The sequence below is a fragment of the Spermophilus citellus genome (genome assembly GCF_964194105.1).
Source record: "Spermophilus citellus genome assembly, chromosome: 11".
Taxonomy (NCBI): Eukaryota; Metazoa; Chordata; class Mammalia; order Rodentia; family Sciuridae; genus Spermophilus; species Spermophilus citellus.
Window position 1 is genome coordinate 89,621,031 of NC_138192.1, and position 144,179 is coordinate 89,765,209.

At 32.4% G+C, this 144,179-nt stretch overlaps 1 protein-coding gene across 4 annotated transcripts; it reads right to left on the reverse strand.

Annotated features, from left to right (window-relative positions):
- Positions 1-2,728: 2,728 nt before the first annotated feature.
- On the reverse strand, positions 2,729-74,595 carry TFPI (tissue factor pathway inhibitor). 4 transcript variants are annotated; one of them, XM_081260903.1, is made up of 8 exons: positions 74,346-74,595; positions 36,213-36,335; positions 29,016-29,213; positions 25,841-25,879; positions 21,390-21,566; positions 20,722-20,817; positions 4,598-4,777; positions 2,729-3,634 (listed from the first exon to the last, which is right to left on the reverse strand). In XM_081260903.1, exons 2-8 carry the CDS (start codon positions 36,331-36,333, stop codon positions 3,528-3,530), a joined length of 918 nt encoding a protein of 305 aa, XP_081117029.1. In that variant the 5' UTR covers positions 36,334-36,335; positions 74,346-74,595; the 3' UTR covers positions 2,729-3,527. The 4 variants fall into 4 exon arrangements, with proteins under 4 accessions (XP_081117029.1, XP_081117030.1, XP_081117031.1 ...); XM_081260904.1 differs by lacking the exon at positions 74,346-74,595 and adding an exon at positions 37,007-37,129; XM_081260905.1 differs by lacking the exons at positions 2,729-3,634; positions 4,598-4,777 and adding exons at positions 9,848-14,723; positions 15,045-15,124.
- Between the last annotated feature and the right edge of the window lie 69,584 nt (positions 74,596-144,179).

Consider the following 144,179-nt stretch of genomic DNA (forward strand, 5'->3'; position numbering starts at 1 on the left):
AATTTGAGTGATACTAGATTTAGTTCAACTTTAAAGGTCTGGTAGAACTCAGCTGAGAAACGCTCTGGTCCTGAACTTTTCTTTGTTGGAAGACTTTTAATTGTTTTTTTTTTTTTTAAAGAGAGAGTGAGAGAGGAGAGAGAGAGAGAGAGAGAGAGAGAGAGAGAGAGAGAGAGAGAGAGAGAATTTTTAATATTTATTTTTTAGTTCTCGGCGGACACAACATCTTTGTTGGTATGTGGTGCTGAGGATCGAACCCGGGCAGCACGCATGCTAGGCGAGCGCGCTACCGCTTGTTGCTGTGTGGAGTGAGCTTCTCTCCTGTTTGGCTTAATTGTGCATGTTGCTCAGCAGCAGGATATCTGCTCTGTGAACTTGAAATGTTCGAGAATCACTTTCCACCCCCACCCCACCCCCGCCAGAGGAAGAGGGAGCCAAGAATAGCAATAATGTTAGAAACAGGTGTAAAGCCTTAAGATAAATGTTTGGTAGCTACTTTGACATCTATAATACTAAATGCTGCCTTTAAGAAATGGAGAGGTCAGCATTTTTAACAGTAAAAAGCCTGAACTAGATCATCCATTAGACAACCAGAGTCTACTGTGTTGTCCACTGTATTAATAATCATAACAAAAAATCCTTCCTCTAAAAAAGCTCTGGATAATTTTAGCTAAGACAATACTTATGTGGTATGAGGAACTCAAAGCTTGGGCCTGACAAGAGCAAGGTGTCCTGTTCTGCATAGCAGAATGCAGGAAGCCAATCACTCCCCAAACTATAGTCCCTAAGCAAGCACTGACTGCCAAGAGTTGGAAAACCCAAGTACAAATGCTAATTTTACATAAGCATGATAGAGCAGGAAAAGTTCACTAGAAAATAAATAATCCTTCTAAATAGTCTGCAAATATTGTGTCACTTTCTTCCTTTCTTGGTCATGAAGGTGATCCAGATTAACTACAATAGTTAGGACTAGAAGTCATTTATATAATATACAATTGTATGATTTTTTTTTAGATACATTTGTTTATATTTATATGATTATATGTGAAATGACTGATGTAATACAAATGTAGCAGAGTAAACAGAATATATATAAATTGTTAGGGTGTAGTATTAATATATAATATTTCTATGACAAGTAAGAAATCATAATATATGGATATAATGAAATGGAGATTATTAGCTAATTACATTTTAAAGAAGTAAAAGCAGAATGGAACTCTGGCAATAACTTTTTGATTTGTTTTGTTTTGTTTTAGGACTCTGTGTCTTTGTGAAAAAGCACACTATATTCGATTCCCAGCACCACAGAACAAAACAAAAACCTTGAAAACCACCAAATATTTTTAAATAATAAAAAATTTCACAACAGTCAAGTTTATTGGTTAGAATAATAAATTTTACTTCTTATAATGAAAAAAATAAAATCATTTGAGCAATTGATTTTCAGCATGACCACTTAATTCTGATTACAAAGAACAAAGTAAGAAGATGCACATATGTTCTGTATAATGTAATTCTGTATAAAATTCACAGTTAGATGCATTTAATAATACAAAATAAAGGAAGACAATATCACGTTGGAAATTCTTATTTAAAATATAGTAAAAACAATATTCACATGCATTAAACACTGCAAACTATCTCAGTGTATGCTTTCTTGTTTAAGTAATAAACTAATGAATTGTCATTGCTATAAAAAAGAAATGAGTTAAATCACCAACATGCTGTTTATATGTCCCTGGCGGCAACTAGCCACTTGACCTAACAACACTTCTGTTATTTAACTATTGCTATCCAGGAACAAATGACAGCAGAGCATATTTCATGAGAAATTTTGATTTCCTGAAGTTTCAAATTCTATAGCAAAGACACAGTTCATGACAATTATTTATGTACCAAACATTGAAAATAATGGTATAAAATTTTCTTTCAACCAAACAAGTTGATATTATTTTGTGTTGATAATTTGTACATTGTATGTTAAAACTTTTCACATTTCTCTCTTGAAACACAGTGACTCTGAAGATGGCATCAGCCAAACCCTGACTTTAGATGAAGATCCTGGAGAGCATCACATTTTAAAATACAAAATCAGCTTATAAGCTTAGTGATTAAAGATATTGAAGTAGTTTTATTAGGTAAATTCAAAATTATATATCAAAATTGTGGAGGTGGGATTGTGGTGTTAAGATATGGTGTAGGATAGAGTAGAGAGTAAAAAGGCTGGGGGTTGGGAAAGAAGTGGATTTGGAGAGGATTTGTGGTTTTTTATATGAGGAAAAATAAAAACTTTAAATTGAATTAAAACTTTCAGTGTGGAGGAAGAGAGAGAATGATAATTCATTAGCTTAGGAAAAGTAACGAAACCAAACGGACAAAGTGGTTTGTTATTTCTAGATGACAAGTTCAAGTGCCCATGAGAGACTTCACGGAAAGTTATAGAAGGTGAATGTCCAGGACGCTTTTGAGTGCCAAAGGGAGTGTGCTCATTACAGTAGGAAAGACACAAGTTTGAATATAGGATAGGGCTATAACTCCACAGAAATGTTAATAAAAAACCCTGAGGGCATAGGACTCAGATTTTCTTTTTTGCCAATAATTTTCCTGCCACAAAAATAGCTTGTTTTGAACATTAGTTATTGGTTGCACTGTGTGCAAAACCTAATGACTAAATACAGGTTTCAAATTCTCGCTATTTTGGGTGATAGAACAGTTTATCAAGTTATAAGATTAGGAAGTACATACAAAAAATTCCTGTGTTAGCCATTAGAACTTTCCTTTTCCATAAAGTTTTTTCACATAAAGTGTATTTAACACACGATTATTCAACTATTTTACTGATAGAATGGGTCATAGACAAAAGAAATTTTAAGCCAATCAAAATTAGGCAGGCACATTATGCAGTGTACTGTTCTTTGTCCAAAGACAGCTTGGGTCACTATTGATGGAGGTACTGATAGGTGCAAAAGGTGAATAAGCCATGCCAATGAATGGAAGCACAGAACAGAATTGTATTATTATTGGTGATTTCTCAATGCTCAGTTGAGTGATCTTTATTAGAATCAGGTGTTTTTAAATCATTTTATATGTGAAACCCAAAGGTTTGCTTGTTCTTTAATAACTGCATTTCTGAATCTGGTCATAGACTATGAAAGATATCACTCATACATGATTGTTACAAATAAGTGCAAACATATTCTCAAATAGATGGTCATAAACTGAGGGAAAAACCTAAGTTTATGTGATTAGTAGTATGATAATTTGTAGTTAAATGAGGAATAGTTAGGGCTCAAGTTATAGAATAAATTCACATTAGCTAGTTAATAAATTGTACCTAGAATAAGAAATTCAACCAGATTAGAAGAGGAATTCTGATACAAATGGATTAATAGCAGGTATAAGACTAGAAAATTACTTAATTAACAGGTCCATTAACAATATGTTAGCAAAGGGGAAAATAGGAGCCATAGTGAAATGCTTTGTATAAAATATTTAGTAGAATTAATGCTTTCATAGTATAATATTTATATATTTTTAACAAAAACTTCTTCAAATAGTATTTTTACTGGCTGCTTCTTTCTTTTTCTTTTTGTTTTAATTAGTCCTTCTTTTGATATTCTTTGGATGAAACCTGCAAAAAAAAAAAAGCCAACACATTTATGAATGATAAGGAACAAAATTTCTTCTAATATTGAACCTAAAGATGTTATTAGTTTAGCTAGGCACACCTGTAATCCCAGCAGCTTCTGAGGAATGAGGATCCAAGTTTGAGGCTAGCCTGTAAAATTAGTGAAACACTATCTCAAAATTAAAAAAAAAATTAAAAAGCTCAGAATGTAGCTCAGTTGTAGAGGACCCTGAGTTCAGTTCCTATTAATTTGAAAAGAAAATAAAAGGTGATCAGATTAAAAGAAAGTGATTTTGCATACATATATGAAGACATGAATGGTGTAATATACTTTGTGTACAACCAGAGATATGAAAAATTTTGCTCTATATGTGTAATACAAGTTATAATGCATTCTGCTATCATATATAACAAATTAGAATAAAAATTTTTTTTAAAAAAAGAGTTAGCAAAAACGGATAAACATGTGCTTCACAAAGGATTCCATGCTCAACTTATTTAGCAGAGTAGAAATGTGGCTGTAAATGATTGGTGGAATTATGGATGATTCTTATCTTTTTTTATATTTTCATAGTTTCTACTCCATTATAAACATCATATTATATTCAGAAAAAAAATAGTATATATGTTAAAACTTTGTACATTGCCAGAAAGCTTAAAGGAATTTTGGTATAATTCTTTAAAATAAATTCTTAGTACATAAGAAATTGACAAAGAAAATGAATAAAGTTAATGAATTTGTCTTAATTGCTTATTTTTCAATGATGACACATCAAGAGGAATTATGGTTAATGTATCATGTGACATTATCTAAATTTAGTTGAGAAGAGAATATTTATTAACTAAATCACCATAATTTGTTTTGTAAAATAAGGGGAACCAATTTCATATTTTGATAGATTAAAATTCATTTATAATTTCAATACAGTTGCTATTCTAAATACAATTTAAAGAATATTTTCTTACCTTTTTTACATGACCTAATACATGCTCTTTTAGAAGTAAAATTATTTTCATTTCCACCACATCCACTGTACTTAAATGGTCGGCATTTCCCACTGACTGAATTAAAGTAGTATCTCTTTTCACTGGCTTGACACAGTCCTCTGTCTGCTGGGGTGAGACACCATGAGGGACCATGAAATTCTAAAAACATTAAGAAAACATGGTAAGTATTTTGTATGTAATAGAGAATATTACATATGGTTTATAAATTAGCTTTGTGGCATGTCTAAATAAAGTAGTAATCTTAATGAATAAAAGTAATACATTAATAAAATTTATGACTTCAAGTTGCTAAAAATGCCTAACTAACTGCAGATATACATAATACTGAGGTCTTTCTCCAATGAACATTTGCTGAAGCGTGTGACATATTTGTTGAACGGCCAAAGTAGCCTTGCATGGTTAAAGTAGCTGGGCATAACCCAAACAACCACTATTTAATAACTTCTAAATTTTTTTTTTTTTAAAGAGAGAGTGAGAGACAGAGAGAGAGAGAGAATTTTAATATTTATTTATTTTTTCTTAATTCTCGGCGGACACAACATCTTTGTTTGTATGTGGTGCTGAGGATCGAACCCGGGCCGCACGCACACTAGGTGAGGGCGCTACCGCTTGAGCCACATCCCCAGCCCTAAAATTTTTTAAATTATGTGTGTAGTTATACATATATTAAACTGTGAACATTTATATACACTTTGGTCATGTATGTTCAACTCAGAAAACAATTTTGATGAGCAAAGTCTCACTTGCCTCATTCACTGTGTGACTCAAGCACTGAAGCTGGAGAAAAGTTTTTTCTCTTAACTAAAAGCATTCTGAACATGATAATGCAATAACAATTTCAAGTACAGACATTTAGGTGTAGTAAATTTTACACTTCAAGGAAGGAGCCCAGAAGAGATGTTTGTCTCAATAACAACATTTTTCTCATGAATGGAAGCATCGGTTCTGAATAAGCTAAATGTATTTGAAAAGGAAGCAACATTGCTTTAATGAGTAAAATACAACATGGACCAGACAGTCAGATTGATCTGTCAATGGGACTAATTAGTTTCAAAAACAAAAGAAAAAATGCAACTAGGGTAATGAAAATAATAATAATAAAACCCCACTCACTTCTGTAAAGCAATGAAGAGAATTAGTTTCAGTTTAATAGCGGTGTTTAGCTTCTCTGGGAATGTCTATCAGTAAATGGAAACTGGCACTCTATATTAAACAGCTAAACTGCTTGATATAAATAAGGCAGTGCATAGGTAAGTTGCCTAATGGTGGCGAATCAATGTTAGAAAACTTTAGTGCCTTTGCCAAATGTGAGATGTGATACAGCACATGTAGATGAAGATTTGCCACATGTTCAACATTGTCAGAAAACTGAACTTTGAGGAAATAGTAACCAAAAAGGTACATAGATTGTGTTTAAAACAAGAAGCAGTCCTTTGGCAAATGAACCCTAGATGAATAGACTGTAAAACAGAGAAGTAAAATGGAGCAAAGTGAGCAAAAAAAAAAAAAAAAAAAAAAAAAATTTGAATTCAATAAATGCATTTTATGCCATTTCCTGATTTCTAGATATTTAGTAGATTAGATTGTTTTGATATAATAATTCAAGGAATTGAGAAAGACTTTGGAAAATTTGTGAATGAGTAAATACAATGGGAAGAAAATATACAAAAAGTTTTAGAATGACAATATTTTGAGTGAAATTCAAGAACTATAATCCAATTAAGAGTTTTCTTATTCAGTCATTGACTAGGTATGGTGCACAGTTATGCAGATTAATGGATTTCATTGTGGCATATTTGTGCATGCACATAACATAATTTGACCAATTTCATTTTCCAGTATTTCCCCTTGTCCTCCCTTCTTCACCTGACCCTTTTTCTGTATCCTTCAACTCTCTCCTCTGGTTTCATGAGATCCTTCCCCCCCTTTTTTCCCCTCAAGCATGCATATATGAGAGAAAACTAACAACTCTTGACTTTCCAAATATGGCTTATTTTGCTTAACATGATGCTCTCCAGTTCCATTCATTTTCCTGAAAATGACATGAATTTGTTCTTCTTTATAGCTGAATAAAACTCTCATATATATATGCCACAATTTCTTCACCCACCCAACTGTTGACAGACATTTAGGTTAGTTCCATAACTTGACTATTGTGAAGTTCACTGCTATAAACGTGTATATATGTATCTCTACAGTATATTGACTTTCATTCTTTTGAGTACATGCCAAATAAATAAACACTGCTTTTAAAAGAAACTTCTAGGATTAGTAGAATGAAAACATTCTTCATAATCATGTAGTCTAGACTTATTCAAAATACATTATCTGCTATTTTAAATTATTGGACATCACATGTATCATCTTAAGTCAAAGTTAAGATGTACTTGGTGAAAATATGTTCTAAACATTCTATAAAATATTGACATTTCCTGTGAATGGTTTATGTGAGAGAATTCTACCAGTTCAGGAGAGGTATGTTGTAATCAGGTCTAACTATCACATAAACTATTCCAGTGGACTATCAAATTTTCATATTATAGAATATAAAATGGTTATCAAAAGTTAGCATTCAATGCCATCACCTATATTAAGAAAGAAAGCAAAGAGGGTAGAAGCAATTTCCATAATTAGATAAACATAGGAAATTGCTATTCTTTTTATTTTTTTCACAAGCACTCAGGTGGCTTAATTCTATATATATTATAAAATAATATGACTTATACATCAGTTTCACTTTAGCATTTTGTACATAAAATGTATCAGCCCACAGTAAGTTGCAGATAACATGTGAATGTACTTGTAAATTTGTTAAGAATATGTTTATCAACAAATATTATTAGCAGCAATGCCTTCTTTAAGGCCTTACTTCAAGATAAAGAAAATTTCCTGGGAGAACACACCTCCTTCTTTCCCCCAATACAACAATGTGTAGTAATTCTGTCCTCAAAATAAAAATCAAGGCAGGTTCCCAACTGTGGGCATGCTAGCCTAGTACATATGGGCCTATGGACCCTAGGCTGGTGGTACTGCAAAAGGAGACTGCTATCAGATAATAAGAGCCAGGAACACTAGTTGATAACTATAACTAGAAGAGACTGTTTCCCATGGAGGACATGCTGCAGGTATAGTGGGGACATTTACCATGGCTTCTGTTTTTTTGTTTTTTTTGTTTTGACCATTCAGCAATCCAACAATGTTTAGTAATGACTAAACCTACTGAGAAGTCAGAGGGAAAGTATTCCCCATAATACAGTACAGGGCGGGAGGAAGGCAGGCTTGTGGTTTGGGAAAAATCCATTAATGGTATAGATACCATTAGAGAAAATTTCCCTACCAGTTAAATTATCCAAGGCACCAGATACTTTTTATGACTTCTGACTCTGAGAGTGTCCAGCTGTTGCCTCTAACAGCCTGGGATCTGTTAGATCTGTGTGCAGATGTGCATTGCTCCTCTCGGAGGATGCCAGCCACCACCAACACAAAGACCCTAATAAAGGCACTTGGCTTGCTCTATCTGATTTCCATCGCTGCTTACACAAATAATCAAACACAACGCAGCTTTGACTAAGTTAATAACTTAACCTTAGAATCTAAGTTTCTAAGAATAGACATAAGAATATTTCGATAGTGGTTTAGAATTTAAAATTAATCACTGAGGATAATGTTTAAAAGTTCAATATAATTATCATCCATTTGAGAGTTTTTACAAGGTAAATATTCTTCAGAACATGAATTATAACTGAAATGTATTTAAGATCTATTTTAACTCTGACCCATAAGACTATCATTGGGTTAATATGGAAAAAAACACAGTAGAATTAAAATAAGGAAGTGTATAATTTCTTAAGAATATCCTAGCCTCAGGAATTTTGAGTCCTTTGTTAGAATTCAGTTAAGTCTCCATAGGTAAGGAAATTGAATTTTTTGCACCCTACGAAGAGATAAGCTTGACTATTTTCAATTAACAAAGTATTCTAGAAGTAGTAAATCACTTATTCAAAACTCAGACTTTTATAAAATCTACAATAAAAGAAAATATGCAGGGACTGAAGTAATTGTGTAATGTGATTTCTTTGATCTAGATCAAAATTATTCACAGAAATTTAAGATACAATATGAAGCCATTAACTTCACCATTATTCATTTTCAAAAGATAATTTAGTAACCAAATGCATTCTGTCTTGAATCTATCATTATTATTAAGTTGAATAACTTCTGTGTAGAAGGATTTTGATAGGTTTCAGAATTCAGATTTACCCCACATTTTTTTTTCCTGTCAGTAATAACAGTCATCCAGTATGTTAGCTAAAATGTAAGGTGGTGTATCAGATTCAGTTTCACAAGTAAAGTGATTTATGTAAATTTACTTTGAATTTTGTACAGGAAGCATTGAATCTTATATTCACTCTGAATGTTTATTGTAGGGTCTTATGTTTTTTCATTTTACATGCTCTTTAAGGTTTTATTTTTAAAGAATTGAATATTGTAATTCTTTTATGATTTTTCCCATATAATTTTTTTCAATAAAGAGAAAAATAAATTTAAACAATTATTATAAATTGCCTTTTTAAATTTTCAAATAATATAATAGTACAACAAATGTAAAACAAAAGTTCCTTCTAATTTGATTCTTTCACTTCAACCATACTCAATGTTTGGGTAAATATTTTCTCCAAAATGTTTGCCTATGCAAAACTATATTAATACACTATTTTACATCTCATTATTCTACATGACAATATTTTGTGGATATGTTTACATATTTTATCTGTGCACAGTATTTCATGTTATGAATGGATTGAAGTTTATTTAGTTAATTCATTTCTCATGGATATATAGATTACTTCTATTAATCTTTTATTTTCAGTTCCAGACAATGGCTCATGAATGTTTCTGTACTGGGCCAGATGCTTTTGGAGGATATATTTCTAAAAGTGCAATAGTACAAAAATTATGTTCAATTTATAATCTGGCAAGTGTTGCTGAAATTTTCAATAAAATTTTACACAAGTTTATATGCCTATGATGGTGTTTAAAAGTACATAAACATTATTTAATGAAACAAAGACCTCCCTTCTGTGCCTTTATTAACTATGCACCACTTTATTTTAAAAGAGAGAGAGAGAATTTTTATTTTACTTATTTTTTAGTTTTCAGCAGACACAACATCTTTGTTTGTATGTGGTGCTGCTGAGGATCGAACCCGGGCCGCACGCATGCCAGGCGAGTGCGCTACTGCTTGAGCCACATCCCCAGCCCTGCAAACACTTTTTTTTTTCCTCCCCACACCAACGAAAATAGAAGTATACTAAATGGAATTGTTTACAGTTCTCTGAGGTTTGACAAAGGATCACTTACACAGAATCTAAGGTGACATTAAATTTAAAATGCATTATTTTATTTACAATTTACAAATAAACAAAAAAATCACACTATAATACATGATTGATTCAAAGCTTCATCATAATTACAACCATGTTAACATGTTGAAAAATATGCACCTTAGAAAGAATAAAATGACTTAGTTTTGTGTCAACACACCAAACACACACACACACACACACACACACACACACACACGTATATAAAGCCACACATAAATGAGAATGAAAAATGTTATATGTTTTCCATGAAGCATAAAACTGAGATGGTGTCCCTCAGTGGGAAAAAACAATCATTCCAGAGTTTTAATAGATAATGATCTTAGACGTTACAATTCTGCAAAATAAATTAATTTATGTTAATTTAGAATAGATTGATTTACTTTATATTGCTGGGGTTCCTCCAACAACATCTTCTCATCTTTTACTTTACTTCATGGTGAGTTTAATAAAAAAAAAAGTAGAAGAAAGAATAAAATGAAATAGTCTAGAATATTGACAGCAATTGTTTCTCTGTAATGTGAATATGGCCAATTTAGATAGATAGATAGATAGACAGACAGACAGACAGATAGATAATCTGAATTTACATTATTTGAGTTACATAATAAAGATAAGGCCTTAGAGGGAGTCCAGTGTCCCCAAATGGTAAATGAAAGGCTGGAGATCTGTACAAATCTGTTTCTGAGTAGTAATAAATAGTAAATCTGCCATTCTCTCTGTGCTAAAGAAAAGAACTTATCACCATTCATTAAACTGGCAGGGATTTAATTCCATACCATGCTCAAAGGAGGACAGGAATTGAGAAACCAGTCACTTCAGGGATTATTTTTGTTTTCTGTGTGTGCTGGACCACGTAACTGAGGGTGAAATATAGAAGGTGACAGGGAATCTGAATTCAAAAGGTCACAGGGACTAAATTGTAAGAAATCTTGCCCAGACAGGAAAGCCTCCACAGATGAAAAATGAAAAGAAAAATTGAGTAGAAAATTGCTGGGGTGGATTTCTTTTCCTAGATACTGCCTAATCCATGAACAGAGTTCACAAAGTCATGACCACTCAAGGATTTTTCTAAACAAACCATAAAAAGAGAAAACAATACTAAAATGATGAATTATCAAACAACTTTGAATATAATTTTTTTCTAGGACAAGTATGTGTTAAATACATTAAAAAACTTTGGGATTGCAAAATTAAAAACTCTGTAAGATTTTAATAAAATGTGAAAATTAATGTTCATTTAGTTCTTTGATTGTCTTTTAAGAAAGAATGGGATTTTAATAAGCAGTGGAGATACATGGGTATATGAGTAAAAGAAAGTAATACCACAACGGTTGGATCGTTTGTAGTTGTTTCAGATATGATGCAAACTCTAGGCTACTTCGCCAACAAAATAAATAGAAGAGGACAGTCGGATGCAAGACTGGAAACGTTGATTTGGCCACATTAAGAAGGTTAATGTTAATATATTTGGATTTTATGAAATAAACTTTAATGAACCATTGAAATGTTAATATATTTGGATTTTATCAAATAAACCTTAATGAACCATTGAAATTTTGTAAAGATGAAAGTTCTGATCTTGCTTAATGAACACACTCATCTAGGCATGTGTTGGTTGAATCTAGTAACTTTCAATAGAGAAGACTATAAAGTGACCCTTGCTGTTTTATCAGAAGGAATAAAATAAATCACCAGTCTCAATGTAGGTAGAAAGAGAGCAACAAATAAGTCAAGTGTTTCTACACTAGGTGACTTAAAAGATGGATTATTTTATAATATTATGAAACATTTTTATAAAATAAAGTATAATTGTTTCATAATTTATTATTTTATTGTGTCTTTCTTTCATTTTGGCTTTACTTAGGAAAATCCCTAAAGAAAGATAGAATTAACTATCCCACCAATTAGCCAGGATCTTGGCAAAAAAAAAAAAAAAAAAAAAAAAAAATCCAAGATGGATGACTCAAGAGGTTCTGAGAAGACACAATTTTAATTTTGGCATTACTCAAAGAATGTGCAATATTTCTGTGACTCTAATCTCTTTTAACAGCTGTACAGTTAAATCATTTATTGATTAAAATCTTTCCTCTATTCAACAGTTACATCTGTAGAGAACAAAACCACCTTGTACTTATTATTCTTATGATTCCAGTCTTCATTATAATTTCTATGATGCAGAAGATGCACAACTCTTGTTGAACTGAACTGAAATTAGTATGCAGATGTGCAATTCAGGTCATAGAGTTGGAAAGACAAGTTTTACAAGTCTTCTAATCAGAAATGAAATCTAAATGTGCAAAAATAAACTTGCATTTTTAATTTTGTTTGATGTTTTCAAGTGCTATATGTTATTTCAGATAACAATACTTTGAAATATATTAAGATACTTCAGTTGGAGACTAAAGATTTTTTAATATTAAAATTATAAATAACATTTTCAAGTAATACTCCTTCATTATGTTATTTCTTTTTCTGCTATAAGCCTGCAATGGAACTAGGTCATGATTATCATTATCAATATCATCAAAGACATCCTCAAAAATTAATACTTCTGAGTTCCTTTTTTGTGTGAGACATGGGATTAAAATGTTTGTATTATTAAAATATTTACAAATATCCACTTATAATCAATGAGGAACTTGAGCCTGAGAGAAGTTGTATGATTTTTTTTTTTAAGGTCACAGAGCAAGTGGAGAAATAAGAACTGGAATTTAAAAACACATCTTTGTCTATAAAGTCAGTGTTCTTAACCACTATATGTTATTCAGAGAACCTATCTGAAAATTAAAAAAAAAATTAACTCAAGAAACACGTTTTAATGATTTCTTTTTCAGATAAAGAGAAAGCTGGCATAATTTCTGACTCATATCTGATCCACAAGTTGCCTCTTCACTGAAGAGTCCACAGTGTCCTAGATGTGTCTTACCCATAGTCACATGCCTGGATTGGAGGTTATCAAGTTTGAACAGGAGAAAGATAAATAATTAAAATAGATCTTCAAACAAGGAGGTGGGGAACAAGTCTTGGGGATGACTGCACTGAGCCAACTGGAGTGTTCCAGTGTTTGAAGGCAAGAACTTTATATTGGCATGTTCAATATGGACTGACTCTAGATAACAGACCAAAAGTTCCAGGCTTTTATGACCTCTGTGATCATATCTCCACCAGTCAAACTGATCCATTTTATGGCATTAGCTATGAATGAAAGCTAGAAACACCACTCCATGGTGTCCCTATAAAATGTAGAGTTGCGATTTTCCGAACGAACAGGTTTTATATCAGTGCTTCTCAAATTCACTCCTGCATTCAAGTAGAAAAATGGCATTCAGAGAATTACACACAACAGAGTCACGTGAACTTTTCTAAACTATTCCTATCTCATTCATAACCTGCCCTGTTGCCACCAATACTATACTAAATTTATATTACAATGAGGATCTCTCTCTCTCTCTCTCTCTCTCTCTCTCTCTCTCTCTCTCTCTCTTTCTCTCACTTTTTGGCAGAACATGTCTTATCAAATTAGTAGTAGTAATTTATTTTCTATTAGTTTGGATTGTATTACTCTGTAAATAAATTTTGGTTAATAAATAATAATAATAGTTGTATAATAGTTTATAACTTTAGGAGTTTACATTTTAGAAGCTATAAAGTTCTTTCTTCTTGTTTAAAAGTATATTCAGGTTGAGAAACTCTTTTCTGGAGGACTCTTATGACTGGGACAAAAACATATCTTTGTTTGGACTCAAGATGGTCCAGGAAGAAAGAGGTTAGAAAGACAGGCAGTGGTCACCTAGGGTGATAGCATTTGGATGGCTTCAATTTTGGCAGAGATGAAGTGCTACATTTTTTTTTTTTTTTTTTTTTTTTTACCAGCACTCCTGCCAGGAAGCAGAAGTCCTGATGGATGCTCTCCAAAGGATTTTCTATTTTTGGAAAGTTGTCTTGCCAGATTCAGCAGGAGGCACCAGATTTACTATGCGGGCATATTGAGATTATGAGGGATGTTTTTATGCTTCTTGGTTTGAGAACGGATGTATTTGAAAAGCAGGATCCTCCTTTGGAATTGTAGGTGGGTTTTGGTGAAATGGGGTTTTTCTGAATTGTCCGCATGCTCATGATTGCTGGGGTATACAGATGAACGTGTAACTCTTTGGGGGTGTTTTCTTCCCCCAAGATGGTTGTGCATTCCTCTACAGGAAATCAGTCACATCTTCACAAGAAAAGGCCAAGTATGTGGGAATATTCTGTTGCAAATCTGTGAAATCAACTCTATCAGTGCTGGTATTTGGCTTTTGATTAGGTCCTTTATCAGCATAATCTTCTTCCAGAAGGCCAATGATAATCAAAAACAATTTTAATGTATTTTTATATGTGAATATATGTATATGTTTTTATTTTCTTTCTATGTCATTTTTCCCCACACATATATGATATCTGGCCACTAGATCATACATCGAATACAGTCAGGTCAGAGAGGGAGTTTCAAGTAGCCAAAATGGTCTTCAACATGACATCCAATCATTCTCCCTGGACTTGGTGGCTGGCATGGAGCAATGTGGCCCTGGATGAAGTACGTAGGTGTTCCTTTCCTCAGTCAGGGAGCAAGTGCCAGAGACTGGGTTGGCAGCAGGCTTTTGAAGTCTACCCAAAGATGATTTTTTCCAAAATATCAAAAAGTTGATGTAGTCCCAAGGCAGCTGTTAAGAGTTGATGTATAGAAGCAAAGGGGGCTGTGAGAATTGGGAAAATAACTCACTTTTTCCATGAATGGTCAGGTCCACCCCAAAGGCCCAGAACGGATATGAATACTTGAGAATATTAGTTGTTCTTTGCTAGTTAGTAGTTTACCAGTAAGATAGTGAGAGGACTATATTAACTATGCATGCAAATGTTAAAACTTTATTAATGGCATGCTATCAAAGACATCATAGATACTATATAAATATTAATAAATGTCAAAAGCCCAAATATTAACATATTCATAAAATGCTATCCAATGCTAATAAGAACATGGATACATAAATGCAGAAGGTGATGAGAAAGACTTGGTAAGTATGATCAGCTTTCTTCCAACCATCATTTGTTCTTTCTTTTGTAACTGTGGATCACAAAATTAATAAACAAAAAAAAAATGTAAGTCATCTGTTATGTGCTTAACACTGGATTAAATGCTGGGGGAAGGGGTAGGCTGTAAAATATATAATACATCACCTTTTCCTTCACAAAACTTGTAATATAGTCAATGAGGCAAAGCAAACACAACATCAAATAATACAAGCATTTAAAAGAACCACACTAGGAAGCCAGAGGAAAGATGAAGAAGGGGTCTTTCTTTTTAAAGTTAGTGAAATTCAGCATAGATAAGAAGATGAGGAGGGCCAGTGAGTGTTAGGTGAGAGATACCACATAGAATATCTCATGGACTGAAAAGTGGATGACCATTTGTGTTTAATGATAATGAATAGACAGAAATTTCAATGGACAATTTTTATATTTCAGGGAGAAAATCTGGACTGGGTAGAGAGCTAATAGATAATGCCAACAAATTTAAACCAAGCATCTAAGGTTAAATGAACACAGGAAGAATGCATCTGTAAAATTTTTTCTTGTTTCTTTTGCTTTTTCTATAATGAAGCAAAAATATATAAACTTTCTGATAGCCTTATCATAAAATCATGGATGTGCAGAACAAAAACAGTGATGTCCAAAAGATCATACATAATTCATCTCATATATTACTCTCTTTCCATATATATGTATACATAAATACATTTAATTGACTTATATCAGGTATCTGACTTTCTTACATATTATACTCACATATAATATATCTCTATTACATATGAGCTTCGTGATAACTGTTTCTCTCATGTCTATATTACCTGGTTTGCCTGAGCCAATATTACTTCATGTTTATTTTGGGGGCATATCACATCCCATTAAAATATACATATTTTAATTAATAAAACATTTCATAGATTTATCAAAATGACAGTTCAGCTTTGCTGCCAATGCATGCATATTTAAAATAACCACATATTTTAAACTTTTTAGCATTCCCTTTTACTGTCCCTATTTTCCCAGTTTAGATTTATGTTGTTTGAGTAAACTAAGTAGAGTTTGGAGCAGATTCACAATCTGAACAAAATAGACCAGACTGAAAATGGAAAAAAAAAAAAAAAACAGAAATGAATGCCTCACTAGAAAAAGCAATAAAATTTAATGAATGATTACAAGAAAAAAAGTGATCAAATTACATTTTCAAGTGTTCAAACTGGAATAATAGAAATAAAACAATGGCAGAACTTGGAATGTGTGGAAAGTTGGAAATATTAAAAAGGTGAACAAAAATGATACAAATACTCTGCTTTTGCTCTTGACAACCCATGATAGTTTTGCATGCCACTGATCTCAACTTGTTTTTAATTAACACATCTGAACTGGTTGTTTCCATGCATAGATTTATTTAGTTGTAGTGTGAAATCTTCTTTAAAAGTTAGTTGTGATTTTGAGACTATATTTCTTGAGGTGTTAACTTGAATAATTAGAGATTTTTTTAAGTGTTTGAAATATCTATTTCCCCTACAGATGGGAACTTACAGAGTTGTTTTTACAGATGAGAAACCAAGGTCTGGGGAATTAATTGTGTTTCTCTGAAATACAAGGGGGATAATAATACTTGGCAATAGTATTATTGTAATAGTTGACAAAGTATCAGGCATAGTCCTGAGAGATCTGTACATTGACCATTACTATGCCCATTTTACAGTGGGAAGGTAAGACTCCAAGTGGTTAGAGAAATATCTTAGGGCCACACAGCTATTAAGTGCAAGAGTAGTGATTAGAACACACACATACATATATATATATATATGGTTGTAGATGAACACAAACCCTTTATTTATTTATTTTTATGTGGTATTGAGAATCAAAACTAGTGATTCACACATGCTAGGTAAGCGCTCTACCACTGAGCCACAACCCCAGACCTAGAACCCATATCTTGGAGCTACAATATCATATGGTCAATCACAGGGGCGAAGTGGAGAAGAACAAGTTGTGATATGTTTTCATTCAGAAGATTATGCATAAACTACACTCATCTAGAGAAACTGCTTTAGAAATATTTCTTTCACACATATAGAGACACATTTGCTGTAGCTAAATATCCTCTTAATTCAGCTGATTAAATCAAATAATGCTCTCACTTGTACTCCAGGATATGCTTACAATCTTTCTTTTTCTTTTTGTACTGGGGATTGAATGCAGGGATGCTTTGCCACTGACCTACATCCCCAGCCATTTTTATGTTATTTATTTATTTACTTTGAGAAAGGGTCTTGCTAAGTTGCCCAGGGAGGCCCTGGGTTTGTATCCTACTGCCTTAGCCTCCTGAGTTGCAGGGATTATACACATGTGCCACGACATTCCATTCACAAATCATTTAAAAAATGGTCTCTAAGGAAGAGTAAGGCACAGTCTTCAAAATCACCCATATAGTCTGGTAGCAAAATGGTGGAATAACTTGTAAGTAGAGGTGAAATGTAAAAATTTAAAAAAAATTGAAATATATAAATAAAAAGATTAAAACTCAACTGTGCTTAACCTTGAGTTGAGCGATTACTTAAATAGTCTAGTAGTTACGAATAAGTAGAAATTTAAAAATAGTTTACCAAAACATTTTCTAGTAATAATAAACACTAGACAAAATTTCTGAAACACTTTTCTAGTATCATGAAGAGAAACATTTGAAATTATAATTGCAAATATCCCACTTAAATGATTGATGATAATTAAATTTTAGAATATTTAAATACTGTAAGGATTGTTATTTAATGGAAATATTTTTTAAAGAATGCTGTTTATGTTGTATAATTCCTTCACACTGAGTTGAAACTTGTAAGTTTTACATCTTTTCAAAAGAAACTGATACAAAGATCCTTACACATTTGTTAAAAACCTTGAATCACAAGGTTTCACCTAAGCCAAGAACTGAATTTCCTTAAATTATCGTCTAATGTATTAAGATTATTGCAAGCAGTGATGAATGTAATTTTTTTTTTGAGCTGAGAAATTAGGAGATCTTTATAGATGTCAGCACACCCCTTGGATGAAGCAGAGGAGGGATTATCTTGGTTTTGAATGGAGAGGAGGGATATCCCCACACTGCCTTCTGCATCCTGCACAGGCAGCTCAGGGATCTTGCAGGTCTTAGGAAGAATGCAACCCTGGCTTCATTGCTAAGCTCCCCATGCCAAGCCACCCTTCCTATATAAAACTCTCAAAGTAGTTATTTTAATATTATTTCATGTTTTAGGTTAGGAAGATTGCAAAACAAAAGACAAAGAAAAGAATATGTCTTATGCTTCTAGAAAAAGAGGAAAAAGTATCAAACGAATATAGATTTTTTGAGGCAAATATATACAACCAAAATTTTAGAAGTTTTCTAAACAAATGAAGGAAGAATTTGCCTTAGTTTTAAAGGCAATTACTATGAAAACATATTTTAAATGCCTACTATTTTAAAGAAAATCCTTATTTATAGTTTCTTTTAGGTTTGTACTGTCATTTTTTACTTCTTTCTTAGTTAATAATTTATTTTATAACCACTTATTTATTACACTTCAATATGCTTCTTCATGAAAGCATAGAATGGACATCTATCAGAGTATTTAAAGCCTGTTTAAATTACCTTCTCACCTCTTTCTTCATTTCCACTTTTTTTCGTGGTAGTACATTTGCAAAAAATCATGAATTTTATACTTCATTAAACATGGAGGCAAAATAAAACTATTTCCTAAACTACTCTACTTATTTTAATGATAACTGATTTAATATCTCCCCTTTAATTGGTGTTGGACTCAAACAGAAAATACTGAAGTATTGAAAAACGATTTCATACATTTGTAGACCTATTGTATCACATGTATCTTTAAGCCTGTTAACTTTGTCATTATAAACTTTCACATCTTTTAAAACAATAAAATTTAAAATTCCTTTGACATTTAATATTTAAGTGTCTAAAACAAAACATCTTTGAAAGATATAGAACTGGTAGAAATAAACAATGCAATGAAACCACTTATTTTTACAGATAAAAAAATAAAGAAACACAAAGATACTCATTATAAGGAAAGAAATATTTAAAAAATAAAACATAGGTCAATTTGGTGTTAAGGGCACTTTCCTGATTATAACATCAAAAATCCTGAAGATAGTTTGAATTTAGCACATCTTTCAACTCCCAGAGAACATTTTCATTCCTTTTATGGCCTCTTATGTGTTAAGCAACTCCTGACTACCTATGATTTAAAGAATTTGCTAACATGTGAGACAACCATTCTTTCTTGAAGATCTCACAACACAAACAAACATTTTTGCAGGGAGATAGTTATGCTTTAGACTTCAAATACTAATCCTCATTAATCAGGAGGACATGGAAGGGTGCGGATGCGGGTGTCTATTTGGAGGTCTAGATTGGGCAGGACTAAAGGGTGAGAATTGTACAGACACAACCTGACTTAAGAGTATTTCAGGTTTTGAGAACATATGCAATGTTTCCTCTTAGATCTCGAGTTCCTTACACTTTCCAGTCATTCTATAAGCATGTTTCAAATTCTCTTGTGACTTCCAAGGTGTGGTTCTCAGACTAAAGCAATAGTCACAGATGATTGGGTAGCTGTGGGACTAATCTGGATGTTGACAGACCTCATTCCAGACAACTCTCAAGCAACCTTTGCAGTGCTTTAAATATATCTGGGCAGAAATTTTGTTTTCCTACTAATTTTTTTTTGTTATAAATAAATGATATGTTGATTGTGAATCCCATCTGATTCAAACACATGACCAGGGTAGTTAACTCCTGGACCAAACTCTTATTTATTTTTATACTAAGGTTATAATCTTAATAGCCACAGAAATACCTGCATCTCATGTGAAGTTTAGATTTAACATACTTAGATGGACTGCTTCTAAGTGTAATCCTCAATTTCTGAATGAACTTGTGATTTTTAAAATTTAGGTAGAACTTTATACTGTTAATTTTCTGCTTTTTAAGTGTGTTTCTAACTGTCCAGATATTTGTGTTTTCTGTCGTTTTCCAGTACTCTCACTATTTTCTGAGCTCTGTGTTTGAGGGAACATTTCATTTATCCTTTTAAAAAAATCTAATAAATATATGAACAGGGTAGAATCCAAATGGGAATCCTGAAGAAGTCCAAAAGAAGTTTCTGTCCAGAGTGACATGCCTTTTGGGGATGGTTACTAAAACACATTTTGTAATGTGCCCTCTGACTAATACCAGAGAACTTGCCCAGGGTCAATGCTCAATTTAGACCACTTTTAACATGCCACTTTCAATTCAATGATTTATCATCATATAGTGAAGCTAATCCCTAGTACTATCTTATACCATAAAATTGGCACCAAATTAAATATCATACGAAAGTTTCCATGTGGTACATAAAAGCCTACTTCAAAGCATACTTAGGAAATTACATACTTAGGAGATTAGGAAAATTATCAATTTTATAGGATTAAAAGTCTTACACACTTAGAATCTTACTATTTTAACATGCCCATTATTAAATTAAAAAGTAGGATTTATTTTTTCAACAAAGAATACTTCTAATACACAATCCATTTTCACTATTACTATTTTAGTATTTTTTCTGAAATAAAAAATGAGATTCTTACCCCAAAGGCTGGGAACTTTGGTAGGTTGGGAAGTCACAGAGATATTGTTTATAGCATCAAGCTGCTTTCTATAATCATCCACCTGGAAATCATTCACTGGAAAAAGTACAGCCCAGTATGAGAATATTGTAATATTTTTGTATTTGTACACATAAAGCAAAGCACAATTTTACTCACACTGTTATGTTCAATTAACAAATACTGAATAGGGAATGTAACATAAGGTAATGTTTCCATGTTCTTGGTTAAAAAAAAAAGTATAACAGTTAATGTGTAAGTCATCTCCTTAATAATCAGCAGATAAAACTTATTGATTTAAGGTGGCTATTTCAAATTTACTATTTGATTCCAAATTTTGATAAGAATAAAATATTTCAGCAGGCCTACAATTATGCCAAAATTACACTATACCATTCTGTGTAAGGAAAATTAAATAATGTGTCATAAAGATAATATGAGATCTATGGAAACAATTTAAATGTCTTAATTCTCTATGCTTTGTTTAAAAAACAAAATCAATAATGAACTTCTTTCAGATCTAATCATTACAAGGCTATCTTCATTTACATGGCTAAAACAAACCCTAGATAAATGTGAATGTCTTCTATGATGCCTTATTTTTAAAGGGTGCCTATGAATGGTTTAAAATGAGATGGAAATGTACTTACAAACATCCTCACAGGTGTTCCTGCATTCTTCCAATGATTCAAAGTTGTTTGGATTGCCCAGGCACCCACCGTACTTGAAACGCTCACATTGCTTTGACTGATTGCTATAAAAATACCTGGTAATATAACCTCTACATATTCCAGCATCTTCCTCCAAAAAGCAGAAATCTGGCTTTTCTAAAAATTATAAAAATATCAGAAAGTAGTATTTTTTGGTAAATAATTTAGTTATATTCACTAAATTTATTAATAACTAGCTGGTATTTAAAGAGTAAACTTGAAGAATAATAAGTACAAATCTCACTTTTCTGAAAACTATATAATGTGCAAATTATTTACCATTCTGTTGTAGTATTTAGAATAATGATTATACAACCATTGTCACACACAGTTTTTAAATTAGCTTTTCAATCTCTGCATTTCTCACAATAAATCAATAGAGAATTAACTCGCTTTTTTTCATGAATGGAGTGAATAAACGATGTGGGGTTATTTTATCATGTGCTGTCCTTGTTTTGGAATTACAAATTAGGATGGTAAATTTTGGTTTAATTATTTATATTGAACTTTGTGCATCAATATTTAGGAAAGGTCTATGAATCTTTCATATTATTGAGGTGTAGGGTATCATTAGGGAATGCAGTACCATTCAGAATGGCTTAAATTTTAAAATTTGGAAAAGAAGATTTGAAGGGTACGGAAGCTTTCATGGTTATTCTTAGAAGTTCCTGAATTCTTAGGCTGAAATTGATATCTGTGGTAGGTATGACATCCTCCATTGCTACAACTTTTCTTTTCTTCAAGCACTGGAATGATTCCAACAGTGCAGAGGCAGAAAGGAAATACATGTTCAGGGATTGAAGAGGCTTTGGCAAAATCTAATACCACTTCTTTGATAGTGCTCCAAACCAGGCTAAGCACAGCTGTCACAAAAGTTGTGATCTACATTGCAAGCTCTTTCTACATGCATACTCTGTAAAGAGAATCTAGCTGATTCTCAAATGAATATGATCACCAAGCTTGAATATTGTGAACAAAGCTCCAGTTTCTCCAGTTTTTCTTGTAACTCCAGTATTATAGTGACTAAATGTTGCTTTTATATCTTACAGTAACTTGTTCTTCTATCTCAGGGAACCAATGCCCACCAGTAATATACTATGAAAAAAAGTAATTATTTTGTAATCTAAATGATATCTACAGCAGTTGCAGATCTGGAGAAGCAGCAGTCCCCTATTAAAAAGTTGTTATTTTCAACATAAAAATTCCTATTTTAGTATAATTTAAAGCTATCATCTATGAATTCTAAATGTACCAACTTGAAGTCAATTTATGTTTATCACCTCTTTTTTTAAAGTAAATCTTAGTATGATTTCCCTATTTTCTCCTATTTTTCAGAAGTATCTACTTAAATAGACAGTTAAATTTGCATGTATTTAACACATGCAACATGATGCCTTAAAGCATATATACATGCTGAAAATTAACATGCATGATTTCCCATGGTTATCATTTCTGTACTAGGAACACTTAATACCCGTTTTACTAGCATTCCTGGAGATTATAATATGTGGTCACTAACTATAGCCACCATGCTGGATGATAGGTCTTTACAAAGTTTTCTCCAATCCAACTGTAATTATGTGTTTTTTGACTAACATCTTCCCAATAACTCCCCACCAATCACCTTGACCTCTACTAGTAACCATTACTGTACCCTGTTTTTAGGTCAGCATTTTTAGGTACCATATATATATATATATATATATATATATATGAGTGAGAAAACATAGTGTTTGTTTCTCAGTGTCTGGCTTATTTACTTGATATTCTTCAAGCCCATCATTGTTGTGGTAAATTACAGGATTTCATTCTTTTCTATGATTGAATAATATTGCATTTTTAGAACATATCATGGGGTTTTCTTTGTCCATTTATCTGTGGATGATCACCTAGGTTCATTCCATATCTTGGCTTGTTGTGAATAGTACCTCAGTCAGCATGGGGGTGTAGCCATCTATTCAACATATACATTTCATTTACCTTTTATGTATGCCCAATAGTGGGACTTCTGGATTATGCGTTATTTATATCTTTAATTTTAAACTTTTGAGGACTCTCCATACTGTTTGCCATAGCACCACACAAATTCACATTCCTGATAACAATGTTATCTTTGTCTTTTTGATAATATCCTTTCTCATAGGACCAAGGTGAAAACTCACTGTGGTTTGATTTGCATTTCCTTCATTATGCCTGCTGTTGATCTTTTTTTTGTTCCACATAATATACCTGTTTTTCAAAGTGAATGATATTATGACTTACATTTAAGTGAAATATATGGGGGAAGGAAATACAAAAAATTCTTTAATTTTTCAAAAATATTTAGTTTTTAGTTGTAGTTGGACACAATACCTTTATTTATTTATTTTTATATGTGGTGCTAAGGATCGAACTCAGGGCCTCGCATGTGCCAGGCGAGTGCTCTACCACTAAGCCACAATTCTTTAAATTTTTATAGTACTTTTTTATAAGGGAAAGGAAAGAATACATTCAACTACTATCCTTTTGATTTGTTTTAATTGGTATGTACTTATAAAATTTTATATACTCTTAACAGAGGATATAAAAGTTTTATGTTTAAGAGAAGTGCATAAAATATTGATTATAAAGAACAAATATTAAATATAATTTATGCTGATATACAATTAATAAATTCTGCATCTGAAAGTTCTTATTGTTCATATGTGGCCCCATTGGCAGACATGAATTTATTTTAGTGCACAGTTGAAAATGCACACATGTAAAATGATTCTTCTTAGGCCTACAAATTAAAATATGATTATAAAGCAAGAAATTAGTTCCCCATGTCCGTAGATAAAAGAAGTACCATTCTTTCAAAATTGCATACACTTGTTTGCTATAACTTGAACTTAAAATTGTCACAGAAAGTACATTCTAAGCTATATACAAATTTTCATAAGCATAGAATTTCTAATGTGAACTTTTGTTTGGACCTACATATTTGGAAATTGCTTTCCAACAAACTTTTTCCAAGGCACTGAAATGAATGTCTACTGTCATTGCAACTATATCAATGTTACAGAGTCTTCAATTTCAAGTTGATTGAGGTCTTCCTTATATATTTGTTTTAGCATTTAATCATTTTTAATGTTCATGTAAATAGAGTTTTATTATCTAGTTTCCATGCTTCTTATCAATCAAGAATAACTAGCTTCTGAATTATTAAAGACATTATATAGAAAATTTTATAGTAAAAAATTTACCTGCATATACTTTTTCTAATTTTGTTTTTGGGAAAAGTCAATGTTTCAATGTTGGTATTTCCTTTCATGAAAATAAACCAGGCACAGAAAAATAAGCACAACATGATCTCACTCATATATGGAATACTAAAAAGTTGATATCATAGAAGTTGGAAAATATTTTGTAAATAAAACTCCCTTTCTAAATATGCTGTGTTCTTTGAAGTTACAGACAGTTAAAACTTCATTTACTTGAAGTGATAGTTATTACTTCCCTACAAGTAGCATTTTTTAGAAATTATAAATAAATGCATATTCATGTTGCTTATAAAATTTTGCCATTGAATTTGTACAGTTGGATTCAAATTTTGGTCAGTGAGTTATGTCTAAAGAATATCAATAAGTTATAAATTTTCAACTCTTTCCTCCACAATTAAATAAAAAAATGAACTTTAAATTTTGTATTTTTTCACATCCTGAGTTAATAACTTCTTCTCGTTGTTTAAATGTAAAAAGCCATAAATAGTAACTGGAATAAATCAGTTTCTAAACCTTTATGAAGAGGAAATTGCTTTTTTTCCATCTGTTTATAATGTTGTTTCTTGTCCTGCTATGATATATTCACTAAAAATACTCAGTTCTTATAAATAATCATAAATAATTATTTAAAAAAAACACAAAATCAAAGATGTTCATGCACAGAAAATAATGCTGACAAAGGTAATTATTAGTTGCTACATAGCACCACTGTTTTTTGCATATAAACCTATTAACAACTCAGAGACAAGCATCCATTCAGGTAGAGATTGAATGAAATTTGCTGAAGCCACACAATGCTGAGATTAACATGGGATAGGATTGCCTAAACTGGAAAGGCAATTTACTGGAGAGGCAACACTTAAGTCATTATTGGAAGATGTTAAAATAGCATGTGTGGCTCTGGATTCTGAGTAATATAACTCTAAATACCACGATGCTTTAGAATAAGAACAAATACAATGTTTGGAAACTTTTCCACCAAATATCATGTAAATTATTTCTTATTTTTCATCAGATCCATGGAAACAGAACACCATTTCAAACATCATATAAATGTATGATCAACCTTGTATCAGAGAAACCTAAGAACTGAATATCTAAATGCCTTTTGCACAAATTCTATTAACATGTATGTAAATGAATGTTCACCTTTTTTAAATGTCTTCTTTGATATCTTCTTTGGATAACCTGCAATAAAAACAATACATGTGTATCAATTACAAGAGTTTATAATGTAATATCGTGACTTTGACTTTAACAAACTAGGATAATATATTCATTACCACTTAGGTTATCCTTGTACAGAATATCTTAAGAATTAAAATTCTTTTCATTTCCTTCAAAGATTTTTTTCCAATTATTGTAACCACAAATCCACCACGATTAAGAAATATACTTTAACAAATAAATAAAGACATAAAATTATACATAGTAATGGGTTTCCATGTGCTATTTTGATACATGCATATGAGGTTTGAAGGAAGTTAAACATATCTTCTCAAACATAAATCATATCTTTAGAATGAAAACTTTAAATTTTTTTCTTCTAGTTTTGTGAAACATATAGCACTTAGTGTCATCTATTGTCACCCTAGTGTGCAATAGCATACCAGAACTGCTTGCTCCTATTTAACTGTAACTTAAGATCCACTAATCAACCTCTCCCAGGATACCCTCCTCTGCTTTGCTAGTGTCCCCTGCCTCTGGCGACACCTTTCTACTCTGAACTTCTATGATATCAACTTCTTAGTATTGCATATGTGAGAGAGATCATGTGGTGCTTGTCTTTCTGTGTCTGTCTTATTTCACTTAACACAGTGATCTCCAGTTCCATCCGTGTTGCTGCAAATTACAGGGATTTTATCTTTTTTGTTTTTGTTTTTTGGAGGGGGCGGGGGAGTGGGTCAAATGTGCTTCATTTTAACAGTTTCTTTCATTGTCTTTAGGTCCACTGATATTTTCTTCTGTGGACTTAAACTTTCTTAACTTTATATATTATATTTTTCAGGTTTAGAATTTCCATTTAGTGTTTGTTTATATTTTTCAGTTTTTTTCCCATATTATGTTCATGCTTTCTTCAAATTCTATAATGTATTTGTAATAGCTATTTGAACATTCTTAGCTGCTACCTTTGTCACTTTTATTGTTTCTACCTATTTCATCGAGTCATTATTTTCTCCTAGTTATGGATCACAATTTGCATGTTTTTTTAAACGTTTAACATTATTTGCAAGGACAGATGATAATTTTTTTTAAACTACCATACTACTGATGGATGGATTTTATTGTCTTCATTTAAAGAATGTTGAAGTTTCTTTTGGTGGGTAGTTAAGTCACTTGAGGATCAGCTGGATGCCTAAAGGTTTGTCTTAAAGATTTGTTGGGGAAAATCCAAAGTACTCTTCATTCTAGGTATAATTTAGTTCTATTATAAAATTAAATTCTACATAGTTTTCAGTTATGGGGGCTTTCTGGAATTGTTCTATTAATACATCCATGATAATTATTTCCTCAAACTCATCAGATTTTTATTAAATAAGTGCAGAATTTTATTAAGAGACAAACTCAGAGGGAATTCTATCCAGACTTCTGAGTTTTATTTTCCCTCTGTGCAAATTCATTGTCTTCCATATATTGTTACTAAAGCTACATCTTCCCCAGCCTCCTAATCCCCAGTCTTCATCTCCTTCAGTCAAAGTTTCTACAGTGCTGCTTTTGGGTTCCCTCCCCTTAACAGTGGTCTAGAATGATTTCATGCAGAAAGCAGGGCAGACTGTGAGGCTCATCTCATGTATTTCCTTTCTCTCAGTGATTATAATCCTGTACTACCTTTTGATTAATGTTTAGAAACAGTTGCCTTGTATATTTTATGCAGTTTTTTTTTTTAGTTCTTTATGTTAGAAATGAATACCCAGCTCTACTTAATCCATCAAGGCTCAAGATAGAACTCTTTCCTTAGGTGTTTTTTTAAATTTTTTTTTTAAGTCTAGCAGCATTTTTTCTATACACCAGCTATATCCCAAATAGTATCCTACTGTATAAAAAACACAGGGATTCATACAACAATATTAAGTGGATTTTGAAGAGATAATGAATGACCACAAGAGATTTACATTTATTTGTGTGCTTGTCCATTATGATGTTTTAAAAGATTAGAAGATGGGATGTTACTAATGACAAATGATTATATTTGATAACTTCTAAGTAAAAAATCTTTTGCACAATGTTGAATAAAAAGACTTCTGAATTAGAAAAAAAAAGGAAACAGATGTGAGTGTCAGAGAAAAGACCAGTTGATGAAAATAAATTGGCTCCAAGATAAAAAAAAGAATTAAAAAGAAATGGGCCAACCAGGCCTCTAACCAAGGTATCTGATGACCAAGAATGATTTTCAAATCAACACAGGATACTTGGCCCCAGCACATACAAGAGAAAACAGTGTGTAGAAATCTTTTATGGTTGAAAAAGGACCTAGCAATCACAAATCCCAGTGGTACCACTGAGGACCACTGAGCTGCCTGATCTGTGCTAGTGACATTCCTATGACATCTATGGTGAGAGAATGTACAGCTGCTGCTTTGCACAAAACAAGGTATCTAGTGTTACTAACTGAAGATGCTGCCTCTATATATAGCACAACTGTTCCGGCAAATAGGAAGAACATGCCATGGGGGAGTATTGTGGAAGAAGCTGGGGAAATAAAATGACTCCGATTCTTCTATATTTCAATTATCTTGCTATTCTGAAGAATAAACTGAGATGAAAACATTCCAACTGTTTTTTTTTTCTATTGACCAGTATTTTCTAATTAATACCTTGATAGTCTTAAACTGAATTTTCAGGTTCATTGTCTAAAGAGAAAACAGCTGTAAGATCATTGTGTACAACTAAGTCAGCACAGATAAGAGGTCTTTTCCTACCAACTCATAGCTAAGAAGAGAGGCTGAATAACATTTATTTTATTGCAAGTCTAAACTGTCCTGTATCCTTAAGTGTTTTCTTCCCACTCTATTATATAGAAGAGTGGACTGCAATAAAACAGGTTTAATCAGCTTATAATAATAACATGAAAACTAAAAATAGAATTTGATCATGAAAACCCAAAATATGGATATATATATATATATATATATATATATATATATATATATGACAAGTTATTTAGTTATCCAAAAGGTGTGTATATATATATATATATATATATATATATATATATATATATTTCTTTGATAAAGTTAAAATAACATTCCATTACTTTTTTCTGAGATTATCAACTCTATGATTAGACTCAGTAGCCACCAAGATTCTTGGGTCAGAAACCTACCAACTGCACATTTTTCTTTGCACTCTTCCAGACTTTCAAATCGATTCTGATTTCCTTCACAGCCCCCATATACAAATTCTTCACATTGCTGAGTGAAAATATTGAAAAAAAATCTCTTCATCATCGCTTTGCATGGCCCATCATCCGCCTTCAATGCACAAAATGAATGCATCAATTTCAGTGGTGGCAACTCAGTATCTAGAAGGTAAAAATGGAAAAACCAATCAATAAATAAAACATGCAATGTAAAAAAACATGTACTCCTCCACCAAAGCCATAATAATGTTCTCTCTTTTCTTTTCATTTCTTTTTTAATATGTTCCTATTTTAGGGAAAGTATGACAACAATAAAGCAAGCTCATTGCAAAACATGACAAGTTATTTAGTTATCCAAAAGGTAAAGGTTTATTAACTAAATGAGATTCACCTTATCAACTGTTAAAGTTTATTTTTCATCAACTATTAAAGAAAATATAGTATATCTTTTCTAGACTCTTGATAATTATAATTAGTTAAATATTTACCAGTTGATAGACATGGAATTCAACAGTGACAATAAGGCAACTTAACTAAGAGAATGTGTTCACTCACTGGAATAGAGACCTCTGCTTTTGACTCAGGTTTTAAAGACAAATGCTAATGGGCGATTTTTTGAGTTTCTCTTCCTAATCCATACGTGTGTCACTTTTTACACATGAAACATCTTTAATAAAAATGTTTAGTAATGTTGCAAAAATTCAAACAAATCTTTCTGTTTTAAATGAAATGAAGAAATTTCTTGACCTTGAATTATAATTTTGATTCCTAAATATTTACTTATATTAGTCACAGAAATATTTCCTATTATGGGAAGGATATTCACAAAAAAGAAAACAATGAAAGTTTTAAAATTAGATTTTTTTTATCAAGTCCAGTAATATTAATAAACACCTAGTTCTGTTTACAGAATTTTCCAGTGAGATAGCTTTAAAATTATAGTTGATTGGGGATGGGTTGGGGATTTGGTGGTCAAATCATAAAAATTTTAGTTAGTCAGGAGGAGTGAATTCAGGAGCTCAATTGAACAGCATGGTCATTCTAGCTAATAAGGTAGTTTCTTATTGAAAAATGCTGAAAGTGGATGTAAAGTGTTCTCACCACAAAAAAATTGGTAACTATGTGAGGTAAGGCATGGATTAATGAGCTAGATTTAATACTTCCACACTGCATATATAATGAGCTAGATTTAATCCTTCCACATTGCACATATACTTTAAAACGTTATGTTTTTCAAGAATTTTTGTAATTGTAGATAGACAGCATGGCTTTACTTTTATTTGTTCATTTTTATGTGGTGCTGAGAATCGAACCCAGTGCCTCACACGTGAAAGGCAAGTGCTCTGCCACTGAACTACAGCCCCAACCCTGAAACATCATGTTATACACAGAAAATACATATCATCCCATTTATCATTTTTAAAAACTGAAAAGAAACTAAAAAATAAATAAATAAAATTGTGATTGGTACAACCGAATAATGACCAAAGAATGCTATAGAGTACTTTTCAGATATTGTCTATGTATTGAGTGTATGTACACACACACACACACACAGATTTCTATCAGAATTTTGTATTGTTGTGCTGTTTGATATAAGTGACAATGATTATTTATGGACATGTAAATTTTCTCTTAACTACCAATACAACCTTTAAAACTTTTGATCACTATTTTGATCTATTTGATAACTGAATTGGCATTTTTTCTTCAAATAAAATAAATTGAACTAACAGAAATGATAGAATAATAAATTTTTCAGACCCCAAATTTGATAAGATAGAACTAATATGTGACAGAGGATATTATGAGAGAGGGAAACTTTCAGCACCAAACACGATTGTTGTGGACTCCCTTATTAATAAACTATAATATTGGTCAAACCTTTAACTAAATTTGAGTTCTGTGTATTTGAGCATTTGCATTTCAGCTTTTCTGGGTTTCTATTCAATTGGCCCAAAGAGTTTTGTGTTTGTGCTTTTGTTTGTTTTTTTTTGTTTGTTTGTTTGTTTTATTTATTTTATTTTATTTTTTTTTTGCTACTACAGGGGTGCTTAACCACTGAGACACAAATAGCCATTTTTAAATTTATTATTATCACTTTTAAATTTTGAGACAGTCTTGCTTCAGTTCTCTTTCTTCAGCCTCTCAAGTCACAGAGCACAGTAATAAGTCACCATACTCAGCTGCCAATATAGTTTTTGATTTTTTTTACTTATAGCATGGTGTCATCAAATTTAATCAATACACGTAGTATTTGCAAATAATTCCATCATAATGAATTAACCATTCATTAATGTATACAAGTTTTAATTTCATTTGCTTTTTTTCTATTTCTTTATCTAATATTTTATGCTGATAAACTTTTCTGATAAATCAATATTGTCTCCCAAAGGTTTCTGTGGCATATTAAGAGTTTCTGAGCAGGCAGGAAGCTAAGGCAGGAGGATTGCAAGTTCAAGGCCTGCCTTGGCAACTTAAGAAGACCTTGCCTCAAAATAAAGAACAGAAGAAGCTAGGTATATAGCTCAATGATAAAGCAACCCTGGGTTCAGTCCCTAGTAACACACACACACACACACACACACACACACACACACACACACACTTTCTGATACCTAATGATGTGTACTAAAATTCATACTTCTCATAATAAATACTTTTTTTAAAGAGAGTGAAAGAGGAGAGAGAGAGAGAGAGAGAGAGAGAGAGAGAGAGAGAGAGAGAGAGAGAGAGAGAGAGAGAATTTTTTAATATTTATTATTTTTTAGTTCTCGGAGGACACAACATCTTTGTTGGTATGTGGTGCTGAGGATCGAACCCGGGCCGCACGCATGCCAGGCGAGCGCGCTACCGCTTGAGCCACATCCCCAGCCCAATAAATACTTTTATTCGTCCTTGATATTTCTGTTTTTTTTAAAATTTTATGCAAAAATATTTTCCTATATATTTTAAAACATTAAGAATTTGTATTTCAGAAGGTTGCTGAATATACTTTCCATAGATCAATATCCATATGTAAGCAAAAATGAGCTGTGGGGAGAAAATATTTTCTCCCTTTAAATACTGGTTATAATTGTCAAATGGTATATTTGATGTGATATATTTATAAATAATTATAAATTATGTTCATATTCCCTGTCTTAAGAATTTTAGAATGCTATAACTCATATTTTGAATTGATAAGCTGTGAAAACCTAGAGTTTTGCCTAAGGACCCAAACTGATATATTTGACTTACAGGAGACCAACAGTTAACTTAAAGAATTGGAACTATGAGCTTGTATGCTTTGCACACATTTTGGGGGTACTGAAAAAAATTGTCTCATTGATTTGATAAATATCTGATGTCAGAATCAGACCTCAGAATTGCTTAAATACTTTAAAGAAATGAACCAGGAATAAAAATAACCTGGCGTTTTGAATCTTATAGCTATAAACTGTTAACTCAGAAATTTTTACAGGTCTTCTCATAGAATACTATGGATTCTCACTCCCAAATAAAGGTGACTTTAGAACTTTAGAGACTCCAGGAATTGAAGCAGTGTTTCAGGTAGACTCCTTTAGTACAGATCAACACCTATGATATACACAGGTAAACACATAATACCCACATTTCCAAATATATTCAGGAAAAACATTCTTATTACTCAAAGATTTAAATGAGATTCATTTGCATTAATAGTTACACTGCTTTCTCTCAATATAGTTGATAGTCTTTATCATCCAGCTAAAACTTTTATAGCTCTCATCTGGAATCACCTGCCCCAGATTCAGCCTGCTATTCAATAACTTCACCACAAGAGTGTATCAGTGTACCACAAAGTAAAAGATTGCAAACCAAAGTGTCCTTATGTAGTTATTGTAACAACAATAGCTAGTATTACTGAGTAATTACTTAGCACAAAGAGGTACACACAAAAAGATATTCTAATACAAAGATTTTTAAATAATTGTATCATTTGATGATCTCAAGTTTCTGAGATTGACATTATCTTCATTTTACAAATTATAAAATAGCATTGCATAAATTAAGCAAATATTTCTCAAAGTCACACTATAAGTGATGGATGTAGCATTAACTCCCAAGCAGTTTTACAGCAGATATCTCACTCATTCTTAATATCTGTGTGATATTGTCACATACCTCTATGACTTATTTATGGCATGATTTAATTATAAAATTTTTGCTCAATTATTTATACTTTTCTTAAATTTACTCTATAAAAATAAAAATAGTTTCAACAATGAAAGGTGATAACTCCATAGCAAATGGCTAAAGAAACACTATCAACTTTAATTGACTGTATTTTATTAATATCATTCCTCTTATTATTCCTTACTGCCATGCACAGTTTAAGGCATTTCTTACAGAAGTTTTGTATTAGAATACCTTTTCATGCATTGACCTTGTGATCCATACTTAAGCATAGCATTCCTAAAATGGAGGATTATTTCTGTGTGTTGTCTGACAAACAGTGCTTCACCACCCCACTTGAAAGAGATGGCAGCCTTCCTTGTTTTCCATTGCTTATTCAGATAAATTTTTTGAATGTTAATAATGCTTTGCTGATCATGTATCTGTTAGGCATTGTGGCATCTCAGCAAGTGAACAGTAGATTGGATAGCAGCAAACCCTCTCATGGAGTATGTAAACCTTGCAGACTTACATAAATATTTGGGAGATTCAGAGTGCCTTGCAAGTCTGTAACAGGATGCCTACCTCAGGGAATTAAGGCTAGGTTTCCTGAGACTTGAAATTGAGACCTGAAGAAAATGTCAATAAGTCAGGATTATCTGCTTCTGATTACAGGGGCAATATCATAGTAATTGAATCTGGGGTAGCCACACAAATAAAATTATGGTTTGCATTCAACCATTTTTATAGTTGATTCCAGGTATTTTGTGTTCCACAGTTGAGAATGTGTCCTGGGATGTTGGATCAAAGGCTCAGTAAACTATTTGGTGCCTGAGGAAATGTCATGTCCTGTCTGTTAGAACTCTCATCCTTGGGTCACTCCTCTGGGAATCTAGAGCTCTCAGGTAAAAGAGGCCACCTGCCATTTGGCTCTCTGACTAAAGAATTCAACTTCTATTGAAAGGAACAATACAGATAGGTTCTCTTTGCCTTCTCTTTGCCAGGAAAGTGTGCCAGATGCCTTTATGCTGTTTCCAACCATGTGGAAGTAAGTTATGACAACACTTATTTACAATTTGGAACACTGGAATTCAGAGGGTTTAAATAACTTTTAATTTCACAAAGGTATGAATGGAAAACCACCTCTGTGAACACAGGCCTGCTCAGTTCTGATTCTGCTGAAACATATCTGTCTTTCTCTAAATGTGTTTGGCTAATTTTGTGTCTCCTAGTCCAAAGGCTTAAAAAAATCAGTACTTTTATTTATTATTTTGTTTTCTTATCAAGAAGTTTATTCTACATCCTCATACCTGCTGTTTGGGCTGATTTTTTTTAAAGTCTACAGTTGACTGTGAGAGAGGTAGAAAAATTCTGTATATTTTTCTGTAAATGATAGTACCTTATTTCAATGAAACAATATATTTCTATTAAGTGATGGTATGATCTTGGCATCATGTGACAAGTTGTATCTCCAAAATTGAATTCATTCAGATGTGGTATCATGGTGTTGCAAGATCAATGAAAAATAAAACAGAAAAAAACAAACAAACAAACAAAACAAAACAAAACTATGTAACAAGTAAGCCAGGAGGTCTTCAAGTCTATGCTATAATCAAAATCGTTTCCTTTCCATCTAGGTCAGCAAGCTATCTTGTAGTGAGTTTAAGATTTGACTTAATTATTGACAGGCTAATTCTGGTTTCCTGGATGACTGTGGCATCAGCAACAATTTCCTGCCTGACTGTGGAGGCTCCTACATAACTGGCATACATTTTCTCAGTCCTTCAAGGGAGACTGGACAGAGAGAACACTGGGACCCATTCTCTTTGTACCTCCCAAGATGAGCTTGCCTGTCTTTATCTTGTTGGGATATTGTCCTCAACATCCCTTGTCCCCCTAACTTTCAGGATGTCATTACTTATCTCATTCCCATTTGAGAAAAGAGTTAAATAAAGGACTAAACATAATCTCATAAGGTCCACATTCCTATTGTCCAAAGAACAGAATGGTTTTTATTTTCTTGAATATCTAGGAAATTTTTATAACACTGTATTTCCAAGCCAAGTTCTCAGATCACCAAGTTTGGATGAGTTGATTTCTCTTTGTATCAAGAGCAGCAGCTTCTGCATGCTCTTTCGCTCTGTGCACTAAATTATACAGAAATGGCCTGTCTACCCTTCAGGCTTCCCTCTGAAACTGTGAGATTCTTAAGTATCTGGTTTCAATCATTACTGTTTGCTTTGAACCAACCCATTTCAGGCACACACACACACACACAAAATGTATTCATACATCTTTGTTAAAAGGGAATACACTGAAAATCATTAATTTAAAGTGGTTAGAGATGTGAAATTGAAATATGTATTTATGGAAATGTCTATAACAAACTACAAAATAAATGATAGAGGCTATCACAAGGTTAATATTCTCTATTACCAATAGTTTGAGATGTCTGTCAATAATTTACTAATTTGCTACAAAATATAACTTTTTATGTAAAGTATAAATCTAGATAACAAATGCTATGCAGCCTTTTCCTTGTTCTATTTTTCATTATAAGTATGTTCATTTTTATACTCAGAGTTTTTTTGGGATTGGAACTAACTTGCATTACAAGGTCCTATGGAACTCTTCTAGACTAGATTCTTACATTAGCTTCCTTTCTGAAATTCTCTTTTTGGAGATATGGGCAATAAGGAGAGAATGGCTGAAACCTCCAGTATCTGTAGTTTCCTTTTCCTTCCCACACTACTTTCTCCCAGTAAAATGGTGGCATCGTTTTTCTTCAGCACTTTGCTCCCTGCAATATTTCAGAGCGACTTCAGTGTTTAATATTGTAGCCCAGAGACTTTCTTGCTCTGGTGATTTGATTTTGGACTCAGTTTAAAAGATAATAATTTCACGTATAAGAGGTGTCCAAAGGGAAATACGACTTTAAAAAAAAAATTCCTACATGAAGGAAAAGAAAAAAAAAACTTGAGAAGTTTGACCAACTAAACAAGATAAATGTTTGTAACATTTTACCTGTGATATTTGTGTGTTCTTCATCTTCCTCAGGAACAGCATTAAGAGGCATAGGGGCAAGACTAAGCAGCAGACATACAGAAGCCCAAAACATACGTTCTTTCTTCATTGCATAAATCATCTCTGAAATACAAAATCAAAACATACCAGTAAATACAGTGCTGATGTGAGCCCATCTCTAGCCTTGCTGGAATACAAATTTCTGTGACTTTAAATACATATACATGTACATCTCTAAGACTCATATATGCCATGAATCATATTTAAAATGTGTAGGATACATTTAAATTTACGGAAAAAACATTATTAGTAAATAAAGTTAATAATATTCAATTATACAGGTCATATTTCAACACTGAAAATACAATTTCAAGGGGCAGTTACTAAGAGCCATGGGTAACTGCTAATCTGTACAGCTGTGTGTATTAAGATCCATTTCATGTGCAACCATACTTTCCATAGTTCTTACAGCTATTCTTATTTTTCTTGCATTTTTCTGTTATGTTCTTAATGCAACTTTCAGTTAATAGTTCTTTCTCCCTTTCCTCTGATCCCTCTTTTAAAGAGGAAACACATTTTCAGAAATTCCAACTTTGTTTCCTTTGCGACATATTTGTTTATAACTCATTTCCTAACCAGGTTTTCTATGAGCTACCAGACAGACAGAATTGAAGACCCCCCAAAAATGATTAACATTTCAGCCAGTCCCCTTTGCCTGTTCATCCTCCCCAATTTAGACTGATCTGTTTTAAGAGTCTCACAGAAAAGTGACTATAGTGAGCTAACCTTCTTACCCTTGAACGGAAACAGATTTCAGCAGGAGAGTGAGGCTTTTCCTGTTCCAGATGATTTAAAGGTCCAGAGCAAAATAATAATGGGAAAATACAAGCAGCTCTTAAAAATAAAATGAATTCTCCTTTGAAACTAAAGGTGAAAGGAAATGTGTAATGTTCATGCAGCAGAAAAAGAGGAAAGAGGTAACACGTGCTCATGTTCAGCCACTGACGCCTGCAGAGTCAGGAAGGAAAGCAGTAAACACAAGGACAGGGTCAGATATTCCACCCAAAGCAATTTAGAGACTTCTCTGGGTTTGTTGTAGTCACAGACACAGTATGCACCATTATGTGAAGGAATGGTATACCAGTGAATTTAGGCAGTCTTAAATAAAAGAGTAATAAACTCAATTTTACTTTAAGCTTCCTTAAACAATCACGGTGAAATGTATGATTTATTTTCTCATGACACATGGGAAAGTTTAGCATATATCTGATGTTTAGTCAGTGGCAGGATTATATATCTTGTCATAGCACACTATGTGAATCCACAAAATATGTATGCTTGCATACATATACACACACATGTATAATATATGCACATGTGATTGTGAAGGCTCGTTCTACTAAACTTCTCGATATCATCTTATTTTTTATCATTTTTTATCATCTTATTTTTGAAGACATTTTTCAGTTTTTCTATTTCCATTTGATTCTACGGTATGCAATCCTGCTATACATTGAGTATAACATGTAGCATTTTTTTTTCATTACATGGCTCAAATTAGGTTGAGTGCTTAGTGAAGAATTAAATAATTAGGACTCCAAATCTATCAAGTTACTATCTCTAAAAAAGGAAGCCTAAGGTCTTCACCAAGTTTAGTCATTAAGTCTTTGGTTTCAAGAATCCAAAGTAAACTTGGACAAATTTAAGTCAAATGTAATTAGACTTTGTTCTAGAAAATGGGACCCATGTGGGACTAGAGGACATTGCATGACAGAAACAACCAGAGCTAGGAACTACTGCTATCTCCTCTTGCTGCTAAACGATTTGCAAAGTTTTATTCTCCCACTGCAGCACAACTTTTTCTACATAGTTGGAAACAAGGTCATTTACCATTTTTGAAATTTTAAACCACAAAGTTTCATCCATCCAAATAGTGTGAATACTCTATATCCACTAGGGTCAAACAATTCATAGTTTCAATTTGTAAAAGTGCCACACTTTACCCTAATACATTTGAAGTGAAGAACTTCAGGAGAACTTCATGGATTTAATGGGCCCTAAATAAAATTTAGTGGACCCTTAACCAGTCAGGAATATGGAACAAGAAAATGCAATACCTTGGCAAGTGTGTATGGAATTATGTTTTAGGGGTGGAGTGAATGAGCGTAGTTCCCTGAAGGAGGGGATTGTTGCTTCCAGAAGGAAGAGTGTCAACAGGCAAAGCACTGTCTATATACTACAGCACACTATAGCTAAAATAATTGTGAGGATGATAATATAAACAATTTTGTTGAGCATAGGATCTATTGACAAAGAGTTTTTAAAAATGGGAGTTTTATGGTTGCAGAGTAAATATTTTGAGGATATGTCTTTACATGTAAAGAAATAATTTATCTGAAATTCAATTGAAAATGTTTTTTTTTCTTTTAATAGACTTTTTTTATAAAACATTTACAGAAAATTGGACAAAGTTGGGTGGGAAGCTGGAAGATAGGCATTTGCTTTTTTATAACATTGGATCCAGTGAGACATGCTAGGAAAGGTATGTGAAATGCTTTTAACTAATAAACAGTACAACAGTTTCATAGGTCTGTCTGTCTGCTAGAGTTGATGTATAATAATACTAGATTTCAGTCTAAATCATTTCTAAGTGGACTTCTGTTGGGCAACCATTTGATTGAAACAAAGGAGGTCTAGATGACACATTTGGTAAAAAATGTTCTCTCTTAAAAGTCCTTGTATGCTTGTTCTCAATACTTTTGAAGGGGGAATATTAATTGTTTTCACTATCAACTTATGGGTTACTATTATTATTTTATAATCACATTTTACAAATGTGATCATCTATACCATTTCTGTTACAGCATACTCATATTAACAGCATAACTGTTTTATGTTTTTCTTCCACTAGTGTACCAGCTTCAGTGTTTCTCAATGAATACTGGACCACTGCCTTTTCTTTCACCACTGACAGTTGCTCCACATTTCCCACTAAACTCTAGGCCAACATTCAGCTGCCAGTTGGTGTCAGGTTCAGGACGCTATCCAACTCAGCAGTGTTTTTTTTTTTTTTTTTTTTAGGAACGTAAACTGTACTTCATTGGGGACCTATTATGAGCCAGGCACTGTAGTAGGAGCTTTACATTGTTATTGTATTTTTTTTTATTGGTTGTTCACAACATTACAAAGCTCTTGACATATTTCATACATTAGATTGAAGTGTGTTTTTCTATTGACCTCATATCTTTGTTTTATTTTCTTTTGTTCAAATTAATTACCTTGAGCACTGTAGGGCTCTTTAGAGGAACCACCATTTGACCCTGCTATTGCCCTTCTTGGACTATTCCCTGAAGACCTTAAAAGAGCATGCTACAGGGATACTGCCACATCGATGTTCATAGCAGCACAATTCACAATAGCTAGACTGTGGAACCAACCCAGATGCCCTTCAATAGATGAATGGATAAAAAAAATGTGGCATCTATACACAATGGAGTACTATGCAGCAATAAAAAATGACAAAATCATAGAATTTGCAGGGAAATGGATGGCACTAGAGCAGATTATGCTTAGTGAAGCTAGCCAATCCCTAAAAAACAAATACCAAATGTCTTCTTTGATATAATGAGCGCAACTATGAACAGAGCAGGGAGGAAGAGCAGGAAGAAAAGATTAACATTAAACAGAGACATGAGATGGGAGGGAAAGGGAGAGAAAAGGGAAATTGCATGGAAATGAAGGGAGACCCTCATTGCTATACAAAATTACATATAAGAGGTTGTGAGGGGAATGGGAAAATAAGGAGAGAAATGAATTACAGTAGATGGGGTAGAGAGAGAAAATGGGAGGGGAGGGGAGGGGGAATAGTAGGGGATAGGAAAGGTAGCAGAATACAACAATTACTAATAGGGCATTATGTAAAATTGTGGATGTGTAACCGACGTGATTCTGCAATCTGCATTTGGGGTAAAATTGGGGGTTCATAACCCACTTCAGTCTAATGTATGAAGTATGATATGTCAAGAGCTTTGTAATGCTGTGAACAACCAATAAAAAAAAATAAAAATAAAAAATAAAAGAGAAAAAAAATAGAGGATGTTCAAAACTCTGAATAAATCTAAACAAAATGTGGTAGCTCTACATAGTTTCTCCCAGAACCTTTTATTCTTAGCGTTTCCTTTGTAGTCACTTCCAATGTACAATGAAATCCAGATGCCTTGGTAAACTAAACGTCTTTTCATCTACTATAAAGGAGCACACACCTTGGCTGGAGTTTCTACTTGACCAATGGCTTTCTCTAGAGGCAGTAGCTAGGCAAACTCAAATATGTTTCCTTCTCAGATTTCACTCCCTTGGACTACAAGATGGTTAAAGGCCCAGTGAGCTCTAGATCAACCAGTTTCATCTTTCATTCTCCAAGGTATTCCATTACTATTCCATTTTCCCAGCATGTTCAAACCCTATTATGATATATCCCACACAAACATTTCATTTTAAATTCCTGGTGTTATCTAACACAGTTTGCCTGCTTTAGATTTACAAAATAATAAAAAAAAATGTATAGAGACTTTATAAACCTGACATCATTATCATCATAATCATCATCATCATCATCCTCATCATCATTTTGGACAGGGGATTAAACCCAGAGAAAATTAATCACTGAGCCATATCTCTAGTCCTTTTTAAAAAATTATTTTATTCCCTGACATTAATATGGTGCATTTGTCACCATTAGCATACCCAATATTAATCCATTATATTAATTGAAGTCCTTACTTGAAACAGGTCTCTTTAGTTTCCACTATTCCTTTTTCTGTTCTAGCATCCCATCCAGAATACCACATTACTTTCAATTGTCATCTCTTCTAAGGATCCCCTGGCTGTGGCAGTTTCTCAGACTTTTCCTTGTTTTAAACGTTCTTGGCAATTCTGAAGAATGCAGAATTGGCATTTTGTAGGATGCGCCTACAAATTTGTCTGATATTTTTTTCATAATGAAACTATGATTGTAAGTATGAGGGAAGAAGATCATAGAGTTAATATGCTATTTTTATCACATCATACCAAGGGGCAACATTCCAACATGATTTTTGACTGTTGATATTGACTTTGATCACTTGGCTGGGGCAATGCTTGTTAGTCTTCTCCAATGTGGAGTTATTTCTGACTCTCTCTTGTCCATACTATTCTCTTTGGAAAGAAATCACTACATACATCACACTTCAGGAGTGGGGAGTTATGTTCTCTCTCCTTGAGATCAGAGTATGTATTAAAATTGTCTGAGATACTTCTGGAGCCGGTATTTGGTCTCTTTCACTTGTTAATTATTAAAAGCTTTATTTTTATCTGTATGAATTAATGGATATTTGCTTTATATTTTATATAATCATAAAATACAATTTATATTCTTTTTCAAGTTGTCCCCCAGCTTTGGCCAGTATGAAAGCATTGATCTGGCTCCTATACTTATTTACCACAGCTTCATTAATGTGGGTTTTCAATTTTTTTTAGTGTCTCTTTATTTTCTGTTGCTACAAGATACTCTGGGCTCATATTGTTAGTTTCTATCCCAGTCACAGAGGCAGCCATTTATCTAAAGAGACCTAATTCCTATCATTGGAGATTGATGCTAAAAAAAAAAAGTTCTGGGCACTTGGTATGTTCATTGTTACTGGGTGTCACTTCATTTAGGCCCTCTCTTGGACAGTAAAAGAAATGCCTTTGTATACTGCCTTAGGTAGAAGAGGACACTATATTTAAAAATATCTATGTCCTCTTCTGTGGCTGGATTTTTAACTAACATAATGACCTCAAGTTGCATCCACATTGATGCGATAGCAGGATTTTCTTCTTTATTAAAGCTGAATAATATTCCATTGCTTATGTAGTAGATGTTTTTCTCCATTCATCTATTGAGGAATACTTGAGTTGTTTTGTCTTGGCTATTTTGAATAATGCTGTAATGAAAATTGGAATGCAGATATGATTCTGATATCAACTGTTTTTAGAATGTTCCTAGAAATTGTATTGATAGATCATCTAATAATTCTATTTTCATTTTTAAGTAACTTTTAAATCAGTTTTCATTGGTGCATTATAATTATACGTAATATTGGGATTCATTGTTGCCTTGCACATAATTAAATCCATCTTATTATATAGTATTTTCCCTGTTTCTCCCCTCTTCCCTCCCTTGATCTGCTAGCTCTACTTCTGTTATTGCTGTTAGTATTTTAATTAATGCATTATGTGTGTGTGTGTGAGTGTGTGTGTGTGTGTGTGTGTGTGTGTGTGTGTGTGTATGTGCATGCTGGATGTGTTGTGGTATATGGACATAGAATAATTTGGTAGAGTTAAATCTGTGATAGTTCCAAATGCCTTGCCCTCTTCCCTGCTTTTACTCCTTTGGCCTCCCTTCTATGTTTGTGACATCCCATCTTTTTTTTTTTTTTTTGTACTGAGGATTGAACTCAGGGGCACTAGACCAGTGAGTCACATTCCCAGCCCTATTTTGTATTTTATTTAGAGACAGGGTCTCACTGAATTGCTTAGCACCTTGCTTTCTGCTGAGGCTGGCTTTGAACTTGCAATCCTCCTGCCTCAGCCTTGAGGATAAGATGCTCCACAACATTAATTATCAGGGAAATGAAAATCAAAGCAATAATGAGGTGCTGCCTCAGCCTCCAGAGCCCCTGGGATTACAGGCATGCACCACTGCGTCCAACTGACATCTTTTTTTATTCCTTCCTTTTCATTAACTTCCACTTATGAGAGAAAACATTTGACTCTTGACTTTCTGAGTCTTAATTACTTCACTTAGCATGATGTTCTTTATTTTCATCTCACCAGCAAATGAAATAATTTCTTTCTTCTTTATGGCTGAGAAAACCCCATTGTCTACATCTAGTTGGTCATCTATTGATGGGCGTCTGAGCTGGTTGCAGTTTGGCTTTTGTGAATTGTACTGCTCAAAACATTGGTCTGTATGTATCACTATAGTATATAATATATTATTTTAGTTTTTTTGAATAAATACCCAGGGGTGGGATACCTGCTTCATGTTTTCCCCTTCCTTTGGGGAATCTCCATACTGCTTTTTAGAGTTGTATTAATTTGTGGTCCTACCCACAGTGTATAAATATACTTTTTCTCACACATCTTTACCAGCAATTATTGTTGTTGTATTCATGATTATTGCCATTGTCTATGTAATGAGATGAAATCCTTGTGGTTTTGATTTTATTTCCGTAAAGACTAAAGTCATTGATCATTCTTTTTACATATTTGTTGGACATTTGCATTTCTTCTTTTGAGTATATGTTTAGATATTTTTCCCATTTATTTATTTGGGTTATTTATTGTATTTTGTTGTCTTTTTTTCGGTAGTTCTTTGTATGTTCTGGATATTAATTCCCTATTGGAAGAGTAGCTGGAAAAGGTTTTATTCTTTGGGTAGGCTCTCTCTCATGTTCTTGTTTCATTTTTATGATGAGCCTCCATACCATTTTCTATAGCTGCTTCATCATTTTACATTTCCATCTAAAGTATGCTAGGGCTCCAATTTCTCCATACCCTCATTAACACCTCACCTTTTAATTTTTTGTGATAGTCATATAAACAAGTATGAGGCAGCACCTCATTATTGCTTTGATTTTCATTTCCCTGATAATTAATGTTGTGGATTATCTTATCATATACCTTTTATCCATTTGTATGTTTTCTTTGAAGGAAAACATGTTCAATTTCTTTATACAATCTTCAATTTATTTATTTATTTATTTATTCACTTATTTATTGTTTTTATTGAGTTGAAGGAGTTTCTTATGTATTTTGGAATTAATCTCTTATTAAGTATATAATCTAAAATATGCTCTCTCTCTCTTTTGCTTCTCAGCCATGAGGTTAATGATATTGCTCTGGCACACACGCTTGCAGTGATGTGCTACCTTTCCCAAATCAATCTGCCCAACTGATCATGGACTGAAGCCTCTAAAACTCTCCGCTTATGATAATGACAACAAAGTTTGAGTAGGTATCAACAAATTCAGTGTTTTTGAGCATCAGACTTACTGCCAGAGACCTCTGAGCGAGTTAAAAATCTTACTGCACCTCAGACATGAGAACACCATGGAATCAATGATAGTATTTGAATGGCAAATATCAAGCAACTAAAAAATCTACATATATATGTTATAGAATCTCATAGATACAAATCAGCAACAACTATAATTCCTATTTTCATTACAAATTCCTGAGAGGATTAAATATATCCATTCAACTAATATTTTGTACTGTGAGTTCAAACCTTCAAACCTGTTATTTATTCAATACCACGTGTAATCTCAAGGTCAGCCAGGTTATTTAGTCTTAGGGAATATATATATATATATATATATATATATATATATATATATATATATATATATATATATATATATTATAAACTTTTACTAAGGTATGATTATATTTATTGTGATGCATGCATATTTGACATAATAACAGGCAAACATTAAAATTCTTTTATGGCAAAAACACATTAGTCCTAGCCCTCTTCATCTTCTTTATTCCATTACTCCTTCTTAGAGACAATTAATCAAATTTGTACATTTTATTCTAGCATTTTTATATGCTTTAAGTACATGTATACTTTTACATATTACACATAAAATTAGGATGATGAGCATTATGTAAGTTTCTATAAAAACTTTCAAGAGATAAGATCTTATAAGGTCTGTAAGATTTCTTTTTTTTTTCTTTCAGTAAGTTTTATTATACGAGAAGCACTCAGAAATCAGGAGAAAACTTAATGTAACTCAGTGTCTAATAAATTATTCCAAATGAGGAGGAAGATTCAACATCTTTTATAGCACTCAGAATTCTCCTGAAGAAATGCAGCCATCATTTCTTTTCTTTCTTTCTTTTTTTTTTTTTTTTTTGTAATTGGGGATTTGGCCCAGGGGCACTCAAATGCAGAGCCACATCCTCAGCCATTTTTTTTTTTTTACATTTTATTTAGAGACAGGGTCTTGCTAAGTTACTTAGGGCCTCACTAAGTTGCTAAGGCTGACTTTGAACTCATTATCCTTCTGACCTACTCTCCCGAGCCCCTGGGTTTACAGGTATGCACCACTGTGCCTTGCCCATTTATTTCTGTTTTTATAGATAGCAGAGTTAAATGTAAAAGAAGACCTATACATGTCTGAGTTATGAAGGGATGTGGATTCTAGTAAAAATGCACATACAGACCTAAATGAACAGAAATATATCCCTTGTTCATGGATAAGAAAATTTAACATTAATATGGCAGAATGCCCCAATTTGATCTGCAGTTAGTGAAATCCCTTTTAAATCCCCAGCAGTTTTTGTTTTGCTTTTTAAAGAAATTGACATGATAATGTTAAAATTCATGTGGAAATTCAAGAGATCAAGGATAATCAAGATACTCTTCCAAACAAATGAAAGACTCACCTTGATTTCAGAACTTAACTAAAAGCTACAGTCATTAAGACAGTATGACAATGATATAGGATGCACATGTACATTAATGGAAAAGAATTGAGAGTCAGTAAAAATACCCATATGCCTATGGTCATCTGAACTTTGACAAGGAGGGGGTCAAGACTATTCCAGGGCAGTGGGAGAAATAATCTTTGCCACTGATGATGCTGAGATACTTGAGTAGGCTCATATAAAAGGATGAGAACAGACCCCTCCCATTACCATATACAAAATTAACTCAAAATATATCAATGACCTAAATTCAACAATAAAACTTGCAATATGTTTCAAAAACATAGAAAATAATCTTTGTGATTTTGTGTTAGGCTAAGTCTCTTAAACATGACACCAAAAGCAAAATAGCAAAGGAAAAAAAAACAATTGGATTCAATAAAGTTTAGAAACATTTCCTACAAAATAATTTCTCTAGAAAAAAAAACAGAGGCTGAAGAAAAGCAAAGATAATTGAAAATGATATATCTGATCAACAATATATGATGAAAATATAGTCAAATGTTTCAATCAAAAATTAACAGTGAATAGAAAATATTTGAGAAAAATCTCTCTATAATAATAACATTTACAGACTTTTATTTTTTGTTGTTATTTCCTAAGGAATCTGTATAAGAACTGATTACATAGCATTTATGTCATGTTAGATATTATAAATAATATAGGGATTATTTAAAGTACATGGAAGGAGATATAGAGATTATATGCAAACACTATGCCATTTTATATTAGGGATTTGAGCATTTAGAGATTTTGGTATCCTAAGAGGTCCTGGAACTAATCCCTCACATATATACAGATATTATTATATATGTGGAATTCTTATTACAACTCAATGATATTTAAAGATATGTAGCCCAATTTTAAAAAATGGGGAAATGGTATGAACAGACATTTCCTTATAGAAGATATTCAAATAAACTATAAAAATATTTAAAGATGCTTGATATAATTAGTATGGGAGTCAAAATCAAAATTATGAGAAGTCACTTCACACACACTACAATGTCTGTGATCAAAAAAATCACATAACAAGCATTGGCAAAGATTCCACTTTTAAGTAGTGAAATATATTATGTGTTCACATAAAAACATGCACACAAAAGTTCAGGACAATAATATTCATTAGCCAAAAAATGAAATCAATCCAAATATCCAGCTGATAATTAATAAGTAAAATGGGCTATATCCATACCATGAAATACTAAGGAGTTATGTCCTGATGATATTACAACATGGATGAATCCAGTGAATATTATGTAAGTGAAAAAACTAGTAATTTATGAGGTGTCAATGATAAGCAAATCTTATTTATTTATTGTGAGAGAAGTAGAGGGAATGTTATTTCATCTAGTTTCTTTTCGTGGTTTTAAAAAATGTTCTCAACTTGGATGGTATTTCACATTGAGAGATTGGATAATGTTCTCAAACCCTGTAATTATACTGCTAAAACCATTAAATTGAACTCTTTAAATGGGTGAATTATATGTTTTACATGAATTATATCTCAAAAAATCCATTTAAAAAGTAACAAAAAAAGGAAAGAAAGAATATATGTTCCCCCCTCTAATAGCTTGTCTTCTCATTCTATTGATTATGGATTGCTTCCTTTGTAGAAAATTTTGGTGTAAGTAGTTTCTCTTGTCTACTTTTGCTTTTGTAGCATACGCTTTTTAATCTTACATCTAAGAAACCATTGTCAGGATCAAGGTCCAGAAGATTTTTCTTTAAATTTTTTTTCCATAAGTTCTTCAGTTTCACTTACTTTCTATAATAACCGAATTCATAGAAGCACAGAGTACAATAGTGGTTCCAGATTCTGCAGATTGGGAAAAAATGGAAGTTTTTCATTGGCTACAAAATTACAGTTATGCAAGAGGAATAAATCCTAGAGATCTGCTGTACAAGTGATTACTATAAACAACAGTGTTTAATATTTCGAAATGTAGGGTATATCTCGAATTAATTATTCTTACAATAAACAGAACAGAAACTAGGGGACACACACACACACACACACACACACACACACACACACACACCTTTGAGAGGTGTTGTTTGTCTATTATGTTGATTGGGGTGAATGGTTATCTTGGGTGTTTCCATGTATTCAAACTCATTGTTATGGTTTGTATATAAAATGTCTCCTAAAGATTCAAGTGTTGAAGTCTGGTCCTCAATGCAGCAATATTCAAAGGTGGGGATTTGGCAAGTAATTGGATCATGAGGGTTCTCACCTCATCAATGGCTTAATCTATTGAGGGATTCATAGCTAAATGAACTATAAGGAGTTGGTGTGAAGTGTAGGACATGGAACTTATTTGGAAGGTGTGGGTCCTTGGGAGTACCCTTCGGGGTGATACCTTATCCCAAACCCTTTTCTCTTTCTTTTTTTTTTTTTGTCTTTTTTTATTAGTTGTTCAAAACATTACAAAACTCTTGACATATCATATTTCATACATTAGATTCAAGTTGGTTATGAACTCCCAATTTTACCCCATATACAGATTGCAGAATCACATCGGTTACACATCCTGCAGGGAAATGGATGGCACTAGCGCAGATTATGCTTAGTGAAGCTAGCCAATCCCTAAAAAACAAATACCAAATGTCTTCTTTGATATAATGAGAACAACTAAGAACAGAACAGGGAGGAAGAGCAGGAAGAAAAGATCAACATTAAACAGATACATTAGGTGGGAGGGAAAGGGAGAGAAAAGGGAAATTGCAAGGTAATGGAGGGAGACCCTCATTGTTATACAAAATTACATATAAGAGGTTGTGAGGGGAACGGGAAAATAAACAAGGAGAGAAATGAATTACAGTAGATGGGGTAGAGAGAGAAGATGGGAGGGGAGGGGAGGGGGCATAGTAGAGGATAGGAAAGGTAGCAGAATACAACAGTTACTAATAGGGCATTATGTAAAAATGTGGATGTGTAACCCTTTTCTCTTTCTCTGTTTCCTGGCAGCCATGAGGTGAGCAGCTTTCCATTGCCACATCCTTCTGCCATAATGTTCTGCCTTATCTCAGTACCAAAGCAGTGGAGATGGTCAACCATGGACTGAAACCCTGAAACTGTAGCTAAAATAAAATTTTCCCCAGTTTAGTCTTTTTGGTCAGGTATTTTGTCACAGCAATGAGAAATTAACACACTCACCAAAATATTCATATTAAATATGGGCAATTATTTATACATTATTTAGATATCAATAATATTATTTAAAAACACAGCAAATTATATGAATAAATCCACATGGAAACATATTCATCTATATTAAGCAAAACATGATTTCTTATGTATATCTCTATTCTATAACCACATAAATCATTCTAACCTACCTTTTTGATTAATCTGTAAATTCCTACTCCAAAAGTGAGAAAAAAAGACTATCACTATCAACTCAGCCACTTAATTGTTCATTTCTCATACATATGTATGCCAGTATTAGAATTATTAATCCATATCTTCATAAGAAAAAATGTTGTTAATAGCAGTGCAGTGTTTATGTGCAGTTCCTTTTCCCTTTACATCTGCATATTCCACTCATTTCTAAATTATTTGAGCTACACTAACCCCCATAACTACTTCAGTAAGGTAGTTTCATACATTTGTAATATAGTATGATTTTCTTGTCACAGTGTGTGTTCTTCCTGGTTGTCCTGATCCAGGAATGCACTATGTCATTGATTCATCTATGTAGTATCATAGAATAGTTGACTATCTAAAAATTCCTGTACTTCCCCCATTCACACATCCTTTTTTCTTTTCTAATTTCTGGTGATCTTTTTATTTTCTCTATAGTTTTGCCTTTTTCAGAATGTCAAAGAATTGTAATCACATAGTATAAAGTCTTTTCAGATGGTGTTCTAGTATCAGTGATATACATTTAAGGTTTTTCGATATCTTTCTATACCTTAATAGCTCTTTATTAGTTTTATAACACTAAGTAATAGTCCATTGTGTTATTTTACCACAGTTTGCTTACTTATATATAGATGGCCATATTGGATTCTTTCAGTTTTTCTTAATTATGATTAAAACTTCTATAAATATGTGTTTAGTGTGTATGTGTGGACATAAGTTCAAATCAGTCAGACTAATATTTAGGAGAGTAATTGTTGGATCATATGTTAAAACTATGCTTACCTTTGTAAGAAATTGATGAACTGCCTTTCAAAGCCATTTTGTATTTCCATTTGCAATAAGAGGACTTTGTTACTTACACCATTGCCAGTGTTTGGGCTGCTGTTTTCTTAGGTTTTAGCTATTCTAATAGGTTCTTCTTCCACTTCATTATTGTTTCAAGTCCCAATTCCCTGATAATAATGATAAACATCTTTTCATGTGCTTATTTGCCACCTTATATCTTCTTTGTTCAGGTGTCTGTTCAAATCTCTTTTACATTTGTAAATTGTATGTCTTCTTATTGTTGAATTTCAAGAATTCTTTTACTCTTTTGGATATATGCCTTTTATCAGATATGAGGTTTGCAAATTTTTTTATGGGGGGAGTCACATATTATATTGTTTTCAGTGACTGTCAGGATGCAACACTCAGTGTACTTGGTTTTGTGGGATTTTTGTCTTTTTATTTATTTATTTTTTTCTGGTGTGTATCACATCACACTAGTGTACTTGGAAATTCACTGGCTTCGAAAAACATTTACTAGATGTCACAAATAGTTCTATTTCTCAGAGTCCATCTGTTAGAAAGTACAATTGGAATATTTTCCTTGATATTTTGATTTATGTTTCTTGACTTAACATTTACGTTTTTCTGCAGATGCATAATATTTTTACTTTATTTTTTTCATTTGGTTTATATTGCTCTGTCCAGGAAACTATAGCATCACTTTAAAACTATGGTTAATCAATGTAAATTATTTTTTACAAAATTTTATAACTCTTAAATAATCCAATCTGTATTATTTTAGGTTTCTCAGTATGGACGCTGCTTTAATGGTGCTTATGAACCCAACACTGATGATCAATCAGTGGCTGGTCTTGTTCAGAACAACAGTATTCTCAGTTAAAGATCTCATAAGTGCAAAAGTTTTTAAAAACTTTGTCAAATATCATTTGTTACACCTGATTTTATGCTAAGTGAAGCTAGCCAATCCCTAAAAAACAAATGCCAAATGTCATCTTTGATATAAGGAGAGCAACTAAGAACAGAGCAGGGAGGAAGAACAGGAGAAGAAGATTAACATTAAACAGGGACAAGAGGTGGGAGGGAAAGGGAGAGAGAAGGGAAATTGCTTGGAAATGGAAGGAGACCCTCATCGTTATACAAAATTACATATAAGAGGAGGTGAAGGGAAAGGGGGAAAAAAACAAGGGAGAGAAATGAAATACAGTAGATGGGGTAGAGAGAGAAGATGGGAGGGGAGGGAAGGGGAGAGGGGATAGTAGAGGATAGGAAAAAAAATGAGAGACTTTTTGAGTTAAATATTGATTAAATTAAATAACCAAGCTGATAAAAGATATGAAGGACAGAGAATTCAAGGTTATCCTGAGTGAGTTGTGCTAGTCATACAATAAGGAACATTTGAATAAGTCCTATTTGGTGTGCATTTTAGGGATACATTTACCTCTGGACACATTACATAGTTACAGCTTTTCCATGAAGACCTATCTGAGGGCCATTAGAGACATAATGGGAGCTTGGAGATGTTTTGCTGTATCATCATCATCATCATCATCATGAAGCAGAATCATTTCACAATGGGAAAGGTGGACAGCTTATTGAATCATAGGCCATTCCCAGTTACCTGTTGAAGTTTATTTCCTATCATTCTTTTTTCCTTTGGCTTTATGGACACAAAATTTTGGCTCCATTGAAGCTGCTGATTCTTAAATAAACCAAACTCATGCTAGATTTAGTATTTTGAAATGGCTACTTCCTATTCTGGAAACACTCTTCTACAACGTAATGGAATGGCAGACTCTGTCTTTCATTCAGGACTCTGGTCAGATATTCCCTTCTCCCCCAAATTTCCAAAAGATCTTTAAGTACAATATTTAAAAGGAAAACCATCACAAGTTTCTCTGTCACTATCTTCATAATCTGCTTTTTTTAGGTTCTTTGTCATTTCATGAGTGAGTTGTAGGAGTACTTTATATCTTATATATTATAGATATAAATTCCCAGTCAAATAAACATATATATATATATACACACACACACTCACACACACACATTTGTAAATATATAAGATATATACATTCATACATATGTAATATTTCCACATCAGTAGGAAACTATCATTCTACTACATTCTGTCTCTATGAACTGCCTGACAATTTCATATAAATAAAATTATAAATTTTTTATGACTTCTTTCACTTAGCCTATATTTTCAAGCTTCACTAAAGTTGTGATATATATATATATATTCATTTCTTTTTACTGCTGAAAATATTGTTATATTGATATGCCACAATATTTTTGTCCATTCCTCAGTTAAAGAACATTGAGCTGTTACCACTTTGTGGATATTATGAATGATGCTTGCATAGATTTTGGTGTGAACATATGTTTATATTTCTCTTGGGTATTAAGAGTAGAATTGTTGGATTAATGGTATATGTGTTCCTTTTTCATTACTGTAATGAGATTACTAAGGCAAAATAAATTTACAAGGAAAATATTTTTGTTTGTTTGTTTGTTTAGTTTTTTCCTCACATATTTGATCTTGGAAAGTCCAAGATCAGGCAGTCTCATTCACTTGGTCTTTGGTGAGGGCCTAGTGATTGATTGCATCCTGTTAGGAGCTCATGCAGCAGTGAAAGACTATATTGCCAAATAAAGCCAGAGGGTATTTCAGGAGTTGGTCTTAGTCACAACAACTTGCTCTCACAAAAGCTCAGGATCCCATGAGAGCTATCTTAATCTATTTCACCGGGTTCTTCTAATTACCAGGGACCTTCTACTGGATGACCTCTTAGAGGTTCCATATAATTTATCGCAACCATTACCCTAGGGACCAAGCTCTCAACACATGAAGTCTTTGGAGACAAGCCACATACAAACCATTGCACACTGTAAATCTACATTTAACAATCTGATAAACTGTCAGACTGTTTTCCAAAGCAGCTGCACCATGTTACATTCTTATCAATAATGTCTTTTTTTATTTCTTTCTTTCCCTCTTCCCTCCCTCCCTTCCTCCCTCCCTTCCTTCCTTCCTTCCTTCCTTCCTTCCTTCCTTCCTTCCTTCCTTCCTTCCTTATTTTCTTGGTACTAGGGATCAAACCTGGAGCACTTTACCACAGAGCAACATCTTCAGCTATTTTTATTTTTATTTTGAGACACAGCATCACTAAGTTGTCCAGGCTGGCCTAACACTTGAGATGCTCCTGCCTCAGCCTCCCCGGTTACTGGTATTAAAAATGTATGCCACAGAGTTCAACTCTTGCTTTATTTTTTAAATAAAATTACCACTACTCATATATTTGCTTACGTTTTTAGCTTCCACCACTAAAATGTTTTCTATTCTTATATGCATGTAGCTTTATTATTCCTGTCAGTTTTACCAAAAAGTAAGGAAATAAGAGACAAGTAAGGGAATAAAGCTATCAATAATTTTTTCAATTTTATTCTTTTATGTTTGTATCTATTCCAATTTTCTCAATGTATGAAATATTTAAATTAAAAATTTAAATATTTGTGAACGTAATTTTACGTTCTACAAATGTAGTACACTTAATATATGTGTAAAAGTTTACTTGAGTGATACATTTTTTTTTCAAGTCAAATAAGGAAAATAATGATTGTTGAAATTCAAGCAATAGAGATATGGTAAGTATGTGGAGAGATTACAAGGAAAGGAATGCTTAGAAGAGAGGCAGTCGGTCAAAAGAAATGCATTATTTGCTTCTTCAGAATTTATGCTCTGAATTTGCTTAATGAGAAATAAAAAAAATGGCCTTTAATGAAACTAAGCAAGGAGCTGAAAATGGAAAGGAAAAAGGGAAGACTTCGATATTTTTCACTTGTTCATATGAGCTCTTTTATGGGAAGGCAACTCATACCAAACTATACTCCTATCCTAAAATAAATAGGATACACATCTTAGAAAACTGACACTCAGAAACAGAGTGTAAATTCACTAAATAGGACTAGAGATTAATGTTTGAACCCACATCTCTATGACTTCAGAGTTCATGCTCAGTTTCCCATACAAGGCTACCTTCACAGAAATTGGCCCAACTTTTCCTCCAGTTGCCTACAGGGTGATTGTGGTTGGCTGGTACATCACTGCACTGGAGATGGCTATCACCCATGTGGAAATCAAGTGCCATTGCTCAGTCCAAGTAATCTCCCAAGCTGTGTTCCAAGTAGCCTCTTTCTTTCTCCTTTCCTATCTTCTTTCTCCCTTTTCTCTCCCTCTTTGTTTTCTTTCCCTTTTTATGTTTGTCTAGTGATTTAGAGGAGTGGTCTGGAGTACAGACAGAATTGTGTTATACTCCAAATTTATATTAAAGTCCTAATCTCCAGGACCTTAGAAAGTGGCTGTATTTGGAAGAAATAACTTCAGAGAGCTAATTATGAATACTTCAGGTGACTGAAGGTAGAAACAGATGCATAAACAGAGGAAAAGATCATCTATAAATCGAGAGGGCTCAGGAGAAATCAACCCTACTGATCCCTTGATCTCAACTTCTAACTTCCATAATTTAGGAAATAAATTCTGTTGGTTGTTTTATCTGTATGTGGTACCTGTCTTGCATCTCTAACAAACTAATACAAGCTAACCACATAGAACTTCAAATGATCAGTTCTGTGACTTACTAGTTATATAAATTTGATGAAGTATGTTTCTCTCTCTCTCTCTGTCACTATTTATTCATCTATAAAATGAATATTTATGAGATTCTACCTCACAGTGTTTTGTGAGCATTAAAGGAAAATGAATTAGAAAGATAACTAACTCAATAAATATTAGCAACAATTTAATAAATGCTAGCATAATTTTATAAGTAATTCTTACTTCCTTGTGTTTTATTTGTTTGTTTTGTGCTGAAAATTAAACTCAGAACCTCATGCATGCTAAACACCTGCTTTACATCTAGGCTACATCTCCAGCTCCCATGTAGTTCTTGATACCATTTTGGGTACACTGTAAAAGCAAAAGATCATAGTCAATTTAATGATGAGAATATCACCTCAAACTCTTAGAAGGACTAAAAAATATGAAAAATAGCACTGATTTAGAAAGAATTTACAGCCAAATTGAGATTTATTTTCCTTTTAAATTGGTTAGGTATGGGAATCAAGAATTGGTAGACTATAAAGGAACAAGGTGAATCAATATACATCCCAATGTAAAATGAATGTTCTTCTAAGGGTTCAAATCCATTGGAATGAAAATATTTTGGAATTTTGCTTTAGTGCCTAGAAGAGGAAAACTCAAAGGGAATGGCAATGGATATTTATGTGAACGAGAATTTATGGGATGGTGCAAAGAGCAAGAAAGTCATATAGACTGAAAAAGACTAGCAGTATATTGATATTATGGTATGTTGGAATTAATCTAACCATTATATTTATGGTCCATTATTTTGGGAAAGGCACAATACAACTGATAGGCAGTTATTGATTTATCATTATTTCTAGATACATATGTTATTTTGTCATCTTTGAATTTATTTAGAAAAATCACATATGTATTATAAACATGGTACTAATATACTTTAAATTTTCTGTTTCAGATTATCTTTATTCATTATATACTTTTAAACATAAACATTTTATGATTAATCTCTAGGTTCAATAAGTACTTTGCTTACGTCTAAAATAAAGAAATTTTATTTTTGGCTGTTTTGTTGTGGTCTACCAATAAAAGACAGAAAAAGAAAAGAAAAAAAACTAAAAACAAATCAACAATGATGAAAAATATAACATTAAGAATCCTTCCATTTTCTCCTCAGCAGTTCTATACTACGATCTTGGTTGTGTTTATTACTTCCATCTACTCAATTTGGCAGGTCTCCAGGGGGCTATGCTTCTGCCCAGGAAAACTCAGCAGTCTGTCTTTACTGTTAACCTCTGTACCATTTTTTCCCCCTGTATTCATTTTTCATTTTGGGTAAGTTTGTGGTACATGAATATCAAGGAAAATGAATGAAGAAAATGACTGTGGTGTGGAGAGAAAGATAGCAAAGTAAGTGGTAATTCTCATAATTTCTTATTCTCTTTTAATGGTTTTGAAAATACTTTGTAGAAATAGTATTTTTAACTGAAAATTCAAAAATATGCACAATAAGGAGTCTGAAAATTGATTTTTTTGTTAAAAATATTTCTTAGTAGACATAAATCATGTTCCTGAATGGAGGGCATGCAAAATCTCAAGAAGAGATCTGAGAGCCAGATTTTTCTCAGGAAAAAAGTATATCCTTAAAAAAAAATTCATTGTGGGAATGCAAATGTTTGGGTAGTTTCCCAGGAGAGATCTGAGACTGTAACTGCACATTTACCACATACCAGTCTAACAAGTCAGCACAGAGCCTTATTTATCTCTGTCAGCTTTCCCCCTGGATCCCACATTCCTTGGGCCTAGAGTCAGCACCATAAGCATTATTTTGGCATCAAGCTTATTTATCCAAGACATAAAATTAAGATAAAATTGTAGTTCTGGAAATATGGTATATATGTCACATTTATTTTAAAAATGATACTGGGAGTATAAAAATATATCATTACAAAATATTACACATTGTTTTAAGGATTTACTGTTTTTTTCAGAATGGATTCTTATCTGCTAGGCTACTGTGTCATGACAATAAAACAGTGTAACCAAATGGGCAGGGATATTGAATTTATTTGAGAGGTACACACTCTCTTTTTTGATAATGTTTAGGTGGAAAACTCTAGAGGCAGAACAAGATCCTGGATTACATCAACCCAGAGCATCCTTAATGAATTAAAAAAAAATAAGATTTACGGAGTAGAGGCCAAAGTCCAATTTAGGAAAATATAGTTAGCAAATACATTATCTCTCAATACTTTTTTCCTCTTGAAATAATACCTTAATTTTGGCTTAAAACAGATAGTTAGGCAATATCACCAAGGGAAATCCAGAATAAAAATCAGTTTCTCTTATCACTAATCTTAAAAGTACAATTGATTAAGTGATAGAAGTTTTTATTGAGATTATTAATATAAGCTTAAATTTAGTGAGTTTCTTAACTTAATCTCTATACTCCATAGTGATTATATTTTTTACTGTAAAAGTAGTTCTACACACACTTTTCATCCACATGTATATAGAGAATTAAGTTTCAGCCCAAATCTTAACATTAGTGAAGCATGTGGGTCATAAAACTAAGAAAACATGGAATTTGCCTCTTGCACCTGGGAATAGGGTACAGAAGTTCACCTAGTAGTCCAAGACTGAACGAATAAACTAGAACATGACTATGCAAAGGAATGTCTAAACAAGGAACTTGAAAATCTGTGAAGTATCATATTTTTTCTCCCACAAACTTAGAAGAAATAGAAACCATTTATACACACATTAGAATAATCTTGGCTGAAAACAACAGTTGTAAAGAGCAAATTCTATTTTATTTGAGATCACTTTTAAGCACATAATTATATACTCTTGAATTATCTGGGATCAATTTTCATATTGTATATTAATGCCTTGTTTGGGTTTTCTCTCCAGATGCCTTTCATACCATTTGGTAGGTAAATTACAGTTAGTCAATATATTTATAATAATTGTAATGCAAATAGCAGCTTCCATTAGTTTTATTATTATTTAGTTTTTCTCCTTTGTTTCCTTTAGTTACGTTAAGGAAATTTTATCTTATCCTAATTTTATAAAGGAAAGAGACAGTGTGGTTCAAAATTATAAAATAAATTCTCCAAAAAGAAAAGAACCTTGAAAATGGCAGTGGAGGTATATCTCACTGAAGCAAAAGCCTTTAATTCTTATCCTATACTAAATATATCTGTGAAAAAAATTAAGTATTAGTATAGTTTATATTTACACATTGATGGAATTAGTATGATTTGTTTTGATAAAAATGGCAAGTAAGAATTGGAAAAAGGCACCAAAGTCTTGATAAAGAAAATTATCATTTTACAACGAACTGATATTCCAACCCATGTTGTAGGAACAGTGTTTGGAACTCTGGACATACAGTGTTATGGAAGAAGTTTATGTTGATAAGTAAATTGGTAAAAAATTGATAAACTCCCCCACATACTTAAGGTAGGCAAACTTCAGTGAAATAGTCCAAATTAGAGATCTCACAAGAATGCTGAATCAGAACCTGTTGAAGGTGGCTTTCCTTTGCTATCATCTCCAAACCAGCCAGCAGAATTTGAGTGGCTCTTGACCAGGGAAGGACACAAGGGACCTTGTGTAGAAAGCACACAGAAGCTGTCTTGTTCTACTGAGACTGCTATAACAAAATATCACAGACTGGGTGGCTTAAACAACTGAATTTTTTTTCTCAAAGTCTAAAGGCTAGTAAATCTTATATCCAAGTGCTGGCCAATTTGGTTTCCTGTGAAGGTTTTCTTCCTAGATTGCAAATGGTTACCCTCTTCTCAATAAGTCATCACATGCCCTCTCCTTTGCATGTGCATGGAAAGAGAAAGCTCTCTCTTTTCTATTTTTAATAAAACCATTAATTCCACTGGATTTAGACCACAATCTATCATCTCATTTAACCTGGTTACCTTCTGAAAGTCTTATCTCCAAACACAGTTACACTGTGAATTAGGGTTATAATGTATAAATGTCAGGGAAGATAATTCAGTTCAGAATTGGGATCTTCCTGGTCTTTCATTTGTAAATGTGTCTCAAACCATATCCCTCTAACTTTCAGGATGATGCCCTCATTGACTGCCATGAATGAAAAGGAAATACTGCTACTGTGTCTCATCTCAGCTCAAATGATGTCTCCTTAAAGTACTTCTTTGGAGACCAGAGAAAAAATTGCTCTATGGTTATGTTCTATTACCTTTTATGCTTTTAAAAATTCACTGCACTTGTAGTATGCTGAGCATCATAAGTCAATCCCTAAAAACCAAAGGCTGAATGTTTTCTCTGATATGCAGATGCTAATTCACAGTAAGGGTTATGGGGGTTAGGAAAGAATAGAGTTTCTTTGAATTAGGTCAAGGAGACTGAAGGAGGGGAGTAGGAAAGAGGGGCATGAAGATATGGTGGTAGGAAGGATAATAGAATGAAACAGACATTGTTACCCTATGTACATATATGACTATATGACCAGACATGTACAACCAGAAGAATGAAAACTTCTACTCCATTTATGTATCATATGTCAAAACACATTCTACTATCATGTATAACTAATTAGAACAAATTTTAAAAAGTCATCACTGCATGTATCCCTATCACATTATGTAAGTATTTGTATATCCTCTGTCTTTTTTTTAAATCAACTATATGATTTTTACATGCAGAATTTGTATCCGTTTTCTCTGCTACTTAATAAACTTAATGAATACTTGTGAAAAAAATCAATGAATTAAAGGATCAGTTAAAAATTTTTCTACAGAAAATAAAAAGTCACTGACAACATATTTTCAAAAATATATAAGTTAAAATTATCTTAAACTGTATGAATAAATGAGAACATATGGATCTTGATTATAAATTAATCCTCTATTAGAGAAGATAATAATTATTCAACTAAATATTTCTTCCTTTCCTCTGCCCTCACTGCCTATATTCTGCATTCATAAAGTCTGATTATTGTCATTCCTACTGAATGGACAATAAAAGAGTCACACCAACATCTGGCCACAGCTGATTTGCCAAAGGGGCAATATCTATACAGAGTCAGCTCAACTGCTGGTCTATAGAGAGAATGGTTGCACAGACACCCACAGAGGGCTGAATAGTGAGAGTATTTTAGAGAGGCTGTCACAACCCAAAAGAGTCATGATGCATACATTAAAGTATGGAGAATTTCTTTTTATATTTATTATAAAATGTGTCAATAGCAACATAATAAATGCATTCATAGGGTTTTTTTGTGTGTATTTTGCAACCATTTTAGTATTTCAGAGCATTTTACATTAAAAAAATCTATGGGGCTGGGGATGTGGCTCAAGTGGTAGCAAGCTCGCCTGGCATGCATGCGGACAGGGTTGGATCCTCAGCACCACATACAAACAAAGATGTTGTGTCCACCAAAAACTAAAATAAATAAATAAATATTAAAATTCTCTCTCTTTCTCTCTTTAAAAAATCTATGGTATATTCCTGTTGTGATATAATTTCTATGATTCTATTAAGCTTTAAAACTTAAATGATTCATAATTTAATCAGTGAGTGAAAATTTTCCCTACATGGATATGTATTTTGTTTAGAACTATGTATGATCCTTTAACCAAATAAAATCACACTGATAAATAATTATAAAGCTATGTAACATGCATTCACATTTATTTAAGCAGAGAAAATTATATTTTTAAGCCATGTGTAAAGTCATCAAGGCAACATAAATTTTGAAAGCTGTACACAAAAATGAATGTGTACTTTTAGATCAATGAAAATGATCTTCATAGAGGAAAAGTGGTCTTCATAGAGAAAAAAAGATAGTTTTATAAGGCACTGTATTAGTTATGTGAAGTCATAGATACATTTTGGACAGTTTTCTTCAACTTTTTAAAATGTCTTGGTCATCTTGTGTTTTGGTTTATGAAGCACCCAAATTCAACTCAGGCAAGAATAGTTTGTGCCCCCTAAGGAATAAATCTTTAATCTACATTAATCATTATCCATTTCTCGGCAATTGGTTTAGATATTTCTACATGGTAAATCTGTGGTCAATGAGATGTGAAAAGAAATATGCAGTCTTGCAGGGTTCTAGATTAGGCCCCTTTGAGAATGATCTTTGATGTAAATGTGGCTACAGGAGACATGGTTTCTCCTTTGACTTGTTCTGTCTCATGTTATGCCTGTGACTGAAGTGGCCATCAGGTAACATTGAGCAAGGTTGACCTAAAGTAAAACAGATTTGCAATGAATGATGGAAAGAAGAAGATGGAAAGAACCTGAATTCTATATGAGTTAACCACTCTTGAAGCATTCTAGTTCTGTATGTTATATAAAGTGGGATAATAAGTGCCACATTATTTAAGCTGTGTGTCCTGTAGTTTTCCTTATATTTTTTCCTACCAGCAGTCAAATGTAACCTTACAATTATCTTGTTTGCTTTTAAGAACAAGCTATTAAATAACTTGCTAAACATATATTTTTTTTTTAATTTGAAGGTGCTTGAAGGAATGAGAAAATTAGAACTACAAACCCCTGGCCAGAGTTCATTTTTCTTGTCTTTAAATTTGTTTTGACATTAAAATATTGCCAAATACTGATTTTAAAAAATTTCAGGTTAATTTTTGAAAATTTGACTAAAGATAAAATATGGGAAACATGAAGCAAAAATCTGCAACTGATAAGTAAATTAATATTAGAAACATAGTGTTATTTAGAAATAAAATAAAAAACAAATACCCAAACTAACTGCAGACTTTATTGATCATTTACATATACCAAAAAATTGGTTAGTCAAGTAGGAAAACCGCTTTTGGATCTGACTTTTTGTTTTTTAACAAGAAGTCATAATTTTCTGGAGAATTGCTTAATATAAAATTTCCTAGGAGTGAAAACACAACAGTTTATATTTTAAATTATGATCATTTCACTGATTAAAAAAAGCTTATCCTCCCTTTCTTTTAGATATACAAGTAGTTGTCAGGTTTGGTTTTATAAAGCAAGGAAGTTTCTCATAAGAATGAATATGTTAAAAGTTGTTCAGTATGAATATACAAATTCTTGTTTTTCATAATATAAGACTAGAAATAAACATAATCTCATTGAAGGAAACAACAATATCAGGCAGAGTGAATATCTTGATGTTACAGTAAAATGGCATACAGCATCAATCAACATTTTTTTTAAAATCAAAAACTAAAACAAAGGCAGGTCATGCAGTTATATACTACTAGAGCTAAAAGAAAAGATAAAGATAAGTGTCAGAATTATCCTGTATTTTTAATGAGGAAACTGATACTCAGAGATTAATTTCTTTTCAAAGTCTTGCATTTGCATACTGGCAGAGCTTCAACTCAAAACTCCAAAATTAGGCAACAGAAAGCTTCACAAACATCTTCTTCCCGACTCCTCATACGGAATTTCTGATTACTTACAATCTAGAAATGAGCATTTAGTCAAACCATAACTAAGGAATTTTAATTTTCTGTTTTGGGGGCCAATGTTCTACTAGTAAATATCTAAGTCACAAAACTTATCGATTACAACATTCATTTTTCTTATTTTGGAGATGCATATTTTTGATGAAGAAAAAATAATTTTTCCTATGTAATAGTAGGGAACATTGATTCTTTTGGCCAGTTTAAAAGAGATGAGTGACAGCCCTGCACGTGGAGAAGGAAAATAGAAGTAGTAAAGGAGGTAGGTGTGTCGTGGGTGTGTCAGGTGAAAAGAGAATGAGAAGAAATGAGGAAATGTAAACTTGTAAACATGTTTTTTAAAATGTGACTGAGGTCTGAAGAGAATGTGACATACTATCCATGGTTTACTACTAAAATACAATGAACATGAAATAAAATAAAAACACATGATAAAGGAAATAATGCTAAACTTTCTTTGTGGTAATGAATACTATTTTATTATACCTGAGTTGTCTATAAGTACTAAGACTCTAATGGAAAAAAAATGTGGAATTATTTTGCCTGGATATTATATTTAAATGCATAAGACTTATTTTTAAAGAAGGTAGTATTCCTTTTTAAAAATTAATTCGTCTTTATTCATCACGATGACTCTAATTTTGAAATTAACTCAATATGTTTCAATTCAGAGTTCTTTGTACTATGCTGCTTTGTTGTATTCATTGAGAAAGTAAACAAATAAACCAAATGAAGATTTGTGAAAAATACAGTTCTGCTCGACTACTAACACTGGTAGCTTCAAATTGAAGGAAATTAGAAACGTTCAAATGTATAAAATAAATTTTGGTTTAAAGGGAGAACGAAAAGAATTAAATATATTAAATGTGCTTTTCTGCTATACATGCTAAGAATGAGAATAATATGGAGAGACCTTTGACTGCCTATGGCTATCTTTCCTGCCTTTTGATTAGCTCTTTTAGTTATCTTATTGTTCAGTAAGATAGGCATAGGATATATCAGGATCAAATTATCTGTCTATCTCTTAGTTAATTAATATGTTAATTAAAATTAATTTACTAATTCACATAGAGTTAACATCTATTTTTAGGAGTTATACCTATTTGTAAAGACATAGAAAGATAGTGTGGACTTTTATGTGAGTGTTCACATTAAACCTTTGAGTTATGGCTTAAGTCAGGTTGATATTACCTTTTTTATTACAAGGATCAATAGCTAAAGCCAGGCCAAGTTTTTTATTTTCCTGTTAAGTCTGTTTTCATCCCTGTTTTTGTTTCTGCTTAGACAGATACATTGGAGACTTCTCCACTTTCTACTTCTTATTATCTCAGCTTGTGGTGTGAGAAATGGAAAACAAAACATTAGCTCATATTCCTGGAGTTATAGAGAATACATATGAAGTTGCAGGACTTAAAAACAAAACAAAACAAAGAAACAAACAAAAAAGCTCATATATAGAAATTTTCTACAAAATATTACTGTATTATATCTGTTAGGGAAAAAGGAGAAAAATGTATACTCAATATATATGAGGCTATGTCTGTAGAACATTTGGTTTAGATAAATGATAAATCAGGTAATTTACTAGAAAATTGTTATGTCTTCAAATATTAACTACAGTTTTTATCCTTAAGAATACTAGACATGGCAAAGCAATAGTAATCCAGTTTTTCAATCCTATGAGAGCATTTCTTATAATAAAAATCAAGGTCAATGTAGAAAGAAAAAAAAAAGAATTCTAATTGTCCTCTAAAGGAAAGTATTTGGGAGGGATCTGTCTGAGTGTGGCTCAAGATTGGAACTACAGCTGGTGGTGACTACACCCATTTGTTCAGATGACATCCTGAGGTCAACTTCTCTGAATCATCCCTCTAAAGGAACAGGGAGCTCCAGCCAGCTGAGTCACGCTCTTCCGAGAGCTGTTAATAAGTTGATCTTCAGCCACTTCCATTCAGACAGTAAAATGTCAGACTCATGAAAGAATAAGAACCAGAACCATGAGCTGCTCTGAGAATGATAAGCAATCGGTACTACTTTCTTTTTAATTCACAAGATTCAATAGTTTTGTTTTTCTCTATATTCCTAATTCTGAATGTTCTTTATTTTACATTTTTATAAAGGTTAGATTTTAAAATTAGCATTTCCTTTTTTTCCTATTCAAATCCTACCTAGAACATAACCATATAATAAGATGAAATTTCTTGTTAAATACCCTGCTTAACTTCTTTGATTGCAATTTTCTGGGGTTGTAGAACAGAGATTTGATTTTTTTTTTAAGCTACCTCAAATTCTAACAAGCATATTAATTTATAAGTGAATACAAACTTATCACATTGTAAACTTTTGTGTCCTGCAAAGGATCTAATGTATTAAATATATTAAAAGTATATATTATAAGGCATATAATTAGCTGGGCACAGTAGCACACACCTGTAATCCCAGTTGCTCAGGAGGCTGAAGCAGGAGAATCACGAGTTCAAAGCCAGCCTCAGCAACTAGCAAGGCACTAAGCAACTCAGTGAGACCCTGTCTCTAAATAAAATAAAAAATAGGGCTGGGGATGTGGCTCTGTGGTTGAGTGAGTGCCCCTGAGTTCAATCCCTGGAATCCCCCCACAAAAAAAAGCATACAATTAATGTTCAGCTTTGCAGATATTAAAAATTGAATCTGTTTATTAAAATAAAATCAAAACTGACAGAGATTTTAAAATGATATAATATTTTTCCTTGACTTTCAAAAGCATAGTCTCTTCTCTTTTTGAAGATTTCTTATCTCTAAAATATCTTATCTCACACCTACCTGAACTCATGTCAATTTTATCTACCTTTGAAATGTTTATCTTGCCTTCTTTAGTATATTATTGTTTGACACTTTCACTGAATATAACTATATATACTCTTTTGTAGAGACATTGACACACATTTCAGATACATGTTTTATGCAGGTGTACAAACTCCCAGGGGATTTTAAGAAAGCTGTGAACTCCCTTTTAAAGTACAAATAAATACATGAACATATATTTTTTCACAAACGTTCTTGAAGACCTCCCATGGACCACCACTCACTGCTGTCCTTTACAGATGAGTCTTTCAAAACCTATTAGGAAGGATAGGAAGTCACTTGTATCTCTCTATTCTCGAAATAAGTAGATAAAAAAATACAATGCACGTAATTGGTGGCGGGAACATAAGTGTGACACAGAAAATATTGGTGCCTCAGTAATATTTTCACTTTTTTGAGATAGCTAACTAACGATTGCAAACTTTAAAAGGTTTGAAAAGAGTTTCACTCAGAGTTGACCACATATAAAAATAGATCTCCCTTGCTATGTGACTTTGAGGCTAATCTAAACAACCTATGATTAAATGTCTTCCCTCAGTTGGTGTGCTCTTTAACAATTCCTTAATAAAACACATATAAAAATAAGTTAATTATGGGAAGTCTGAAACTAGAATAAAATTAACAGCACTGATAGGAAGGCCTGAATACTTCTAAGATTATCTAAAAAAATTTATAATCCAGCTTAGTTCCACAACAAGGTTGCCATCTTTGTTATGTACCTGTTTTCTTTCTCATCAGTTAAATAGACTTGCTTAATAAGATTAAAACTTCAGAACTTTGGGCCTACTTTTTCTTCTCTTAGGTGCAAGGTCTCTGGTCTAGTTCTTAGGTCCTTGATTCACTTTGAGTTGAATTTTGTGCATGGTGAGAGATAGTGGTCTACACCCAAATGACTTAAAATAAGCATACTACAGTGATGCAGCAACACCAATGTTTATAGAAGCTAAATTCACAATAGCTAAACTGTGGAACCAAGTTAGATGCCCATCAATAGAAGAATGAATAAAGAAGCTGTGGTATATAAACAGAACACAATGGAATAATTACTCAGCATTAGAAGAGAATAAAATTATGGCATTTGCAGGTAAATGGATGGAGTTGGAGAATATGATGCTAAGCAAAGAAAGCCAATCCCAGAAAACTAAAGGCCAAATATTTTCTCTGATTAGTGGATGCTAATCTATGATTGGGGGTGGGGGTGGGGTGAATTGGTTAAAGGGAAGGTAAGAGGGGTAATGAGGAATGGGTGGAATAAGATGGACATTATTACCCTAGGTATGTGTACGACTACACAATGGGGCATCTCTATACCATATACAACCAGAGAATTGAAATGTTACACTGCATTTGTAATTATGATGAATTAAAATATATTCTGCTTTCATGTATAAATAATTAGAACAAATGTAAAATTTTAAAAAAATACAAAACTTAAGTGAGATACATAAGAAACTGAATAAGGTACACATTCTTACACAACTAACATAACCAAGTCCCAACATTAATACAAATTATGCAAATAATTTTGTTATTCAGGTTTATTTTACTTGTCTCAATTGTTATTTATAATAACAAGCCAAAATTGTACTCCTTTTGAGTAATAAGCCAAAACTGTAGCTCCTTTTAAAGAAAAGAACTTTTAATTTGTGTTTACTCTCCCTAGATTTCTATAGATAGAAATAGCTGAGGAGCAGGGGAGAGGTAATAATTAGGAGAAATGGTGACAGGAAACTATCAGAAACTGCAATCTGCAGTTCCTGATAAAACTTTTAGGCTCCAAGGAATTAACATTGAGCACACGTAGTTTTGGTACCTATTGAAGAAGTGACAGCTTGATTGATTTTAAGCATGTAGAACTCATTTGTCATCTAAAACAGGAAAAAATCAAATAAAATAGCTTTCCAAATAGCAATTATCAAGCCAGGCATGGTGGCATGCACTTGTAATCCCAGCAGCTCAGGAGGGTGAGGAAGGAGGATTGCAAGTTCAAAGCCAGCCTCAGCAATTTAGCAAGGCCCTAAGCAATTCAGTGAGAACTTATCACAAAATAAAAAATAAAAAGTGCTGGTGATATGGCTCACTGGTTAAGTATCCCTGGGTACAAAAAAACAAAACAACAGCAAGGACAAAAAACCTAATAACTATTATCATAAAAACACAGTGAGTAAATAAACTAGTTATTTCAGATGAAATAACCGTTTCATAGAAACAGAAAATTTGTTTCCTTATATAAGCGCACGATATATATATAGTCACTTGAAATAGTTCTTGTGATATAGCAGGCAATAAATATTGTTTTTTTATACAGGCAAACAAATATATCATAATACCTGTGCTCTTAAAATGTTTCATTTCATTTTATTCCTTTCTTGTTGATTAAAATACAACTAAAAAAAATAGTCCTACTACTTCCATCCCAAATGAATGAACATGAACTAGACTCATCCTGCCATCTGAAAACAAAAAGGAAAACAAAAGCAAAATATATAAAATAATATTGGTCAGTGGAGGGACCAGATCCAACAGAGAGGAAGGACAAAGTTTATCCCTATGTTCCTATATCTCTGGTGTAAGGCCTGAGGAGAGGTTTCACACTAAATTTCGGGGGGCTCAAACTCTGAGAGAACCCAGTGGTCTCCCTGAGTTTAGGAGACAAAGTCTAAGGAGGCCACAGCAACTATGGCATGAGATCTTCAGGGAGGCCTCAAGCATTCAGCCACATACTCATTAGAGCGTGCATGACAGAGAATCATTAAAGTCCGGATGACGAATCACTTCATCCTTGTGGGGACAACATGGGGAGCACACATATAACTGGAAATAGTTCTTGTTCACAAATTGCAAAAAAAAAAAAAACACAATTATTGAAGCATCAAGTTGAGAGTTCAGAAGGTTGTTTGCCTCAGTAGTAGAAAAAAATTAACCACAGAATAAACATTGCTTTATTCCTGCATAACAAAGATTAACAACAAGAGAGCAAAATACTAAACTGTTTTCCAACAATTTTAGTAAAACCCAGAAACAGAGCTCAAGTATATTAGAAAAATACATGATATATAGTACCCAATAAGGTAAAATTCACAGTATCAGTTATCTACATTCAAATTGCTATCTATATAAAGTACACTAAGATATACTCCACAATGAGAAGAGTCAAAATGCATAGAAATAACATAGAAACTACAGTTAGTAGAGAAGGATGAAAACTGCAATGTTAACTGTATTCCACATGTTCAAGAAGCTAAATAAAATACTAGTGCATTAAGTAGAAGTTTAGAATGTAGAGACCAAATCAAATTTTTAGAGATGGAAACAATAATATGTGAGATGAAAAACGCATTAGATGGTGTCTACAAAACAAGTAAGCATGGCAGAAGAAAGGAATAGTGAACTTGAAGAAATAGAGACTGCAAATTAAAATGCAAACAGACACAGACTGAAAGTCATGAACAGAGCTTTTGTGAACCATGAGGTAACTTAAAGCATTTTAATTAGTTTATATGTAACTAGAATCCTGAAAGAGGAGAGAATATTGAAAGAAATAAAATAGCAGTATTGGAAATGAAGATCTATATAAATCAAAAAGGAGACTGTAAATCTAAATGTATTCTGAATAAAAACTTTAATAGCCAAAGTATGGAACTAACAAAGATGCCCTTCAATGGATAAAGAAAATGGATGAATAGATAAAGAAAATGTGGTATATATACACAACGGAATATTACTCAACCTTAAAGAAAAATGAAACTGTGGCATTTGCAGGTAAGTGGATAGAGCTGGAGAATATTATGAGAAGCGAAATAAGCCAATCCTCAAAACCCCAAAGTCAAATGTTTTTTTGTGATATGCAGATGCTAATTCACAATAAGGGGACAGGAATAGATGTACTTTGGATTAGGTAGAGAAAAGTGAAGGGAGGGAAAGGGGTAGGGAGGTAGGGAAGATAATAGAATGAATCAGACATCATTACCCTACATAAATATATGATTATATGACTGTTGTGATTCTACATCATGTGCAATGAGAAGAATGAGAAGTTATAGTCCATTTATGTATGATGTGTCAAATGCATTCTACTGTCATGTATAACTAGAACAAATAAAAAATATGTGTTTGAAATCAATATAACAACATTGTGGTGCATTGGTTATAAAGTATGTGAAAACAAAATGTTTGACAACAATAACACAGAGGCCAGGGAGGGAAAATATAGGTAGACTGTGTAAAATTTCTCAAACTATAAGAGAAAGAACTTAATATCATTTGAAGGTAGACCATAATAAATTGAAACATCCATTAAAATTAAATAATTACAGAAAGTACAGCACCATGAAAGATCAAATAGCAGCATATATAACTCTCAATCTAAAAGAAGGCAATGCACACACACATGAAGTGAAGCAGGAAATGAAAACAGAATCAACAGTATAATGATAACAATGTTGAGATTTAAAACCAGGCATGCCACTTATCCCATCAAAGGAGAATGGTGCAAACATTCCCACTTAAAGGCAAATTTTGCTTGAGAGATGGAAATAGCAAGAACCAATTACATATTGCCTTAAAAAAACCCCAAATTTTTATGTGAAAACACAAGTGAAAAATACAAAATATTTTACCATGTTGACACCAATCAAAAGAATCCTAGGTTAGGTATGTTAAAATAAAATAAAATTTAGAGCAAGGGATGATAAAGACAGCTGTTTTACAGTGATGGGGAAACTCATCAAGAGGACAAAACAATCCTAAATGTCTAGATACCCAATATCAGAGCTTCAAATCACATGAAGTAAAAACTGACAATATAAAGAAGAGTAGATAAATACAGAATGACACTCAGATATTTAAGTAACTATGTCTCAATATTCAGAAGGAAAAGTAGGCAAAAATATTTCATGAAGACATTGAATATTTGGTTTGTACTATGAAATAACTTGATCTCATGGACCTTTATAAAATATTCTATTCCACGATGGCAAAATACATGTACTTCTCAAGTGCATACAGCCATTTGTCAAATTATATACTATTCAGGGCCATAAAATGAGTCTTAATAAACTAGGTATCATTCAAATTGTATATACCCTTAAACTAATATAATTAAATTGGAAAAAAAAACATACAAGAAAGCTATTTGAAATCTTTGTGGAAATACCAAAGTACTTCAAAATAATACTTTTCTTAGTAACTTATGGGGATCTATGCTGAAATCACAGGGAACTTATAGAATATTTTGAACTGAATACAAACATAGCATATTAAAACATTGCTAAAGAAATATTTAGGGAGAAATATTCAGTAATAAAATAACAGAAATCAGCATGAAAATCAATGAAATAAAAATAAAAATAAAGTCAATGAAACTAAAGATTGGCTTTTTGGCAAAATATACAAACTTGATAAACCTTTAGGTAGACTGAGAAGGAAAAAAAACAACAAAAGCAAAAGGCTCAAGTTAATAAACTTGGCAACTAGAGGTTTGCATTACTACATTAATACATATTATTAACTTTATACCAATAAATTTGGCAAACCAGATGAAAGATACAAATTCCTGGAAATACACAAAACATGATTTTAAAAGCTTACTCAAAAAGAAATAGATGATCTGAATATTCCTGTAATTACTTTTTTAAATTAAATTATGTACTTTCCCAAATTTCCCACAAATAAAACTCCAACCTCAGATGTCTTCATTAGTGAATTTTATCAAAAATTTTAAGGAGAAATAATTCCAATTTTATAGGAACTCCTCCAGAAAATTTAAGAGATTGGAGGGAATTCTTGTCAAGCCTTCCATTAGGGCAGAATTACCCTGATACTGTTACCAGAAAAAAAGACATTATGAATATAACAATGTGATGTAAAAATGTTCCAAATTCCAGCAAGAAGACCTTGCTTTCATCTTTATTCAGGCAATAAACATTAAAATAATTGTACTTTATTAATATGTTAATTAAGAAAATATGAAGAGATTTATTGTCAATCTAGAATTCTCAATTCTAATTAATATAATTTTTAATAGTCTTTTATTCTGGTAAGAGAGATATAACATGAAGTCTGCCATTTTAACAATTTTTAAGTATACCTAGTTATATTCACAATACTATGAAATCATCACCAATATCTGTTTCCAAAATTTTCCATCTCACCAAACAGAATCTCTGTACCTGCTAAGCAATTATTCACCATTCATTGTGTCCCTGGTAACCTCTAATCTACTTTCTATTTTTATGAATTTCTCAATTTTAGATATTCATGTATGTGAAATCATACACTATTTGTCCTACTGTATCAGGTTTATTTCACTGATCCTAATGTTTTCAAGGTTCAGTCATGTCTCATGTTTTAGAAATTCATTACTTTGCATTGGGCATATTTGAAATCAGTAGCACAAGAAAGGGTGATAACAAACACATGACATTTTTATATAAAACCATTTATCTGGGATGAAACTAATCTGGGACTTTAAGGCATCCTAAATGGACTTCAAAAATATTATCAAAATATTTTCAACAAACACCATTACTCTGGAGAACCTTGCTATTTCTGAGATTCACTCCATTTTTAAATATTGGGAAATGAGGAAGGAGATGATGTTGTTAGGCAAATTATTTTGGAGTTCAAAGTTTCAATGGTAAAAAAAGCATTGGAGGGAAGCTCAAATGAGGGCGGAAGCAGAGTATGGTAGCACCAAGGGTATGTAGTATAGTATAGGGCTGCTAGTGCATACTACATATGGTAATAAAAACATACATTTTTATCAGTGCCTACTGATGGATGTGTTCACATTCTCAGTGTTGAAATCAACTTCTCATGCTCTTATAAAAAATACACAATATTTTTTCAATCACGTTTGGATTGATTGAGAAATTGTTGGCAGTAAATTCAAGTCTCTACAGAGATCTATTCCACCAGATAAAACAACTGAGATAGAATTACTGCAACATTGGGACTTCTTCTGTGGTTCATGGTATCCTCTTATTTGTTTTAAAACAATTTTAAAATATAATTATTCCAACTAACAGAGGATGTAGGATCCCAAAGAGAAGTCAGAGAGAGCTGAAAACAGTGAATTTGACATGGGACCACTTCTTTCTGCAATTGATGGTTTGAAGAAGAAGGAAAGTGGCTATGACCATGTTGCCCTCAGGCTTTTGGCAACTGAATCCTAGGTTCTAGTTCTGCATGACATGTCACTTGGAGATGTGAAGATAAGACAAGAATAATGAGTCCCTGGAGTAGACACATGTAATACCAAGAAAGCATCAAGAATCTCAGAGAGCAATGCTCTAATCTGAAAAGAACTTACTGGGAAAATGTGCACTTTTTCATTTTTGTGATATGGGACACCCAGAAACAAGGGCTTTGATACAAACTTCATGACAATAGAATTCATATTTCTCCCAGTGCACAAGGCAACAACAATATAAAAACAATGTAGTGTTCAGATATTTCTATAAAAGGTAGCATAAGCTACTTTTGATGCTGAGTATTCAAAAATATCTTTTTTATATGAAAAGGCAACCCATCAATTTAATTTACCTAAATGAGTTAAATTAGGAAGACAATAAAGAAAAAGGGGAGGTTAGTTGGTTGGGGAAGGTGTTTATTAGAAAACTAGATGAGTTGGATTGTAGTACAACTCTTTTTTTTTAAGAGAGAGGGAGAGAGAGAGAGAGAGAGACAGAGAGAGAGAGAGAGACAGAGAGAGAGAGAGAATTTAACATTTTATTTTTAGTTATTGGCGGACACAACATCTTTGTTTTTGTATGTGGTGCTGAGGATTGAACCCAGGCCGCACGCATGCCAGGCGAGCACACTACTGCTTGAGCCACATCCCCAGCTCCTGTAGTAACAACTCTTAAATCTTGTCTACATAGCAAAAAAAAAAAAAAAAAAAAAAAAAAAAAAAACAATTATAATGACATAATTAAGCCATTTTAATCTATATATTATAATTTAATTTTTAAAATATACTAACAAATTAATATAAAAAGTTTTTATTCCTAAGAGTGTTTGAAAATTTTATTTTGAATACTTCCCTTCACTTTTCACTTTTGATCATGTTATTGGCAGTAAAGCAAATGCTTACAGATAAGAGAAACAAAGCGAACCACAATAAGCATGTCTGGTTCATCATATCTGATAGAGGACACATGTGTCACCAAAGTGTCCCAACAATGTTCCATGGTCATCTGAAGAAGACAAATTTGGTTTCCCAACATAATACTCAAATTATTGAAAGTATTTAAATGTTTACTCTTGCTTTAAGACTTCGTGTTATTATGTTAGCTATCTATGTTTGCAATAATATTTGCAAGGCTCTATTGATCCTGTTAATAATATTTTATATCATTTTGTTAATCCATAGTCCCCAAATTTGAATTTCATCTAATTTTTCAGAGCCAAAAGTTAGGCAAGATACAAATAATATGACATCCTACAATCATGCACTGGAATGATATATTAGAAAGAATCATTAAAATGATTTATGAAATGATTTTGTCAAGTCTGAAAACTTTGTAATATCTTAACACTGTCACAATTTTCCCTCTCTGACATAAACATTGTGCCTTTACATATAAAATATAACTCTCTGGGCTGTGTTTCCTGCTTGGGTTTTGCTCCTTGGGTTTATGTTATCTCATATTGTACAAAGTCATTTTGTGACCAGTTTCCAGAGCACTGAGTCACAGTGTGGCTGTTGCTTATCTTTTTTTTTTCCCAAAAGAGACTGTTCTTGTTTCTCATTTTCTGATAATTCTTTTATACAAATGAGCTCTTTCCATAATTAAATAACTATTTGTCACATTGTAGTCCTGTGGATGTGTGCTGTTATATTTTGGGCTTTTCTTTACTACCAGAAGCAAAATTTAATATAATTTCATAACCAAAAGGAACAGAAAATACTCATGTAAGCATGTAATCTGTTGCTTCAATTGACAAAATTTCATGATATTTAGGTTTTTTATGATATATATAGATTTGATCATAAATATTCTTATTTAAGTATCTTAGAATATGAGAGAGCCTTAGATAATTAAGTATCTTACAAACCAAATAAAAATATTTCCATAGTGATTAGTTAATGAAGGCAAAAATATTTTATTTAGGTTATAAGAATTATAATGTTTATATTTCCTTTTAAAAAACACCAACTAATAGCAATGCAAAAAAATTCTTTAAACAGGAGATGATAGATGGTTGATATTATAGTTCTTTATATGTTAGTAAATAAAATTTTATAACCAGATACAATTACTAAAGAATTCATTTACAATTTTAAAATAATAGAGAAACTGCACCTCATCAACTGCTCACAACAGTGTTCATGATCTGATACACATAAACAAACGTTGCTCATATATTTGCTCAAGAACTAAAGGCAAATGCTAAGATCTGAATTTTGCATTGTAACATGAGTCTGCTTTGTTTCTGAGGAAAAGTTGATTTTCATTTTAAAGGAAGAGATGGTAGTTCTCCTTTCCCGTCCTCCTCGCCTGCTTTTCCCCCAAGAAAAAGAATTAAAAGTTATTTCTCATGGGCTAGACAGCATATTCCCAGGTACTCACGAGTAAAATCTCTGACGAAAGTTCTTGGAAAGATTTTTTCAAAACGGACTTGAGGCTATTGTGTTTTCCCTTCCAGGTATTGAAAAGAGGACTTAACTTCTTCACTTCTTTTAAACAGATCAAGAGAGTGGGAAGTGGAGAATACTGAAAGAAATGCAATCTGATCCTGCTAGCAGGGAAAGAGTGAGGTAAATTGGAGGATTATCCAGCCCAAAGTCACTGTGTGTTTAGGAAGAGAGAGGGAGCCTTGGAGTCTGTTTCAGAGATCACCAGCTGGGAATAGCCTGGCTTCCTGTTAGGTCATGCTAGCTCTGACTTTATTTAGTCTCATTTTGCCAAACTCTTCAAAAGCCTGCTGTCCCCCCACCCCCGCCCCCATTGTGAAGAAACAAATGAAGGAAACAGTTTGCACTGTTTCAGACATTACAGGAATTTTTAAATAACTTTTTTTCCTGCTTTCCAGGATTTTTTTAACTTTATATATTTATCATTACATTGTTAATAAGTGATCTTTCTTTTTGCAGCTGATTTCTTATCTTTTTCAAATAATTTCACCCACACTGTCAATACAGTTCTGAAAAAAAAAAAAAAAAATATATATATATATATATATATATATATATATATATATATATATACACACATATATGGATTATCCAAGGTCACTCGGATAATGTGTTGCCAAATCAAAATGTCAGGCTATGAACCCTCTTTGGCTACTTGCTTACTTTGCAACTTTGGCCAAGTTATTTAAATTCTCTCTGCCTCAGTTTCTTTTGGTCTAAAATGGTAATGATAATAATTCCTAGGCTTGATAAACATACTAAATGGATTAAAATGTGGAAAGAACTTAAAAGGCAAGCCTTAGCACATAGCAAACCTGCAATAAGTACTATAATTATTGCTGTTGTTCATATTATTTTTTTTACAGAATATGTAAATATTTAGAGAAGTTACTCAGCCTTGTACTGTTATAAATCTCTATCATTGAGATTAATGCTTGGAATTTCCTTAATGGAACTATGGTCATAACAAGCTAAGATCACTGGAGATTTGATAAAATGGCAAAATCTAATTTCACTTTGAATGCTGAAGTCATTTGAGCCCCTAACCCCCAGTTCCTTGTTTTCTCCATCTCAGATTCTCTTTGCACTTTTCAACTTTCTCACTTATTTCCTTTCACCTTTGAGTCAGAGGTAATCTTTCCCTTTGTGTGCAATTTAATTGCTTTATTTAATTCTTGCAATTAGACCCTGAAGATCTGTTCTGTATGCTCACTGCACAGGTCTAAGAAGCTAGGTCCTGTGTATGGGGCTGTGATTCAAATCATGCAGCCTGAATTCAAAGCACAGGGGTTAAATCCTTCCCATGATGCTTCCTCTCCTATGTTCTGAATTTCATAACATTAACACCAACTATATTGTTGCCTCATGTCCAGCCGCTCAGCCATGACTCATGTTCCCCTCTCACTCATGTAGTTGCAGATAGAGGCTTTGTAGGCTCTCCTGAGGTAGACATAAACTGTACCCATCAGATTTCCTTTCTTGAAAACTTGAAATAAGATGGAAAAAAAGTAGACATGACGGCTAGACTCAATGAAAGAGTGTGTAGGGAAGGCCTACACAACACCATAATGGTTGTGTTCAAGATAATGATGTGAAGAAAGCTAGTTCAAGGTGAATGATGAAGAGAATAGAGGTGAGAGAACATGTAGACTCTGAGAGAGAGAACTAGGGAGAGATGAAGGGCAGGAGTAGGAGTGAGAAGCCCATATTAAGAGTTTGAAGTCAAAGACATACATGAATAACTTATCTTCAGTTTTTGAAACCATTAAGTATCTCATTTTTTTTTTCAATTTCTAAATGAAGATTTTTTTGTTGTTGTTTTTAATCCATCTTCTAGGGAAGCAGGAACAATTAGATATATGTCAGGGATAAGGGGGAAATACTTGACTTGTCTTCCTATCCTTTCTGTGGTATATTATATCATTTATTTGAGGATGTTTGCTGCCCTGCTCTCTGGTCTCTCCTTGGTTTCCAGTGAGAAGAATGTATTTCCTTCCCCATTAGCACCAGATTTTGCTACATTAGCAAATTGGGCAAATAGAATTAATAGAAGAAAATATAAGTGACAGCTGAGTAAACTTTTTATGGACTTCATGGACAGTTATTCAGTTTTATATTCTATAATTCTTGTCCAGTTTTTCTGCTAGATGATTATTTAGTTTGCAATAAGGGCTGTTCTTTCAAACTGGATCACAAGATGATTAAATGGAGCACCAATACATGAAGGGGATTGAGATGCTCCCTTTGCTGGTAAAAGCTCTGCAGATTTAGTGTTGATTTGCTATCAAGCACAATTTAGGAAGAAATGAATAATGCACATCTTGCTTCCATATTTTTTCCCCTGGAAGATGTAGTAGGTTGACTGTATCCATGGGACCACTAGAACTCCTCTTCTTGGAACTCAAGAAAGGAGTTCTTTCTTCTTCCTACATTCTTCATTGCAGGACATGAACTAATTTGAAGAGAATGCTTTCTGGAAATTGATTTATGGAAAGTCCCAGATTTAAACAGAGATTAATTAAACAATAACATTAAACAGCAACAAACTTGAAATATGTTGCAGATTAAAATAAATTTGTGTTAAGCAATGTAGTTAAAACAAAAGGGTTTTCAGGAATTTAATAGTCATAAGCAAGCTGACTCCATCTGTAGGAAAATTCCGTTCTTTCAAATTGGTTGGATTTTCATATGAATATCAGAATAAGTATACTCTTACAAACTTGAGTACCAGAATCATTATGTTACTTATTTTACCTAGCTCATTTTTCTTACTAATAAGATACAAGCTTAGATAATTTTTAGTAGAATGGTTATTTAGAAGTGGCTGTAACATGGGGGACCATGAAGATTTCATCATGATTGGAAGGGTTTTTTTTTTTTTTTCAGTTTCACAGAATGCTTTCTGAAGTCTTAATCATAGCTTCCATTATTTAAAGGTCAACATCTTGATCAAGTGACCTTTCATCAGATAAAACATACTCACTAGAAAAACAAAGAAGGCTAATATTTATATGACCTATGTCTAAGCATTCAGTTTCTCAATAAATATTACTACATATTGAAAATTTTTTAAAAATCTTATGTTTCACATAGAGGGAGAATAAAGCAAGCTGAATTGTTTTTTTCCTAGTGTTCTAGAATCAGATTTTCTATTTTAAAGAACAGGTATTCTTTTCTTTTTATAAAATGATGCTATTGTCTTCTATAAGTTTTCAATTTCAATGTGCATAAAAAAAAAAGGTGTTTTCTGGTAACAAATAAGCTGCTAATATATTACGTATGTGGAACTGAAAACATTCCTATTTTAAATGTACTGATTTTTCTTTTCAATAGCCTTTACCACAAAGCGGGTGACATTATTGGCAAGATGTGTGAATTTTAACACACAGCTCTCTCTGGTTACCATGCATGGCAAAAAATAAATAAATAAATAAATAATTGCCTTCTGAATTTCCCTCTCAGAGGAGGCTTCTTTTTGCCTTCATTTCTTTTTCTCTTGAGGAAAGCAAACAAACTTTATTTGTGCTGGAGCTACATTCCTCTTTATGATAGCATTCTCAGTATGGAATGTTCACATCAATTTAAGTCTTGCAACATTAAGTATAAATCTTGCAACAATTTTCTCGTGGTACAGGAGAAAACACACAAGAACAATTTAGCATTTCCCTTTTTGTTTATAGTTTTTTTCTGTTCTGTGAGGAATTGATATGTGTTAGGAGTGTCTAGCAGACAAAAATGTCCTGTTTCTTTCTGTCTTTTTTCAAATCTGTGGAAGATAGGAGGGGAAAAAAAAAATCAGGACTCAGGCTTCTTGCTCAGTTTGCTTTTTTATCCTTTTTGAGAATTTTGCTAACAGAGAAAAAAAGTCCAGATGGAAAAGGAAGCCTTCTGTGAGCATTCGATAAGCAGTAGAAAAAGTGCTCAAACAAAACAGAAGAGAGATCAGTGGACTAGAGGAAAGGGATTCAGAGGGAAGGAGGAAGAATGGGAAAGGGAAGAACAGCGGAATGAATCTGACCCAACTTTCCTATGTACTTATGTGAGTATTACACCCCCCACCCGCCCGACCTGTGAATCTCACCTTCATCCACAAGGCACTAATTAAAAACAAACAAAAACAAAAACAAAACCCCAAAACAACAACAACAAAAAACCTGTAAAAATAACATAAATATCATTAAAGTAGAGGGAAGGGAAGGGGGGGAGGAGAAAGGAAAGGAAAAGGCAAGGACTAGGGACTGAATTAGAACAAATTATATTCCATGCTTGTAATAATTACGTCAAAATAAGCTCTAGTACTATATATAACTAAAAGGAACTAATAAAAAGGAAAACTTTTTTTAAAAAAGTGATCAAACATGGTCCAAGTCTCATGTCCCAGGTTCTGCCATGAGTGATGAAGATAGCGTTGTTCTGCTAAGGGTATTCTCTTAAAGTTCACATTTCATTAGAAGTGACATTTTATTTAACACAGAATCATCATGCCATTAGGTACCAAAAACTATTCTAAGTTAATTAGCAATCTGGGCTAAGTGAACTTGAACTCATTTGATTTTAACCACTCTGTAAGATAACACATAGAATGCTTAAATGCCTTGCAAGTATTAAATCCGAGTCTAGAATCCTTGAGTTTAACCATTTAAACCATTTTTTATTATCACTGATTTTATTTATCATTTTCATGGCATCTTTCTTGAGCACTGTTATTGGTACTATATTAGTATATATGTAATGTGTGGCACTCATTTATATAAATTTAGTATGATCTAAATCAGGAAAGTTGGGTCTATATTTCCTTCCAATTGGTATAGCAGCAAGCTCTTTATCCTTCTAGAATAGACTATCCTTTCATTTCCAAAAGGATTCTCAATAAGTTTAAGGTCACCACACTGTGTGATTTAATAGCCTTATAGATAAAACATTATTTCCAATCCCAGGTTCATCTGTCTTTTCAGGACAGACTCTGGCACATTGCATGAAAAATCTATATTTTCATTGCATGAAAAATGTGTATGTACATACTGGGTTTGAGAGACAATTTAATTGACATCGTAGATTGTCTTATTGATTAAGAATGCTAAGGTAAATGTGGCCTCAGAAAGAATTATCCCTACATCCCCATTCCCGTTGTTTCAGGCTGTTGGTAGAGAGCTAATCTCGTATCCTGGTCTCAAAGATCCTGGCTGATTAGATAATGTGATGCTGTCCAGGATTTCAAAGCACACAAGACCCAACAACCATCCTCATTGTTTTCTTGATTATAATCTCAATGTTTCACTGAGGATCAACTGAACTAAAAAAGAATCAGTTTCTAGACTCTTTTCTCATTTCCTTAATTGAGAACAGAATTTCATTTTAGAGATGTTCCAGTTTCTGCAGGTAATAATGTAGTGGTATAGACTCATTACAACTTTTCCTGATTTATTGACCTTCTCAGTAGTTAAGTTTTGTATTTGCCCCAGATTCATCAATGTAACATATCAACACTCTGGGAGAGCTAATTCCTTGGTTATTTGGCTGCAGCACTAGCTTCTGGACACCAGATGCCTAACAACTGTCCTTCAGTGTTGATAACTAAACATGCCTACAGCATTGCCTTTTGCACTGCTGGAGGACAACATCCTCCCCAATTGAGAATAGTTGTTTTACTCTGAACCCAACTCTTGCAAACCTTATCCCATCTGGGAGTTTTAACTAACTGATCCTCTACAGACTAACTAGATGTCCCTCTTCTCTGGAACCATTCCTCCAGGAATTTTCTTTTGTGAGCTTTAGGGCTCTCTGGTGTTTTCATACCAAAGTTCATCTGGGCATAGAATGGGGCTGTGCAACAGATGTTCATTCCAAATAAAGCATAATACTAGTAAGTTTCCATTTTAAAAATCAGTTAGAGAAAATAAGCTAAGTATAAAGAAGACAAAATTCAAATAATACACATTATTCATATGTATTTTCCAGCCATAAGCATTATGAATAAATTGTTCTCAGTCATGGATCATTCTGAAAAAAGAAATATATTTCTTTTCCATAAAGGGAGTATATCTTGTCTATCAGAATGTGATCTATTTTTATTCAATTAACTTTTTTATGTTTTATGGTTCTCTAACATTATTTTAAATAGATTAATGTTCTTTAATTGCAAAAATATTTGATTATTTATTAAAACAATCTCCTGTTGTTAGAAATATCCATGTTTTAAATGATTACCAAAGACATGAAGTCCAGTGGCAAAGTATTCTAGAAAGCCTGTTAGTTATCACACTGGTACCAATTATGGATTTTTACTTCCGAGAAATTCAGTAAGCCCTATTACAAGAAAATAGCAGGTTGTTGCTACAGCTCCATGGATTTCTACATTTTGTTATGCAAACAAACTCATCTTCAATAGTATAGTCTGATACTAATAAAAGATTTATCACTCAGGACTAAGATTCTTCCCTGGGAATATGGAAGGACAGAATTTGAAAGAATAGAGATGCTTATCTGATAATATTTTTCTAGGTTTGAAGCATCAGAAAGAAGTTTAAAGCAAGAGTAAAATTGGTTGAGCATTGAGTAGAGGAGAAAGTGTGCTAGGAGTTTATTGAGTTTATTAAAAAATAAGGCTTAGATCAGAATACAAATTCACCTAAGTGAAGGTTAGGGTTAGGACAAATTATATGTAACGTGTACAAAGGTACATGAAAATGTATCTGTATTTCATTAGAGTCAAAGGTTATGTTCATAACCATATATAATCAAAAATGGTTTTTTTCATTTATTTTTTAGTTTTAGGTGGACATAACATCTTTATTTTATTTTTATGTGGTGCTGAAGATCGAACCCAGCGCCTCGAGCATGCCAGGCGAGCGCACTACCAATTAAGCCACATCCCCAGCCCCCAAAATGATTTAAATGACACTGGACTATTAAAAATTGAATGTAATTTGTCTTTTTAATCTATCCTCATCAATTATATTTCTAAGTGCTATGTAATAACTGAGTTTGGATAATAATTTTTAATTCAAAATATAATTCTACTTTTCTCTCAGTATGTTTGTGTTTTCACTAATCATTTTAAGATGAAACAGAAAAAAACTGATATTGGCCCATGTCATTTGGAACTTTGAAGAGAAATGGCTCATTAATGTGATGGTTTTGTAATTACCTATTTCAATTGGTGCCATGAGACACAGTCTATAAAAGCAAAAATGAATGGCAGACAGAGTTTGATTTTTGGTAAGAATCATAATGGTATTGCAAACAGATAATCTTTGTTGTAGACACATTTAAAAAGTTATTTTCTCTAAGAGTGTGAATTTTTATTAAACTATTTTTATTAAAAAATTTATTAGAAAAAATTCAAAGTAAAAAAGTATAAAATAACTTAGTGAATAAATATAGCTTCTGGGCATATTTATTGAGCATCAGCTGTGTGACAATGATTGGTGTAGGATTTTTAAAAACCAGCAAGAATGACAAAGATAAATCACTTTGCTTTGGCAAATTTTATTTTACTTCAATAAAATGACTCTTATTAATGATCACAATTCTAACAGTGAATGATGCTACAGCAAACTGAAGAATGTCTCATCTTTTAATAGATCTCTCTTTGAAAATCCTTAGGAAGAAGTTATTCCAAAACTTCATGTAAACTTGTCTTCTTTCTAATGTCTACAAAATTGTGTTAGTGTATCTTGTGAAAGTTTTTGAGGGATTATCCAATACCCAAAATGTGAAGACAAATTTTTATTCATTGCATATTCTGATAGATTTTTAAATTTTGAAGTAGAATCCAGTGTTTGAATATAATATTTTATATCAATGTCTAGTCACTAACCCTGTGATATTATCCATGACAACTCTCTCAATGACACTGTATAAATTTCTTTTTAGTCTTATAGACAAAAGATGTCAGGCTATAATTTTAAATATGCAATTCATTGAGTAAAAGCAATGTAATTTTCCTTTAAATATTAAATATTTTATTTTTGTTCCATTGGGACTTTTTAATTAATTATGTTAATTATGTTATTTGACCATTTTTAATTATGTTATTTGACCATTTTTCCATTATGGTATGAGTACATTTTATTGATTTATGACTTATCTCTTTTGAGAAGCTAAAAATTGAGATGAAAACTAATCTGTTTTTTGCTTTTAATGAGTTAAAATGTATACCAAATTTCCAAAATTTGGTTCTAGAAATTGAAATCAGTCATTATTTGCTAAAGGAATAAGGACATACTATGTATGCATATTATTTGTATCTCTATACAGATAGATGTTTAAGGATATACAGATGAATGTTTAAGGATATAATGAAATATTTTCTCTATTATTATTTTCAATTGTCCTAAAACAGAGAAATCTAATGATAGTAGCAGTAATATAATAACAATGATACACATTAGTAAGTACCTATTACTTGTCTAGTATTCTGTTGTACATTTTACAAATAACTACTTTAACCCTTAAACAATCCTTTGAAGTGATTATTATTATCTTAAATTTAATGGAGTCTGAGAATTGAAAACCTTCATTAAGCTGACTCAAGTTTTCACACTTTGAGAAAATATGTAGCCATGCATAGTTTAAATCTGTTGCTATCCCTTGCTTAGAAAGCTTTCCTGTGGGCACTGCTGCATTCACACCCACCACACAAGTAACTAGAGGCAGAGTAAATGAAATTCTGAATTCCATTCATCAGGCCTCTTTCATCATAATGAAAAGATTTTTTTTTATACTCTTCCTTCTTTTATCATGTTTTATTTTCCTAACACAAAGAACTTAAATTTTTTGAGAAAGATGGATGCTTGATTGAGGTCTTCGGATGGGAGAAAATTGGAATGTGATCAAAGATTTTAAGAATAGAGAGGAAGATGGTGGGACTTCATATTCTGTGAAAATGATTCATTCTTGCTGATAGAGAGCATGGGACAATTTGTGGTTAATTACTGCCCTCTGTTGACAGCACGGCATAGAAATTTTTATTTATGTTAAAGAGTAAGGTAAAGTTAGAGTTACAAGGCCATTTATTAAATCCCAAAGCATTGTAATGCCTTGCCCAACACCCATAGCTAGTTACTGTCAGGGACAGGATGACACTCAATGGTCACCACTGATGGCCAGTTTTGTGACAACTAAGTTAAAAGCAGTAATTGCCTAACAACAGTATTTTGCGCCTGGCAACATTTTTCCATTTTCTGAGCCTCAAACACAAAGTTTACAATAGTAAAAACAATTAAAGAAATTATATTATTTTTAAATCTTTAAATTAAATGTTTATTCACTTTAAAATAAATGTTAAATTAAATCAGACAGTACAGAAAAGTGGAAAGTGGAATATAAATATCTTTTGGTCTCCACCTGATTCCAGGGATGGCAAGGATTATCTCTTTCTACATTGTTCCATCAAGTACTTACTTATACTTGTCTATAATTTTTTTCAATGTTGACAAACTATGCTCTGTCTTTATTTATTTATTTATTTATCTACTTATTTATTTATTTTAAAGCTTAAAACATGTCTTAGAGAGTGAGGTTGGATGTTCTAAATTTATTCCATCCGGGGCGCTCAATTTAGGTTTGTCTCACCGTTGATGAATTTTCATTTTGATGACCCAATGAAGGTGTTGTCTGCAGGCTTTTTCATTAAACGTTACCCCTTTTTTCTGCTCTTGTGTACAAGAAGATTTGAACAACAGAATTTCTCGACTAAAATTTAAAACATCAAAGTAATTATCCTTTAACATTCTTTCAGAAAGCAAAAATTGATTTTAGAATGCTAAATATTATTTTCTCCAAATTGCTGAATGTCATGACCTAATTCAAATTCATAGAGGACTACACAAATTATTCACATTAGTTTTCAACAGTTGCACTTGGAAGGCAAGGAAACTTTCTCTACTAAACAATTTATGCCACTCAAATTTATTATATGTAGATCTATATGTAACATAATAAATGTTAAAATATTCTTCCTGTTGGTAACTGGATGAACACGGACTACTCAAACATATAATATCATGACTTACTCAGAATTTTAAAAGTTGTATTAAAATTTTAGTTTCATGTGTTTTTTTAGTTTTAAATTTTGATAGTCATTATAATTTATATGTTGAATTTGTGTCATACTGAATGATTTCCCATGCTTTGGAAAAAAACCACTTTTTGAAACATGAAATTTTAAATTATTTAGATTTAATTTAACTTATAATTTTGATAAAAATTTCAAATTGCATATACTTAAATAGAAGTGAACACAATGACAATCTTGATTATGGTATTAACTTGTTTAAATGAATGCAAGGCATTAATGGTATGGAATGAATATATAAATACTTATGAATTATATATGTAGTATTTTATTAATCATCTCAGCATAACATTCCAATTAACCAAATATCCAAATATATACCAAAAATTCAATTGAGATATCTTAATATTTCTTCAGCTTTCAGTCATATAAAAATTATAGTTTTACAACATATTTTGTCCTTAAGACAAGTATTTGGCGAAGTAAGATAGAAAATACTTTATGTAATAATTTCAAAACTTGATTAACATATGGTTACCATAATGCATTGCTGCCTCTCATCTCACTGGAAGACCAACAGAGCATTTATAGCATCAACTTTTTTGGAGGAGGGTACTGGGGATTGAACCCAGGGGCACTTAATCACTGAGCCATATTCCCAGCCCCACTTTGTTTATTTTTATTTATTTTTATTTTGAGATAGGGTCTCCCTAATTTGCTGAGAGCCTTGCTAAGTAGCTGAGGCTGGTCTCAAAAGTGCAATCTTCCTGCCTCAGCCTCTCAAGCCACTGGAATTACAAGCATACGCCACAGTGCTCAACATTTACCAACTATTTATTGGTTTCCTTTTATGTGCCACTACTAACACTATCACAGCAAATAAACCAAATAAATATTTCTGAATTTTTGAAACTTATAATTTAATGTTTTTCACCAAAGGGGTAAGAAAACATTCAGGCATATAACATAGCTTTTGCCTACTTAATGTGACACATAAAATTTCTCAGTTTTTCTTCCTTGGTATGATGAATTTTGACTGACTTGACATCTGGTTTTAGTATAATGTAGTCATAATTAAAAATGCATTTACCAGAAGACAGGAGGAAAAGTCTGGCTTTAATTTAGGGAATAAATGAAAGCAGAGAAATAACAGGAAATTTTCAATGTGCCCATTAATATCCTCAGTACTTACAATTAAAATTGAAAGTGGAAAGAAACAAGGAAAATATAAATTTTAATTAAGTTTTTTTTTCAGCTTAGATTAGAAAAGATAAGCAGACTATGCATGATCAATTGATACCATACATGTAATAAGTAACACAAAACCACATCTCGACATCCCCATGGAGTCGTCATGATAAGCAGCGATTATTCACATTGCAGGTTCAGGAAAGCAAAGCTAGTTAGAAATATTGTACTTACAAATTCAGTTCCACTAACAGCAAAACCAATTCAGGAAAGAGTATTTTCAAGTCACGATTTTTTTTTCTGAGTTCTATTGGTATTGTTCAGATCCATATACTGGAAATTAATTAGACAGTTTAGAAAACTGGGTGCCTGCCAAATCTCACTTGAACTGGAAAGAATATAATTTCTATTGCTCTGACAATAGTCATTTTTTTTTTCTTTCAATTATCCAAGTCATTCAAAATCCAGGTGAAATTCATTTTCACCAAAAGTCAATCTAAACATTGGGAAAGACAATACCTGGTTTTCAATCCCTTAGGAAAAAATTAAGCACGTAATCTAACATTAGTTTGCCATTTTCTTTGGGGAAAAAAAAGTAATAACTGAATTAATAAGTTAATTTGGGGAGAAAAATCTTGAGTAATTATGAAGAGCTACAATTCAGCAACCAGTTAGAGGAACTCACTTTAGCTGGAAGACAGCTCATTTCTAAAAGTAGAAGTGAAGGCTGAGCTAAAGATGAGCTTCATAGAGGTGATTTGTGCAACCTCACAAGATACTGTTCTCAGAAGAGTTCCGTGTTGGTTCAATGCTCTATTACTATATTGAAAGGTGAAGGGGTTCACATTGCCATTTTGCACTGGGCCCCCATTTATAAAGCCAGTCCTGGTGAGTATATGCACAACAAGATGCAAAACAAGAGCAGATAGAGTAGTGGGTGTATGTGAGTATACTTTTATGTTAGCTTTTATTTTACAAATGAAGTAGGAAGTGATTTGTCTTCCTGTTCTGCATTCTGGGTTATTTCCCTAAGACTCATAATCAATCTATTAACTCTTTCAGTTAATATAGTAATTGAACTTACTGAATTTAATCTTAGAAGTTCTGCTTTCAAATCTATTCTTTCAAATCTGCTGTTTATCATAATTTGCTGACTTTGGCTTTATGTTTTTGGTTTATTGTTTTTTGTCTTTAATAACTTTATGCCTACTTATTTTCTGGTCTCTTTTTTTCTTTTATGTGTTTATTCTATTTTTGAAGATTTTAGGACACCAATCATCCTGTTATCTTTGCTAATTTTCACTTATAATACAAATAATTGTGGAAATGAACTCATCCTCACAGTGCAATCATTTGTGAGAAATCTGTCTTGGAATGTGTGTCTTTCCAGAGAGGTTGTGCATTTTCATGTATCAGGCTTCCCAAATGACTTCTTAGCTCATGTGGGAACCTTCTGTTATCATATCTGACAGGCATTTTAATTTATAAAGTTGGTATGATTCATGAGGTTTATAAGAATAACTGTCATGATAGGAAAGTTGTGATAGAAAATATATAATCTATGATGTCAAAGATATGACAATTTCCTCTTGAAAATGGTACTAATGTGCAGGAAAAAAAGCTGCACAAAACTCTATGAAGATGTTTGCTTTAAACTTAAAATATTTTTAAAAATTTTTTCTATTAATATTTGTATATTATTAAAGCTGTGCAAGTTTGACTTCAAATTTATTAAAAATTTACTGCTTTAAGTTATTAGAGAAAATGAAGAAACTACTAAATTGTAACATTTGGGGTTTACATATGAGGTGTCCCCCAAAAAACTCATGTATAAGACAATGCAAGAATATTCACAGTTGAAGTGATTAGATTGTGAGGGTTGTTGATTAATACACTCATATGAATTAACTGGGTGGTAACTACAGGCAGGTAGGTTGTTGGAGAAAGTAGATTACTGGGGACATGACTTTGGAGTTTATATTTTGTCCTTGGTGAGCAGAGCTCTCTCTCTCTGCTTCCTGGTGCCATGTCCTGAGCTGCTTTCCTCCAACATGCCCTTCTACCATAATGTTCTGCTTCACCTGGAGCCCACAGCTATGAAATTGGCTGAACATGAGCTGAACTTCTGAAATTGTGAGTCAACATAAATTTTTCATCCTCTATGTTGTTCTTGCCAAGTCTTTTCGGTCACATAGATGAAAAACCAGGCTAACAATAACTGTTGTAGTATTTTATTTTCTTGATCTGTTATTTTTTCTTCAGTTTTCCAATAATCAATTAGCAGTTTAAAAGAGGAATGCATTTTACTTTTAAATATATTATGTAAATTTAGCCAGGAGTGTTAGCACATACCTATATTATCATCTCTGAGAAAGGCCAAAGCTGGAGGATTGCAGGTTTGAGGCCACCCTGGGCAATTTAGTATGATGCTATTTCAAAAATGACATTTTTAAAAGGATTTGGGTAGAGTATATAGGTAGCATGTGCAAGACCCTGAGTTCAATCCCCAGTACTGCAAAAAAAAATAAAAATTTAGATTTATAGACTTTTTTCATACAAGATAAATTTGCACTTAACAAAATACATTATTATTTCTACTTGGAATCTATTTTGAAGTTTTACATTTGAAATGAATATACACAAATTCCAAGTAGTCACATGATATAATAAAATTGAAATAATATAAATTGTGTTTCTTCCTTATAATATGATTGTTGGTTTTGAATGGGTTCTTTAAAGATAAGGATGTGTTCCTAGTGATCAGAAAACCAAGAAACACAGAAAGCTAATTAAAGTGGTTCTGGAAGGTTTTGAGCTGGTTTTTAGGCATTAACTCCCACGTAGAAAACAATATTCATTAAAAGGTAATTAGCAAGATTGGGTTAATTTGATGCTTACAATTCTCATTGTCTATTAATACATAATGAACTATAGATAGTGGTTTAAAATAATGCCAAATACATACTTAGCTTGCAAAGCCACCATATGGTAAGCTCAGTGAAAACATCTTCTGTATTTTCCATAAGGCACCAGCTAGAAAGACAACTAGGTGCTTGCATCTGACTCCTTTATTACTCTTTAAATCCTGGCCCAAAGCAGAAGACCTGAGTACCAGGGAATGAGGAGCATTGCTGGTGTTAAGTCTTAGAGTCTGAGGACCCAGGAAACATGTGTTCTGTTGTAAAGGCAGGAGAAAATGGATGTGCCAGTTCAAGAAGAGAGGAGAATTCATCATATTTCCATCTTTTTGTTCTGTTTGGTCCTTCTACATATTGAGTGATGCCTACCCATATAGGTAAGAGCACATCTACTTTTTCAACTCATTCATATGCTAATATCTTCAAAAAACATTCCCACAGACATACCCAGAAATTATGTTTACCAACTATTGGACATCTCTTAGCCTAGTCAAGTTGATATATAAAACCATCGCAGTACCCCAAATCAGTTTATGTCATCAAAGAGGCAACACTCAATAGAATAGACATGCAAAAGATTCACATAGGAAAACATTAGTGAAGAATAAGTAAAAGAGAACAGGAAGAGGCAAGGAAAGCATTCAGATTAGGAGGGTTCTATTGTCTGTGCAAGGAGGGAAAAATATTAGGACTGCACAAGCCAGCTTCAGACTGCAGCTCATCTCTGGGAAAATTATCCACTTGACTTACAAGGCAATGATAGAGCAGAGGATGCCTGGTTGAAAAATCCTGCACTGGGCCAGTGTTTCTTTCTTATTTTCAAAGAGACATGGAAGTAATTCCATGTTTGTCAGATCCAACCGACTGATACGATACTTCAATTTCTCAAGTAAACAAATGGTTTTAAATAAATGATATATTGTTCCAAAAGGAAAATTTAATATTTTCTCAAGATTAGAAGACTCATTGGCCATATTCTCTGATTGAAATTTTTAGAAACAAAGAATTATGACTCATAAAATAGATTTAATAATAAACATTAAGAAAATTCTTTTTCTTAATGTTTTTATATAATTTAGTAGTTAAAAATCACATAGCCATACATACTTCATTTTGCCTAATATACATTACTCCTTGTTATCAATAATAATATCTGGTAATGCCTTGAAATATCTGGGTTACAATCCATCATTCCTCAATTCATTGAAAGAATAATCCTTGAAACATGATCAATGTTTTGACAAATTTTTTTTCCAAATTAAGAAACACATTTTAGAATTTATGTTTCAAAAAAAAGGGAAGACAGTAGAGTTTTCAAGTTACACCTTTGTCCCCTCCACACACAATTTCTAATTCTTTTTATTTTTTAATTTGTTCTAGTTAGTTATACATGACAGTAGGATGCATTTGACACAAGAAGAGTGAAGCAGAAGGCATTGCAATATCAGACTTTAAAATATACTACAGAGCAATAATAACAAAAACAGCATGGTATTGGCACCAAAATAGACATGTAGACAAATGGTATAAAAATAGAAGACACAGAGACAACCCACACAAATATGGTCATGTCATACTAGACAAAGATGCCAAACACATACATTGGAGAAAAAAAATTGCATAGTCGTGAAATGTTGCTGGGAAAACTGGAAATCCATATGTAGCAAAATCAATTTCTGATGTTTTTAACATAATGTATTAGTGTGGTACATTAGTTTCAATTGATGAAACAGTATTGAGCCACTACTGTTAATTAAAGTCTGTAGTTTACATTAAAGTTTACAATTTTTTACAGTACTGTTGGATTTGAAAGATACATAACATCATATATCAAAACTATGGTATTGCAGGAAATGGTTTTACTTACTGCCTTAAAAATCACCTGTGCTTCAACTATTCATCTGTCTCTTCCCCATCAACCCTAGGATCAAACCACTGGTTTTGTAAATGTTTTACTAGTTTTGCCTTTTTCAGAATGTCATATAATTAGCATCATATAGTACTTTATACTTCCTTTTTTTCTTAGAAATATGTACTAGAATTCCTCCATACATTTTTGTGACTTAACAGCTCATTTGCTTCATGGCTGGATAATATTCTGTTCATAAGGATGTGTACTGCATTTGCATATCTGCTCACCTATAGAAGAGCATTTGGTTTGCTTCCAGTTTGATATAATTATGAATAAAACTCCTCTAAACATTTCTGTACAGGTTTTTGCATGTTTTTAATTGATGCATTATAGTTGTACATAATGGGGAGATTTGTTCTATGTATTCGTACATGCACAAAATATAGCAAATATAGCAACATAATCTGGCCAGTATCACTCCTCATCTGTACAGGTTTTTGTGTAGAGATGTTTCACCTTATTTGGTATATACATAGGGATATGATTTCCTAATCATAAGGCTATATTTAGCTTTTTAAGAAATTGCCAAACTGTTTTCCAAAGTGGTTTTAACATTTTGTGTTCCCATTAGCCATGAATAAGATTTTCTACTGCTTTATATCTTTGCCAGTATTTGGCACTATACATTTTTTTTGGATTTTAGCCATTCTAATAAGTGTTTAGTAGTATTTCAATATTGTTTTAATTGGAAATTCCATATAATATTGAATTTTAAGATTTCTTTACATATTTTGAATATAAATCCTTTTTTAAACATATGTTTTGGTAATGTTTTCTCACAATCTGTGATTTGTGTTTTCATTTCATCCATGACTGACTGTTTATTTCAAGCCAGAGTTGTTTTATGGAAACAGTCTTGAACATTAGAAAACAGAATAAAGAGTACAGATCATTATTCATTAACTCATTTTCCTTTGCTTGAATGGAAAATCTAAATAATATTCCTTGAATTAATCTGAGTGGTCACTGGATGTCACTGTTGTATTACCAAATATGACTGTTTTGTTAACATGGACAATGATTTGGGATATTTTATAAATAAGCACTTTATTAAAAGAAACAAATCCATGTCTTAGGTGCTTTTCAACAAGATTTAGGTCAAAGCTATAAGGTATATCAAGAATTAGAAAAAATTAAATTTACATGCTAAAAATTTCTTTTTACGCTTACATACATGCTTCAAATATCATTCATTGAGAACACTGTACAGAAGTATAAAAAATATTTGAATAAAGACTTTTTTTCAAAATATAGGAGTGAATTTTAGTCTACATATACCATATGCTAACATTTAAACTTTTTTGTTATTTTGCTCACAAAACATTTTAAATCATATGTGCATATAAAATATTTATATACACTCGACTACTAAAAAATTTATACATTTAATGTAAAATCAGATTAAGTTCATCCTGTATACATTGTCCATTGCAATCTGATATATTCACTGAAAATTTTATAGTTAAGATTTCTTAGGAAGAATCTATCTAAAGAAAAGCAGTTTTACTCCATCAGCATATGACCAAAGATATCATAACCAACAGAGAAATCTGTTTATTTAGATAAGGTTATTTTGCAAAATAATCTTTTAGCCTACATATACTACATGCATTATATCATTTAATTATATTCATATAATAGTATAATGCATATTTAAAATATGCTAAAACTGGTCAGGCACATTGACAATGGCTCATGCCTATAATCCAAGCACCTCAGGAGGCTGAGGTGGGAGGATGGCAAATTTGAGGTCAACTTCAGCAATTCAATAAGACTCCCAACATGAGGTGCTGTCTCAAAATTTTAAAAAATTAGAGACTGTCTCAAAATTTAAACAAACAAAAAAAAGGATCAGTAATATAGATATATGGTAAAGCACACTAAGTCCAGCGAGTAGTCATATAAATATATATGACTAGTAACTATATATATACATAATGTATGTATATATATATAGTTATATATAGTAACTTCATATTACTTATGATATTATGTCATACTGATCATTCCTAATTTTTATGAAACACAGTCACTTACCCTAACAGCCAAATATTTTTTAGCAAGAGATAAACTTCTGCCTTTTTTAAAATGCTGTTATCTGTGTCTCCTATTTGTAATTTAACATCATCAGGAACTGACCATGCATACTAAATATTAACATTGTACAGTAAAATATTTCAGAATACTGGAAATAGTAACATATATTTCTTTAGAAATATGTTGATTGATATCTTTTGTTTTTCTCTTTTCTTTTTATTTATTTGCAATGCTGGAGATCAAGCCTACAGCCTTGCACATGTCAGGTAAGTGCTTAATCACTGAGTCACAAACCCAGCTGATTGAATTATTTAGAACAATAGCTCAGGACAACATAAGTAGAAATTGTGTACATAGGATTCAAAAAAATAATAATGATAAATTAAGGATAATTAAATAGTATAATACATTAGTTTTAGGAAAATTATGGTAACCAAAGAGTAACTAATCTATCATCTATCTATCTATTCATCCATGTGGGACTAAAATGTTGTTAATGGAAATTTTCATACTCATTCAACATTGACTATAATAAATTAAGCAAAATTAATATAATTTAATATATATGTGCATTAAACTGATATAAGCATTTATTACCCCAGTTAATTCTTTACTATGCATTATAAAGTGGGAAAACAGTATAAATATGTATATCATTAAAATGTGCTGTTGTCAGGCCTTTTGGTCACAGCAGTAAAAAAAAGCTGCCTACAACAAAGAGTATGTGCACATGATAGGCATAATTATAATAACTATTTATAAATGATTTGTCACATTTTTAAGATCAAAAGCTTGGTGATTTTTAATGTCTACTGCCAATAAGTTTTCCTGAAAAGGAATCATATGAACAACTAAACTGGAATCCCAATTAAGTAATTTTCAATAAGAGTCATGTCTGCCAAGTTATCCAGGATAATTGTGCCAATCAAAATAATAGTTTTCTCTCCACAAGCAATCAAAAATAAAGGCAGGGTTTTTTCCCTTGAAATTATCTTTTTAGGAAGAAAAATGGATTGTGTTTGACATGGAAGATAGGAAGTATGCATGGTGTTTTATTCAGCTTCATCACTGTGACTAAAAGACCTGACAAGAACTCTTTAGAGGAGAAAAAGTTTATTTGGCTCACTGTGTCAGAGATTCAGTCCACAGTCAGACAACTCCATAAAAGGTTCTGGCACCCAAACTAAACTATAAATTTACTAATATTGAAAATAACATTCCAGAAATGGTGTTGTAGAATTTGATCATGTGTTTAAATGTTTTTATGTAAAAGTTAATGTCCACTGATAGCTAAAAGACTTCTGAAACAAAAAGAAGACATTTACTTAGATATTAAGAAAATTACGAAAATATAGTTACAGAAACCTCATGACATTTGCATTTGAACAGAAAACTAAAGTAATATAACCAGGTATCCCATATAGATGTCCTATGAGTATAAGGGAACTCAGTGTGTAATTGTTGTGGCTTAACAAATTTGTAAAGAATAGATGAATTTTATAGAAGGTGGAATTGACAATATATAGAAAAAATGAGATTTTTCTGGACCTCTTGCTATATAAAAGTGAACATTAGGTGAATAGAAGACCTCAGTGTGCTAATAGAAAAGAGTAAAAGGCGCTATATTTGTTATTTTAATGTGAAGAGGTATCTTGCTTAAGTCCATAAGAATGAAATAGATTTATTTGCACTTTACTTTAGTGAAGGACACATTAGAGGAAATATTTTTAAATAATTACAGATTTGGAAAATATGATTAACATCAAGGGATTAAAACCTAAAATACACAGAATTCTTGTCCATTAATTTTAAAAATATAGGAAACTAGAAGAACAATGTGAAAAGTATTTATGGATTTTTTGGAATTATCCAGTGAACTTCATGAAGAGATGTTCAAATTCACTAATGATAAGATAACCACAAATAATTAAAGAAAGGTTATAGAATTAATGTTCATTCTGATCTGTCTCAAATAACACCTTTTATTATTAATATCTCTTTATAATTTTCTTTCATCTTAACTACCCAAAACGCCCAGGTTTCGATAGACAAAAACTATTTTCTTCATTGCTACCATGTTATATGCATCTGATATGAAAGAAATAGAAACCCAAACAATATTAAGTTTTGGAGAAATCATAGAAAGTTGAGAACAGACTTATCTTGTGATACAAATATAAAGTAGAAGAGGAATTTTGGAGGGCAAATCCCTTTAGTGAAATCATGACTGTGTATTTCCTATGATACTGCAGTCCTATTACTGAGCATATGCCAACAGGGCATTTTCATGATCCATTATTACTTGTCTATTTGTGACAGCAGGATATTGGGGTACATAAGTGTCCTTATGCAGACAAATGGAAATATGAATTATAATGGAACACTGTACAGACCTTAGAAAAAAGAACTTGATAAACATGTGACAAAGACTTTAAAATATAATGTTGAATGAAAAAAATAAGTATACAAATATTTATAGAAAAATATTTTTGTAAAACTTAAAAGCACATATACTAAACAACATGTCTTTTTAAAAATAAGCATATATGCATATTAAAATTATACCATGCCTGGTGATGTGGAAGCCAGTGGAGGATAATAAGAAAAGATAAAAAAAAAAAAAGAAAAGAAAAGGGGAAACAACTAAATAAAAGTTAAGGAAATGGCTTGTACAGATGGTAACACTGGCAGAAGATAAAGGGTACATTTAATTAACTTCTTCCCCTTACATGATTATAAGTCATCTACATATAGTGTATACACACACACACAAAATGTGACATTCATATGTACATGTATGTATTCATTAACTGTTCAATGTTACACTTTTGGAGAAATTAACAATTTGTTACAAAATAAAATAAATTTGTTATATATTTATTTACTTCCTGCATGACTTGATAATTGTTCTCTATTTTTCACTGTATTGACACTTCAGCTCAGAATAGTGGTAATGTATAAACCTTTATTTATTCTTTTTTTCCAATTATTGAAACTAGGTCTCTAATCTGTAATTCTTTATTGTATGCCTAGGAATATTCAAACAAAATTGTTTTAAAATTTTTTTCTGAAACTTAATTACAAAGTTTAAAGAAAAAAGTATAGATATAATAGTGAAATAAACTAATTACAGCAACAATATTGATCAGTTATAAGAAGAGACTACTTTTCAATTTATCTTTTGATAATGTAAATTGATTGCTGACACCTCCAGCAATGACTCACAGACTAATTCTTCAATATTTAAATTGGCTTGACTGTGTTTGCCAAAACAGAACATGATAGAAAAAAAAATAACCTAAGTAAAAGTAAGTTAGACATTGAAAAATACTTTTAACTAAAATTCTAGCAAAACATACAAATTATGACTGATTTTACTTGATCAAAAAACAGGTAACTTAACAAACAAAATACCATATATTCCTTAAGGGAGTTCTGTACTAATTTTTCTAACATTTACTGTTGGCCTAGCACTTGCTTTGTATTCATCACCTAATTTAATCCTCAGAAGAGCCCCATGAACTAACATGTTTGAAGTTCAATTGAGAATTATGATTAACTGCATCTAAAGTAAGCAGAGATATTTATTTAATACAGTAAATGAGTGCTTACAAAATTATTGAAAGGGCTGGAGGTAATTCATAATTGGGTCCCTAAGAATAACTTCTAGCCAAACACCAGAGAAGAACCAAAATACTAGGGGTTCTGTCTGAGAAAATCAACAACATGGAGTATCTGGTCACTGATTCTGGAAATTACCTTCACCAGAATGATAGAGTAAATTAGCATTCAGCAGAAAGGAAAGATCTAGTAACCCACTACCTAGGCCAGAAAGCAGGAAACAGGAAACTGCTGTTGGAGTGTAAGCATCTACTTAGTCTACAGAAGGAAACAGTTACCTCGGGCTTAGCCTCCCGTCTATAGTGATTTAGATGTTAACTCTGAGTCTCAGGCAAAGAATCACTTTACAAAAATTTAAATCACCTCCACAGCTGTAGTTGCAAGTAATCTAGGAAACTTACCGTTTTAGTTTCCTATCTGGGTTACTGAAATGGAGCTGGAATGTGTGCTGAGTACATCAGTACACTTCTCAGGAGCACACATTTAGGTGATGTCTCATGAGTTAAAACAAATTCCTCTTATAGAAATAACCCAAAGAGTTTTTTCAATGTAGAAAACTTAAATAAAATGCATGTTTTCCAAGAGATGAAGAAGTTTTAAGATAAACTATGAAAACTATAAAAATTGACCCAAAATTCTGTAAATGATCAAATAATATGAAACCAGTAGTTCAACCTCCTACTTTGTCAAGAGGTAGAATGGGAAACATTCTCAAAAATACCACAATGAATAGTAGTATTTATATATAAAATAGGTGATTGTTTATATTTTAAAAATGCAAGATCATACTTTAGAAAATAATTCTGATTATAGTTACATCACAATTGCCTGGCAATTAAAATCAGGAAGATAGGGGCCTTTAACCCTCTCTGTTCTGACACCTACTTGGACGCACCCTGAAGTTTTTACCTTAATTTGTCTTCTCCATTTAACTTTCTATATTAATCCCTCTAAGTAATTTCAGTGTACATCAAACTACAACCTAAGTTTGGCTTGAGAATTTTAATATTGTATTTTATCTAATAATATTATTTTATCAATACTTGCATAAAACTTTTATTTTAATGAAGTCATCAAATTATTGTCTACTTCCTTTCACATCTGAAGCCATAATTATGTATTTATACTTATACATTTAGAAATAAAATGACAAAGATTTGCACCCTGACTTGTGAGCTCCTATTACATCAAGAAGGGGCTAAAATTAAATATTATATATCTATATCCTAATCTATGGCAATGTTCCTATAAATCTTTTTATTTACCTATCATGATTTTCACTACTACCTATAGCTCAAAGGATACCCAACTTTTTCAGTGCCAGAGTATAGTTTTACTCTCATTTATTAGATGTATGTAGAAAATAGTGTAATAAATGAACTATGTAGAGTTCAATCATTTTTAGGGAGTTATTTTCAATTTAAAAACCTATTGTATAATAGAACTAACTTTAAATTTTTATGCCATAAAAGCAGTCTTATAGCTATTTTAAAGATTTTAGAGAGCAAAACATTTTATTCAAGCTAAATAAATTCATAAAATCTTGTTTAAGAAGGAAAAATTTAATTTAAAGGGAAAGGAAATATACTTTGACTTAAAAATGCTTCATATTAATAAATAGAATTGCACTATATAACTTGTTTCATGTTATTGTTTTCTGTAACCAGAAAGGCAAAGAATGAAATGGAATGGAAAATGAATATGATAAGGAACTATTAGTACAGTATCAGGAATAAATACTAAAGGTAAAATGATTCTTTGTCATTTGGCAGAGTAATAGTATCTTGTTTGATTTTTCATAAATAAGCTTTTTACTATTTATGAGGAAGCTGGAGCATGCCTATATATTTGCAAAAAGTCTTTTTAAAGAAAATGCTGTCAGTTCCCTCTCCAACTCCATTCTGGAATGTAATATGTTGAAAGCAAAATACAATGCAGTCAGGACCATCCAATTCAGATCACAAATCTATTAAGCTGTCTGCTGTTTACTAACCTGACTGTTGTTAACTTGCCCATGTTAAATGATAAATCTATCAAACCTGACTACTATTTACATCCATTTTCTTACCCATCACTATAACTGAGGTTTGTTTTTTCCAACCTAGGACATTTTGAAAGCAAATTTAAAAGATATTCAAACTCACTACATACTCAATGATATTTAATTGCACATTAAATATAAATTTTTTCAGTAACAGTGCTTTTTTTATTGAATCTTGAATCCAGGGGTGCTTAACCACTGAGCCATATCAACAGCTTACTATCTATATCTATATCTATCTATATCTATATCTATATCTATATCTATATCATCTCTCTCTCTCTCTCTCTCTCTCTCTCTCTCTCTCTCTATATATATATATATATATATATATATATATATATATATATTTAAGACAAGTTCTCACTAAGTTGCTTAGGGCATTGCTAAGTTGCTGAGGATGGCTTTGCAGTTGCGATCCTCCTGCCTCAGCCTTAATAATATATTATCTTTCACAAATCTTCACATTAAGAGAAACTTAAATACCTTTAGTCAAGTCTGATTACAAGAATGGTCTTACACTGCCCTCATGGGTTTCCCTTTGCTTCCAAAATTAAGAAAGTGCTGTTCATTTGTGTTTTTTAAAAATGTATATTGTTCTTTTAACACATTGATTTGAGATATCTGTTTCTTACTTGAGCAATTAATTTCAGCAGAAAATTCCAATCATTTATATTGTACTTTATTTTTAAAAATGATTGTTATTTCTATGGTTCCAATGTACTTTTCTTGCATACAGATAAAAAAATATATGCTTTACTAATTTCTACATAATAATTTAGTATGGTTTAAGATTTTATGTTTAAATTATAGTTCTTTAAAAGTTAGGTGTTTTACAAATATCAAATTGTAATTTTCTTGAAATGGATAAAAGGAAAGTTTATATTTAAAAAATAAGTTTTTCATTCACTTTAGCCACTTGAAAGAAAGAATAATTTGACATCCCAAAAGAAGACAAGCAAAATCTCATAACAAAAAAATGATGATTTAAAAGGAATAATTTTAGCTTAATGAATAACTTTCTATAGTGTCATCAGGTTCCTGATTTTGATGTGAAATGTTTTAAAAAAAATTTCACCACCTGACTTATTAGAACCGCTGATCTGTAACATTAATTAAGAACATTAAATTGCCCCATTGTCTCATCACACTTCCTGGAGAGCAGAAGGTAAGACTGGTAAATTCCGTGGGCTGGACTCATTGCTATGCTTCCTTCATCATGAAAGTGCCTTCCTGGAACTGATAGCTCAGGGATGTTCTGATTAACAAATGATAATTGTGTTGTGTGATAAAAGAAAAAGTTTTAAAGAGATACCAAAGCCTGTTAAAGAATCTCAAGTACCATGGCAACGGCTTCATCTCAATCTCATGTCTCCTGGTTATACATACTCTCATGGTAGAAGAATGTAAGGAAATATCATGGTCCTATTACACTTCCCCTTTTCCTGCAAAGTTACATAAAATGTTCAAATGTCTATGCATACTTTGGGAAATAGTTTAATAGAAATATCCATATTTCACACTGACTGTATTCTGATCCCATTATAGTATATTAAGATAAATTTGGAGTACATTAGCTTTTTCATTTATGCTAGGAGGGGACATAACTAATTTTTCTTAATTTATAGATGCAATACTATTTAAAGGAAGAGGATGTTCTATGTAGAATTGTAGTAATGAAATGAACAATTTTTTGAATTCTAAAGGCATGTTTAAACAAACAGAACTTGGCCATATCTTCAAAGAATAGGTTACTTATACTGATAATAGGTTATTATTTGAAACTTAGAAAGTCTTAGAAAGAAAATCAATAGGAATCTTTTAGTTTCAAACTTTTAAATGCTCTATAACATCACAGTTAGGAAACTATTGCAAATAAGAGAGAGAAAGTTAGCTGATTTAAAACGTATCAAAACCAAACATCGTTTTCCTGCCCTTGGAAAATAGCAATAACATCTTTGAAATTGACTTTACTTCCTTCAGGGTCCATACTAACTCTTATTCTTAAGAGTCTTTGATCAAAAACAATGAAAATCTGAAAAGATATTCAATATCGTGTGCTAGAATTCTTCACAAATTGGCATCAAAAGCTTAGTGGAGACAGTATGGACTTCAGAGTTTCACACATCTGGGTTTTAATCTTGCCTCTGCTGCTCAATAATTCTGAAACCTCTGGCAAGTTATACAAAGTAGTTGAGACTGAGATTTCTCATCTGTAAAATGAAAACAGTGTCAAGTTGAGACTGAAGCATGGCCTTCAGATTCTAGGAAAACATTTTGTAATAAATACTAGATTTGCAAACCCAAGACTGACTGGATGTTGTATAATCAGAAAGCAAATCTTTGTAACTGCTTTTGATGTGCATGAATAACAATAACAGCTATAAAAGACAGTATAATCATAAATCATGTGGTTTTAAAGGTAGTAGAAAGTGAGGCTCCTGTGAAAATTATTTTTGTTAAAATCATGTTGATTTAAAAAGTTAGCTTGTAGAATGTTGCTCAGTGTTAGAGTATTTGTCTAACATGTGAGGCCATGGTTTTGAAACCCAGCACTGCAAAAATCACCGCCATAACTACCACCACCATCATCATTGTCAATCTTGAATGAAAGAAAAGTATCATGATATTTTTTAAGTCAAAAATATGAAACTAAGGTATTTAAATAGGTTCTAATCAGGAAGTAAAAACCATCTTATATTGAAGTGATGCCCACAGCATCACACTGCTGTTTAGTGAAATGTTGGTGCCTTTGGTTCCCAAACTTTCAGGATAGTGTACAGCACCAAATGTCTGCAATAATCTCTGGCAAATGATATGATCTACTGGAAATGTTTAGAATAGAAGAGAACATTTCTCCTAGTAATCATAGAGAATAGTAATGTCAGGTCTGGCTGATGTTAATGAGCAGTGAAAGGATCTTAATGAAACTGTATGATGTGTGAGCTTTGTAATTGCTGCAAGTCTTGGAAAGGAAGATCTGAATTCCCTTGATTAAAGGAGGCATGCTTCAGCAAGTATGCATGGACCATCTTATTGTGTGACATTCCAAGACACTCATAGGTTAGCTGCCCTAGGGGAGAAAAATTATATATGGAATTTCAGATCCAAAGGGGGATTTTATTTGGTAGCAAATAATGCTAAATTCTGGAAAGGAATAGCATTTTTTTCTCTTTTTTACACGCTCCAATGAATTTATGCAATAACTTTCTTCAGATTTTGTTGAGTAAAGAAAATATTTTTTTTTCCTTTTCATGTACAACAACCAGATTGCTGCTCTACACTATGCTTCCCTGGTCTTTAATGATCTGGAGAAGGTTCTGAAGGGAATGATAAACATAGTGCTTTGTGCATCCCTGCCAATGGTCAATATGCCTGATGGAATAGACCGAGTAGGCATGTAAAATACCAGGAAAATTGCTTCTAAGTGGAAAGAGAAAATCTATATGGTGTATGGCCTGAAATACTTCCTGGGGCACTGGCCATCACACTCTGCTTTTGTAAATGGTATTCTAGAAAATGCTGGAGAGATTAGGCACACTGAGCAGAATAAAGATCAAGTACAAAAATCAAAGATCATCAATATTGTTTTATTTTCAAAGTTGTCTAAAAATAACCTGTAATTTATATTAACTTTTTTTGAGCTCTTTCTTTATAACGCGAAAGTATATGAGCTATATACTTAGTGGGCATTCTGAGTATGTAGGTATAATGGATCAAGTTTGCAGATTATACATGTTCATGTATTTTTTTCATGATAATAAATGGCGTGAGATGAGTCCTCCAAGGAAATCTTATGTCTTCCTATTATTATATATCTATTAACACCAAATCAATATTAATATCATCATATAGGTATTTCTTTAAATATATTATAACAAAAAAAGGTATTTGAAATTTGAAAATACTATTTTGTTTAGCAATGCCTTGAATAGGAATTTATTTTGTAAGTCTTAATAAATACAACACAAAAATCATTAAAAATGCAACATCTTGAATTTATTGTTTATATTGTTAGTATCTTCAGTTGCTCAGTTGTCCTATACTAAGATTTGTAGATGACCATCACATCTCTTTTTGTCAAGAGGTCTTTGAAGAATTCTCCTTTCTATAGGTATAAAGTCAGTGTTAAGCTTTCTCACATGGTAAATGTTCTAAAAGTAAAAGAAAATCATGTAACTCCTCTGAGAGGATAAATATAGCTTGTATGCATCATTATGAAAGAGAAGAGATTAAGTTGTTCCCTGGAAGTTGCAGGTGTGAACTGAGAACACTAAGTTATAAGGTTGTGTTAGAGATTTACTTTTTATTTAGTCAGTAAAATTCCTGTCGAATGGTCCCTGCAAGTTATATGATTCAGGGTTTAATTCCTCAATAGTGTAGACTCCTCCAGGATTACAAAAGAGATTAAATAAGCAATGACTCTTCTCACAATTGAGTAGTAACCAATTTATCTTTCTAATGTTAACTTGTCTAAAAGACACTCTCATATATTTATGTCTTTCTAGGAAGCAAGCTATCAATATCTCAAAAATAGGGTTAAAAACAGACTAGATAAACTATTTAAATTAATATGCAGAAGTAAGAAAAACTTTTTATATTATAAGGGATAACAGTGAGAAGCTGGAAAGTTTTAGCACTATTTACACACATCATCTATAACACATAATCAAAGAATAATAACTTTCATCAGTATGATCTCTGTAGCTGCCTGATGAAACTCACCAGAATAAATAAATTATCTCCTAGTTTTGAACGGTGGTAAACACAAATGCAGCATCACATTGTAAATTGCTGGGTATATAATGAGGCAATGGGATATTTATAAAAATAAGTGTCAAGAGTTGCTCTTGTGTTACCACCAATGATTATTAAGTCCATAATTCTTTTCTCTTGTCAAGTATTCCCTAAGAATTTAGTACTTTTATTTTTTTCCTAAACACATCAAAGAAGAACTTTTAAAAATTTAAATTTACATATGTTGTTGGTAACCATCCTTAAATTAGAATTGAAAAATACCGGGCTCTCAAAATTTTAGCAATATTTTTCCAACAGTCAGATTTTATTGGGCGGGGGTGGGGGATAAACTCTTAAAAATTTGTGTAGGAAAATTGAGAAATTATTTAGTTGTTCTCTGAATATTTATATCTGAGATGATCTGGTGAGAGTACTTTAGGGATTTAGAAAGCTATCATGACTTGAAGTCCAGAGATGTGTCTGCTCTTCCTCACAATTGACTCCTAGTATCTTCCACAGCACCTGGCACTTACCAGGTGTGAGTTGGTATTATCATCCATACCCTCCACAGTACAAAAGAGAATGTTTCCATCATTGTAGAGATAGTTTTCCATAGCAGTTTCTTATTCCCTTTACAAAAGCTAGAACCTTCTAATATTCTTAGAAGCACCACTCAGAGAAAAAAAAGTTATTTTATGTTTCCATTTAATTTATATATTTTTTCCTTGTAGTATTACACACACTAAAGATTCTTTTTGCAAAAAACAAAGACAAAAAAATCTTCAAAGCAATCTTAATTTCTAACTTAGGGACAGGATACTATGGGAAATGTGATCTCATAACTGTGAGTGAGTTCATGCACCAGAAAAAGAAGGAAACATACTTTTGGAGAAGTAAGACTTTTTCGTTGAATAATGAAATTATTGTTTTTGGAAGTCCAATTGAAAACCAACATACTGAGTAAGGCATTCCTATGGTGACATCCTCTGAGAATGTCACATTTTACTAAAATCGTCAAAGCAAAACTAAAATATCTGCTTTGTGACATTTGTACTAAAGATATGTGATGGATGGGTGAGATTCTGACATAGTCAATTTAATCAAAAACTAAAACATTAGCAAGTTGTGGTCATCAGCTACAAGATATTTTCTTATTGCTGCTTTTAACTTAGATGTTTATTGAATACTGTTTAGTCAACAATTAATATCCTGTCACTTTCATCTATGAAGAATGTAACTTGCCATTAAAAGTGTTTGATGAAGCCTAAATTGTCCCCATGCACTTAAGTTCCTAATCATTGATTAAGACACTGGAATTTCATGAGTGGATTCTTTTCTTTCTAGTCCCCAAATTACTCTTCATTGGATTAATAAGTGCAGTACATTAATAAGTGCAGTATATTGACTAAGTCAGGCAGGTAGCTGCTGGAAGCAATGACTTCCTTGCCAAAGTAAATAGCTGTTAACCAAGCATAGCAAAGATAACTGAGCAGTCCAAATGAAAAGAACAACAAAAATAAAGGCAATAAAGTGTGAAATTAAAAGTTAAGCTGGGTAGCTAAGATGGGCAAAAAAAATGACTTTTTAAGAAATCAAATCTTTTAAAACCAATTAAGGCCATCAATTTATTAACAACAGGCACAGTTTGTATTTCTCTAGAAATGTATTCCACACTGTCCCCCTAAAACCGAAGAATGCATCTGCAATAAATTTGCCAAAGTAGATTTTTTTTTATAATGTAAAGTAAATCATCATTTTCCTCATTGTTGAGGGAAAGTAAATTTCCACAAAATCACCCCCCAAAATCATGAAGGCAAGGTGACACCCACTTCTCTGAGCTAGGAAGCCCCAGAGTCCCACACTCATTAGGCCAGGAGGGCAGAGTTGGTAGATGCAGTGGAGTGAACAAGTGATAAAAAGTGTGGCAGCCGACCTCCTGTGAGGCTGCTGCTGGTGGGGATGGCAGTGTGCTTCCAGTGAGTTTCTGCCATTCATGGTCCAAGTTTATCCAGTGTACAACAGTGACTTTACAGAAATCTCTAGTAACGAAAGCACATAGTAAAACATGGTGTTTATAGGCACAATAGCAATTACTTTACAGTCTCATTTTCCTTCTTTTAAAAAATGAAGTTTATACTATCCAACTCTCATGAATTTGTATGGGTTAAATAAAATGAGATATAAATATGATATTTGGAATTTAGAGTCTTTGGGAAAATATGTTTGGGATCCACCCAATTTATTTACATTACAGGTGGAGCCTGTTCATAGGTATACCGAAAGAAGTTCTGGGAGATTTAAGGTGAAGGGGTCACAGAGGGAACAATTTTCCCTGGAGTGTCCTCACACAGAACTTCATTAGGACTTTCACAGCCTAAGGGACACCATTGACTTTGATCACTAAGCCTTTTTATCTGGCACTCTTTCATCTCCTTGCATTCTGTTGCCTGCACCACAGTCCTAACTTTGTAGCATTGCTCTTCACGGCTCTCAAGGAGCCACCAGCCGTCACTTTAATGGTTGTTGGTTTATAACTATTGACTGTTTTTTCTCTCACTCTCATTTTAGCATTGTCCCTAACTCCTTCTGTGCCTTTTAACATTCACCATGAATGGCAGAATTCTCATTGGAAGCACGCTCCTGGGCTACAAAATCAGGAGTCAATACCAATTCACAGATCAGCAAATAAATTTTCTAATTTATCCGTAGAGAATAAGTAAATAGCCTTTAAATATTGGGTTTCAACACTTTAAAGGAAACAGAATTGTTGAACATTCTAGGTGCCCTTCAACAGATGAATGGATAAAGAAAATGTGGTATACATACACAATAGAATATTACTCAGCCATAAGGAAGAATGACTTCATGACATTTGCCAGCAAATGGATGGATTTGGAGACTTCATGTTAATTGAAATAAGCCAGTCCCAAAAGGCTAAAGGTTTAATGTTTTCTCTGTTGTGTGGAAGCTAAACCACAATAAGGAGGAAGTGAGGGAAATAATAGAAGTTCAATAGATCAGACAATGGGGAATGAAGGGAAGGGAAGAGGATAGGAGAAGGAAAGACAGTGGAATGATTCTGACATAATTTCCCATATACATATATGAAAACAACGCAGTGAATACCACCATCATGTACAATAATAAGAATGGGTCTCTAACTAGAATAAGATACATTCCATGCTTGTATAATTATATCAAAATGGATTCTGCTTTCATGTATAACTAAAAAGAATCAATAAATTTTAAAAAATTATATGTACAAATAGTCTAAAGAAAGAATAGATAAGATTTTAACAGGTAATATTCAAAGGGAAATTTGTGTGGTATGGTTTTATTTTATGGTTCTAGTTCTACTTATTAAAATATGAAGAAGTTACACATTTCAGTTGCAATATTTGATGATTATGAGCATTATAACTTTCTCTCAAAATATTCTTTTGAATAATGTGAGTTACAAAGAGACATTAAAATCACAGTAAATAACAGCAGCAGGGAAATTTGAGTACCTTAATGATGGATATGTTATAAAACCCAAAGTAATCCAAGAGTGAAGCCATAAAAGGTACAAAACAATGCTGATAAAAATAAAGTGTACCTAATTAAATAGAGAATCTCAACATTGTTAAGATGTCAGATCCCTCTCCCTTATTTATCTACTGATGCAATTTTACACAATTAAAATTCTAGCAGAATCTTTTGTACAAAATGGACAGATTTATTATAAAATTTTACAGAAATATTAAGGATCTAGTATATCCCAAAAAAAATCATTGAAAAGAAGCAAAGTTGGAGAACTTACCCTACCATATTTAACTTAAGAAAGGACAAAGTAATCCAGACTGCTAGGTACTGGCCAGGGTAGATCAACACAACAAAATAGAGACTGAAGATCTAGACACATATTAGATATATTAGAAATAGATAGATGTTAAAGATGCCACAGTGATTGGGAAAAGAAAATTCCCATCAGCAAGTGATGGTGAGGACATAAGAATATTCTATAAAAGGACATACTTACACAGCTGTGGAGGTATTTACTCACTATTGTTGTGCAATAAATTACTCCAAAATTTAGCAACTTACACACACAAAAAAACATTCTTTTACACAATTGTTGAAGGTAAGAGATCTAGGACTGCTTAGGTGGGTCCTCTGATGCAGAGTTGCTCACAAAGTTATAATCAGGTTGTCAGCCTGGGCTACAATCACGTCATGGCTCATCTAGGGCTGGAGAACCTAGGTTCAACCTCACTTTCATGATTTTTGGGAGCCCTCAGTTTCTTTTGCTCTTGACTGCTTGAGTTGAGGTTTTTGTTCTTTTCATTGTGGCTCTTTTCATAGGTATGTGCACAAATTGCCACTTGCATACACCAGAATGAGGTAAAATAAAGACAAAGAGACAGATGGCCCAAAATACAATAATCAGCTTTTAAAATAATCTAATTATGGAAATGACTTATCATTGTGTTATCTGGGTGCTACTGTTCACATGGAACAAAAGTGGTAAAATGTGGGAGGTAATGCACAGAAGTATGAATGCCAGGAAGTAGTCACCATCTTAAATACTGGCTTCCATATAGAAATTAATTAAAAAATAAATGTATAAAGCACTCAGAACAGTTCCTGATACAGCAGACACACTGTATGTTATCTATTTCTATTATGACTACACCGATTATTTTTATAATTGAAAACCATAACACAATTGAGATATTATTATATTAGACTTATAATTTTTTCATCTTACATCTATCCCAGCATGATTGGTAATTAGTTCTGTGAAACTGATATTTTGAATGCAAAGAAATCATTTTAGTGTTTACTTCAAAGTTCTTAGAGTTCAGTCTTTGCATGAATACAAGGACTGTCATTTTACTGTCAATGCAAATTTAGAGAACTACTCTCATAATTACAGGCTGACCTGATTCCATTATGTTCTGTGTTGGAACTTTATCCTTGCAGACTTTGATAGATAATACCATGTGTCAATTTCCAGTTTCAGTGTCAGCAAGTAGAGCCGAGGTGCCAGGTACAAACTGAGATGATGTTTCAATGCACAACAATTTGGATGCCAGTGTTAGTGATTTGCTTCCTCTGGGTCAGCTCATCTTCCTGACATTGAGCTCTTACTGGCTCAGTGCTCTGGTTATATGAGGTCAAAATAAATGGAAGCAATTGTGTATGAATCTTACAGGACACATATCTTTGTACAAAAAGTTGTTAATTTTATTGCAGCTTAATATGTTCCTTTCAAAGTCAGAATCATAACCTCTTGGAATTTTCATAGGTTCAATGAATGGATTTATAGCATCTCAGAATTTAATAGGTCTACTTGTAAAGTAAGGAATCATAAAACTTTAGATTAGAAATAGGTAACTAGTCCAAAATTAGGTGAAGAGTATTTTTCAGAACCATTGTTCCATAGGATATTAATACCTGTCACATGATGTCATTGGCATTTGTAAAATCTTGATCATCTATCATCCATTTGCCTTTCACAGTAATCCCCCAATTCGTTTTTTGATAAATTATTTTTCTCCAAGAATGAATTAGCTTAGACTAATTATAAAATAGACTGAAGCAAACTTTCATGCTAAAATTGTACTGGTAAGTGTAATTCAAATGAAAACATATGGGAACAGAAAATGAGACAGAAGGAAGAACTGAAAATACAATTCAGTACATCACTAACTCCTAATAATTAAAATTCAGACATTGATTCAGTCATGAAGAATATATCCCCAAAGTCAGTTTAAAATCACTGCTAAATTGGTGCAATCACTATGGAAAGCAGTATTGAGGTTCCTCAGAAAACTTGGAATGGAACCATCATACCATGGTTTGATCTAGTTATCCCACTCCTTGCTTTATACTCAAAGGACATAAAATCAGCATACTACAGTAAGGCAGCCGTGTAAATGTTAATAGTAGCTCAATTCATAATAGCTTAACTATGGAACCAACTTAGATGCCCTTCAACAGATGAATGGATAAAGAAGATGTGATTGGGAACTGGAGTTGTGGCTCAGTGGTAGAGCACTTGCCTGGCATGTGTGAGGCACTGGATTCGATTCTCAGTACCACGTAAAAAAACAAATGAACAAAATTAAGATATTGTGTCCATCTACAACTAAAATATTAAAAAAGAAGATGATATATATATATATATATATATATATATATATATATATATATATACACACACACACACACACACACACACACACAATGGAATATTACTCAGTCTTAAAAGAATGAAATTATGGCATTTGCAGGTAAATGGATGGAGCTGGAGAATATCATACTAAGTGAAATGAGCCAAACCAGAAAATCAAAGGCCTAATGTTTGATTATCAGATGCTGATCCATAATGTGAGGGTTGGAGGAGGGGATGAAGGGACTTTGGATTGTGCAGAGGGGAGTAAGGGGAGAGGAGGGAGTGTGAGGATGGGAAGAATGGTGGAATTATATGGACATTATTACCCTATATATATGCATGATTACACTACTGGTGTGACTGTGCATCATGTTCAGCCAGAGGAAGGAGAAATTGTGTTCCATTTGTGCACAAGGTATCAAGATGCAATCTACTGTCAAGTATAACTAATTAGAACAAATTAAAAAAAAAACACAGCTAGTTCTATTTCCTGTCTCTCATTAAAGTCTGTCCTATGCAGCATTAAATCTTCTACTCTTTTTAGTTGTGTTGACCAGCTCTTCTTTATCATTTAGGGGAAGATGGAGGCTCCCTTGAGATGGTATTTTTGGCATTGGTGCTACTATTGCTTTTAATGGAGAACATGGAAATCTGTTCATCATCCAATATAGGTTGAAACAACTGTCTGAATTATAAGATTGTTGCTTGCTCCCTTTGGGAATTACAAAACAATGGGAAGTATGGAGACTGTGAGAACTACAAAATGAAGCTGCTGTCTGAGAACAGGTCAGTTAGAAGAACCTTGAAAGTTCCATACACAAGATGTGTGTTTGGGGGAGAGGTAGTTCCTGAATTCAAAGATACTAAATGATTCCATTTTCTAATCCTCATTCATCCAATAATAGAAAAATAAATGAGGTATGCCAAAGTCTGGCTGGGCAAACTAACCGGGGGTGACCAGCAACTTGTGAAAGTTGATACAGCAGGAGCGGGAGCCTCTTTATTGTAGGACAGTAGAGGTATATATACACTTAACTGATTATACACAGCTTGTTTCAATTAACATCCAGATACATCAAATGGTCATTAAGGAATCCTCATCATCTTAATAATTACACACAGCTTAACTTAATTGACATAATCTAGACACAGCAGTCAGTCATTAAGGAATCTCTATCATCTTAATGGCTCCCTGGCGTTACTTCTCAAACCACTTCTCTTGGCAAAGTGCCAGGCACCATCTTGACTTGTTTACGGACCCTAACAGAGGTATTTATCCATTTATCCAAAAAGATTTTAAAAACAAGTTTGCAACAATTGGATTCTCAACCACTTGTGGATATAATAAAAACTGTCAGGTTGAAAGGACTTATTTTTGATAAAATGATAAAAACTTACCTAAGACTACTTGGAAATTTTGATAGATGTTGCTCAAGTTGGAAGTTTTGAGGACATGTGAACTGGTAACTCCTTGTGGAGGAAAAAATACAAGTCAGTGTGTAGCAGCAAGGTAAGATCTGAGTAGCTTGCAAAAGGACTTTGAATGTCTGGTCCAAGGGTTGGATTTATCTAGGGATAATAGAAAGAGGAGAAGAATGAGAAAGAGAAGAGCCCAGCTGAGAGCCTATTTGGTCCGGAAGTTGAAAGGGGAGTTGTATGTGCAGTAGATACTCTATTCCCTCTGCGTTGGAACTGCATGTGAGAGAGTTTCACTGAAGACCATATGGTCATTTTCCTTTCTCCCTTCACATTTCTCTAATCCTGGAATTGTATGGGTAGGAAGAGAAGATAGTCTATTTGGATATGGAAGAACTTTAACTTTTGAATTATTTGGCAGTTCTGATTATTACACCTGCTTGGGGAAATTAATTATAAAGTAAGGCTGTTCCAGCACTCAAACAGTCAGGGAAATATTTTTTTTTTTTTAACTAAAAATGAACAGTTGTGAGGTCAGCTCAGATTTTATCTTAGACAAAGACAAAATGGTCTCCAGAAATAAATTTTCAGGGGCTGTCTTTGACAAAAAACTAAAATTGTAAAGTATTTGAATGTCATCTGTCTCCCCTGTTCTCTCAATATGCTGATACTGTAATATTTATTTTTTTTTATTTTCTATTTTTAGAAATGAGTTAAGGAGATTTCCTTCTTGTCAATAATAAGCTGACATTTCCAGCATGGGCTAACTTTTGCTCTGCTATTTCCTTGAAAGTGTCCTTTAAAATATTTATTTTTATTATTGCATAATTTATTATTTGTAATAATAAATTTGCTGCATAAATTATTATTATTATTATTAAAATTATTATTTTAACTTGTAAGAGAAGTTAAAAAAAGAAAATGCCTATTAAAAGTAAACTTAAAAATGCACTACACAGGGACAATCACTATTATAATCTTATTTTATCTTTCAATAAATATGTTTATACATAAAATACAGATTTCATATACATTGTTTTAAAAATTTTATGGGTACATTATATACATAATAGTGGGATTCATTGTAATATATTCATACATACATAGCATAAATGGGTAAATTTAATCTGTATATATCTTCCCTTTTCTTCCTGACCTTCCTTTCCCAAGCCCCTTCCGCTGTCTGTCTTCTATTCCCTTGAGTCTCTTTTTCTTCTCCTTTTTCTCTTAACTTCCACATATGAAAGAAAACATATGACAGATGAATTTCAGAGCCTGGATTATGTCATTTAACATGATGTTCTCCAGTTCCATTCATTTTCCTGCAAAGGACATACTTTCACTCTTTGTTATGGCTGAGTAAAACTCCACTGCGTGTATATGCCACATATTCTTTACCCATTTGTCTGTTGACAGACACTTAGGTTGGTTCCATAACTTGGCTTTTGTAAATTGTGCTGCTATAACCATAAGTATGCACATATTGCTAGAGTACACTTACTTTATTTTTTTTTGGAGAAATACTGAGGAGTGATATAGTTGGGTCATATTGTAGTTATGTTCCTAGTCTTTTGTGAAACCTCCATACTGGTTTCCATGGTTGATGTATGAATGGGCAATCCTACCAACAAAGTATAATTGTACCCTTTTTGCCTACATCCTCATCAGCATTTTGGATACTTGCCATTCTAATTGAAGTGAGGTAAAAATCTCTGTGGAGTTTTGATTTGCTTTTCCCTAATTGCTAGAGGTGTTGAACATTGTTTCATATATTTATTGATATTTGTGTTTCTTCTTTTAATAATGTCTATTTAGATCATTTACCCATTTATTGATTAGAGGGTTTTTTGGTGTTAAAATTTTTAAGTTCTTTAAGTATTCTGGATATTAATCCTCTATCAGAAGAATAGCTGACAAAGATTTCCCCTATTTTGTAAGTTTTCTCTTAATGCCCTTGTTTCTTTTGCTGTATAGAAGCTTTATAATTTGATGTCATCCCATTTATTAATCCTTGTTTTTTTTTCCTTAAGCTTTAGCAGTCTAATGGAGGAAGTTAATGCCTGTTCCTCTATGCTCGAGGGTTGACCCCATGTTCTCTTCTGGCAGTTGCAGCGTTTCTAGTCTAATTCCTACATCTTTGATGCACTTTGAGTTGACATTTTTGCAAGGTGAAAGATAGGAATATAGTTTTATTCTTCTACATATGAGCATCCATTTTTCCCAGGACCATTTATTAAAAAGACTACCTTTCTCCAAAATGTGTTTGGAACATCTTTGTCATGTATCATATGACTGTATCTGTGTGGGTTTGTATCTCTCTCCTATTCGGTTTCATTGGTCTTTATGTCTATTTTTGTGCCAGTATCATGCTCCTTTGTTACTATAGCTCTGGAATATAATTTGAAGTTGCAAATTGTGATGGCTCCAGCAATGCTTTTTTTTTTGCTCAGAATTGCTTTGAGTATTTGGGGCTTTTTAATTCTTCTATATGATTTTAGGATTTTTTTTATGTTCTGTGTAGAACTAAAAGATCTTGATGGGGATCACATTGAATCTGCATATCACTTTTGGCAATATGGACATTTAAAAAATATTAATTCTCCCTTTCCATGAATGTGGGAAGTCTTTCCAGCCTCTACTATCTTCTTTATTTCTTCAGTGTCCAATAATTTATTTTTATTTTTATTTTTTTATTGGTTGTTCACAACATTACAAAGCTCTTGACATATCATATTTCATACATTAGATTGAAGTGGGTTATGAACCCCCAATTTTACCCCAAATGCAGATTGCAGAATCACGTCGGTTACACATCCACAATTTTACATAATGCCCTATTAGTAATTGTTGTATTCTGCTACCTTTCCTATCCCCTACTATCCCCCCTCCCCTCCCCTCCCATCTTCTCTCTCTACCCCATCTACTGTAATTCATTTCTCTCCTTTATTTTCCCATTCCCCTCACAACCTCTTATATGTAATTTTGTATAGCAATGAGGGTCTCCCTTCATTTCCATGTGATTTCCCTTTTCTCTCCCTTTCCCTCCCATCTCATGTCTCTGTTTAATGTTAATCTTTTCTTCCTGCTCTTCCTCCCTGCTCTGTTCATAGTTGCTCTCATTATATCAAAGAAGACATTTGGTATTTGTTTTTTAGGGATTGGCTAGCTTCACTAAGCATAATCTGCTCTAGTGCCATCCATTTCCCTGCAAATTCTATGATTTTGTCATTTTTTATTGCTGCATAGTACTCCATTGTGTATAGATGCCACATTTTTTTTTTATCCATTCATCTATTGAAGGGCATCTGGGTTGGTTCCACAGTCTAGCTATTGTGAATTGTGCTGCTATGAACATCTATGTGGCAGTATCCCTGTAGCATGCTCTTTTAAGGTCTTCAGGGAATAGTCCAAGAAGGGCAATAGCAGGGTCAAATGGTGGTTCCATTCCCAGCTTTCCCAGGAATCACCAAACTGCTTTCCAAATTGGCCGCACCAATTTGCAGTCCCACCAGCAATGTACAAGTGTACCCTTTTCTCCACATCCTCGCCAGCACTTGTTGTTTGACTTCATAGTGGCTGCCAATCTTACTGGAGTGAGATGGTATCTTAGGGTGGTTTTGATTTGCATTTCTCTGACTGCTAGAGATGGAGAGCATTTTTTCATGTACTTGTTGATTGATTGTATATCCTCCTCTGAGAAGTGTCTGTTCAGGTCCTTGGCCCATTTGTTGATTGGGTTATTTGTTATCTTATTGTCTAATTTTTTGAATTCTTTGTATACTCTGGATATTAGGGCTCTATCTGAAGTGTGAGGAGTAAAAATTTGTTCCCAGGATGTAGGCTCCCTATTTACCTCTCTTATTGTTTCTCTTGCTGAGAAAAAACTTTTTAGATTAAGTAAGTCCCATTTGTTGATTCTTGTTATTAACTCTTGTGCTATGGATGTCCTATTAAGAAATTTGGAGCCCGACCCCACAATATGTAGATCAGAGCCAACTTTTTCTTCTATCAGACGCAGAGTCTCTGATTTGATATCAAGCTCCTTGATCCATTTTGAGTTAACTTTTGTGCATGGCGAGAGAAAAGGATTCAGATTCATTTTGTTGCATATGGATTTCCAGTTTTCCCAGCACCATTTGTTGAAGATGCTATCCTTCCTCCATTGCATGCTTTTAGCCCCTTTATCAAATATAAGATAGTTGTAACTTTGTGGATTAGTCTCTGTGTCCTCTATTCTATACCATTGGTCCACCCGCCTGTTTTGGTACCAGTACCATGCTGTTTTTGTCACTATTTCTCTGTAATATAGTTTGAAATCTGGTATCGCTATACCGCCTGATTCACACTTCCTGCTTAGAATTGCTTTTGCTATTCTGGGTCTTTTATTTTTCCATATGAATTTCATGATTGCTTTATCTATCTGTACAAGAAATGCCGTTGGGATTTTGATTGTCATTGCATTAAACCTATAGAGAACTTTTGGTAATATCGCCATTTTGATAATGTTAGTTCTGCCTATCCATGAACAGGGTATATTTTTCCATCTTCTAAGATCTTCTTCTACTTCTCTCTTTAGGGTTCTGTAGTTTTCATTGTATAAATCTTTCACCTCTTTTGTTAGGTTGATTCCCAAGTATTTTATTTTTTTTGAGGATATTGTGAATGGAGTGTTTTTCCTCATTTCCATTTCAGAAGTTTTGTCGCTGATATACAGAAATGCCTTTGATTTATGCGTGTTGATTTTATATCCTGCCACTTTGCTGAATTCATTTATTAGTTCTAGTAGTTTCTTTGTAGACCCTTTTGGGTCTTCTAGGTATAGAATCATGTCATCTGCAAATAGTGATAATTTAAATTCTTCTTTTCCTATTTTTATGCCTTTAATTTCTTTCGTCTGTCTAATTGCTCTGGCCAGTGTTTCGAGAACTATATTGAATAGAAGTGGTGATAGAGGGCATCCCTGTCTTGTTCCGGATTTTAGAGGGAATGCCTTCAACTTTTGTCCATTCAGAATGATGCTAGCCTGAGGCTTAGCATAGATAGCTTTTACAATGTCAAGGTAAGTTCCTGTTATCCCTAGTTTTTCTAATGTTTTGAACATAAAGGGATGCTGTACTTTGTCGAATGCTTTCTCTGCGTCTATCGAGATGATCATATGGTTCTTATCTTTAAGTCTATTGATGTGGTGAATAACATTTATTGATTTCCGTATATTGAACCATCCTTGCATCCCAGGGATGAATCCTACTTGATCATGGTGCACAATTTTTTTGATGTGTTTTTGTATTCGATTCGCCAGAATTTTATTGAGGATTTTTGCATCTAGGTTCATTAGAGATATTGGTCTGTAGTTTTCTTTCTTTGAGGTGTCTTTGTCTGGTTTCGGAATCAGGGTGATGTTGGCCTCATAGAATGAATTTGGAAGAGCTCCCTCTTTTTCTATTTCCTGAAATAACTTGAAAAGTATTGGTATTAATTCTTCTTTAAAGGTTTTGTAAAACTCCGCTGTATAGCCATCCGGTCCTGGGCTTTTCTTGGTTGGTAGTCTTTTGATGGCTTCTTCAATTTCATCCATTGATATTGGTCTGTTCAAATTGTGTGTATCCTCCTGACTCAGTCTGGGCAAATCATATGACTTAAGAAATTTATCGATGTCTTCACTATCTTCTATTTTATTGGAATATAGGTTTTCAAAATAATTTCTAATTGTCTTCTGTATTTCTGTAGCATCTGTTGTGATATTGCCTTTTTCATCCCGTATGTTAGTAATTTGAGTTCTCTCTCTTCTTCTCTTCGTTAGCATGGCTAAAGGTCTGTCGATCTTATTTATTTTTTTGAAGAACCAACTTTTAGTTTTCTTAATTTTTTCAATAGTTTCTTTTGTTTCAATTTCATTGATTTCCGCTCTGATTTTAATTATTTCTTGCCTTCTGCTACATTTGATGATGTTTTGTGTCGCGTCTACCCGCCAGCAGGAATGACGACAACAACAGGATTCTTCTTTAACACGCTTTATTGGGAGCATCCACTAGGTATTGTTGAGAGAAAGACCCCGAGCCCGAAAAAACCACCCCTTATATACTTCAACTGCGGCCCTGCTCGTACACCATTGGACAAAGAGCGCATAGCAACACAGCAGCAGCCAATAGAATGATAGACCAGGCACTTGCACACAAGGCAATAGACACCCAGTTCCAGCTTGTGCTCAAAACAACAAGCACTTCTTGAAAACAGTTTGTTCCAGGAGCTGGACAACTGATACATTCCATTCTAGGGAGTGGCTGAAAACAAAGAACTGGGTCTCCACCCAAGAATTAGGCTCACGCCCACACAAGGCAGCACAGCAAAATAGCTCACCACAGTTTTGCTCTTCCTTTTCTAGGGCTTTGAGATGAAGTGTGAGCTCATTTATTTGTTGGTTTTTTCTTTTTTTGAGGAATGACCACCAGGCGATGAATTTTCCTCTTAAAACTGCTTTCATTGTGTCCCATAGATTCCGATATGTTGTGTCTGTATTTTCATTTATCTCTAAGAATTTTTGATTTCCTCCTTTATGTCTTCTGTAACCCATTGATCATTCAGTAACATATTGTTCATTTTCCATGTGATGTAGGATTTTTCCTTCCTTCTTTTATCATTGATTTCCAGTTTCATTCCAATATGATCAGATACAATGCATGGTATTATCTCCACCCCTTTATATTTACTGAGGGTTGCCCTATGGCATAATATATGGTCTATTTTTGAGAAGGATCCATGTGCTGCTGAGAAAAAAGTATATCCATTTGATGATGGTTGATATATTCTATATATGTCAGTTAAGTCTAGGTTATTGATTCTGATATTGAGTTCTATAGTTTCTTTATTCAACTTTTGTTTGGAGGATCTGTCCAATGGTGAGAGAGGTGTGTTGAAGTCACCCATAATTATTGTGTTGTGGTCTATTTGATTCTTGAACTTGAGGAGAATTTGTTTTATGAATGTCGCAGCACCATTATTTGGTGCATAAATATTGATAATTGTTATGTCTTGTTGGTGAATGGTTCCTTTTAACAGTATATAATGTCCTTCTTTATCCCTTTTGATTAACTTATTCTTGAAGTTTGTTTTATTCGATATGAGGATGGCCACCCCTGCTTGCTTATGAGGACTGTGTGCGTGGTATATTTTTTCCCATCCTTTCACCTTCAGCCTGTGTATTTCTTTTCCAATCAGATGTGTCTCCTGGAGGCAGCATAATGTTGGATTTGTTTTTTTAATGCATGATACCAGCCTATGTCGCTTTATTGGAGAGTTTAAGCCATTAACATTCAGAGTTACTGTTGATATATGGTTTGTACTTCCATCCATGTTTGAGTATTTATCCTTTTTTAAAAAAAATTTAGTTTGTTTCTCCATGATTATATTTCCCCTCGCCCTCTGTCTTTACTGAGGCACTTCCCACTGATGGTTTTGGTTATTGTTTTTCATTTCTTCCTCGTGTAGTGTTTTGCTCAAAATGCTTTGCAATGCTGGTTTTCTGGCTGCAAATTCTTTTAACTTTTGTTTATCATGAAAGATTTTTATTTCGTTGTCATATCTGAAGCTTAATTTTGCTGGATACAGAATTCTTGGTTGGCATCCATTGTCTTTCAGTGTTTGAAATACATTGTTCCATGACCTTCTTGCTTTCAGTGTCTGTGATGAAAAATCCGTTGTTAACCTTAATGTAATCTGTCTCCTTTCTCTTGTAGCTTTTAATATTTTCTCTTTGTTCTGTATATTGGATATCTTCATAGCAATGTGTCTTGGCGTTGGTCTACTGTGATTTTGTGTGCTCGGTGTCCTGTATGCATCTTCAATTTGTATATCTGTTTCCTTTTTTATTTCTGGAAAGTTTTCTGTAATTATTTCATTCAGCAGGTTACTCATTCCCTTGGTTTGAATCTCTGTACCTTCTTCTATCCCGATGACTCATAAGTTTGGTTTTTTTATGTTATCCCATAACTCTTGGATGTTTTTCTTGTGATTTTTTACCAGCCCTTCTGAGTTGACTAGACTCTTTTCAAGATGATATATTTTGTCTTCATTATCTGACATTCTGGCTTCTACTTGCTCCACTCTGTTAGTGATACTCTCAATTGAGTTTTTAATTTGGTTTATCGTTTCCTTCATTTCTAGAATTATTGTTTGATTCTTTTTTATAATCTCTATCTCCTGATAAAGATGCTTAACTTCTTCTTTTATCTGTTTATGTAATTCATTCTCAATGTGTTCTTTCCCTGCTTGAATTTGCTGTCTTGTAACCTCTTTAAGGTTCCATTCCATTTGTCTAAGGTGTTCCTTGAGTTCTTTATATGACCATTTTTCTGATGACTCTAGGTCCTCCTGAATATTTAGGCTGTCCTGCATTGTTTGTACTCCTTTTCTTCCTTGCTTTTTGAAGCTGCTCATGTTACTTCTTGTTCTGTTTGACTGCTGAGTTACTGTTTACTCCTATAAATTTATTTGATGCTTGGGAGGAAAGGTATTAGAAAGGAAGGGAAGAAGTCACTAAAGAGAATGAAGTAAGCAGGTAGAATTCAAGGAAGGGGGGATAAGAGAAATGAAAAGACAAAAGAAGAAAAAAATAGGAAATAAAAAAAGAAAAAATAATAATAATAAAAAAATTAAAATTAAAATTAGAAGAAAAAAATTTAAAAAAAAATTGTAAAAAAAAATTAAAAAAACAAGAAGAAAGAAAAGTGAAAATGAAAGAAAACCCAAATCAAAAAAAAAGAGAGAAAAGAAAAAAAAGAAAAAGAAAACTAATAAATGCAGTCTTAGAGTTTGAATAACTTCTATTTCAGTAGGTGGCGCTGTGCCCACCAGGTCAAGTTTCTCCTGTCATTACGCGGGAATCAATCACTGTGCAGCACCTCCTCCCAGACTGGGCGAGTCTCTAATCCTGAGTGTCTAGGGCCTCCTCTTGTGTCTAGTCACTTCCCAGTTTTCCTCTAGCCAGGCCCCTCTCACGGGTGCCGCTCATTACAATACTGGCTACATGCCAGGTCTGCTGCTCCCGGGAGCCCTGTTTTCATGAACGACTGGGCACACTCTTCCAGTTTGCCATTCCCTCAGACCCTAAGTTTGTAGAGCTTGGGGCTGAGAATCCTCAGCGAATTTTACTTGCCCTCCGGTAGCCACGTAGCCACGCCCCCGGTAGCTGGTGCAAGAGGCCTCAGCAGTCAGCCCTGGTGGGAGCGGTAGTTCCGCGCCGCGGGTCCCGTGCCACCTCTGATTCCCTCAGGCTTGCTATCGCGCTCACGGGAGAGCTGGGAGGGGCCCTTACGGTAGAGCTGGGAGGGGCCCTTAAGGTTTCCCCGATGTGTGGAGAGGGAAGGCTAGGGAATTACACACCTGTAGCCGCAGGTTTCAATGAAGTTATCTCCTCCGCTGCAGTCTGATGATGTCAGTTCTCTGCCATGGTGGTGTCTCTTGCAAATGGCAACAGTTCGTTTCCCTTTGCTGGGCGACCAATGCAATGGGTGGGTCCTTACTGTCTCTCCCAAGCTCCATTTCAAACCTGTGGCCACTACTTATGAAGGCTCGGTAGGCATTTACCTCTGTAGGATCAGAAGGGCTGACCAGTTGTTTCAGCCGGATGGATTAGTGCTGAGTCACAGCTGTTTGTCTGCGGGAAGCAGGCGAACGGGAGCTTGAATTCAGCCGATCCGGGCTCAGTGTGTGTTCTGAGAGGCCCAGACTGTTCACCCCAGATCCACGTCAGCTCAGCATTGCCTAGTGATCCTGAGCAAACAGATTTAGGTTGTTTACAACTCCCTATCCCTGCACAGTTGAAGAGGTCAGGGACTTGATCTCTCTGCGCCCGCCGCCATGTTGGAATCTGGCAGTGTCCAATAATTTTTATTGTAGAGTTTTCACTTCCTTAGATTTATTCCTAGGTGACTTATTTATTTATTTTTTGAGGATATTATGAATGTAACTATTTTCCTGATTTCTTTCTCAGTGAATTAATTATTGGTCTATATAAAAACTGTCGATTGTTTTATGTTGATTGTGCATATTGCTACTTTGCTAAATTTGTTTATTAGCTCTAGAAATCTTCTGGTGAAGTTTTCTTATTTTTTTTTTAATATAGGATCACATCATCTGCATAGTGATAATTTGGCTTTTTCTTTTCCTTTTATGTCTCTTGTATTTTCTTCTCTTGCCTAATTTTTATGGTTAAATTTTCAAATACTATATTGAATAAGAATGGTGGGAGTAAACATCATTGTCTAGTTTCTGATTTCTGAGGAAATTCAGTTTTTCCCATTCAGTTTGCTGTTGATTTGGTGTTTACCATATAGAGTATTAATTATTTTTTTTGTAAGTTTCTTCTATCCCTGATTTCCTCAGTGATTAAAGGTTTTTTCTGCATCTATTGAGATGATTAAGTGATTTTTGTCCCTAATTCTATTTATGTGATAAATTATGTTTATTGATTTGCATACGCTGAACCATCCTTAGAACTAAATCAACTTGATCATGATGAGCATACTTAATGTATTTTTGACATGACTTACTAATATTTTATTAAGGATTTTTGCATCTATGTTCATCAAGGATATTCTCTAATTTTCTTTCCATGACATGTCCTTATCTGATTTTGGCTGCATAGAATGAATTTGTGAGTGTCCTTTTCCATCTCCCAATTTCATGAGCATTGGTATTAGTTCTTCTTTAAAGTCCTGGCAGAATTCAGCTGGGGATCCCCTGGTCCTGGGCTTTTATTTTTTGGAAAACTTTTCATTATTGCTTCAATCTCATTGCTTGTGATTGTTTTGCTTAGGTTCTCTGTAACTTCTTGGTTCAGTTTTGTTAGGCTACATGTGTTTAAAAATTCGTCCATTTCTTCTAGATTTTACAATTTATTGGAATATGTTTTCCAGTAGCCCCTAATTATCCTCTGAATCCCAGAGATGTCTGTGGTGAAATCTCACTTTTCATCTTAGTTTTATTAATTTGAGTCTTTTTTGTTGTTGTTATTTTGGCTAGGGGTTTAGCAATCTTGCTTATCTTTTCAAAGAACCAACTCTTTGTTTCATTGATCCTTGTACTATTATACACACTGTGTTTTAACTTTTTCTCTTTTTCTTTCTTTCTTATTTTAACTGGGGATTGAACCCAGAGGTGCTGTATGCTGAGATACATCCTCAGTCCATTTTTATTTTGAGACAGAGTCTCACTAATTTGCTGAGGCTGGTCTTGAACTTGTGATCTTCCTGACTCAGCATTCCAGCATTCCACACTCTATTTAAAATTGATTTTAAACATCATGTATGGCCATTTCTCCTTTCATCAATTTTAAGGGTTCTCTTTAGTTTCATTGTATGGATATCTCAGTTTGTTTAATATTTGCACACTTGGAGATATTTTAAATTTCCCATTTTTTTAAATAGCACTGAGATGAATATATTTGAAAATTTCAATCTGATCTTTATTTTACTTATTATGCTTAATTTTTACATTTTTTGTTTTTATATTTTGTTCATATCATTGTAGTATGTTTTCAGATTAGACCATTAGTTCAATATTTTTATCCTTACTCTTGGATAAAAGTTGATCTGGTTTGAATAGAGTTGTGCTCGACCCATGAAACATTTAACTTTTATGTTTATATCCGAATGGTATTCCTCCACAGAGAGGGTTATGATCCAATATGTCTTAGGCATTCATGGTTGGGTTCTGAAAAGCACAAATAGAGAGGGAGGGCAGAGGAAATTGTAGCCACTTGTATATAAGTCACTTCTGATAATTACTAAATGTTCCCTTAAATACCCTATTCTCTTATTTTGAGGCATATTGGTCAGAATAGAACTAAACCACAGTTTACTGAATGCATACTAATTTTATGACTCCTCTCTTTTCTTTTCTTTTCTTTCTTACTGGGAATTAGACCCAGTGTGCTTTACCACTGAGTTACACTCACAGGAATTTTTATTTTATTTTATTTTTTAAATTTTGAGACAGGGTTTGGCTAAGTTTCTTAGGTCCTCACTAAGCTGCTGAAGCTGGCCTTGAATTTGTAATCCCCCTGCCTCAGCCTCCTGGGCCACTGAGATTACAGGTATGCACTATCACATCTGGCTGATTTTATGACTATTTTCTAATACATATATATTTTAGTTATATAAAATATGAATTGTCAGGTACTTACTTCAAACTCTTCCTCTGTTAATAATCAGATACAAATCTTTTGATGAAATTAATGGTTTTGTACATAATTAAACATTTTCATTTTTCCACAGATGGGATTATTTAATCATTTATTAGGCTTACCTCAATAAATCCCACATCAAATAAAGGAAGTAAAGAAAAATAGGCCTCTCATACATTCTTAGTTTACATGTTATATAGTATGTATAAAGTATATATAAATACTTGCCTTAAGTATTATGTAAAGAATAATAAATATTTTAATAATCTAATAATAATGTAAATGATAATAAAAATCATATAAATAAAATATATATGGCTTTGTATTCTGCTGCCTCTCTCTACCCCATCTACTGTAATTCATTTCTCTCTTTTTTTCCCTTTCCCCTCACATCCTCTTATATGTAATTTTGTATAACAATGAGGGTCTCCTTCCATTTCCATGCAATTCCCCTTCTCTCTCCTTTTCCCTCTCACCCTGTTTAATGGTAATCTTCTTCTCATGCTCTTCCTCTCTGCTCTGTTTTGAGTCGCCCTCCTTATATCAAAGAAGACATTCGGCTTTTGTTTTTTAGGGATTGGCTAACTTCACTTAGCATAATCTGCTCTAATGCCATCCATTTCCCTGCAAAGGCCATGGTTTTGTTATTTTTTAGTGCTAAGTAATATTCCATTGACAAATACTAGTATGGAAGAATGTATAAACATGGATGTGTAACCAATGTGATCCTGCAATCTGTACATGTGGTATAAATAAGAATTTATAACCCACTTGAATCAAATGTATGAAATATTATATGTCAAGATCATTGTAATGTTTTGAGCAACCAATAATATATATGGCTTTCTAATTATGTGACATCATTTTCTTTTCTCCCTTTAGCTCAGATAATTAAAATAGGTTAAAAAGGTTTAAAAAAAGTTTTGTTTTTCCAACTACTATTTTTATGAAAAGTAATGAAACCAATTTAATAATCTAGAATTTTATAAGGGATTAACAACAACAATTTCAAATAATAGATTTAATTGTTTGTGTGGTATCAAATTTCTGACTATTTTTAGATACACGTCAAAATTGGTTTCTAGGGGTCTAGGTTGTCACTGATCAGTGGAGTGCTCACCTAGCAAGAGTGAGGACCTGGGTTCAATCCTCAGAACCACATAAATATAAATAAATAAATTATAGATATTGTGTCCAACTACAACTAAAAATAAATATTAAGCAATAAATGTTTTCTAATTTTTTCCCTTTTTACTAAAGGATATGATTTTCAAATTTCCTACCTATTCTTGAACTAATTAAGGACCTGAAAAAATTTTGACAAGTTTCTTCTATTTTCTAACATACAATGATGTAATTTTTGTCATTAACTACACAATGATTTGTGTATGTTTCCAATCCTATCTTTTCTCTAGCAAGTTCCTCACTATTACATTTTGAACATTGTAGTTCTTCAGAATCTAAATAAATATATCATTCTTTGTTAAAATGTTTGTCAATTGTTGATTTCCTTTTTATATTAACATCTGGCTTCATTTCACACAAATTGTAATTGCAAATTACTTCTTGATAAGAGACAATATTCATAGGCAAATGATATCTACAGATAGGATAATATACTATAATCCATGGATGAAATGTTGGCTTAAATTTGCCATTTATATGATTTAGTTTGTAATTTCCAAAAATTGGTTTTATTGAAGGCAGAAAATAACAAATTTTAGCAGTTTGTTCAAATGAGAATAATAAAAGTGTATTTATAAATGTATTGGGAAGCTATGAATGGTGGTGCATGCCTGTAATCTCAGCAGCTCAGGAGACTGAGGCAGAAGAATTGCAAATTAAAAGTCAGCCTCACCAACTCAGTAAAGCCTTAAGCAACTTATGTTTGAGATGCTGTCTCAAAATAAAATATAAAAATGGCTGGGGATGTGGCTCAGTTGTTTAGTGTTCCTGGGTTCAATCCTCTGTATGATAAAAAAATGCATTAGGATAAAACATTAATATGCTGATGCATATAAACACATAAATATTACTGAAGTTTTACACCTCTATAAAATTAGTAAATTATATTTTATTACAATGTGTTTGTGGTATGATTATATGAAAATTCCATATGATAAAAGTAATTATTGAACTTTAAATATAAATCATTTTCTTCAAAAGTGCATATGTAATTTCTATCCTTTTTTGATAGAGGACAGAATTCTAACTCTGAAAAAAAATGTTTGATAACAAAAACATTTAGTCCTCTATTTTGATATGGAAAATAGAAACTTGTACATATGTACTATATTAATTTCATCTAAAATATGAAATATCTAATGTAATAAAGAAAATTTATAAACTATACTTACTACAGGATAACACATTAACTAATCATGAAGAAATAGTAAAAACATCTATTTTTTAAAATATTTATTTCTTAGTTTTAGGTGGACACAATATCTCTATTTTACATTTATGTGGTGCTGAGAATCAAACCCAGTGCCCCATGCATCTTAGGCGAGCACTCTACTACTGAGCCACAATCCCAGCCCCTAAAAACATCTATTTAAAAAACCTAATGTTTAACCATATTTTTCAAAAAGTCATTTTTCTCTGCACAGATGTGTACAACAATAGTATAATTATTTTCAGATTCATCAACTCTGTTGGAGGAAATGTTATTTCTCAAATCTTATTTTTCAGACAGGAAAGGGAACTTGCTGTTAGAAAATGGGAAAATATTGGATCATAGGATCACTACTTTCATCTTTTTTCTCCACATTTGCATACTTATTCTTCATAAAGGCATATCTTATTTGATTAATGATTTTGATTTAAGACTGGGTATTTCTAAATTAACTCCATTAAAGAAATATCTAATAATTGTTCATCTTAGTAATAAATTCAATAAGGAATTCATATTTAGTTTGCAAAGTTGGTTCAAATCTGGTAAATTTAACTTTATTCTAACATCTGATTTATAATTTAAATATGTATGTGCAAACTTTTATCCATTGTCACTTCCTATGAGGGAGTCCTAAAATTGTTTTCATATCCTCAAAATACATTGAATTTAAATGTCTCACAATGAATATATATTAGAGCAAGAATATTTAAAAAGAAATTTGGGAGTAGATTAATGTAAATTTATTCAAAACAAAAAAAGAGATGTTTAAATTATTGCAAGCATTTTGAAAGAGACTAAAATGACAAATAAATTCAGCATTGAGCAATTAATTTAAAACAGGTTTGAATTCCATTCATAAGATTTATTTCCTTTAGTACAATTTTCCCTCTATTTTTGCTTTAACTTTTAGAGGTGTGGTTTTAAAAAGCAGACCAAATTCTTTTTAAAATTACACACCTTAATATATATTTTCTTTGATAAAATCTAGAAATTCATGTCAAATATAAAAGATTTACATTGAACTTTTGAGAAAGAATTGCTTTAAGAGAACGAGTATTACAAAATGGTTTAATTTTATTTCATGTCATTCTTAAATACTAAATTATCTCTTTGAAATTTCTACATTTCCTATGATATTTCAGTGTCTAAATCCTTAGTAAAACAATACTTTTGAGAAAAAATATATTTAAAATGTTTTAACTCTTCACTAAAATCATGAAAACATCAAGTCATGTAAATTCTGGCTTCCTAATTCACATTTAAAACTGTTTCTTGCATGTCTGAAGCACATGAAGTGCTTATCAAAGAAACAGAAAAGGACAGGAAACAAATGACTATGAGTTAAGTTAAAATATTTAAAAAGAAAAAAAATTTAAGTTAAATATGATAATACAAGAAAGTCCATTTTAAAATAGTCCCCTGATAAAACTGAATGTCTAGTTTATTTCTTCATAAGTCTCTGTACATATTATTTTATATAGTATTGCATACTGCAAAGTCCAATTTGTATGAATTACACATGACACAGAAGACGAAGAAACTTGTAGAAAAAAAGGAAGCTATTTCATCTGTGGATCATAGATTGGGTTCTGTGCAATGGGTATCTATTTTATTTCTCCATAGAAAGCAGTTCAACTTAGCTCCTTTCAGATAACATTTGCAAATAGAAGGCAAATCACTCAAACGCCATAGGCAGACAGAATCCTGAGTAGCAATGAATGCATTGATAAAATGTTTTGTGGAGAGTAAATGTATTTAATTCTCTTCCGGGATCCCCTCTTCTTTCTCCTCTTCCTCTTCCTTTTCCTTTTGTTTGTTGTTATAGTTATCACCTTGATTAGATATAATTTTATATTATTATTGCTGGTTATTACAGTATTAAATATTTTCTGACCAATAAATTGATGTAATTGTTACTCAAAAATTTAAAAATTTGTCATCACCTTATCTGTTAGTAAATTCTGGTACTTTCAAATAAGAAAAAATAATTCAACTTTACACTAAAAGACCACAGTGATTTGACCAACAACTGTTAAAAAAAGAACTGGGGTGTCATATATAAACATGGGCACTTAGAATCCCTCACTAACTATGTGACATGCAGAAGAACTTTTCACCCACTTCAGTATGTGTTTTCTAGACTCTAGAAAAGATTCATCCCCCGCCCTTTGGAGCTTCTTTAAACTTTCATCATAACCTGAAGCCACCAACATAAACACCTTGGTGTGGGATGAGATATACTGAAGAAGGACACAGGGGATTTAGAAGATATTGTTGATTGACTTTTAGTCCTGTCTCATATGCATTAAATCCTAAACCATTTTTCAGAAAATACCCTGCATAGATTAAAAACAAAATTAGAAAAAAGAAATTACAACCAGATAATCAAATCATTGAGATATTTCAAATAGAATTAAACATCCCAAATAGCTAAGTATAGGGTTAGCAGTGTTTGACAACCAAATCTGAAAATTCAAGATAATTATATTAAAAGGGGAAAGTAAAAATTACAAATATATTTAATGTTATTTGGGCATACATATTTTATTGGCCTAAATTCAATTTTTCCTCATTGAAAACCTTTTCTAAAATTTAGTATAAATAAAACAAATAATTAAGTAGACATTAATGATATTCTCTACCAACAATTTCTATCTGAGACCTTGGTCTACAACTTAATTTTCTTCTACAAAAGATCCCCTGCAATTTAAATAACAATTTTGCTATTATTTTCACAGTAATAGTGTGAGCAGTTACTGAAATCAGAAGTATGCAATGTCACTGATTATGAATGTAGACTATTTTAGGTGAAACAGTTTATATAAATAACTAGTAACATAAAGAAAATCTTAAGAATTTGCAATTTATAAAAATTCAAATTTTTCTATGATGAAATGTATTCATCATCTATCTTAATATGAAGCTGAGATGTGATTATTGTAAATAACCCACATATTCAGCCATCTCTCCTTGATTTTGAAAAAGACTATAATTGAATTTCTCTTGAAACTGAATGGTGAAAGAAGGCAATTTTCTATATGCATAAGAAATTGACTCATAGTCCAATCACTTAGCCATATGGTCCTGAGTGGCTTGAAGCTGACTATGGATTTCACATTACAATCAGTGAGGACACATTTTCAAATGCTCAAGAGGAAATTTTCCTCATAATGTCTTACATCTTAAATTATGATATATTCAAATCCATATTTAAGAAAACATTAAGCTTTCATCCTGCTTCCAAGCCCATATTTAAGAAAAGATAAAGCTCTCATCACATAAATATTACATGTAATAACCTTTAACATGTCTATCCACTATGAAAATCAAATACTACTGACCAGGGCATGACTAGAGAGTTACTAAAGGAAACAAAATGCCTTTTAATGTGGTTTAAACATTATAATTCTTAGAGACAAGACCAGGTACTAGTTACACTAAGTTAGTATTATCTTTATAACCCTTTTTATGTGCATATTGATTTTTGTTTTCTTAAAGGTAGCATTCAAGTAAACATTTCAAGCATAGTTTGGGAAAAAAATGGAACTGTTTTCCTCTTGAAAAAAACAGTTCTTAAATAAACGTGGTTTATATTTATTTTCTTCACAGTTTTCTAGGCCAATTATGATCTAATGAAATGTTATATGTGGAGATTGAAAAAAAAAGAATGTATAGTATGAAAGAAATTTAAAATACACAAGAAAGAAAATATTTTTATAACAAAGCAAAAGTGTAACATTTTAAAGATTAATTTATCCAGTGTTTCTATATTTTATTTTACTTAGATCAAAATCTTTTTATAGTTTCTAAAACATGGTCAATTTTCATGAAAATCCACTGAAATAAATAAACACACAGTTTATTACTAAAAATTTAAAGATATATTGAATAGCTAAATTATAAATGAAGTTGATTTAAAGGAACTTCAAAGTATACTATGACATGTTTTAAGTGACCATGTTGTTGATGGTATTGTTGATTTTATTATTCTGATATTGTAACATATCTGTTATATTAGATATAGCAATGGATATCTTGGTGTCATTTTGGAAAAGTAAAGAACTTTTAATGTTGAAAGAAGGACATACAGAGAAAAGATCAATGAGATTAAACAAAAATAATTCTGATTCTGAATTTAAAGGTTTGATACACTTGCCTTAAAGCTATATCCTCCTAGAATGTTCTAAAAATAAGGGATAACACAATAACAATGAACATATCTAGTATTAAGATTGTGCTATCATTTCTCAGTAAAAAGATACAGAAATCCCTAGGAAAGCATCTTATACCAGGTTTGCAATTGCAAATGTATGAGAGGGGGTATTCCTATGGAATAGAATCATGAGGAGGTTGTGAAAGTCTATCAATTCTTTCAAAAGGCTCCAAGAAACTGCCCATTAGAGTAGAAAGGTGGTTACCAAAATCTCAAGTGGTTCTAGGTGAGGGTAAAGAATGGGAAGATGTTTGCAAAACATAAAAAATGATAGATTGAAGGAGTAAATAAAGAGATCTATCATAGAGCAAGGATAGTTAATGATTATATTCTATATTCTTGAAAAATTCAGAATGGATATTAATTATTAATTAATTGTGATATATATTAGCTAGATTTAACCATTGCACCATATATGTACTTTAGAACATCATGTCATACATAATAAATATTAACAATATTTTCTGTTGATTTAAGAAAAACTATAAAAAGAGTCCCTATAGCTAATAAAATTTTGATGATTTGAGCATCACAAGGGTAATAATAGCTGCTATGGTTTAAAATGCATCGAATACATTTTATTCATTAGTTTATAATAAAATAAATATTCCCGGGGGTCATTTATACAAAATAGTAGGAATCTAGTTTAGTATTAATATTTTGAAAGAAATGACTGTTATAGTGCCTTTCCTATATAAAATATGCTCTAGGGTAAACAAATAATTGATTAGTAAAAGTTTATTTTTATAGCTCTATTAAGCTGTCTCTTATTAGCTAATAAAATGAATACAGAAAATAGCACAACTTTGAAACCCTAGTAAAGAAAGGAATCTAGGCAATAATCATTAGTGATGGTTAATAAAAAAATAGAAGCAAGATGTACATGTGTAAAAGTATCACAGTGAATTCCCTTTTATGTATATCTATCATGAACCAATTAAAACATCAATAAATAAATAGAAGCAGGACCAATAAAGTAGAGGAAGGGGATGGGGGGAGGGAGAGGGGGAAAGAAAGAGGAAGTACTGGTGATCAAAATAGAGCAAATTATATTATATGCATGTCTGACAAAGTCAAAATTAACCCCCTATTGTGTATCACTATAATGCATTAATGAAAACATTTAAAAAGAATGTAAATAACAAAAAAGACAAGCAAGAAGTCATTAATGTGCTCTATAATACCATCTAAAAAGAATTCTTGACAAAGTATAAAACTTAATTATGTATTTAAATGTGAATTTTGAGAGATATTTGAGTTAGAGAAACATGCTAAACAAAAAATACAAGTTTTCAGCCAACAAAGTTCAAAATGTGGGAAACTCTACAGAACAAATAACCCAGCTCATTCAATAAATGAATTATATGGTGGGGGGGAAACTAAATAGAAGAGGGAACTTTTAGAGCTAAATACCTAAGAGTTATAGTAAATGTCTTAGTTCATTTTCTGCTATTGTAACAGAAAACCCAAGACTGGGACATTTAACTTGTCACAGTTCTGGAGGTTTGGAAGTCCAAGCACAGTACTGACATCTGGCAAAGGCTTCCGGGTTGCAATATCCCATGGCAGAAGTCTGCAAGAGAGAGCTCACTTGAAAACACAGCATGTCCCATGATAACTAACTTCTTAAGAACAACATTCACCCATTCACCTATTAAAGGTCCCACCTCTAATTCCATTACAGTGGCAATTAAATTTCAACTTGGAATATACTGTGAAATTATCAAGCAATATGATATTAAAATATTACCTTCATTTTTATGTCCTAATTATAAAAAAGAATAATTAAACAGATATATGATAGGAGACGGTCATCATTATACAAAGTACATGTATGAAGATGTGAATTTGGTGTCAACATACCTTACATACAAACAGAGATATGATAAATCGTGGTATAAAGGTGTATTAAGAATTGTAATGCAAAAAAATCAATAAGAGAGCTCATGTATAATGGCATAATTTGCTGTGAACATACTTTATATACAGAGTTATGAAAAATTGTTCTGTGAATGGATAATTATGAATGTAATGTATTCCACTGTTGTCATGTATGAAATTAATTAATTAATTAACTTTAAAAAAGAAATATTTACAGACATTAGTCTGTAACTAGAACAGAATTAGCAGGAGGTATTAAGGTTTTCCTGAGATGAAACAGGACTCACCCTCACACACAGACAGGGACTAGGGGAGGGGACAAAGAAGTCCCAGAATCTGCCATCTGGTAGTTGGAGAGTCAGAAAAGCCAGTGGTGTATTTTTATCTGACCAAAGGTCTGACCACCAGGGAGCCAGAGTTTCAAATACCCAGACCATGGGAAGGAAAAGGTGAGATGGTATGGCCTCGTTTAAGCTGTGAGGCAGGAAAACAAATATGAATTCATCCTTCTTCCCTTGATTCTAGTTAGTGAATTGAATGATGCCTACCCATGTTGGAGAGCGCAACTCAGTTCACTGAGTCCACCAATTCACATGCTAATTTCTTCATGAAATATACTCAGAGACACACTGAGAAATAATGTTAAATTTGGACACTTCTTGCACAGAAAATTGACAATTAGAACATGTAAGAGTGGGGGCTATAAAAATTATCATAAAATTTTATAATTATTGAAATTAGCATAAATATAAATAAAGTGTATTATGCTATTCTACTTTGAAATGTATTCTAAATTCTCTATAAAATACTCTTAAAAAGTGTTTTTAAAGCAAATAATTCCATAGCAACTCCACATGAATTTGAATACATTTGTACATAAGCACTATCTTTAAAAGTTTTTTTCATAATGAAATTAGATAATATTTATGTCAATTTTGCCTCTTTAATGAGAAATAAAAACAATTGAAATCAGAGCTAACTTACCAGTGATTGGCAACAATTTTCTGTAAAGAATGAGATAGTAAGTATTTTAGTTTTACTGATTGTATAATCTCTGTCATTATAATTTCTAGATTACTGCAATGGACACCTGCCTCCTTTGTGTAATGATGAAATCGTTTTTACAATGTTATTTTTTTTTTGGAATGTCTGTGCATTTAACTTATGTTTGATTAACTAGTGCCATATATGCTATGTAGCAGGAACAGAATGGGAGTAGAGAATTAAAACTTTAGTGGGAGAAATAACAAAAGGAAGAAAAGTCAATACTTAGATTTTTTTAGTCAATACTTTAGCTTTTTACTCACCACTTAAAAAAATTTAAAAAAAATTTAACAAGATGCTAGGGTGTTTTTTTTAAAGGTTTCTTTAAACTAATTAATCTCTCAATAACATATGAGAGACACTGGTATGTATGAATAGCTGTTTTACTGTAAACAAAAGGCAGAGAATTCAGCATATCATGGAGCAGTAGAATGGAGATGGGTGTAATCTTGTCCTCAGAGGAAGGCAAATGTGAAAGAAAAAAGCAATTCTAAAATGTTCTTACTTCTAGTTCTCTCTGGAAGGAAATTTAAGGGTACATGTGCATACTTTTGGCTTGGTAAATATGATGTTACTTCTGTGGATGCAGTATGAACGTAACCAAAACCTAAGAAGAATATGAGCACATTGCAACTAGTGACCCAATTCCCTGTAGAGAATTCAGAGGGAAGGCCCATTTGTTCTTGTGCCATAAGGAGAACAGATATGAGTAAATGTAGTACTGCATAAATAAATCTGAGCTGGCATAAACACCTTCCTATGAGCTATGTGTAATTCTGTAGAGGGTACAATGCTCTTGACTTCCTAAGTAACAATGGTGTAGAGAGATGTGGAGGGGCTTCCTAAAGAATGGAACACAGAGATAGTAATAATCTCTATGGATCAAAAGTTTACAAAATCAGAGCAGACATCTTTAGTGTTTTGCTGTGGCCCTCTCCTAGTGTCCTGGACTAGAAATTTATTCAAATAATATATATCTACTTATGATCATTTCCTTTCACAACTTGTACCAATTGGCTTGCCCCACTCATAAAAATTATCACAGGTAAATTGTGCTGATATTTGGCTGTTTCTCTTACTTTATTATACTCTATAAGTGTACTCCTATGCTTGGTCTATTTTTATATATTATGAAATGGTAAAAAACCTATAGATAATGAATAATAGATATTTAATTACTTTAAGTTAAAATTAAATCACTTTTAGTTTTTAGGTCTATTGAAGAAGATTTTTTAATTATAAGAAGATGCTAATATTTCTCTACAATCATCTTAATAGCATCTTTATCTGACTCTAAACAACCTACATGCACCATGGATAGGAAATAGTAGACATTTGATAAAAATATTCCCAATGAATTAATGGCAATCCATTCCTTATTAAATGGTAAATTTATGCAGTGATTGTTAAAATAACCAAAACAATTTCATGATAATCATAAGTCATGCCATTCAGACAGAGTGCATATTATAAGGGGAAATGATATTTTATAAAAGTAATTATAACCATGACAATACCAATCCTACTGATCATTTGAAGTTCAATTGTCTTAAGGTTCTTAATTATAATAGCTTTATTATTCTAGTGAATAGCCAACTTCCATTTTCCACTGTACATGCACAATCTTATCAAGAAAAAAATAGAATAAATACACAGCTTTAATACCATTTGAAAAAAAATCTTAGTAGATTGCTTTGGGAAGTTTTAATATCTGATAAACATAGGTAAACATCCTTTCTCTTTCCAGAAAAAAAATTCTATTTTAATAAGGTACAGTGCAGTCTACTGAATTTTTCTTCAATTTTAGCAATAAAAATATAAATTAAAATCTGTCCTGATGAAAAAATACATCAAAATATCAAATGTACCCCCAAAATACATAGTTATAATTAAACATGCAATTTTATGAGCAGATTTTACTAACCATAAACAATATAATCTTTCAGGTGTTATTTTTGTTTTATATTTATCATGTCTGGTTATATTAATATATCAATCCAGTTTTGTTTAGAATTTTAAAAGGATATAAATTGGTAATAAATCTTTAGAGTAGAAAGCAAAAGACCCTATATATATTATATTATATTCTAGCCCAGTATTTGGCCAATATTGCTAAAACATATATATTTAAATTCCTGTTTAGTGTTAAAAGTAAGGTATGCAATTAAAAAATAAATGCCTATTTTTTTCATTTATGCCTGAAAAAGTTGATTCTGAAATACTAATTGATTTAACTCAATTATAATCCTGGAAATGATCATGTATATAAATTCTAATTTCTTCTAAATAAGCCAAATTTAAAATTAATAAGTTATTTAAATATCTGTAGAGGTAAAATAATCTTAATAATAAAGGTCTCCCTTATAAATTCTAGGGTTTTTAAAAAATAATATCCAATTTTTTTGAAAATGTGCATATGGAATCCAATGAGTTTCCCCCATACTTAAGTTTTTGAAATTAAATTGCAGAGCTGAAGGCCTATCAGCCGAAAATACTTTCTTGAAATCAGGAAATTCTAATAAACATATTACAACCATCACAAACAGGAGATTAAAATTGATATATTACCATCATCTAAAACTCAGCACATTTAGCTCTCATCAAATATCCCAATAGCTTTTCTTAAAAAAACTCCAGTTTAGAATTATAAATTAGTTGTATTTGTTCTGTTTCTTTAATTGGTCTCAATTTTGATCAGTCCTTCAGTTTTCCATGATTTTTATTTTTTAATATATTTGTTTTATTTACTTTTTAATGTGGTGCTGAGGATTGAACCCAGTGCCTCATGCATTTGAGGCAAGCGCTCAACCCCTGAACTACAACTCCAGCCGTTTCCATGATTCTTTTGACCTTGACATTTTTGAACTTGATAAGGCACTTCTATTGTAGAAGTCCCATATATTGGTATTTATCTGATGTTTACTCATATTAGGTTATGGATCTCAGTAGGAATATTATGAAAGTGACACTGTATTAGCATTGTGACCTATCAGTGGGCACATGACTTTAATTTTTATCATTATTAATGGTTCTGTTTAATGAGAGAAATCACTCTTGTCTCCTTCCCAAATCTGAAGGAATGTTTTCAACATTTCATCATTATATATGGTATTTGCATTAAGACTTTTGGAACTGTAAAACTTTGTACTTTGGTGAAATTATAGTGTTTTCACTTCATTTATAGCATGCTTTAATTATAAACATTTTTGTCATGAGTGGATATTGGATTTTTTTCAGATACCTTGTTTGCATTTATTGAGTTCATGGCATGATCTTCTCCTCCTGTTGATATGGTGAATAATATTGATGGATTTTTCAAATATTTCCTATTGTGGGAATAATCTTACAAAGGCAGTGATTCATTGCCCTTTTTATTGTTAGATTTTATTGCTGGTTTGCCAATTTTTAAATTTATTCTTTATATCTATAATTTTGAGAGAGATTAAATGACATCTAATTCTGATGAGGAGAATAAAAGAAAAATAATAAGCTTTCTATCTTCTATTGTAATTTCCTTGTCAAACATTGGCTTTTTATTTTAAAGTTCATAACTTCATTGACAACTTTGAAGTTATTTTTTTTTTGTTTCTGCTTTCAGGCCTAATTACACTATGGTAAGATGAAATACTCCACATGATTTCATTTCAAATTATTTTGGGCTTATATTCTAGCCCAGTATTTGGCCAATTTTGTTAAGCATTCACGTGCTCTTAAAAATATACATTCTACAGTTTCCTGATATAATGTGTCTACATGTCAGTAAGGTCAACTTGATTAACTTTATTCCTGAATGTTTTGTGTCTTTAATAAACTTTTTCTCTCTTTGTTTTATCAATTCCAGAAAAAAATTGTTGTTTACAATATGACTGTGTATTCTTCTCTTTGTAACCTATGTCTATGTTTGCACTGTATTTAAAAAACTGTGTTATTAGATACATATAGTTGTAAGACACTCTTGCCACAATCTAATATCCTTTTCTATTACCTGTTTTATTAGCCTATTTTTATCTTTTTTTAGTACATTTTTTATCTTTTTGTTGGCATTTGGATACTTTAAATAAATTTACTGTTAGTTTTCCTGAATTTTGTATTCAAGATATTTTTCCAGTAAGTAGAATATAAATGAGCTATTTTGATGTGAAAATCTTTATTTTTTAATTGAAATATTTAGTTAACTTGCACTTATTCTTGTTGATAGTATATTCGTGTTTGAATCTAACATCTTTTTCTTTTGCTGTTTGACTCATCTGGCTCATATTTAATTTTATCACTTTTACTGCCTGTCTGCATTAAATTTTCCTTAGAGTTCAGATTTTTCATCCATTATTTTATTTCCTTTATGTTCTTTAAAATTTCAGATAGTATACCCAAGATTATATGTCATGTACATAATTTTTATACTCTAATTCTTTATACAAGTTGGTACTTTTATCTCTTATTAAGCAGTGTAGAAATTGGAACACTTCAACTCACCCTTTCACGTTAAAACAGTTCTGTATATTTAAACTCTTAATGGTCATAGAGAAATAGAAACAAGCTACTTTCGTGTATACACTTGAGTTTCCTAGTTTCAAAATTTCGATACAGTAAAATGCTTTTTACTTCATCATAATTTACTTCAGGAATAATTATGACTAATTTTGGCATTAAAAGTGGTGTCCTGCTATGATGACAATCCCAAGTATAAGGCCTTGTCTCTGAGACTCAGGGACATGGAGAAGTTGGAAGATCCTCAAGCACTCTTGATGAGAAGTTGAATTCAGCGAAGAACCTGTTATCACTGTTGTGCCAAGTAAATTATGACAGGGATATTCTTTTATTTTATTGGTATACACAAGGACTATATTATAATTTCATCAACTCATCCATGTAGAACTGACCATATTCTTGTGTCAAGTCAGGATGCACCATGGGCTTTAGTCATCATGAAGAAAGCGTATCCATAAATTCTTCATTATTCCTAGGGTGTAATTGCCAGTTCATCAAAATCCTTTCAAACTCATAAATATCAGTATTATATCTCATTTAAACTTTCACTTTCTTTTATACAATTTAGCCATACATTTAACAAAACTAATAAATAAGTTATTAAAGAAAATGATTTCTTAATATAGCTTTTATATATTTCGTATTTTAAATATGTGAGTCCTCAAAAAATAGCAAATGAAGTGCCTCTTTAAATTAAGCATTTTAAAATTTTTATTTTGTAAAGACAATGCCAGCACTTTAAGGTTTTGAACATGAAAACTGTTAGTTTCATAAATACTTACATAGAGGCATTGATTTTTTTAAAAGAACTGAATGGAGATATATATATATACATTCATTTAATTTTAATAGGTACACAAAACATTAAAATTTACATATTAATGAGATACCATAAATATTTCAACATATGTATACATTGCAAAATGCTTAAATCAGGTAAAATACATATACCTTTTTATTTATTTATTTAATATTATTTATTATTTATTTCTTTATGGTGAAGAATTTCAAAATCCTTTCTTCTAGCTTTTTAAATGTACAGTACATTATCTATAATCACAATGCTATAATATAGTACACCAGAGCTTCTTGCTCCTACCTAACTACAATTTAGCATCCACTAATCAACTTTTACCCATCTTCACCCTTAGTAATGTCCCTAGTCCCTGGTAACCCTGGTCTGGTCTACTCTCAGCTTCCATGAAATCAACCTTTATATACTCAAGATATGAGTGAGTTGTTGCATGCAGTACTTGTATTTCTATTTCTAATTTATTTCACTTAACAGTAATTCCAGTTCCATCCATGTTGCTGCAAATGACATGTTTTTGTACATTTCTTATGGTTGAACAGAATTAAATTGTGTATATGTACCACATTTTCCTTATCCATATTGTTGATTGACCCTTAGGTTATTTCCTTTTCTTGAGTATTGTAAAGAGTGCTACAATGAGCATGGTAGTACAGATGTCTCTTTAACATACTGATTTAATTTCCTTCAGTTCATACCCAGTAGTGGAGGTACCTCTACACTGTTTTGGGTAGTGGCTATACTAATTTACATTTCCACAAACATGTACAGGGGTTCTTTTTTTCCCCCTGCATCCATGTCAGCATTTGTTATTTTTAGTGTTGTTGGTAATAGCCATTTTTATGGGGTGAGGTTAGGTTTTTGGTTGCATCTGCCAAAAAGTGATAAGCACTTTTTAAAGTACCTATTGGTCAATTTTATCATGTCTTTTGAGAAATTTACTATCTAGATGTATTGTGTCCTCTCTCTCTCTCTCTCTCTCTCTCTCTCTCTCTCTATATATATATATATATATATATATATATATATATATACACACACACACACACACATATATATATGATAAAATGCATAAAATTGCTGTGATGTGCTTTTATTATACAGTGAAAAAACAATGTCTTGGCAGATACTATAAGAACAATATTATGTTACCCATATATTTTTTCAAAGAAGTGTTTATGTAGGAGTGAAGGATAATTGCAAAATTTCTGTGGAGAGTCCATTAAAGTTTTGATGGAAAACAATTTTATTTATGCAAAAATATGTTTCCAAACATTGCTTGTCCTCTAATAGCTGAGTAAATTTAATATTATATTGGGGTAAAGCCAATCCTTGACCTCTGCCCATTCCTTAAGATTCTCTTATTTAGTGACAGTAAGACAGAAACTCTAATTAAACTAATCAAAAAGCAGTTTGGAATGATGAATTCTGTTTACTGAAAAACTAGTGAAGCTGCACTGGTCAGAAAATAAATCATCATCTAGTGAAAAATTAGTGAAAAGGACAAATTTCCTTGTCAATATTTTCCAGAACAACTTTCAATAACTAAAGTTTCCTCTTTCTATTTCAGCAAATTTTACATTTTTGCCATCTGTTAGAAGAGACCAAATGCTGATGTTTAGTCAGAAAATGCACAGCATTTTTCACATCCCATTTCCCTTACTCATAAGGTGTCTTTAGGCAACAAAATAATGGTTCATTGATGATGATCAGACATCAGGCTTCAGGAGCTGTTCTCAAAAGAGAATCTGGTTACTTGTAGAGGTCATCACCGCTATTTGCAAATATTCCTCACTATCTGCAGGAGGCTTGTAGTAAGATGCCATTCTTGTGTATTGTATTTTGATGTGGTTTGGTGCCTTGCTTTGGTTAATAGGTCATAAGCATTTAATTTTTAAAGTTAGAAGCTAGCATGTGCTTGCTCATGCAAGAACTTACAGAGCCTTTTTCTGAACTCTGACATGGGAGCCAACATGATGGTCAATGGCGACCTCTCCATCATCCTGTGCCCCTGAATGATTGCAATAACAACGGCCTCATGATGATCACACAGCATGAGTTGAGAGTAAATCTTAGTTGTTTTAAGTCTCTGAGATGTTGGGACAACTGCTGTTGCAGTAATCCTCAGCTCAAATCCATACCACCTATGATTTTCAAAGTAGATTTCTACCCCTAAGAGTACAGTTTCTGTTTTATAGAGATCCAGTAGAATATTATTTTGATGGAGAGATACTTTATGCCACAGACTCCAATTTCAGGTGAATTTACTATCCAAAAAACAGCTATATGTCATCACTGTAGCTACTTATTCCCTAGCATTAATAAAAGGTTATATTGTTGAATGAAATAACAAAAGGAGTCTTGCTTTAGTGCGGTCTACCATCAAAAGAACCATAATTAGTGAATTTTCTTATTAAAAGTACAGATTTTCCAAATTTTCACCAAACACCTACTAAATCTAAATTATAATACAGTTGTGAGGGTATTAAAAATCAACTTTCAGTAACTTCTCCAGTTCTTTCCAATATACAACACTATTTGAGAATCATAGCTTATACAATCTTTCTATACAGGAAGTCATCACATTTATTTAAAGCATTAAAACATCAGCAACTCATGTTTTATATCTAGTATTAAAAGGACTGATTATTGACAAGTATATTAAACTAGGATAATAAATACTATTCTCTAAACATAAGGGGTCTAACTTTTTCATAGTTCAGAAAGCTTGGAACAATTTTTGTGTATGATTTAACTTTTTGCTTAAATATGAAATGGTTAAACTGTGCCTCTGTGTCTTTTGGTATCAAAGGTTTCAAAATAGTGACTGAGCAGAATTTCCCTAAAAATGTAATCCAATATGTTGTAGAATGACAGAATCAGTAATTCTCAAGACAATCCTATTATTTTCTTTGCATAAGAGCATCATAAATTTCATTTTAAATTCTTCTCTGTAATACTATGAAGGACTACAATAAAATGGCATCATTTATAGTGATTTTTTCCACTCTGTAAAGTTTAAAAATTATTTTGTTTCTTGTACAACTCAAGTGAGATTTTTTTCCAGGATTCTGTCACACATTTGCAAATAGAGCCCACATTACTAGCATCCTTGATGTCAGTTGCTCTCAAAAGCATCATTATCAATAAGCATGAGATAAATGACCCAGTGGAATTTTATAGGTGGGGAAAAACAGATGTTTGCATTGGATACATGTTTGTAGTTTTGTTAGGATGCCAAGATTGACTCAAATATAGACTATTTATTATGTACATTATGTATTGCCATGCTAGGCAATTTTTAAAAAAGGGTAATCAGTAATTATATTTCTACTTGAATAAATCTGGAAAACCATCACATAACAATGACAGCACTTTGTGTGTATGCGCGTGCGTGTGTTCACTCGTGTGTGTATCCCAAAATGATCATCCTGATAATGATTCCTCCATTCTTCTTTAACTATTCTGACACAATAGTTAACAATATTTTTTGAGTGCCAAGTTTTTTTTTTTAAGAGAGAGAGAGAGAATTTTTTTAATATTTATTTTTTAGTTTTCGGCGGACACACTTGAGCCACATCCCCAGCCCCAAGTGCCAAGTGCTTTACTTAGGTTTTCTCATTTATTCTTAACAATTATTCTATGGGGTGCATATAACTGTTACTATTTCCATTGTACATGTTGGCATATTAAAGTTCAGAAAAGTCCATTTCCAAATTAGGTAATGTTTTCACTGTTCAGCTTAGTGTATGATTTTTCGATTTCTGGATTGGAAACTGAAAGAGCAATTATTCAACTGCTAGATGATGATTGGTGACTTCTATTGGCAGGTCTAATGTCACATGGTATGCACAAAATATAAGCCTTTTCTACATTAGAAAAAATGTAAAAATAAATCTCAGATAAAAATCAGTAAAAATGTAAATTTTTCCATATCTTAAGTGAACATTGACCATTTAGTACTATTTTATCTCTTGGTGATTTACAGATTACTATTTTATATATATATTTAATATATATAAATATAAAATATATATATATTTTCTCTCTCTCTCTCTATATGTATATATATAGAGAGAGAGCCTCTGTAATATAGAGATATATGTCAGCTCATTTTGTTATATATATATATAGAGAGAGAGAGAGAGAGAAAGAGAGAGAGAGAGAGAGAGAGAGATAAAATATCTGGTATGTGCCAAGCAGTGTTGCATATACCAAAGATGTATCAATAAACAAAGCAAAGATAGATATTTCCTTCATGATTTTATATCCTAAAGTGTCAGTGATAAGTGAAGATAAACATTAGCAATAAATATAATTAATAATTTCTGCCAAGCATGGTGGTGCATTCTTGTGATCCTAGCTACTTGGGAGGCTGAGGCAGGAAGATTACAAGGTAAAAGCTTTTCCTAAACCAGTGAATTTAGGAGTAGAGTACCCCTGAGTTCAATCCCTAGGACAATAATGATAATAATTTCAGTTGTATGTTGTAAAGTGATAAGAACTACAGAAAACAACAGCAACAGAATAGATTATGATAAATTAGGAGTACTGTGGATGAATGATGAATATGTAATTTCAAGTTACAGGGCTCTGGAAGGTGCCATTGAGGTTCAACCTTGAACAAAGACTTAAAACAGGCTTGGAGGAATTAGTTCTGTAAAACTTTTAAATGCCTGGCAGTACACAAATGAAGATGTATTTTTAAAATATGTAAATACTACTGTTTGTGTATTTATGTCCTGTATTTAATTAATTCTAAAGTGGATTTTTTTCCACCATTAAGCCTCTGTAATATAGAGATATATGTCAGCTCATTTTGTTATGAGGACTGCAGTATATTCAACTGCAAAGCTTTTTGAATTTGCTGGTATATTGTAAATGTTCTACAAGTACTGGCTCTGCTTCTCTTCTCCAACAATTCTTAAAAGTAAAATTTTGCATCCAGCATACCAAAAACTATGTTCTTCCTAAGAGTACATTCATTTAAACTAAAATATAATTTCACGTAATTATGTATTTCTGTTTTGGGAGATTTCCAGACAGAATTTTTGGATCCTATAACTCTGTTAAAGAATTTTGCATATTACAATTTGGCTTTAGTACTCTTAAATTTTGTGTCCATGAATCTTCTCCCCAATTTTTTGTTTCTTGAGTAAAGTTCTTTGTCTTATGTCATCTTTGGGCTGCAGAATACAAGTGGTTTGACAAACACAGTATTTATATAGAAGAAAATGTTTCATGATTGAAAAACAAATGGATAGCTGAAAATAAACTAAGATGTTAAAGTTACTACAATAAAATATCGGAGACAATAAAGACAAATTAGTACTTTAACCCCTTTTCATGATCTAGATGCAAATAAATTTTTCTTAAATAATACAATCCAATTTTTACAAAACAAAAAATCATTCAAAGAGGGTTCTCAATTTCCTATTATCTTAAGGTATTTTCTTTTGAATTCTACAATGTATGATTCACTTGATCAATGTTTATGCATATTGAATTACATCTAAATATTTATAGCAAGCATTAATATCACAGGTTTTATAAACTCTATTATAAGAAAAATATTATTACCTTTAGAACAATTATGTTCAATTATGTTTCTGGAATCACTATATTTTACTATGTTACTTTTTTGTGGGATGGAACCTGAATCAGAAAATTGAGAAATACTAACTATATTAAAGAAAATTATATATCTCCATGGGGAAATTCATATACTTTATATAATAACACAATGTTACAAAATTATCCTTTACTCTGACCAGGATTATAATGCACTATTTGGTATATCTGAAATGAATATAACTCTTTATTCACAATCTCTAATGCAGAATAGTTTCTGGAACAAGAGTGGATTGTTTGTTTTTTATTATTATTATTATTATTATTATTATTATTATTATTTATTTATTTATTTATTGAGACAAGGGCACCATAGTTATCCAGGCTGAACTTGAACTTGCCATCCTCCTGCTTCAGCCTCCTGAGTTACTGGGATTATAGGCATGTGACATTAGCCTGGCAAGAGTGGTTATTTTTAATTTCAACTGTTAGTATAACGCATATATTCAACAAATGGCAAAAATACTGTTTTATTTTTTCTAGTGTTTAGAGTAGTAATTTCTGAGTCAGTGAATAAAAACAAAGAGGCAATCAGTAGCAAGAATCAACAGTGAGGACAAAATGTTTATAATTATGTCTTTTCGAATGTTTCTGGGAAACAAAGCTCCCATCATGACTTGAATAATGCTGAACAATTGTATTAGTCACGTGGACTTATATAGTTGTAAATTAATCATTAAGTGTGTTTTTTTTCTGACAACTCATGAAGCAGGAATTTGATGGATAGATGTCAACCCTACTTTTACTGATTTTTTTGTCTTATATCATTTTCCTCAAATGAAGAAACATTGCCCGTAGAAGCACCATGAGTCATATTTGTGTAACAATGCAAATGATGTACATACATAAACTCTACAATTTTTTCTTTCAAGACATAAATTAAAACTCACATTTTTCCCACTTCCTCAGTCACCTCAGTCATTCTTCATGTAACAATTCAAGAACACAATGGATTTTATTAACTGATATAAATTCCACTTGTTAATATTTAAAGATACAGAACTTGGAGTTGTTTAATTTAAGAATTGAGTTATTTGGTTTTGTGTGGCATAATGTAAATAAAATCAACAAAAACAC

Excerpts from the sequence above, each read along its gene's own strand:
- TFPI (XM_081260903.1), bottom strand. The coding sequence starts at position 36,333 with ATGATTTATGCAATGAAGAAAGAACGTATGTTTTGGGCTTCTGTATGT. Across the intron at positions 25,880-29,015 it reads CAAAGAAAAATGTGCAGTTG|GTTATCCAAAGAAGATATCA; the intron begins GTAGGTTTCTGA and ends TTTTTATTGCAG. Across the intron at positions 3,635-4,597 it reads TATTAGGTCATGTAAAAAAG|GTTTCATCCAAAGAATATCA; the intron begins GTAAGAAAATAT and ends TTTTTTTTGCAG.